Below are 144,179 nucleotides of genomic sequence, written 5' to 3'. Positions count from 1 at the left end.
TGTAGTTCTACCATATAATCTTGGTTTTAGCTAGTGTTTGCTTGAGAAGCTTTGTAGCTCTTCATCGGTAAGATTGGTGCCTTTTGTTGCACTCTTTTTTGATTGGTGTCAGGGTAAGACTGGTGTGGAATAAAGATAAAAGAGTTTCAACTGATTAGAAAAGTCTGAGGATAATTTGTGTTAGCTGACTTTGGACAACTTGATAGAAGTCAGCAATGGTACCCATTGGTTCTGGCTTTCCTTTACAGAGGCTCATTATTGCTGACTTAGTCTTTTTATTTCTCATTGCTTTACATTTTCCATAGATTCATGGCTGAGTTTTGAAAGATTATATATGTTCAGAAATGTACCCATTTATCCTCCTTATTCCTAATTGTTGCTATTAATCTCTAAAGATTCTGGATGGTTACAGAGAGTGAGCTACTTCAACATATCGAACAACATCTCCATCTATTCTGGAAGGCTGTTATGAGTCTTTGCACAGAATTCAGGAGCAACCAGCTTACAGATGAGTTTCCCTGAGTTTTGCTGGAATTGAAAGTGAGTACAAAGCATAGTTCATTTATTTCAGAAGGCTTTCAATAGGCTGAATCATTCAGGGAAGAGTGGTCCTCTACCTTCTCTAATCACGAATGCATAGATGTGACTGCTGACCTCTTTCTGGGTTTCTGAAAGTTAGGTAAGGTCACTCAACTAAGTTTTTGGGACTCGGCCTATCTCAAGAAAAACTGTCTTAACTTTTTCTCTTGGTTGCAGAAGCATGGATGAGGATGCTTCCCAGGCTGAACATGGTTAGGTAAGACGGGACCATGATTCTCAGGCTTAGCACTTAGGTGTGAGCTATACAGATGATTCTAGAGTTCTAGAGCAACAAGCAGAGTTTCAGATCATTCTCAGGGTTAAGATGGGGTGAACTGATAGGGTAGCTAGCCCACCAGCTGATTCACAGGACCATGGGTAGGTGGATTTTCAAGACAGTACTGTGTATCACAGAACAGGTGATTTCTTTTTCTTAATGTTTCCATGTGGCTTAGACGATCTCCTTACAAGTTTTGCATCAGCTAAAGGACTAAGTAGCTCCTTTCAAAAAAGGATGATTAAGAGACTCTCAAAACAATGGGGCCATGACCTACAGTGGATCAATGCCTTTCCTTCAGGCTTTTATCAGATGTGTCTGCTTTGAGTCATTTTATGTTGTTTAGAGAGTTTGAGTTGGTCTTCTTCCTCACTGGTTCCCAGCAGAGAGAAAACCTGAAACTGTACAGAATATTTGCCAGTAGAGGTTGAACTAAATAAGCAATAACAATCAAAAGAGAATAATGGGAATGAAAGGTATATGAGTGTTACATCGTGTTTCACAATAAATACGTTTCCAGACTTCTCCCCTTCTTTGAAGCTTTGCTTCTATTTGAACATCTAATTTTTCCTAATATCTTCTGAAAACAATCGTCTCTTATTAAGGTGCAATCAATGTATTGATTTTTGCCTCCAACACCTCTACTCATAGTATATGGACTCTTTCTCTTCTAAAAGGTATTCAACTTGCAAGCAATTTTATTTATTGAACATGCATATTTAAACTTGTATATCACTTAAAAACTTAAAAAAATCTGTAAATCAGCAGAAGCAAAAATTGGAAGATTTCCACATAAAATTGTATTTTGAGAAATAATAAAAAAATTAAAATCTGACAAAATTGTACTACCAAGTGAGAGGCTTTAGGCTATGTTACCCCCAAATAATATCCTTTTGGCATTTGAATGTTTTAAGCTGAAGGACATTGAAAGAAAGGGCAGAAGCTGGGGATGGAGGCACACTCCTTCCATCCCAGCACACAGGAGGTAGAGGCAAATAAACTTCTGAGTTTGAGGCCAAGCTGGTCTACAAAGTTCATTTCAGGATAGCCAGGACTACATAGAGAAACCCTGCCTCAAAAAGCAAACATGAAGGAAAGAAAGAAAAGGAAAAGAAAAGAAAGGAAGGAAGGAAGGAAGGAAGGAAGAAGGAAGGAAGGAAGGAAGGAAAGAAAGGAAGAGAAAGAAAGAAAGAAAGAAAGAAAGAAAGAAAGAAAGAAAGAAAGAAAGAAAGAAAGAAAGAAAGAAAGAAAGAGAAAAATGAGAGAAAATGGGAAGTTCTCTATCTTTCAGTGAAGCAGGTCACAGACACCCTTTCTGCCCCTGGAGATGTTACCACAGACAAAGCACGAAACAATTTCTAAAGAAGCCTTGAATCGTCATGGAAATGCTCCACGAGCGACCGCATCATTGCTGCCAAGGACCGCGCATCCATCCAGATGAACGTTGAGAGAAGCACAGGCGGATTTAAGGGTTAGTTTAAAACCCATGGCATCTGCGGAGCCATTCGCAGGATGGGCGAGTCAGACCATTCTATTCTCCGATTAGCTAAGGCTCATGGAAAGGTCTCAAAGAACTTTTGAGCGGAAGAACTCAGGAATAATTTGCTATAAATAAAAGTGATAAGTACCCGTGGGGGTCGGGGGCGGGGGAAGGAAGACTTGTATCATTGTGGAACTTATCAGAAGTTCTGGGTTTTGAAGAGGATCTATGAAATCTAGCCCGTTGTTGTATTGCCAAACACTGCATGCTTACAGAGAATCTTGATGTATTTGCCTCTCTCCTTTTATGGGTAGAAATGTGTTTTAGGACCTGCCCAGCAAGAGCAGGGCCACAATGTCCATGACCTCGGGAAGATTGTGAAGCTCCGGGCTTTCTTTAAAATGCTAGTAGTTACATCAGGCTGTCATGGCAAAAATTTGGAAATAGTAATAGGGTCAATGTCAGCTTCTAAAATTCTGGAAAGTAAATATAATTTAGTTTTTTTTTTACTTTCCTTGTTTTATTAATCTATTTTTATCTATATAATAAAAATTGAATGTATTTACTAATCTGGAAATTAAATATAAATGAAAGGAAGGTGGTTTAAAATGTTTACTCTTGCTTTCAGGCTTCTGTATAGCATTTCAATACCTCAGCTGCTTTAGCTGAAGTCAGAAAATGGCAGGAACAATGAGGAAGAGAATTCTGGGTTGTAAAGACAAGTTATGGTAACTCCTGTTCACGGCATCTTCTGTGATGTCGGGGCTGCTGGCACATGAACTAGTGACATGTTCTGCAGAGTTTTCTACAAATATTAAGGACATTAATATATGTGGATATTATTAAGGATATTAACATGTGTGGAATGGCAGGAGAGAAGGATCTAGACATAGGTAAGAGCTGTGAACTCGAGGTTGCTGGTTTCACAAGGATTTCAAGCTCGAAGGTTCTTTTATTGGATGCTCTGTAGTGAGAGGAAGGAGAGCCAGCCAATCTTCTTTACCCTTACTGTCTGAAAAATCTGCAGCAACAGAATTTAATTTAAATAAAAGCTTTGCTACTTGATTTTTTCTGTTTCATTTTGTTCACAAATGGAAACTAATATATTAAAATGTGAGCTTCAGCATGGCTGACAGAGGCTGCATATCAAGCTACAGAGCTACTCCACACCCCAAACATCCCTTTCCCCTTCCAGGTTTTAAGGAACTTTCCTTCAGACTCTCTATCTGAAATCTGATGGAGCCTGATAACAGTCGGGGCCACGGTATGATTTAGATGCAAATATCTGATAAGACTTCAAGAGTCACCTGCCCCAGGGTGTGTTTACCGGAGGTCAAAGGCTTGAAGGCTGGAGAATGAATGTTGCTGTGGTATTTTAGGAATTAGCTACTTCTTGAAGTAGACACACCTTGCTCAGGTCCCTGTGCTTTAGGGTCTGGGAGGTTTGAGAAGTCCACAGCCTTCTGGTTAGTCTATCAAACTCCAACACTAAGGAACATTTTAAATGAGGCGTGTTTTTTGTTGTTTTTTTGTTTTTTTGTTCCCCCACCCACCCACCCATGGAGTCTCCCTGGATGATCTCATTTAGTCTATGCCTGCCCATGTGTGTTTCAACTTCTAGGTTTGTCGGGCTGTCACCACTTTGCCTAACAGCCTGTAGGGGACTCCCCTAACAACACCTTAGCAAGGCAAAAACAGTTCTGTAGCTTGGAAAATGAGGTTTAATGGCTTTTTCACATCAAAAAGTCAGGTATGGTGACTCATACATGTAATCCCAGCACTTGGGGAACTGAGACAGGACATCTGCTGTGGGTTTGAGACTTACCTACGTTCCATAGACAGTTCTAAGGCAGCCTGGGCTACACACCTCGTCTCAACAAATATACAAAATAACAAATCAATGAAAAAAACAAAAGAAGCCTATTACCCCCGCTACCACTAAAAACCAAAAGATTCTGCCCCTTTTTGCTAGTCAAAAAAGAAAAGGAAAACAAAACAAGAAATCCAAACAAAACAAAACCCAACAACTTCTGGATTGGAGGGTAGACTCTCTGGCCTGGGTGGAGACCTGACATTCCGGATGGGCTGGTTCCATCACTTTGGCCTAGAACCAATGCTACACCCACTCCTGCAACTCCACAGGAAGTCTGGGTCATCTCAAGCCATGCTAAACAGATAGGAAGGCTCATTTATTCTTTAATGAATTGCAGTATTTTCCGTTCTTCTTTTATTCCTTTTTAAGTGTGGGTTCCTCAACATCTCTTGCTTCTCCCCCTACTTTCTTACCCTCTCTCCAAAGCTCTCTTCCTTTCTCTCTTTACTGGGTCTTTTGCATGCACAGTAGATAGCATGGTATCTGATCCTTTATCTACCCTGCAGTTTAACTGCAAGTGGGAGGAGATTGAGATGTCCAGTGTCAGAGGTTAGAACAGTACAGGGCAGGAGCTATGACAAGCAGACTCCAAATGCCACTGTTCTGTCCAAGATCGAAATGTGAAATTGTGTGTGTGTGTGTGTGTGTGTGTATGTGTGTATGTGTGTGTGTGTGCCAGTGTGTGTGTATGTGCACATACGTGTGCGTGCGTGTGTAGTGTTTATGTGTTTGTGCTCAGGGTCATGTTTTCATTTTGGGTGATAGCAGTGTGACCAAACAATGAACAAACAAAAACGCAATGTCAGAAGATTGACTATCGTAGTTATCCACTAGTTTAATATTTGTTTTTTGTTTTCATAAAAAACATAAATGAAATACCAACATCTGCAGTTTGCACTCAACGATAGGTCACCGTGAGAAGAGGCCTACCCCTCACAAACACACGTTACCTTCAGGAGTCTGGATCAGATTCTTCCTCTCTGCAGTCGATGAATGAAAAGAAAGCACAAGTGATGGGTGCAGGGGAAGAAAACCCTCAAACCCAGCAACCATCATCAGCCAGCAAAGGTGGGTTTTTATTAGGGGTGAGGAAACTCAAGTGCGAAGGTACACATAGAGTAAGTTCTTCCACAGAGTAGAGGGGGAAGCCCAAAATCTGGTCTCTCTTTGCAAGCTAAGGGCTTTCAGGGTCTTTCAAGTGATCTTCCTCCTCTAATTTATGCTTGGCCAGTTTGAACAAAGACAGAAACAGACAGGCCCATAACTTTGCAGTAAAGATTTCTGGATCAGGCCTGGATGGTGGTGGGTGAGGGCTACTAGCAGGAGAAAACAGCCTGCTAGGCCTTTAAGGTCTTTGTTAGGAGTATGAGGAAAAAGCCCCACGTTTGCCATCTTTATTATGTATTTGAGACCCCTCTTTCTGTTTGCCTACCAGGGATCTGTGTAATTCCCAGTGTTTTAGACAGTGACCTGACCCTGCTCCCCTGTGCGTGCACCGGTTCCCATTTTTCTGATAAGATCCCTTTTAAAAAATGACATACTGCCCTCTGGTGGCACATGGAAGATGTTACAGAAGTAACTGCTCTGAAAATCCACTTTAGTCAGATTTATTCGTTCTGATAAATTTCTAGAGGCAGAAGACATTACTCTGTGTTGGGTAATCTGCAGGTTATCATCACCAAATACAACATTGTTTCCACCATAAAATTACAGTACTGCTGATAGATGAGTGGATACCACCAAGGACACGCCTTGAACAAACTGGAGTGTAGAGAAGACACACGGGCAGGGCGGGGTTCTATTAAAGGGCTGTGTCTCAGGAGGACCACCCCTTGCTGGGCACTTGCCGGGGAAAACTGTCTGGAGTGGGTGACTTCTGCTGGTGGAATCCTAAGAAGCAGGAATAGAAGCACCAAAGAGAAAGAAAAAAAAAGAGCCGATCACTATTAACAAATGTAATAGCAGAACTCTACCTGTATTGAAGAGTTATTAAGTTATTAAGTTATTTAACTTAACATTTAATAGACATTTCATACAACTGATCTGGCACCCCGCCCATGTGTTAATATCCTTAGAGCTTCACAAAAGAAAACATTGTAGACCTTTCATAAGCATTGTACTTGGGCAAGCCTGGGCTACCTGAGATTCTGTCATATACACTCACAACAATAGCAACAATAATAACAACAACAATAAACCTCCTGTTGCACCACCAAAAACCAAAATCAACCCAACCAAAGAACCAAGCATACAACCTCCCCCCACCCACTCCAGTCAAACCCACAACCAACAGGGCAAAGCAGAATAATCCAAAAAGAGGTGAATACAGGAATGATCTAGTAAAGGGTCTGAGAATACAGTGTGAGTCGGGCCATATTTTGGAGGATAAATAAAGAGGCATTGTGTATATTGATTAATGGATGGGACATCCAACTAGCAGGTGAGGGAGAAGGAAGGAATCCGGATTGGTTCCTGTTTGAGGCAGCGACTCCTGGGTGGAACCACTGTGCACTGTGTCTCCGGTTAAGGCAAGAGAAGGTAGCCTGTGGGTATACTATAGAGAACTGAAGCTCTAGATGACTCCTCAAATGGACTGATTCGCCTTGCACTTTAAATGTAAAACTGTGGCTCATAATGGTGGCCGTGTGCTCTCTTCCCTGTCACTTACTGTCAAGTTGTATGTGAAAACACTTAAGGAAAAAGTTGGAAACATAGAAGTTAGACTTCATGGCATTATCATTGTTGCTGTGTTACTACCTTGCAAATGTAATCTCCATCACAGGTATGTACATATATAGGAGATAACACCATATGTCAGGTCAGCACTCCAGTGGTTTTAGGTCTCACTGGGGGTTTTATGATATACCCACTTGAGGTACAGAATAAAAGGATGAACATCCTTGTTTCAGAAAAGGTGATTAAAACTGTGAGGAAGATTGCAAGCTCCCAAGGAGAATTTGAGCCATGAACTAAGGATATTGCCTTCTTGAGTCTAAAAGACATCTCACAAGGGCTCATGAACTGGCATTTACTCTGAAGGCTGTGGCCTATAAAGGCTTTCTTTTTCCTTAACCATTTTTTAGCTGCATTATGCAGACACATCTGCTTAGGGTATCATCTCATCTGTTTGATTTTGATTAAAATGCATTGTACACATTGATGAGATTTGGTGTGATATTTCAACATGACATGCCCTAGTCAAATATAGATTCTCTTTATCCACCCTCCTCTCTTATTACCCTTGCCAACTTCAGGACTTGCTCCGTAAACATCTATCTATCTATCTATCTATCTATCTATCTATCTATCTATCTATCTATTCATCGTCCATCTGTCCATCCATCCATCCACCCACCCACCCATCTATCCATCCATCCATCCATCCATCCATCCATCCATCCATCCATCCATCCATCCATCGGTCCGTCCGTCCGTCCGTCCGTCTGTCCGTCCGTCTGTCTGTCTGTCTGTTCATCTGTCCATCCTTCCATCCATCCATCCACCCATCCATCCATCCACCCATCCGTCCATCCATCCATCTATCTATCTATCCATCCATCCATCCATCCAGCTATCTATCTATCTATCTATCTATCTATCTATCTATCTATCTACCTATCTATCTATCTATCTATCTATCTATCTATGTATCTGCGTATGTATGTATGTATGAATGTATGTATGTATCATCTATCTATCTATCTATCTATCTATCTATCTATCTATCTATCTAACATCAGTCTATTTTTTACCATATATATATACTCTGCGTGCATGTCTTTAGAGACCAGAAGATAGTGTCTGGTCTGGAACTAGAGTTAACAGGTGGTTGTGAACCATTTAACATGGGTACTAGGAACTAAACCTGGGATTTTGCAAGAGCAGCAAGTGCTGTTAACTATATACATATTGACTCTGGAACCTCTGGAAAAGATTCTAGAAGAGATGACGCAGTGGTTAAAAGACTGGCTGCCCTTCTAGAGGTCATTAGTCCAATTTCCCAGGACCCACATGGCAGCTCAAAACTGTATAACCACAATCTTAGGGGATTTGATGTCATCTTCTGTCTTTTATGAACATCAGGCAGAAATGTAGTGCACAGACATACATGAATGCAAAACACTCATACACACAAAAGTTAAAAGTGGGTGGTGGAGGCAGAGAGATTGCTCAGTGGTTATGAGCACTTGGTGTTCTTGCAGAGCACTTCAGTTTGATTCTCAGCACCTACATGGTGACTTTCAACCATGTCTATCTCTAGTGGTAAGGAATATGACACTGTCATCTGACCTCCATTGTGGACAGCCCTATATTCAGGCAAAAACACTCAGCTGGATCAAATGGTGGGGCTGTTTGTAGTTTTTGAGGAGACTCCATAGAGGCTCTCTACAGGGTTGCAATACTTTACACCCCAACAACAGTGTGGAAGAATTGCCCTTCTCTTTCTTTTCTACTTTTCCCTTAAGGAGTGTCAATGCCAATCATTTGCCTATTTATAATATAATTAGTTAGTTCTTTCTTTGCGTTTAAGGTTTGGACTTTCTGCTTAATTTTTAGATGACCCATGGACATGTATTCTCTCCCATCTGTAGGTTGTCTCTCTACTTTGTCAGCTCTTTGCTGCATTATGCAGACACATCTGCTTAGGCTATCATCTCATCTGTTTGTTACTGCCAGTTTGAAGTATTTGTTCCTTTTTCTTCTAGTAATTTTCATAGTTTCAGTTCTATATTAAGCTCCTCCACCTATTTTGACCTGATTTTATGTATGATGAATGTGCTGGCCTTTTTGTCAACTTGACACAGGCTAGAGTCATCTGAGAGGAGGGAACTACAGTTGGAAAAATGCCTTCATAAGATTGGGCTGCAAGCAATCAAGTCTGCAATTTTTTTTTAACTTAGTAATTGATAAGGAAGGGCCCAACCCATTGTGGGTTGGGACATCTCTAGGCTGGTGGTACCAAGTTCTATAGGAAAGCAGGTTGACCAATCAATGAGTAGCAAGCTAGTAAGTGGTGCCCCTCCATGACCTCTGCATCAGCTCCTGCCTCCTGGGTCCTGCCTCATTTGAGTTCCTGTACTGACTTCCTTGGATGACGAGCAGTTCTGTGGAAGTGTAAGCCTAATAAACTGTTTCTGCCCCTAGATGCTTTGGGCATGGTCTTTCCTCACAGCCATAGAAACCTTACCTAGACAGCGAGTGATAGAGATAAAGTTCTTCCCATGGATGTCCAGTTTTCTCAGCACTGTTGGTTGATGAGGCTGTCCTTACTACAGTGTGTATTTGATGCTTTGCTGGAGAGTAAGTGGTCTGTGGACATGTAGGCTTGTTTCTGGATCTCTGTCTCTGTTATGCAGGGATGTTGCCTTGTATTCTATGGCTCATGCTATATCTTTCTCTCTAAGGTTTTTATTTTTTGACTTCTGAGGGTATGTCTTGAAATCAGGTACTATGACAGCTCCAGTTTTGCTTGCCTTGTTCACGATTTCTTTGGCTAATTAGAATTTCTTGTGCTCCCATATGAATTTAGCGTAGTTTTTCTCTAATTGTGAAAATATTCTTCCCCTTACAGGAAAGATTTTACAGTGTAGTTCTGGATATCTAGAATTTACCATGTAGATCACACCTGTTTGGCCCATACTGACCTTAAATTCAGAGTTCTCTTGCCTCTGACCCCTGAAGGTCTGTGCCCATTGTTTATTAAAAAATATGGAATTATATTGAATGTTTGATTTGAGTTGTATAAACATCTTAATTTTGTGAATATTGAAGACAAGGAAACACCAAAAGAATTGGATTTATGAGGAAGAATTTCAAACTTGTTAAACGTGAGACTGGAGTGTTTAGAGCACAAGTAACTGCAGTAGAAACAGCATTCAGTAGACCCATGTGAGTAGGAGAGAAATAACTGAAGAACAGGAAATTTTCTTCAGGATTTATGAGAGTAACTTAGAATCCTTCAGTCAGTTTTATAGTCTTGATTTACTGCCCTTGATCATTGCCAGAAGAGAGTCAAGGATAAACTTTTCATGGGAATTTGCTAAGGGAAGATGAAGAATCTGGAAGTGGCTTCATTTTTCTCTGCTGGCAACATCTAAGCCAGCTTCTCACAAAGGGAACGTTTGTGAAGAGATGAGGAATGACTTGGAAGATGCCTAGGCCCTAATCCTTGGACTCGGAGTGTTACCTTGTAGGATAAAGTAGACTTTGCAGGTATGATTGAGATCTCAAGGTGGGGAGATTATCCTGGATTACCTTTGTGGCTCTGAAACAAAATCACACATTTCCTGACATGGTAGAGGCAAGTAGATATTTAATGAACAGATGCAAGGAAAGCCTTGGGACAGAAGCACATGTACAGTTAGAGGCAAGAAATGCAGACTTCGGGGTTTAGAGGTGCAGGAAGGCACATGGGCCAAGGGCGGAAAGCAATGATATTTAGAAGCCAGGAAAGGCAAGGAAGCTTTTTCCCTAGCCTTGACAGACAGGAAGTCCTGAGCAAATGCTGAACTCTGCTCAGCCAAACTGACTTGGAAACTGAGAGATTTATATTTACATATAGAATTTATTAGAGTGCTTTACAGGCTGTGGGCCAGCTACGCCAACAATGGCTGTCTATCAAGGCCAAGAATCCAGTTAAGACCACGAGGCTGGATGTCTCTGCTGGTCTTCAGTAAATGATGGAAACCTGAAGAATCAGTCTCTAATGCTAGCAGAGGAATGGGTTTGCCATTGAGAGTGAGAGCAAGCTGGTAAAGAGAGGAAGCTCCCTTCTTTCATGTCCGTTATATATAGGCGGTCACCAGAAGGTGTGGACCAGATTAAAAATGTGTCTTCTTACCTCAAAAAATTAGATTAAGAATGGGTCCTCTCACTTCAAATGAGTTACCTAAGAAAAATGTTCTGGTAGGTGTATCCAGCCTTTTGCATTTTAGTTAATTCCAGATGTAGTAGAGTTGACAAAGAAGAATAACTCTTACAATATTTTAAACATAGAGAATCATCACTATAGAGAACTATTAAAATGTGATTTTTACAAACATTTACTTAAATAAATGATCATTTGTTTTGGTTATACTTTTAGACAGGGTCTCACTGTGTAGCTCCGGATGACTTAGAAGTTACTATGTAAACTCAGATGACCTCAACCTCAGACATCTGACTGCCCATCTTCTCAGAGCGAGGCTTATTACCCTTCACTTTTGTGGTTGTTGTTTGTTTTAAACTGTGAAACAAACCCTCATTTGTGGCGTGATTGCCCTCTATCCTTTGGAGAATTTTGATCTTGTGAGTAACATGACCAGTTGAACTAGTGATGGGGCCATCAAACGTGATGAGAAGACAGAGGCCCAGGATAGGATAAGAATTTGTCACTAATTCAAGCAGAGAAATATTTACCTTTACCACTATCTAGTTTAGCTCTTTTGTATTTTGCCATCAGTATAGGAAGTTATCTATGCCAACTTTAGAACACTTCATGTTTTATTTGAATTTTCCAATGATTTCTTCAAGAGCATTTGAGGCTATCAATCCCAGACATCCTTATTTGGAGCGAGTGGCCGCTTTTGGTAGTTGTATCTATCTATTGAGACAACTCTGTGACCATCCTGTGTTCAGAAATAGAAACTGAGTTGGCTCCATGGTGAATAGACACAGGCATTTCAAAGTCTTGTCTCACTAGGACTTGATACTCACTCTGTCAAAATGTTAAAGTACTTATTTAGAGAGAGAAAACATCCCAAAATTTTAATCAGTGAACCGGATGCGATATGTATGGGTAGTCGCTGTTTGCCTTTTCTAATTTCCTGAGGCATTGATGGTTTTCAAAATAAAGTTTAGAAGAAAATTAAGAGAAGAGTAATGAATTTTGGGAATACACTCAGTAGATCAAGTTTCATCTCTAGAGAAGATGATAATGGTGTCTTTATGGCTGAGAAACAGTGACTTCCAGTGTTTAACAGCACATGTTGTGATAAATTGCAACATGGAATCCACAGATTCATAATCTGCCTTTTTTCTGATATCTGGTGTTGCTAGCAGCCTCTTGGTGATAAAAATGTAATGCAAGACCCCATGCTAAGGGACAGATTAAACTGAGTTCAGTCATCATCAATTATATCAGTAACCACCTAAGATAATGAAACTTATTGAGCTTTTAAAATACTAATATCTCAGCATAGGACAACCTTCCATTATGCTATTCTACAATGAATGTCAGGGTTGCAAAATACCTACATAGTTGCAGAAAATAGAGTGTGTTTGTAAAATATGTTAGCCATGTTTTGTTCTAGAACAAAATCTATCATGTCATCTTCACATGAACATTCATAGTTGTATATCTGGTTCAGTTTTCAAAAAACAAAAAACAAAAAAACCATTCAAACGCATGCATAGCATGGGCCGGCAGTAAACATTTTACTGAGTTCTTTTCACCATACAGCTAGGGTCTGTAGATTCTAGGGCTATAGTGACACCTAGAGGAAACTGGCCCTAAGCACCGAGGCTTTCTAATGACTTTACAACAGACTCATTTTCCAATTTTATTATTAATTTTTACCACGCGTTGTTTCTTCTCTTGTTCTCTAATCTGACTAAGAATTTAATTTCTTACAGAAATACCTTGTTCTAAACAGCATAGAATAATGCAGAGAAAACAGAAAGAAAGCCAAAAAATTTCCACCCATTAGTGAACTAAGATTTCATACAAAGATGAAGCGAATTTCTGTCACTTTCCACACTATCTTTGCTGGGAGTTAAGTAGCTGAAAGGTGCTGAAAAAAATACCTGAATAAAATTTATTTTACTGCTTTAAAACTATGCATAATGATAATAAAATTATTATTAGGACAATATATAAATATATATATACACATGCATACATACATATATACATACACATACATATACATACACATACACAAAACAATACATATACACATACATACACATATACATATTCATCATATAAATACACATACACACTCTCCAACAATTTGGTACTTATGCTATCTGTAGGTGTTCTGTAAGAATTTTTATATATATATATTTTAAATCTAACCTGGAGAATCAGTTAAGGAAGTACATCTCCTTAATTTGAAAAGATAGATATTCATAAGCCAATTCTGTCTCAAATGTGTATTTTAGAGATGAAATTGAAACATTGTAGTTGTCAGAGACCCGAACAGGAAGCACTAAGGATGTTGGGAAGAGGTGGATGTTTTTCTTAGTCCAGGAACATGGAAATAACTTGAGCTAGGCAAGCTCTATTCTGAGGTTGCCTCTCAGAACCCTGGAAGCACCAAACAGACAGTGCAGCCACAAAGGAAGCTTCTGGAAGGAATGCTGCCAAGCCCAGGCGCTCCCATCACGATTTGCATAAGTGCAAGCGCAGTTCCTCCTGAGATGTGGTTCTGCACCCCAGACGCCAGGAAGCAGCTGAAGCAGCAGATGACCGTTTACGTTGCCAGAGCGCGTGAAGCACAGAACATCCCCACATTACTCACTAAGTAATGAGGAGGGGACTGAGAAGCATTCTGCGGTTCTGCCGGGCCTGCCAGTTCGCCCCTGGGCTCCGCTTTGTGAGCTCCACACACAGCAGAGACTCTCAGGAGGTAATGCAAATGAATCAACAGACAGCGTGTGGTCCCAGCAGCAGCAGGCAAGGTACCGCCTATGCAACAGGGCGTGATGACAGATAATTAGCTGTGACATGCCCTCGATGGCACTGGGATGAGAGCATTCAGTCGGAAATCAGCATGCTACAAGCTATGGCAAACCTAGAGATCAAACTTTGGAGGATAATTTTTTTTAAAAGATGATTGTTAAAAAAAGTATCTTTCACTGAATGTCATAGAACCTATTGAAGCTTATTAAGTTCTTTTACATTGCAGTCCATACACCATCAGATACACAACATACATTCTCCTTTTAGTGTTTATAAATTTATTTATTTATTGTAAAACTGCCCTTTATTTTACGTATAAGAAAACGATGGCTTAGAGAAGTTCTGAACTTGTTCAGGGCAGGCAAGCCAGTGGGGCACACCTCTAATTTCAGCACTCGCAGAGCAAAGGTGTGCGGATCTCCCTGAGTTCCAGGCCAGCCTCATCTATGTGGTGAGGGAGTCCAGGACGTGGCATTTCCCCAACCAAGCAGGGACACACTCATAGAAGCAGGGAGAGGTGGGATGGCATAGGGGGTTTCTGGGAGAGGGGGAAACCAGGTAAGGGGATAACACTTGAAATGCAAATTAAATGAATGAATGAATGAATAAATAAATAAATAAAATAAAGATGTTGGAATTTCTACGTTATTTTATTTTTCTTCTTAAAAGCTGTTTATTTAAAAAAATAGGTCATTATTAGAACAATTGGAAAAGTTTTGAGCTATATATTAGAAAGGAAGAAGTGTTCCATTTCTGTCAAATTTCCTTCCCATTTCATTATGTATAGTAGGAGAATTTTCTTGACAAACATTTACAGAAGGGATGCAACAGAAACAGGAATAAAGGCTGAACATCATCTACTCTCTTTTAGCCTTGCTCAGGAAAAATACACACACACACACACACACACACACACACACACGTAGCAAAAACACACGTGCAAAATCTAGTACTGGTTAAATTCACCTGTAACATTTTTGAGGGTTCATTATATTCTTGCAAACATTCCACACACTGGCATTTTCTTCAGAAAGCTAAACATGGATTCTAGGTCAGGTTTTCTTTGAAAGCTTTAGATATTTGTCTACCAAATTGACCATTCCTTTCAATATCTGTATGCTTAGCATAGGCCAAGTGGGGCTGATTCCCACGCCTGCCTACCCCTTTCAGCTTGGTCTCTGGTCTCTCAGGCTCATCTATTGTCTGTGGACGTGCTTGGATGCTGTACCACCCACCTCTCATTGTGTGGCCTGAAGAGCCTGGTGACCATGATGAAGGAGTGTAATTACACAAGAAACAGGGACATACGTTCGCCATTATTGTTTAGTGGGGAATTTTAGCAGTATGGGGAGATTATTAATTACAAATGTCTCTTCCATCAGCATAGAAGCTGTTTCTTCTATTTCAAGGATCATGTGAGCATTTTTAAGCCAGAAAAAGAGCGGCAGCTGCGAGCGTTGTTCATTTCAGCCAGAGTCGCTTGTCGCCCGTAATCAAACTCGTGAAACGTGCTCAAAGGGGCCATCTTGTGGGAGATTTCTATTCAATTTTCAGCAGATTTATTGACAAAATCTGGCCAAATCTGAGGGTTAGAAAGAAACAACAGCATGGAAGTACATTTGATGACATATCATAAGCTTCTGGTTTGAAATCTAAATAACAAAAGATGGCCAGAATGTACCTCCAAACACAATTTATTTAACTGAAACAAAAACTGTTCTTATATCTGTCAGGAGGCACAGCAAGTTTTAATCAGTGTTCCTTCTTTTCTTGCTCATATTACAAACCTAACATTTGTGTGTGTGTGTGTGTGTGTGTATGTACAACAAAAGGACAATTGAGATTAAACTTCTGCCTTATACATTTTGAAATACAGCATACTTCAGTTCCATTTCTTATCATTAAATTTTTTTCTCTAGATTAAGGCTGATGGAGTTCTGTATGGTGCCTGTTGACTGCCCCCCCCCCCCCACCGACCCCCCATCCAGGACTCACTGACAGGAACAAACTTTTCACCTTGTGAGGCTGATTTGTCTTTGTTTTGAAACAGTATGTTTAGTCTTAGCGGTCCCTTTTCTTTTATTTTCTTCTTCTTTGAGATAGGGTCTCATGACATTAGGCCTGGCTGGCCTGGAACTCACATAGATCTGCCTACCTCTGCCTTCCAAGTTCTGGGGTTAAAGAGGAATCTTACCAGGGGAAGCTAGACTTGTATTTCACACTATTTTAACCTCAGGAACATGAGAAAACAGATATTCCAGGTTCCACCCGTCAGCATCTTTCAAATGATTTTGCTTCTTTCTCCCTTGTGGCACTAATGCTTCTTATTGCTGCGTTATTGTACTATTTATGCTAGTATAAAACTCTTGTTCTTCAGCTTTTTACATAGTTTCACACAGTGAAATTTTCTTTCTTACACAACAAGATTTTTTTCTGAGAATTAATCTAAATTTGAGAATTGATAACTATCTTATCTTCTATGAACATGCATTAATTCCACTAACTTTTTAGGACATAGTATATATTCTCAACAAAATTACTTTCCTGTCCCTCTATGCCTTTCATGTGACATAAAATTTAGTGTTGCTTTGTCATTTTCAAATAATAAATATTTTATTTTTTGCTTTCAGTGACATTACTTAGATTTGAGTTTTCCTTCCCTGGAGAAGTTAAGTTTAGAATTTCATTAAAACTGTAAGGCTACAAAATATGTTCTGTAAATTAGTGATGAGCCCAGGATATGAGAAAGACAACTTATCAGTTTAAAATGGATATTTATTTTACAGAAAATTCAAGAATATTTGTACAGAGCCATATTGGGGTATCATGCCACAGGAACTTGACATTAGCCAAGGACAATCCCTGGCTTCAAGCAGGAATCTGACATTGGGGCATAATAGGGAAGTAGGTTACAGAAGGAATTTTTATCCTAGGGTGGAGTGCTAAGAGTGTACTTGACATTGGTCAAGGTGAACTTTTCCCAGCCTATGTTGAACATGGAATCCCATGCTAAAAAGGATCCTGCTCCACCTAGGGTGGAGAGACTCAGAGTAAAGGTTAAGTTCATTGTTCCTCCAGGTCTATGAATTCCTGAATTAAGCAGGTGACCCACCCAGCTGCCTGAGCAGTTGAGCAAAGGATTACCAGGTGAAGCTAGAGGACTTCTGCGCCCAGAACTCAGGCCAGAGTCTGGGGGGAGGAGCTTGCCCGAACTGTTAAAAGGTCTGAACACCATTAAAGTTGGTGCCTTGATCAGTAAACTCGACCTGGCCTCCTTCTTTTCGCCCCTTCCCCATCTATCTCTCAGCTTCTGTTCTAGCAACCCAGTTTGTAGTAGCTGCAGGCAGCTACTGAATACAACAAATATTTGTTTTTCTTTTTTCTTGAAATTAAAATAAACATGATTACATTTGCTTGTTTAAGAATGAGATATTTGAAAATGGAAATATTACAACTTTAGTAATGCTTTATTAAGCTTAGGGCTTGTTGAAACACTTTTCTTGATTATATAGAACATTTTACAGAAATATGAACATTTTTGTTTTAAAATATTATGCTTTGTAGGGTAGTTATAAGTTATTTCTGATTGTACCATTGCCTTCCTGTTCCTGAAATGAGGTAATTGATTTTTTTGTATTAGCTTTGGCTTCAATAGTCTCATAAATAATTCCTATTTACTTATACTCTGATTCATGTGAGATAGTCTACTAGGAATGTAAAGGAACACACAGATTTAGCTCTGTTTTCCAAAAGTAGTATAAAATAAAATTAAATAAAATAATTGTGTAATTAATGCTTTATTAAATTGAAATAATTGTTCTTTGGGAACATTCAGTATTGTCATTTAAATACGTGGTTGTGTGTCCACTTGTAAATTCTCTCTCTCTCTCTCCCTCTCTCTCTCTCTCTTTTTTTTTTTTTTATGCTTTTTCGAGACAGGGTTTCCCTGTGTAGCCATGGCTGTCCTGGAACTCACTTTGTAGACCAGGCTGGCCTCGAACTCAGAAATCCTCCTGCCTCTGCCTCCCAAGTGCTGGGATTAAAGGCATGTGCCACTACCACCTGGCCAAATAAATAAATCTTAAGGATAAAGAATTTATAGGTGGAGGCATCCTCCTTTGGGCTCTTTGGCTTGTTGACCTTTTTGAGTTCTGTGGACTATATCTTGGGTATTCTGTATTTTTGGGGAGCTAATATCCACTTATTAGTGAGTAAATTGTATGCGTGTCCTTTTGGGTGTGAGTTACTTCACCCAGGATATTTTCTAGTTTCATTCATTTGTTTGAAAACCCAGATGTCCTCATTTTTAATAGCTGAATAGTATTCCATTGTGTAAATGAACCACATTTTATGTATCCATTTGTGAGATATCTGGGTTGTTTCCAGCTTCGGGCTATCACAAACAAGGCAGCTATGAACACACGTACCCCTGTGACTGGGTGGGGCGTCTTTTGGGTATATTCCCAAGAGTGGTATTGCTGGGTCTTCAGGTAGTTCCATTTCCAATTTTCTGAGGGATCTCCAGATTGATTTTCAGAGTGGTATAACCAGTTTGCAATCTCACCAGCAATTGAGGAGTTTTTCTCTTTCTCCACATCCTCACCAGCATCTGCTGTCAACTGAGGTTTTTATCCTAGCCATTCTGATTAGTGTAAAGTGGAATCTCAGGGTTCTTTTGATTTGTATTTCTTTGATCACTAAGGACTTTGAACATTTCTTTAGGTGCTTCTCAGCCATTCTTGATTCCTCTGTTGTAAACTCTTAATTTACTTCCCATTTTTTGATTGGGTTGTTTGGGTTTTTTTGGTGGTTAGCTTCCTGAGTTATTTATATATTTTGGATACTAACCCTTTATCAGATGTGGGGTTAGTGAAGATTTTTTCCCAATCTGTAGGGTGCTGATGTATCTTATTGACTATGTCATTTGATTTACAGAAGCTTTCTAGTTTTATAAGATCCCATTTATCAATTCTTTATCATGGAGTGTGAGCTATTGTCATTCTATTTAGGAAATTTCTCCCTGTACCAAAAGGGGCTCTTCCCCTCAAGGGGAAGGCTCTTTCCCACTTCTCCTTCTATTAGATTCAGTGTATCTGGTTTTATATTGAGGTCCTTTATCCACTTGGACTTGAGCTTATGCAAGGTGACAAATAGGGGTCTATTTTCATTTTTCTACATACAGCCAGTTAGACCAGCACCTTTTATTGAAGATGCTTTTTCCCCTATTGTATATGCTTGGCTTATTTGTCAAATATCAAGTGTCTGTTAGTGTATGGTTGTATTTCTGGGTCTTCAATTCTAATCTACTGATCAACATATCTATCTCTGTACCAACACCATGAAGTTTTTATCATTATTGCTCTGTAGTAAAGCTTGAGGTCAGGGATAGTGATTCCCCCAGCTGTATTTTTATTGTTAAGAATTGTTTTCACTATTCTGTTTTTTTGCTTTTCCAGATAAATTTGAGAATTGCTCTTTCTATGTCTTTAAAGAATTGTGTTGGGATTTTGATGGGGATTGCACTGAATCTGTCGACTGCCATTTTATGTAGGATCACCATTTTTACTATGTTAAATCTGTCCATCCACGAGCATGGGAGATCTCTCCATTTTCCAAGACCTTTTTTGATTTCTTTCTTGAAAGAAATACAGATTTTTTTACTTGTTTGGTTAGATTTACCCCAAGATATTTTGTGTTATTTGTAACTATTGTGAAGGACCTTGTTTCCCTAATTTCTTTCAGGGCCTGTTTATCATTTGTATAAAGGAAGGCTACTGATTTATTTGAGTTAATTTTATATCTGGATGCTTTTCTGAAGTTGTTTATCAGCTGGAGAAGTTGTTTAGTAGAATTTTTGGGGTCACTTATGTATACTATCATATTGTTTGCAAATGGTGATACATTTATTTATTTGCCAATTTGCATCCTCTTGATATCTTTTTGCTACCTTATTGTTCTAGCTAGCAGTTCGAGTACTATATTGAATAAATATGGGAAGATTGGGCATCCTTGTCTTATCCCCAATTTTAGTGGGACTGCTTCAAGTATGTCCCCATTTAATTTGATATTGGCTGCATGACCTCTGATTAGGCTCTTCTGGTTTTCATAGTCTTTGTTGAGAATTCTGGTGTAATTCTCATAGGTCTACCTTTGTATATTACTTGGCCCCTTTCCCTTGCAGCTTTGATTATTCTTTCTTTGTTCTGTGCATTTAGTGTTTTGATTATTATGTGACTAGAGGATTTTCTTTTCTGGTCCCATTTATTTGGTGTTCTATAGACTTCTTGTACCTTTATGGCCATTTCTTTCTTTAGATTGGGGAAGTTTTGTTCTATGATTTTTTTGAAGACATTTTACGGTCCTTTGACCTGGGAATCTTCATTCTCCTCTATTCCAATTATTCTTAGATTTGGTCTTTTCATTTATCCGGAATTTCCTGGATGCTTTGGGTTAGGAGTTTTTTTTACATTTTGAATTTTCTTTGACAATTATGTCAATCTCTTCTACAGTATCTTTTATACCTTATATTCTCTCTTCTATCTCTTGTATTCTTGTGATGATACTTACATCTGTAGTTCTTGATGTCTTTCCTAGGTTTTCCATTTCCAGGTTTGCCTTCATTTGTGTTTTCTTTATTGTGTCTACTTCCACTTTTAGATCTTATACCATTTTATTCAATTCCTTCACCTATTGATTATGTTTTCCTGTATTTCTTCAAGGGATGTATTTGTTTCCTCTATAAGGGCTTCTACCTGTTTACCTGTATTTTCTTGTATTTCTTTCAGTGAGTTATTTATATGCTCTTTAAAGACTCTATTATCTTCATGAGACAGGGCTTGTTGTGGTAGGAGAACTGGGTTCTGACGATGTCCACGTATATAGGCTTCTGTTGCTTATGGTCTTGTGCTTGCCTCTTGCCATCTGGTTATCCCTGGTGTTTGCTCATCTGGTTGAGAGTCTCTTTAGAGTCTGCCTCTTTTGTCTCTGGGTTGCTTCAGGTCTTCTGGTAGACCTTTGGCCCTGCCTGTAACACACCACCTGTGGGGTCTTCCAACTGGGGTTTCTTCAGACAAGGGCAGAGAAGCTGATGATCTGTTGCCCTGGGATGCAGTAAGTCTCCTGGGAGGCCTTCAAACTGTTGGGTCTTCAGAGGAGCAGTCAGTCTGTTGTCCTGTATGAAGATGTTCTCCAGGCAGTGCCAACAGACTATGGTTTCTGTTTTCTTGTGTGCAGCAGAACTCCAGGGGGGCGCTTTCAGTCTGTTACATCAATTGCTCTGCATGCCACAGAGCTCCTGGGAGGTCTTTGGACTGTGGTGTTGCTTAGTTGCCCTGTGTACAGAGGAGCTCCTTTGAAACCTTCAAGCTGTGGTATCTTCAGGGGAGCAGACAAGCTGATGATCAGTTGCTCAGTTGCCGTGTGTGCAGCAGATCTCCTGGGATACCTTCAGGCTATGGCATCAGTTGCCCTGTGTGTAGTGGATCTCCTGGAATGACTCAGGATATGGTGTCTTCTGGGGAGCAGAATAACTAGCAGTGTCCCAGCAGCAAGGACTGTGTGGAAGGAGAATGGTAATCAGCAGGCATGTGTTCTGGGGCACGGGTTCCACTGGGCTCCCAGTGGCAGCTGTGGGACTTCAGGAGGTTTCTTACCAACTGCTCTGAGTGCAGTGGATCTGCTGGGATGTCTCAGGATATGGTGCCTTCAGGGGAACAACTAGCTGGCAGTCTGCCCCAGCAGAAAGGCAATCTTCCCTTTTTTTTTAAATCACTCTGCTAGGATTCACATATCTTTCAGTTCTTTATAACTTGTGAACATCTGGCTGTTCATTGTTCCTGATGGTACATGTTAACCATTCAGTACATTTTAGACTGTTGCAACAAAGTTAGCTAGGTTACTTATATTTCTTGCATTCATGTGATAACTACCCTTTCTTGTACATCTTTGTGCCTTTACATTCTTGATCTCATGGTCTCTACAAAATCCTGTATGGCTTCTCTAGCAGGAATGAAACTTAAAACAAAACAAACAAAACAGAACAGAACAACACAACACAACACAAAACAAAACAAAACAACACAACAGCGTTAGAGTAATAACACAGTTCCCAAATTATAAAAAGTGTATGCTCGAGATGCTGCTTCACTTCCTCTGGGAGACCTAGGCTTTCGCTCTCCTCACTGTGTTTGTTCTATCCTCAGCAGTTATGTAGCATTCTCATCTGTACCATGAAGGAGCCCAGTGAGACACACTTGATTCTTTCCTTCATTATGAGAAAGCTTCAACAGGGGAACCTAGAGAATGTACTATGTTGAAAATATATGAATTTGATTTAAACCCACATGTATTCCAATTTAATGACAACTCCATATCACATCTACTATAAACAGCTATATGCTAAGAAATAAATCAAATAAACATGAAAGAAGTGAGGTTTCTTTCCTACCTTTCTTTCATCCTTCCTCTTTTTCTTTGAGACAGGTTCTATGTAGTCCTCTCTGTCCTGGAACTTGCCATGTAGACTAGACTGGACTTGAACTCACAGAGGTCTGCTTAACTCTTTGAGGGCTGAGGTTAAACACATGCATTACTATCCCAGACAGAAGTGGAATTTCTGGTATTATAGCTCAATCATGTTGCTGAAAATGAAAACTTGGTCTTAAAAATTCTGTAAGAACAAGTGGCATCAAAATCTTTTCAGTAAAATAGTTTGAACTGTAGATCATGATGTTTAGTTGACAGGTGGGACAGAGCCATGAAGATCATGATTCCTGTCATGTACTTAATCTAGATTGATTTTATTCGCACCCCTTCCTTTCTCCCATCCCCCTCTTCCCCCTCCTTCCCTCTCTCCTTCCTTTCCTCCCTCCCACCCTCTCTGTGAGTGATGGTTAGTTTTGGTTCTCAACTTGACACAATACACAATCATTTGGAAAGTGAATCTCTTAATGAGACATTGTCTAGGTAAGATTGGTCTGTGGCCATGTTTATGAAGAACTATATTCATTGCCTTAATTGATTTGGGAAGACCCAGCCTCAAAGTGGGTGACATTATTCCTGCATTTTGGGTCTGGGATGATCTATGAATGGAGAAAGCTAGTTGTATATTAAGCATGATGCTTTATCTCTTTTTCTGCTTTTGATTGTGAACTTACTTCAAGTTCTTGTCTTGACTGCTTCACAATGATGGAATGTAGGTTTGGTCTTGTGAGCTAAAACAAGCATCTTCTCCCATAAAATGAGTGCTCTTTGTAAGGGCAGTTTTGCTATCATAGTATCAGAAATGAAAATAAGACAGTGTGTATGTATGACACATGTATTTCTGCATGTATGTGTGTGCATACCCAATGAGTATGGGTATGTATATGCCACAGTACATGATTAGACATGGCAGAACATCCTCAGATATCAGTCATTGCCTTCCATCTTGTTTGAAGTTGGATCTCGTTGCTTTTCAAACTGCATTTACTATGCTAGTTACCAGTGAGATTTTGACAATTTTCCTGTCTCTAGGGATTATAGATGAGTGTTTGGCTTTTCATGGGTTCTGAGGACTTAAAATTAGATTCTTATGCTTATGAGTCAAGTAATTTGTAAATAAAAATATATATTAGATATTATATATGTGTGTACAACATGAATACTAGAGGGTGACAATTTTCAGAGAGTAAAGGAATGAGTGGGAAGCTGGAAGAAGTGAGGGGAGAGTTAGGGGTGTCGAAAATATGAAAAAAGTGTACTGATACATGCATAGAAATGTTCAAAACTACACTCATTATTTTGTATGCCAGCTAGCTTAATTACTTATAAACACTCAAATAAATATTAGCTCGAGTGTAAAAGGATTATAAGAATGTGTGGTTGTTTCCTCCCTTGATTAACAGAAGTATCTAGGATGATATTCTGGAAATTAAAATAAATAAATTATAATGAAAATTATTTAACCCCAAATTGGGTACTCTATAATAAATGACTGCTTAATGAACTTTATTTAAATAAACTCTTGCAACTAAAAAAAAGAGAGTAATCAATTAAAGATAAGCTTTATCAAAATGAAATAAAAATAACCACATTGTAATGAAAACTTCCCTTAAAAAAGTCTGGATCAACATGATGTAACAGGTAAAATTGGTCAAACATCTAAAGAATCAAAACCAATATTTATCCTCAACTTAAAAAAATCAATGTCAGAAAACCTATCAGGGTGGCACACTTCCATGTATAATTCCAGGTCCAGGGCATCAGTTGCCTTTTTCAGAGCCATCTGACGTTTGAGAGCTTCTTCTTTTTCATTTTATTTTATTTTATTGTATTTTATTTTATTTTATTTTATTTTATTTTCTTACATTCCAAATGTTGCCCTCCTTCCTGGTCCCTCCTCCCAGAGTTCTTCATGCCCACCCCTCCCTTTGCCTTTAAAAGGATGCTCCCCCCCACACCTACCCTACTCACTCATGTATTCTCCCTTCTTTGCCTCCCTCCCCCAGCATACCCACCCCTCTTCCCCTTCTCTGGGACATCAAGTTTCTACAGGATTAGGCACATCCTCTCCAACTGAGGCCAGACTAGGCAGTCATCTGCTACATATGTGTCAGTGGCCATGGACCAGCTCTTCCGTGGGTGGCTTAGCCTCTGGGAACTCTGAGGGATCCAGATTAGTTGATATTGATGTTCTTCCTATGGGAATTGCCATCCTCTTCAGCTCCTTCTGCTTCCTTAAGTCATCTTCTACTCAAGGGGCCCTTGTTTAGTTTCTTTACCTTTACAGTTACTCTAGATTAGATACAAATCTTATTATTTGAAGTCAGGGTCCACATATGAGAGACACTGTGGTACTTATCTTTCTGAGTTTCAGTTACATTATTCAGAATATTTTTTTCCTAGTTTTATTCAATTACCTGCCAAATTCACGAGAAGGAATTCATATCTGTCACTTCAATCTTACTCTGTTGCTGAGCTAATTGTCACAGAGTCAAACTATCCTTTAAATATTTATGTTTATATCCAAAGACACATTCTGTTCCCAGGCCTGATCAGTGAGTCTCCTTTTTTCAGTGATTGCCAGTGAATACAGAGATGCACAGCTGCCCAGGGTGATAAGTGTTGGGGTGGGTCTGGTACTGATACATATTCAAATGCTAAATTCTGTATCCCAAGATCTGGTTGCCCCAAGATGAGTAAATTCTCACTAACAGCAGCTTTTGTTATACAAACTTTGCTCCCCCCAAGTAAATTGGTCAATATAAGGCCAAAGCCTGTGATTGGGCAGTAGAGAGAGAAAGGCGGGACTTCCTGGGAGGGGAAAAAGGAACTCTGGGAAGAAGAAAGAGGAAGACTTTGCTGAGATGATGTGAAGTGAGTTGGACATGACTATAGTCCTAGAAGGTATAGCCACATGACTGGATAGGGCTAGGTGGTCAGATGAACTTAGATGAACTAGTTGAGTCTTCCCACATAAAACCTTAGCTTTAAAATATTAAAAGGTTTGTGTTGTTTAGGAACTACCTAGTTAAGGAATAAGTGCTGACATATTACTTTCCAGGTTTAATTGATACAGAATAAGTAATACAGAATATTAATAATCTTTTCATAGATAAAAATAAGCAATGGTTGAGTATTGAGCCTTAAAGAGCTTTTATACCACTACACACCATTCTCATCCATTATAGAAGTGGGGGTGGAAAGAATATAAAAACTAGAAGACAGGGAGAAGGACTGTGGAATGACTTCTGGCCATGATAGACAATTCAGTCATTATCTCACATAAGCTGTGGCTGACTGAAATGGATCTAAGCAAGACTGATAAATTCTGTACCCCAAGATCTGGTTGCCCCAAGATAAGGGTTGTGATGGGAAGGTGCCCACAAAGCCCTGTCACCTTCTGCCAATGTTCTGGTTACTGAAGAATTTTGGATAATGCAGTCATTGTTTTTACTTGTATACTTGCTGATGAACATCCTCATGGACATGCAAATGATCCTGGTTAAACTCCATGAACCTCAAACAAATCAAAACAAAAAAGCAAAACTGGATACATGAATGTTTGAAATTGAGGAGGGGTTGCTACACAGAGTGGGAGGAGATTATAGAGGGTAGGCGGTTAGAGTAATCACAACATTCTTTGTGAATGCATAGAATTTAAATACAAGGACTGGCTAAAGTCTTTAGCTAAGTATGGCAGCTCACACCTTTAATCCTATCACTTGAGACTCAGAGCAGAAGCAGGTAGGTTTCTGTGAGCTGGAGACTAGTCAGATCTACATAGTAAGCTCTAGGCCAGACTTTCCTCATAGTGGAAAACACATAGTTATTTCAATAAATTCAGAAAAACATCTGACGAAGGCCAAACTTTCAGTCAAGTAGATAGAAACTTAACTCAAGGTAATAAGGGCCAGAAGTATAAACTCATAGGTAACATGTCAGGAAGGAAACTATAATTCATTCATTAAAACAAGGAGGTCAACAAATGTCACTTCTAGTCAGCATAACAATGAAGATTTGAGACAGAATGAGCAGGAAGAGAAACAGAAAACATCCAAATTTGAAAAGAAAAACCAGCTTCTTATGGGTACAGAAAACATGCTGGTATATGCAGAAATTAGTAAATATTTTACACACACACAGAGACATACACATGTTAAAACTTAAAAAAAATCACAATTATAAAATCAACATATAAAGCCAGTGACTGTCCATCCACCATAAATCAATGATGAAAAATTGAAATTAATAAAATAATCCTGGACTGGTGTGGGGCAGTAAATGGCAAGAGGAAGCCTGGTAAGGTAGAGTTAAGTCTTGAAACCCCAGGGACCCTGAAGGGGTGGTTCCCAGCACCAGGCCCTTGTCAGTAGCCACAGCCCCAGCCATTAGTCATGCATGTAGGGGCAGTGCCCAAAAGTCTCTCTTCATGTAAGTGAGGCATTTCAGGCCAAGCCAATAGGAAGCACCTGCTGTCAGACCCAACCCACCCCAAACTGTATATTAGATCCTATCCAGCAGGAAAAAAAATTGTGTGAGAATTACTCAATAGTCTGAGAGCATCTGTCACAAGAGCTGTAACACTGCCTAGGAAGAGCATGATCTCCCAAGGCTTTCCACACCAGAAGCACCCCTGTACTCTGCTCACTAACAACTCTCTGCTTTCCCTGACACCCCCCTCCCTCCCAACTGCCTGCTCAGCTAAACAAGGCTCAGCTCAGTGCAGCCAGTGCAGCATCTCAGAGCAACACTGGATGCCAGAGCAGCAGCAGCAGTAGCAGCAGCAGCAGCAGCAGCGGCGGCAGCGGCAGCAGTGGTAGAGGCTGCAGCAGCAGCACCGGTGGCAGCGGCGGTGACTGCTGCAGCGGTGGCAGCAGCAGCAGAAGCAGCAGCAGTGGTAGAGGCACTTCCCCCTTCCTGCTCATTCCTTTTCCCTTTTGCTTGAACCCTTCTGCTTGGCCCAGCTAGAGGTCACTAGATAGCCTCTGGTACACAGGCAGAAGGGATGGTTCAGTGGGTAAAGGGCACGCACACCCCACAAGCATGATTACCTGAGTTCAGACCATAGGACCCTCAAGCTGTGGAAGAAGAAAATTGATTCATACATGTTTCCTCTGATATCTGTGTGTGGCATGTGCATACCTGCCCACACTTTTACAAAGTAAATATTATGAAATGAAAAAAAAAGTTTGCATAGTAAATATACTGGTGGATTTTGTCAACTTGACACAGGCTAGAGTTATCACAGAGAAAGGGGTTTTAGGTGAAGAAATGCCTCCATGAGATCCAGCTCCAGCTATAAGGCATTTTCTCAATTAGTGATCAAGGGCGGAAGGTCCCATTGTGGGTGGTGCCATCCCTGGTCTTATAGTCTTGGGTTCTATAAGAGAGCAGGCTGAGGAAGCCAGGGGAAGTAAGCCAGTAATTAACATGCCTCCATGGCCTCTGCATCAGCTCCTGCTTCCTGACCTGCTTGAGTTCCAGTCCTGACTTTCTTTGGTGATGAACAGCAGTGAGGAAGTGAACTGCATAGACAGATTGGGAGATAATATTTGTAACTCACATGCCCGATGGATTGATATGTAAAATATAAGAATGGCATAGAGCTCAATGGTAGATCTCTCATGAACCCAATTAATATGGACAAGAATCTGAGTGTACATTTTCGTAAAATATGAAAAGCTGTCTATGAAACTGCTTGCTATCACTAATGTCAGAGGAATGCTCAAAAGACATCAGGTCACATCTTCTAAACTGTTCTTTGAAACTGAAAGATGACATTTCTGGGTGAGGGTGCAGATAAAAGAGGCACCTCACTATCCAGGCGTCTGATTTCTTTGTATGTAGACAAGAGATGAAATGAGGATCTCAAAGAGATGTTTGGACACTCAAACTTGCTGAAGCATTATTCATAAAGGCAAAGGCATGGAAACAATATGCATGCTCAATGACAAATGATTAGATTAAAAATGTGTATGCATACAATAATATATTTAGACTTTAAAAAGGAAGGAAGCCATGCCATTTGTTATGTAGATGAATTTGAATCATACCACCTAGCGAGCTAATTTAGATTCAGAAAGAAAAGTTGATATCACTTACATGTGGCCTTTAAAAGAGCTCAACTCAGAAAGACTAGGCATTGAATAGAAATCACTGGGGAGTGTGTGTGGGGAATGTGGAAGTTCATAAATTCCTTGCAAGATGAATAAATCCTAGGGATTGAGCATAGGTCATGGTGCTTGAGGGTAGTGATTGCACTTCATACTTTAAAAAATGTCTGCTAAGAGGGAAAAGCTAAATGAAGAGGGAGCAAGGAACTGTCAGGCCATCATGGATGGATGAATATATGCACATTTATGTACATTGTGTGTGTGTCTTTGTGCTTATTTGTAAACTATGTGGGGGCCTGCACACCACAAAACTTGTTTATCCTTATAGCCTTACACCAAGGTTTCTATCAGCCATCTATTCTATCAGCAATTTTCTATCAGCAAATTGCAGTATGTTAGTGACATCCACAAACCCCTGCCTACTTGATGGCAGTAACACTTGGAGTAGCCCAAAGTATCTCTAAACCTTGCCAAAAGTCTGATTGGATGAAATTGCCCTTCAGTGAAGAGTTAGCCTTAAATGTTGGGTTTAGTGTTGAGAATACAAGAATTAATAGTTAATGACTGTATTAACAAAATTATTAATTAATTAGATATGAGAATTGAGTAAGATGAAAAAATTGAAGGATGCCTCCATGTTTCTCTCTTTGGATAGTAATTATATCGTTTATAATAAAAATTAAGTAGTACATTATAATTTTTAGTGTTTTTCTTAAAATGTGGACTTAAAGTTGAATTAATACTCTAGACAGAACTTATGATTAATACTTATAAGTATTACTTATAATTAATACTTACAAGTAATACTTATAAGTAATACTCTAGACAGAACAATAGATTTCTGTTTCTATGTGCTAAATCTTAACAACTATCACATGCCCCCTCTGTGAGTTACATATCACTTTTCTCTTTTTTTTAAAAAAATCACACTAATGGCTTATATTTAACTCAAAGAACACTAAAACCCTCTATTTGTAAAGAAGCTTATTAGCTCTTATGTTCCACTCTGTAATTTTCACTTATGCTTTTGAATCATATTATATATTTTTATTATTATTTTTCTTATGAATGTGTATTTGTGGTTTTGCCAATATTTTAAAAATTTATAAATATTTGAATATTTCATATTAGGTCTCTGCCCAATTTGATTCTACATTTTTTGGTTGCTTGGCTGATAACACTTTTGTTCTGAACACAGTAAAGGATGAAATATCACAACATAATTGAATATTCATTAAAGGGCTGGCATGCTTATCTGAGCTCAGAACAAATAAAATCAAATCATGGAATAGTCGCGTTAATGGTCTCAAATTTCCCCCTTGCATCCAATTTTAAAAATTAAAATTCACTATTTCTGAAATATGCTTCTGAGAATAAAGATAGGACATATAACAACTGTCAGCCACACAAACTGTTCTTCCCCTCAACAGACTAGGTTATCACTATGTATCCATGCTGGTGTTACAGGCATGCTCCACACTTCCTGGCTGCTCAGCCTTGTACTCTTGTGTTTCTATGTGCTCTGCTTGGAGACTAGCTGAGATCAGCTGTGGCATTGGCATGAAATGGAGCAGGATGGCAGGAAAGGATGGGTTTGAAATGGTGCACAGTGTGCTTACTAACGAGCAAGTAATGACTCCAGTATGTTTGGTGCTCTGTAAGAGAACACGGAGTGATAAGCATGCCAGTGCTTTAAGACAGCGGATGAATAGTATTTGTCACAAATAATTGAACATATTACTTGATGAGTAAGGGACATTTGATCAAGATAAGTCATAAGACATCCTCATGGAGCTGCACAATAATTAAAAGCATGCAAGGAAAACAAAGAAGCAAATTGCTTATGCTTGTAAGATGATGAGTGTAGTTCCCCGTAGTGAGATTATTTATAATCCATGTCTATATTTTGGGCAGGACTTCTCTCTCCCATGGACTATTCCATATCCACTCTCCTGGCCTCCCCTCTAGTTATCTCTCATCAATAGTATTTACAGACTTTACTGCTGCTCTCATTTTCATAGATGCATCTCACATATGACTCTCCCACCACTGGTTGGCCTCATGGCCTTTCATTGTGCATAGAATGACTTTTGAAATGTACAGGAGTGAACACAAGACACTTGGTAGTTTCATTCCTGATTGACCTTTCTACTATTTCCCATCAAAGCTACACTGTTGTACCTTACTGACCTACTTTATATTTTTGGATATCCGGTGCTCTTTCAAATATGTGCTTTTGCTCACTCTGTTGTTCTGAAAATAATGCCCCTCTCTGTTTTTATATTTGGTAAATTCATTGGCTTTCCATGAAGGCAAAGTCAAATCTAACCTTCCAAATTTCCCAATCCTGACTCTCTCCAAAAATTCACAGTGCCTTGAATTATCACTGAGATTTAGTATGTGAATAATAAATGTTTGCAAATGAATACATATTAAATATCCAAAATACGAAACAGGAGTGCTTAGTTTCATTAATACTTTATCTAAAAACTTAGGTTGTAACATAATAACATCTGTAGAGGAATTTTACTCCATCAATTTGACTGCTTTGGCAAGGAATCACACCCAAAAGACCTTTTTAGGTCTATGTGATCTGGCTGGAATACAGTTATGCCCTTAGTACATAACGTTAATCCCAAACAATGAAGGTAAAGTTAGTTTATAGAAGGAAGTAGCCATGTTTAAAAGTGATGTCTAATTGAGGGGCAGAGCTGTGTTTTATAAAGGCCAAGGATATATTGTATAGAGCCAGGTATGGTGTGGTGGGAGGGGGTACCAGCCATAGGATGAGTACAGTATAGAATAGTTTATTTGGGGACATGGGAAGAGGAGTTGAGAAGGGAGTAGAGGCAGAGAAAGAGGAGACAGAGAAGAGAGAGAGAGAGAGAGAGAGAGAGAGAGAGAGAGAGAGAGAGAGAGAGAGAGAGAGAGAGATGGAGGAAGGGAGAGATGGAGGGAGGGAGAGAGATGGAGGGAGAGAGAGATGGAGGGAGGGAGGGAGAGAGGGAGAAAGAGAAGGAACGCGTGAAAGATAGGGGGTGGGATAGGGGGAGAGAGGGAGAAAGGGATCAGAGAAAGAAAAGAACCCGAGAGTTAGAGAAAAGGGGCAAAGAGAGTGAGCATGGGCCGAACAGTCTCTTTTATGGCAAGTCAGGCTTACCTGGTTGTTGCCAGATAACTGCTGAGCAGAGGCTAGAAGGAATGCCAACAAGAGTAACAAATTAGAGAAAGGATAGGGTGTACCCAACCCAACTCTCCTAAGAACAGCACAGGAAAGAGATGTGACTTAAGAGAGCAGTGGAGAGAGGGGGAGAGAGAGAGAGAGAGAGAGAGAGAGAGAGAGAGAGAGAGAGAGAGAGAGAGAGAGAGAGAGAGAGAGAAGAAGAGAAGGGGAGAGGGGGGAGAGAACAGTTTTTACAGAGACAACTTACAGGTGAAGACAGAATGAGCCAGAGAAAGAGAAGGAACCGGAAGATTAGAAAAAGCTGCCACAGTTAGTTTGAGGTCAAGCAGAACCATTCAGTTAGAATCAGTCAGTTTGGAGAGGACCTTGAGCCAGAACAACTGAGTTGATTGAGCCAGCCATAGTTCAGAAGCAGAAAAGTTGAACTTATTCAGGAGTAAGCCTCCAATAAGAAAATTACCTCTGGCAAATAAAACCAACATTTATAAACATCTCTAAAATGTTATAAATATGTAATATTTTGACATGTAAGGTGTGATGGAAAAGAATCAAGTGAATAGAGCTACTTGAAAAAGTTTAAATCACTGTTTGCTATATATACCATTTAATATATTCCATTCTATATTTTCTCTATATAGCCTTAATGTTTAAATAAGGACACCTAGTGAATGTAACTTTAATCTTTTTTGTCCATTGTAAGCTGGGATACCAAACTAGCCATGTTGGGTTACGATTATTATTGCTATTATTTCTTTTGAACCATTTTAATTAGAATATTTTTTATGACTAGTCTGAATAATTCATCTTTGGAACATTGTTTACTAGCACAAAACTAAAGAAAAATACATACCATGTTCAAATATAAAGTGAAGGTTTCATACAGTGGAGCACCTCTTTGATTTGAGGACTAGGGGAGGCAGAGGCAGGTGGATTTCCATGAATTTTAGACCAGCCTGGTCTAGATAGAGAGTTTTAGGTCATCTGGGACAACAGAGTTAGATGTTGTCTTAAAAAAGATAGAAAGAATAAAGAAAGCATTTTTGAAAACCTGGAACCAATGAAAGAAGATTTTATTATATTTATTTTGAAATACACAGCAGGGTGCTAAGTGGATGACTCTGGCACAGGGAGTTTCATATCCAGAGAACTGAGCTAGGGAACACATTGGCAAATATGCAGTAGCAGCTGTGTTCCAGCATGTGAGGCTTTCATCTTTGCAAAGTATGACAAGGACTGTGACTTTGTTGTGGCCTTGCATCTGAGGCCAAATAATATATGCTGAAAGCGAAATGAGAGCAGTTTCAGAAAGGTCATCAAGCTTCTATCTGTTTATAATGTCATGTAATTTACCTAATCAACATGACTGCTTTTAGGTCTTTTGATTAGTATCAACAATAACAATGGTAACATGTTGACTCCATAAGAATGGCCACTCATATATTTGAAGTAGAGATTTTACATAAAACTTATTTTCCTGTGTAAACAAAGCATTGCTTTTTTCACAGAAGGCAATCTTTAGAATACCATAAAGGTATTCTCCTTATCCTCTCAGATATCTCACGGAACTGGTACAATTTGCCATCTTCAATAGAACTAATAATTAAAACCCATTGAAAATATTCTAAATTGTCATGGCTGAAAAGCAATGCTTTAATTCCAAACCACATCTATATATGAAAGACAAGAAGTAAGCTAAAGCAAAAACTGTTGACAGCTGTGTTTCAGTCAGGTTGCTTCTCAACCTGCTGCATGAGGGCACAGGTAGGTGGGTGTCAGACCATGGACTGATTAGGATTCGGGAGTTCCTCATATTCCTCAGCATAGCGTTGATAGTGATCAGTGAGGAGAGGCTGGTTGGCTTCATTCTTGGTTCTTCTAGAACGGATCAGACAAGAAGCACCCCCAAATATGGCAGCTACAAGTAACAGCGCAGTCACTACAGCAATGGTAATGATTTCCGATACAGTAAACTCTTGACCTATTTGAAAAATAAGATGAGAGTAAAATAAATATTAAAATAATTATCACCAAAAATGGACAACTTACACTTAGGCACTATTCAAAGCATCCTCATGTTTAATTTTCTTTGGCCATATTACCTGAGCCTAGAACCTGCCATGTTGAAAGTACTCATTAATTCCTTCCGTGGATTAGTGTCAGTGGGATCAATGTTATTGCTATTCTTAAATCAAAGTCATGATAAGTCAAAGAATTGAGACCCTGCCCAGGGTTAATGAGCTATTGAAAGAATTGCTAGTTTCATAGCCCAGCCTTTTCAAGTCCCACATTCTGTGATCCTTCACTAGGTTCTGTTTGTTGAAAAACATTTAGAGTTGAAAGTCTTGAATTTTAAAATCCCAGAAAAGAAGTTTTGAATATTTCTACTACCTTTCACTTTACAGGTGTCTAAGTGTAAAACTCATTGTATCCTTTACTTGAAACATAAACTTTTCAGCATTAGAACTAATTTCTAATGTTTGAGTATTTTTAATTTGAAAAATGAGAAATAAAATAATCATCTCCAAAGGCTATGATGATCTAGTAAGATAGAGTGCTGTACAAGTATTTCAGTACTGGGTCAATGTGAGTACTCATTAAGTAATACCTTTTTAGTTTTTTATTTCCAAGTAAGAATTTGTGAGACAGCTTCATATCCAATAGAATATGCTAACCTCAGGACTGGGTGGACCTTACTTTCAAGATGATGAATTTGCTTTTGGAGAACACCACAGTAAAAATACACTGACAAACTGACCTGGCCACTGAACTTCGTAAGCATATCCCAGGTTGTCTGGTGCAGTGACGAACATCTCTGTGCTGGTGACTGGAGGCCAGAATGGTACCATGTTATACTGCCTGTTATGTCCAATAGGAGCATTTTCCAGTGGGAAGGTAGAAATATCTAAAGTATTCCAAAGGCAGCTTGTTAGAAGACAGGACGTTGATATCAGGGTAGTTGCTATATTCTGAAGGTGGTTAATGTGCAAGAAACATTTATCACCAAATATAAATATAGAAAGTGTTTTTATAGTTTATATCAAGTATAGTCACAAGGCAACTATCTCTACAGAACAGGGAGAATGTGGTACTAGCACTTGCCTTGATAGAACGTGAGTTATACTTCTGTATAAGATTCTCAGCTATTCAATTTTGAAACCAGACAAGTTAAATTGAATCAATCCTCAAAACATAATTTTTAGTCAATGAAAAGCCAGATCTGCCCTTTCTTTATTATGGTCTGTAACTCAAACTTGGCAGATGGTTGTGTCCTTGACCACAATTGTATCTGTTTGATATTTCTATTTTTTCAGCTTACTTTGACAGAAATCAGTATTAAATTTATTCCCATGTTTTACTATTAGCAAAAGTTCTTAAAACTGGAATCTGATCTCTAGGACACTGTTCCCTGTTGTCTTCTTTCTTTCTTCTACTTAAATCAGCCATTTAAACAGAAGGCATTTATCTTTTACCGTTTTTGTTTTTGTTTTTGGTTTTTTTTGTGATTAATGATGAAAGTAAGGATGGGTTCTTTGTGTCAAAAGTGAGCTATGTTTTTCTTGTTAATCTGTATTTGTTTGAGTGCTATTAAACATTAAACAGAACACCACCAAACCAGATGTGGATCTGTGCCTCAAAGGAGCACTAACTGCTTCTTGGAGGACACCAGGCATATGAGAGGCCAGCAAGGGTGAGGGGTGTCCTTTTTCAGGAGTCATGAAAGAATGGTTCAGCATTTACTTTGAGAAAAAGCTGGGTATCAAAATGACGATGGCTTTCATAGTTCTGTGTCTTTAGCTTTACCATGGACTACAAAAAGTAAAATACTTATTTAAATATATTGAGTGCCTGCTGGTGCTAGGTATTGGTCCACTCACCAAAGAAGCCACCTTCCAGTCCTGAAGGTTCCACATCCTGTTGTAGTACTAGTAACCTATGAAAGTTCTATGTTGAGGCTAATAATTCAATTACAATTTTAAACTTACATTTCACTTGTCTATTGAATTCTGACTTAATCACTCTCAGTTTAGTTTGCTTCTGCTAGGGGATAAAGTTCACTAAAATGGACAGGGGAGTAATAGCAAAAACAGGATTTATAATTGAATGACAGAGCCGGGCAGTGGTGGCGCACGCCTTTAGTCCTAGCGCTTGGGAGGCAGAGGCAGGCGGATTTCTGAGTTCGAGGCCAGCCTGGTCTACAGAGTGAGTTCCAGGACAGCCAGGGCTACACAGAGAAACCCTGTTTTGAAAAAACCAAAAAAAAAAAAAAATTGCATGACAGGTAACTTCTCTCTGCAGGATCCTTCCAAAGATCCCCATTTCTGCAAGGCTGTAATGCAGTGAGCTTGAGTGTCTTCCCATTGTTTGCTGAGCCCACTTCCTCTCACTCATCTTCCCGCCCCGCCAGCTGTATCAGGCTCCTTCAAATCCCTTTGTTTCAGGATGATCTTCCATTTGTCTACACATCATTTCCAATCTTATTTCAGATTTTATTTCCCTACGACAACTTCTTACTTTCTAATATACTATATTTATAGTCATCTACCTTAATATCCACCAATAGGTAGGAAAATTCCAGGGGGACAGCACTTCTGAGTTCTGGATGCTACTTCTTGTGCTTAGAATGTCATCCAGGAAACATTAAGTGCTCACCTAATGTTCAGGAGAGGATTTATGATTGCTCCCATTCCTTTCTAGCTCAAGAAGAAGTAATCATTTTGGAAACATACAAACTGCTTCTTCTGAAAAAAATGCATGGAGTTCTGGAACACTGTGTTTAAAAGAATACATAATTCTAAATTAATGGAAGAGGGATATTGAACTGTATGTTACTCAGATTTATAATAGTAGTGGTGAGAGATAGAAACAGGCATATCTTTGTGAGTTTGAGGCCATCTGGTCTTACATAATTCCAGGACAGGGCTTTGTAGTGAAACTGACTCAAAACAATAAACAAGTAATCAAACCCACAAAATTCATGAATAAAAATGAACATAATTGTCCAGAGCATTTAGCTGTGCTGAACTGCACTATTTTGTGTCCAACACGAGGATGGACATCCTATTGTAAGACAACCTGCAGCATCATATTGTAAAACAACCACCTGTTTTAGGTTTTTCAATGTTGTTATTCTGACTTAGGATTTTTATAGTTCTATAATTCTGGTTTATGAAGACCCTTCAATGGTTAAAACCTTTGGTAGACTTTGGAAAACTAATCCCATCCTTTCTTCTCCTGGGCTTTTCCAGGACTTTCAAAAGGTCTTCCGCTTTGTGGAACTCTTCAGAGATTCTTGCCAAGTCCCTGCTCTTGCTGATCTCCTTAATTCACAGCATCTTTTCCCATTCCATAAATGGAATACTTGCGAAAGTGTCTGATTGGTCAGTTTTCATTTTCATGCAAATTTTTGGCACTGATTTTTCTTTTATAGTTTAAGAGAACATATTTTATCAGGAAAATGTCTCAGGCTGAAAATATGTTTGTTTAAGGCCCTTCTCTACCCACGGTCTACTTAGTTACGGAAAATTCTTAAACTGCGCAGAGCTCAAGCAGAGGAGGTCGGAAGAGAATGAGAAGAAAACACAGCTTTCTGGGTCATCAAAAACCTTTAAATTAGACCTGGAGAATCTTTAACAAGTTTATATGAATGTGTACTAATTGTTTTTCATCCAGAATGTGAAAGGTAGGTAGGATTTTACAGTTTCTCGATGTCTCTAACAAGAGACTATTTCCATTTCCTTTGAGAAGTCTAACATTCACAGCATTAGAAATGGCTACATAGATATTTTCTGAATATTTTTGGCTAGTTTCCCAAAGCTTATATGTAACAGCAGCTGATTTTACTAATTCCAGCTTATATAGTGCTATAATAAAAAATCTACTTAATCATACCCGAAGTGACAAATAATATTGTAAACAGATTAACCTTGTTCTTACAATTATTAAGTTGAACAGTGGAGGGACTAGTAAGAGGCAAGTACCCAACATAAACCTATAAGTTAAGGAGTAAGGGTTGTGGTTGCAAAGTTAGGGAAGTTGGAAAACCTAAATCACTGTACCTAGATTGTATCATAAAAATATTAATTTCTTATTTTACTTTAAAGAAACTGTGGTGATTTGAATGAGAATGGCCCCCTATAAGCTCATATATCTGAATGCTTAGCCACCAGGGAGTAGAGCTGCTCTAGAAGAATAGGATTGGGAGGGCTAGGAGGGAGGTGTGGTCATGTCGGAGGAGGTGTGGTCATGTCGGAGGAGGTGTGACCTTATTGGAGGAGGTGTTTGACTGAGGTGTGCTTTGAGGTTTCCAAGTTCACTTCAGATCCAGTATCTTTCTCTTTCTGCCTGGTTCCTATTGGTCAGATACAAGCTCTCAGCTACTGCTTCAGCACCACACCTGTCTGCTTCCCACCATGCTAATAGACTCAGCCACTGAAACTGTTAAGTAAGTACCCCCCCCCCAAAAAAAAGAAAGAAAGAAAATTGCTTTCTATGATAAGAATTGTCTGGGTCATGTTGTCTCTTCGCAGCAATAGAATAATGACTAAGATGTAAACTAACACTGTAAGTAACTCATTTCCTGTTGTCATTATGTATGTAAATACACATGAAATATGAGGCAGGATACCAATTGTATATACCAATTTATAAAGTATTGACAGCTAAGCAAGAATTTATGTGTAAACTTTCTGATTTTTCTTTTTTTAAGCCAGTACCTCCCAGGTTGTCCTTGAACTCTAAATCCTCTGCCTGAAATTTCTGATTATCAAAATTACAGACACTACCATATATGGCAAATTACTTGTTTCTTAACCAGTTTCTGACAGAATAATATATTTTGACGAACATATATATTAATAGTCTGGAACATAACCCAGTCTCAAAAGATTAATCATGGTATGCACTCACTAATAAATGGATATTAGCCTGGAAAACTGGAATACCCAAAACATAATCCACACATCAAATGAGGTACAAGAAGAATGGGGGAGTGGCCCCTGGTTCTGGAAAGACTCAGTGTAGCAGTATAAGGCAAAACCAGAACAGGGAAGTGGGAAGGGGTAGGTGGGAGAACAGGGGGAGGGAAGGGGGCTTATGTGACTTTCGGGGAGTGGGGGCCAGAAAAGGGGAAATCATTTGAAATGTAAATAAAAAAATATATCGAATAAAATAAAAAAAACAGTCTGGAACAGGTTGCAATAGAGGTTTCTGTCATACACAAAGAAGTTTGAATGCCCTCATGGGAAAGATACAGCAACCGAGAGCTAACCTTCAGCATTGTGTGTGCATGATAAAGGCATGGCAGCAAACATGAACATTTTCAAAGTATGACATTTTATGATGTTGAAATCAGTGGAAGTCCTTTCATGGTTTGGAAAAGCATTGCACTTCTCTTAGCCAAGTAGGAGTGCAGTAAATTAGGTCTGTAAAATAATACTTTAAAGAAAGCATTGAAATGAACTTAAAAGGGATTTCCTATGGTGTGATATAAAAACAGTTAACTTTTCAAGTAGAGCAAATTTCCATTTCTGTGAGATTCTAAAGTAATATAGCACAGACCTGCAGATTATGAGTAGGGCATGGTTAGTCTTATGTGAAACCCCAGAAAAGATCTGCAACATTCTTCCATTTATTCTAAAAAGCAATGAGAAGGTTTGTTGGAAAATATAAAAACTTGGGGACATACCGTAGTCATCTTTTTATGACAAAAAATGCCTCTAGTGTCTTCTTATTGGTTACTGTACCAAAAGACTTCTGCACTTTTCAAGGTGGTTTTGAGTATTTGGCAAGAGCTCGATGTGAGAGCTACTGTATCTTTATTTTGGAGCATATTTTACAAGTGTCAAGGACTAGCTTAAATTGATAACCACACCTTCAGGATAAGCTCTTTGCAAAGCCTGCAGAAAACATAGGAAAGCATCTCACCGGCGTTATACCTCCTTAGCCATTCGTCAAAGACTGCATCCGTGAAAGTATGCAGGAGGACAAAAATAGGATCGTTGGGAGACAAATGGGTTTGTCCTCCTGTTCCGTTCAGGAAGAGGTGGGCAAGGTTGTGAAGGCTTCGAACAGCAGGGTCATATTTTCCTGTGGGATCACTGTAACCTACGTTTGAAAGTAAGGATGAAAATAGTAGACAACATTAATAGGCAACAGCAGGAATTAAATTAGGGAAAGGGTCGTCAAAGCTCGCCGGGCTAAATATTTCCTCATTATAACAGTGCTGCCTCTCTTGAGCAATGGCTGATGACATCTGCTTGCTATACTAAGAACTAGGTTAGTTCTGAGCTGGTAACATGGCATTCCAAATGCAGTTTTTTAGGTTAACCAAATGACCTGCAAAGGATAATAGTCCTGGACACTCTCCCACCTTCCTCCTCTTCAGAGACTGCCAGCATATTTATTTTTAGAGAATTAATTTTGTGGGGATGCTAATGTGTCACCATTTGCCTACTTTTTCTATACAGTTTTAAATATCTGGGAAGATTACTTTCAAAATATTAGGAAATTTTCATAGTACCTCTCCATATTTAGGCTGATGAAGATAAAGGTCAAGAAGGTCAGAAAAGCAGAGGGCTTGACATTAGGGATTAAGTTAAATGTGTCTGATTGGGTTGAAGTGTCATGAATATACATTCACTAACACTCATTTTTCTACATTTAATCCATATGTTTTGACTCAGAAAACATAGTGTATTGCTCTAAAAATGAGCACTTTAGTGTTATAGTTATCAGTTTAGTTATCTATATCAAGGAAATATTGTAGTATATATTGAATCAACTTGTGTCAGTGAGTTAATACCATTTAAATAAACATAAGAAGTATATACAATTTTGATTAAAGGGCATAATATTAAAAGAAGCAATTAGATTTATGTCTTACATGTTTCATATTATAGGAGAGGAAGGAGGTTGGTGCACCCAACAAGCATGATGCAGGAACTCAAGGGAAATTTCAACATTAACAAACTTAAAATTAAGTAAGACATAGTTATATCCCCTTAGAAACCTGAATATATATATATTATGAGAGAGAAGTTTATATATGATATATATAAACAATTATATATATATATATATATATATATATAATTGTTGGCTAGCTTAGAAAAGTCATTGCACCTACTTGAATTGTGCATTTTCTTAACTTCAAAGTACTTTAGTTGTTATGAAATGAGGAAAATCAAGCTAAACCTCAGTAGACCTTTATTTATACTTTTATAGACCTTAAAATTTGATACAAAATATCCTAAATAAAACGTCTCAACAAACCAGACCTTACAGACTGTCAAGTAATTGGAACTTAAGAATTGTTAATCTTATTTTGTAAAGAAACAATTTTATAATTATGGAAGTCACTTGTCAAGGCAGCAGCACAACTTTATTACACATGCTGGCCTGATAATGGCCAGGCATTAAAGTTAAAGAGTCTCTAGACATTTAAGAGGTTTAAACTGGCTATTCCCCATGGCTTCTCTCTCATAATCAAATGCAGTCTCATACTCTCCTTATTTTGAGCCAGAAATTGTGACTGAATCAAAATCAACAGTTCACGTGAACACACATGAAAGTATGGCTTTCAAAGCCTTTCCAAAACCATCTAATTTAGGGCACTTCATCTTGCTCTTCCAATTTGGATTAATTCAAAACACCAATTTTGTTTACTTGCCTTCCACTGTATTTCGAAAACTATTTGTAGAATTGGAATAAAATGGAGGTGTGTCAAACACACGGACTTCCAGGCACTGAGTGATATCCTGTGGAGCAGGAAGACGCTGCACTGCTGGTCTTGCTACATTTCCTGCTGGGTTTCTCCTGATTGGCCCACCCTCAGTGCCTAGGGAGGAAAGGCATGTACATAGTTAAAGAATACCTACAGGTCTGAGCATTGCTCTCTTTATATGGCAAAAATACTGAAAAATAGATCCTAATGGAAGAAATATGAAAAGACATGTTCACTGTGAAACACATCTAAATTATGTTATCCTACTTCTGTTAATTGAGACAACCTGATATATAAAATACATTGGAAGGAAAAAAAATCATGATGAAAGACATGGGTCTGAGTGCTGCTAAGTTGCCACAAGTTTTATTACAAGAATGTAAGTACATGAGAAACTGAATTTTGTTATAAATAATTTTATAAAACTACATAAAAACTAAAAATATATTTCAAATATATATCAAACATCACTCAAATGCCATCTGTTAATAAGTCTTTAGAGAAATAAACAAGTATCAAGTCTTGTTGGAATATTGTTCATATTTCAATCAACAAAGGTTTTCCATTTTTTAAAATCAATTAAAGTCATCATTAAACCATTTAAATGGTGGTACAGAGTAGGGGAGAAAGGTAAAGAAAGAGGGGAGGGGTGGTAGAGGTAGAGAGAAAGGAGACAGAGAGACAGAGACACACAGAGAAAATAAAGAGTAGATTTACAGGGAGCTAAGAACAACTGAATGATTGGGGAAGAATTTATGTAGGCAAAGTCAGAGAAGTTTTGCAAGATGACTAGTCTAGAAAAGGAAGAGTAGCAAAAAACCCAGAAGCTTCCTTCTATTTGTCATACAAGAACAAGAACTCTCTCACTATTCCTGTGCCCTGTGTTCTCTTGTTGACAAGGAGTTGCTTAATACTTTCTTGTGGCTGTAAAAAGTGATATCTGTGGGGTAAGAGCTTGCAAGGAGTAGAGAAGGCTGTCAGGAGGATGAGAAGCTAGATCAGAGCCATAGTGTGAAGAAATGCCAAGCTCAGAAGGTTATTTCAACTGAAAGTGGAAGAAAACTGGAACCTTATGTAAATGGGACAAGGTAAGAATAGTTCAGAGCACATTTCATGAGTATTCCATGGTGATTGATAGACTCATAGGTGCCCCATAGGGACAAGGCAAGTAGTCTATTGGCTTGTGAGGGACAGCACTGCAACTTCAGCTTGTTTTCCTCTTCATTTACAAATGTCTCTGTTGAATTCTTAGCATGGTGCTGCCTGTCTGCTACATTAGCATAACAACCATTAAATATCACAGCAGTAAAACTTAGACCTATATTAGGATTGCAGTGTCTGTGTACATTTAGCGGGTATAGACTATCTTCCAAAACCCTTCAGGCCTCACTAAATCACAAGTCTGACTTTAACATGATATTTTGGGGATTGCTGTTTGGGGAATTGTCATCAAGTCAATTGCCAAAAGTCCAATGAAGGAAAACACTGTCTACTTTGGTTGCAAGCTTATATTTATGGAGTTTCATAGTTGAGAGTTTGGCTAGAAAATGACACCAATTGAGTCATTTTAGTTCTTTTCCCCAGTGGTTTTGAATATTAGTTTGCCTATGGACAATGTCTGCCAACTCAACCATTAATGTCCTATGACTTGTAGGCCTACAAAATTTCCACATGAGAATGAATTAGAAGTTCAGAATGTCCAAGAAAAAAATAGGTTCAAGAAATGTTTTAAAAGATTAACCAGTGCTTTACATCTGGTGAACTGTAGATGCATGAGGGCTGAAAGAATGACAAGATGACAAGTGTCACTAACTCACTCTTCTCACCTACTAATTTCAGTGAAACAAATACATTACAGTGGAAATATGGGATCACCAAAGAAAGGTTAATCCAAGGACATGCATGCACCAGTCTCCTGAAGAAGATGTCAATGAAACTGTAAAATGAATAACATCTTCTCAGTCACAAATAGATAAAAGAAATGATTGAACAAGACTAAGTAAGAATCTTACTCTATGACACACATGATATGATAGATACAGGCTGTTTTTCTTTATTCTTTACTGTGTTTGAGTTTTGAAATTGAGTGTGTGTGTGTGTGTGTGTGTGTATGTTTATCTATGTGTGCACATGTAGAGGTGAGAGGACCACCATGTGGGTCTTAGGAATGGAATTCAAGTTATTAGTCTTAGCAACATGAGCTTCTACTTGAGACATCTTTCCAGCTCTCTTTACCGTGTTCAATACATATGATGTTTAATTTTTACATCTTGAATTTTCACAATAGGCAATGGCAAAATTTGTTTAACCCAGAATAAGTACTCTTCAACTTCTCATGATATGGTGAGACTTGTTAAATTGAATGATAGGAAAACTATGGCAAAATGAAATACTTCCACATTTATTCTCTTATGTTATATTTTCATTTACTCTTTTAAATTATTCATTCTAAGCTGGAAATATAGCTTATAAAAGTAAAGTACTTGAGATCTGAGTTTGACCCAAGAACCCACAGAAAAGAATGAAGTTATTTAGGGCCCACTAACAATTTCAGCATTGAGCAGATGGAGACAGGTGTGGTCATGAGACATTGATGGGTAATAAACATTGCCCTGCATCCCTCAGTTAGGTGGATCCTGGAGCCTGGTATTAATCCCAGCATTTGGGAGACAGTAAGAAGTCTGGAACTTGAATCTTTGTGAGTTAAAAACTACCCTAGACTACATAGTGAACATCAAGCCAGCCAGAGCTATTCAGTAAGACACTGTCTTAAAAATAAAAAGGTAGGAAAAGCCAAAAAATGACAACTGAGGGTGTTCTATGGCTTACATACATATGAACACACAAGCGTATATGAGTGTGTGTGAGAGAGAGCACACACACAATATCAGCATGTTTAGAAAATGTCTAACACATCCAAGACCTAAATATAACAGTGAGAAAGATGAGTGTGTTAGTGAGGATATGCTGACCTTCAATTTCATTCCTCTGTCACAAGGTGGAACCAATTGCTCAGATGTTAGATTTTTAAAGGAAATTTTCATGTATTATCACATTTTTAAAAGATATTAATACATAGCTAAATGCTTTCCTAATGGGGAAAATGTACTTAGTTTCTTTGATTTATATATATAACTATTCTCTCTTTAAGCTTCTAAAGCAGTACAAAAGTTGGTGCATAAAATACCAGCAGAGTCATGTACCACAAATGCAATAATAAATCACACCGCGCATTTTCATATGGAAAACCAAGTATTTACAATATCTGGAAATGCTTGAAGAAGAAAAAGAAAGCAACAGAGAACCCCAACAATGAAAACTGGATTAGTAGCACAGTGAGGTAACTATGTCTCATGGAAGACAATGAAAAGCTCGTGAAGAGGCTGGTATAGAGCAGACATAATCCATGGCAGAGGCACAATAGGCAGACATGCGGACACTTTCTTTAGGAGAGTTGAGAGCAGTGAGTCTGCCAGCATTGCTGTTGCTACATCTTCCTATTCAGAAGGCACCCCATGAAAGGTATCCATTTTGAATTTTATTTCTCGAATAGACTTTTCCTTCTCTGCTCCTCTCCCTCTTGTTCTGCTCCCAGAGCACTCCCAACCAATGTTTGCACATTTCAGATATTCTTGGGAGACATTTTCAGTGAAATTCCAGCTCAAGACACATGACTACTAAGCAGTTCTGGGCGTATTAAGAGGATTAATCTATACTAGGCTTTTTGAAACTGATGTTAGAAACGTACTGATGGAATTGCTGAAGGAAATCAATAAAGTGCACAAGTACTTTTGTGCTTCCCAGGAGCACCCTGTAGACTCTCCTGGGTGCTCAATGTGCACCTGCACTGATTCTCTGAAGAGAGATAGCAGATTTCATTCTGAAGAAGGGCCTTACAGGCAACACAGTCTCTTATAGGATCAAGAATTGAGAATAGTAGCTGTCATTTGGGTCTTACTGTTGCAAAGTGTCCCAAGGGTATCGTACTCTTCTAAGGCTTCACAGACCACTCTCCATTGTGAAAAGACAGAGTTGGGGCTTATAAGAGTAGAATCGAAGTTGCTTCTGGACCCCATCAAGTCATCGGTGCAGATATCACAGACATTTTTCCCAGTTGCAAAATTCCAGTAAGGAAGGGAGAAAGAAGGCTCCTGCAGCATCTCCTAGATCAAAGAAATCCATTAGTGTAGTCCCTGCTTCTGCTTACATCTTGTGTTTTGGCTTGCTTGGCCCTGGTGTCCTTTTCCTTTAGGCCTCTACCTGCTACGGAATTAATGTGTCAATGTTTGGGATCCCAGAGAGTCAAGGACCTTATAGAACAAAGTGTGGAATTTTGTTGGGGGAGTCAAATGGGCAGTAGAAACAATGAAACTCTCTTCATGAAGAAATTTCTCCAAATAATTTGGAGGAAAACATACTTTTCATTATTGACAGATAATTGTGTTTCTATTGGTTATATCATAATCCTTGATTTTTCTATCTCTTCCACTTTCTTTTTTTTAAAGATTTATTTATTTATTTTATATATGTGAGTACACTGTAGCTGTACAGATGGTTGTGAGCCATCACGTGGTTGCTGGGAATTGAACTCAGGACCGCTGCTCACACAGGCCCTACTGCTTCCGGCCCAAAGATTTATTTATTGTTATATGTAAGAACACTGTAGCTGTCTTTAGACACATCAGAGAGGGCAGCAGATTTCATTAGGGATAGTTGTGAGCCACTATGTGGTTGCTGAGGTTTGAACTCAGGACCTTCGGAAGAGCAGTCAGTGCTCTTAACTGCTGAGTCATCCACTTTCTTATTTTTAATTGAAACACCATGAAATCTTAGCAGTGCGTGACCTCCGCTTTGAAGTGATTTGTGGAATGATAATTTTCTGGGTTCTTATTTGTAATGTGGTCTTAATGACTCCAGTTAGTTAGATTCTGGTTTGTTTCACACAAACTCTATTTGCAAAGCACTAAAGGAGTTTTGTTTAGAGACCTACACTGCAGTGCTGAAGTAGGGAGACAGGCATCTGCCTGAAGCTAGCAGAGGAAATGCTAAGCAGAAGCGGAATGAATTCTGCACCTATTGTTCTTAAGACCACTGACCTAGTTTCCACTTCGAAACCATCTTACATGTTATTGAAAATGCATGAGACCAAGGACACATTGCTTATATTATTAGATTCCTTAAAACACTGCTCCCCCCATTTGCCTTTCTTTTAGCCCTTGGGGAGTTGTTTCCAGAAGGGGAGTTTTAGTGTGGAGCTGCTTTCACTGTCTGTGTCTTTCAAGCACCTGGTGATTTCTGCTCTTTAATTGCAGCTCCCTTCTAGCAAGCATCTTATCCTGGGGTGTTTTGCGAAAGACAGGAGCTGTTCAGGGTATCTCTAGTTACTGTCTCCAAGGGTTTATATCACACATACAAAACCTATTATTGTGCCTCACAAAAGTTAGTGACAACTTCCAAGCTCATTATGAGTCAAGAACAAATGTGGTTGGGTGGCTTGCATTTGGGCACACTCACATGATGCTGTGGGTCACTCATGGCCTGGAACAGGATGATGCCTTGTATTCAGGGCTAAAAATGTAAGGCATTGAGGTGGAAGTTACACATGCAGAACTGCCGCTTTTAGACACTTCCCACCTGCCCTTTCATTTTGTTGAACCATTGGGAAAATGTCTTGAGGGAATGAAGATCTAGAGTCAGTTTCAGATGACAGATTCATCTACTCACAATCTATTAAATGTCTTTCTTGTAATCAGAGCTTTAAAATATGATGCCGAGAGGACTAGCGGGGCTGTTCAATCACCCTCACAGACTCCTGTCAACTCTCTGACTCTGAGTTGTAGTGCATCACTCTGTCTCTGCTACCCATTATTTCCACTTGAATTGCTAGCGTAGCAGCACAGCACTCAGTAAATTAACAAATATGTCTGGAGAGGTAGGCTTGTGTGTGTATGTGTGTGTGTGTGTGTTTAGGTAATTTTAATGAATTTTAAGACTTCAACTTTTATAGAAGAAACAAGATTAGTTTATAGAGTTAATAATTGAGATCCAATAAGAAATAATTCGAGTTGGGCAGTGGGGTTGCAGCATTTGGAAGGCAGAGGCAGGCAGATCTCTGAGTCTGAGGTCAGCTTTGTACATAGAGCAAGCTCCAGAGATCACACAGACAAATCCTGTCTTGAAAAAGCAAAACCAACCAACCAACCAACCAACCAACAAAATAAATAATAAACAAACAAAAAACAAACAAACAAACAAACAAATAAATAAATAAAGCGAGCTGAGGATTAAACCTAGGATCTTGTGCTTATTAGGCAAGTGCTTTATCATTGAGATAAACTCACAAATTCTAAACTGTTCACTTTTTGAATAACAATAAAAAGTAGTTTATTACTGAAAAGGCAATAATTCAATACTTATGCTACCAGATACATTAGTTTGTTTTGTATATATCTGCTTAAAACCAAAGCAAAGCAACCAACCAACTAACCAACCACCAACCAAAAAAAAACCAAAAAAAAAAAAAACAAAAAAACAAAAAAACAAACTTGGATGTTACTGTGCTTCAGTTGAGGTCTACTTTATATTTTTCTTCAAAAATCTAGTTTTTAATTGAAAATTCATGTCTAAAGATATGTCATTTTTTAGGTCCTTTTAGAAAAAGGTACATAAAAGGATATATATATATATATATATATATATATATATATATATATATACACACATATACATACCACACGCACACACATACACAGACACATACAGTGAAATGATTACTACCTCCAAGAAATTGAACACATTATTTCTTTACAGTTATGTGATGCCTTTGAATGGGATTTTCTATAAGCCCTAAAGTGGTAGGGAGTATAGAAAATAGAGTTAAGTGAAAATCCAGCCAGTATCACCAGAATTCCCAGGTACTAAATCACCAAATAAAGATTACATATGGAGAGACCCATGGCTCCAGCCACATATGTAGCAGAGGATGGCCTTGTTGGATATCAAAGGGAGGAGAGGCCCTTGGTCCTGTGAAGGCTTGGTGACCCAGTGTAGGGAAATCCCAGGACAGGGAAGTGGGAGTGGGTGGGCTGGTGATCAGGGGGAAGGGGGATGGGATAGATGGATTTTGGAGGGAAAATGAGGGAAGAGGATAATATTTGAAATGTAAAAAAAGCTTCTGGGCTAGTTAATATCCACTTATCAGTGGATATTAACTAGCCCAGAATCTCTGAATACCCAAGGCATAAGTAGCATATCAAATGACTCCCATGAAGAAGTAAGGAGAAGGCCCTGATCCTGTAAAGGCCTGATCCAGCATTGTAGGGGAGTAACAGGACAGAGAAAAAGGAAGGAGGTGATTGGAGTATGGGTGTAGAGAAGGCTTATGGGACATATGGGGAGGGGGGAACTGGGAAAGGGGAAAGCATTTTGGAATGTAAACAAAGAATTTAGAAAATAAAAAAAAAGAAAAAAGAAAAAATCTAACAAAAATAAATAATAATAATAATAATAATAATAATGAAAGGACTTAAGCTCTAGAACTATGAGCTGTTTTAGTGGTTACACAAGGATGGAAGGGTGAGACAGGAAGGTATTCCACTCCCAGGGCGTGGCAACTGCCCACAATCCACAGAGGAAGAAGACCCGGAAAGACAGGTTTTTCATTTTTTGTTGTTGTTTGTTTGTTTGTTTGTTTTTATTTCATAAGTTGTTTTGTTCAATTATCAAACTAAAAAAAATTCCAAATTTTATCTCTTGCCTAAACAGGTCTCCATTTTTCTTTCATCATTAACACTACTTTCATCCCCCCCCCCATACAAGGCCACAGTTGATAAATTATCGAATAATCCGTGTAGCGAAGGACCTTATCTGAAAGTCTAGAGGACCCTGATAACGCTCATTCTTGTCAGTCAGTACAATGTGAGCTACAGGTAGGGACCTAAACAGCAAGAGTCGGCATACCTGCAAGTCTCTCTCCAGCTGCAGCAGATGGTACCTGTGCCATGTGAGGAAAGCGGGTCCTTCATGAGAGAAATCCACATCACCAAAGCTTTCCTGTCCTGCCCCAAGGAAGGTTTTTTTGACTGAATAATAGTGTGTCCAAACAAAATAGTTGTAAATGGAAATGTTCTCAAATTGTAGTGTGTTGCCATCTGGTCCCAGTATGTCTTCTGACCTCCTTGTGGCAATGACAAATTGAGGGTGAGCTGTGCGCTTCGCCATATCCAAGGCCCTGACAAAGTGGCTCTTTTCTTCTGTACTTAAGTCGAGAATGTTTCTCCTGACTTTAAGCGAGGAAAGATTAAGACGTTAAACATTAGCACAATCATATGACAATAATGCTATACTGCTGGTATCCATTAGTGGCTACATGTGCATCTGTTTAGATCCTTTGTACATTATTTAGCTGGTTATCATTTCCAAGATGCTTGGGACCAGGTATAGTTTGGTATTTGCACATTTTGAAATATTTTCTTATACATTATATTTCAGGCATTGGGTCTGAAGCTAAATGTGAAATCCATTTGTTTCATATACTCCTCATTACACACATAGCCTGAAGACAGTTTCAACCACAGTTTCATTATTTTGTGCTTAAAACAAAGATTAACAGTCTGGAGCTTTCCATTTGGAATATCGTGTTGGGGTTCAAAAATTTCAGAGTTTGAATAATATTGGAATTTTGATTTTATAGATTTCCTATCTGTATGTTATTAAAAATACTCTTAATTAAAATCTGTGTTTAGACTGATCTCTTTTCTTTCCCCTCTTGGTCTCAGAAATTCACTCTTGGATTCTAAAAGCTTTCTTTAATATTACAGGCAGATTTTCATTTATCAAATAAAAATTATCATATTTATTTCTGTGCGTTATTGACTGTTTTAAAAGAAAATTCTACTCTGTTTTATGTTTTTCAATACATGGTTTCTCTGTGTAGCTCTGGCTACCATGGAACTCACTATGTAGACCAGGCTAGCCTCAAACTCAAGAGATCCTTATGCCTCTCTCTCTTGAGTGCTGGGATTAAATGCTTACATCAGCACCACCAGTGGAATTTTCTACTTTATAAACATCATAAATCTTAGAACAATAATACAGACAAACATAGCATGGTGGTTAAAACAGAATTTCTGTCTTTTGGCATATATTTTAGGCTTAATGTTATGTGATATTTGGATAAATAGAACTCTTGCTTTACAAAGATACGAAGAGGGGATACACACACAACACACACACACACACACACACACACACACAGAGCCAGGGCTTGGATGATAATAAAGTCTCAAAAGGTAGTCTGGAAACCCTTGGTCAGTGTCTGACACATGGAAATCAAGCAACTGCTGTTGTTGTTAATGTTTAATAGTGCATCCACCTGCTCATTCATCTAAAGCCTAGAACTCCATTACTACTACAGTGAGTCACCAGGGCTGCTTGGAGAGGTGAGACTGTTTTCTTTAGCGCTAGCTAGATCTCAGTGGGAATGCTTTATTTGCTAAAAGTCAGGATCCATGAGTTTGACCTTTCTGAATCGAATGTACAAGGGTTAGTATACAAACCTCTAGGCATAAAGATCAGTTCGTGACATATAGGAACTTTGTATTTTTAGAGGAAATATTGTGTGTGTGGAGGAGGCATATGTGAAGACCAGAGGAGAGTGTCAGGTGTCCTCTTACTTTGTACCTCATATTCTTGAGACAGCGTCTCTCACAGAAGTTCATCACTTTTTGGTTAGACCTGTGATCTTCAAAACTCCAGAGATTCACCTGTCTCCCATTCTTAGTACAGAGCATACAGTCACAAGTGGACACACCCTGTTTCCTACATGGATGCTAGGAATCTCAAATCAGGTTTTCTTGCTGAGGCAGCAAGTGCTCTTACCATCCACAAAGCCATCTCTTCAGACTTATGTTAATATTATTAGTTAGAAGATGTGGGTTACATCCCAAGCCTCTATGCCAGGCACATCTCTTTGACTTTCTAAGCTTCAGTTTGCTTAACTGGGAAAAGTGGGCTGAGCTCCAGGATTTAAGGTGACTCCTGACTTATGTGATTCAGGATTCACCTAGCCTCTGGTGTAACTCAGTGAGTCTTCCTTACTCGCCTTCCACTCACCTATGAGAATTTTCTGGTTGCATGCAGCTCCTCTCCACCCAGGACGACAAGTCCCACAGTTGTGTCCTGAGAAATTACCATTGCACTGACATGTTCTATTAAAGAACCTCAGAGGCCAGTTTTCTCGGTCATCTCTACCATCATGGGGATAATGGCGGCTGTGGGGTCGGGAGTCTGCAGTCACAGCCACACACCTGCCCCTTCCTGATGATGAGCCACAAGGGTCGGTCCCCGGTCCAGAGGAAGGGAACAGGTCTGGGCAACACACTCCACTTCTCAGAGCCTCAATATTGGCACACTCTCGTGGAAACTGAGCCCAGATCTGATGAAAGAGCATCAGGGAAAGGACGATAGAGGCTAGGGAGAGGACTTTGTAAGATTTCATTCTTCTAGAAGCAAGAGTACAGAACACAGGTCTTGTAAGCTGCTCTTTGCGTGGAGAAGACGGGGTACTCAGATGAAAATACAGCTGAAAAAAAAGGCAAAACAGTTGCAAAAGTTCTTTTGCATATTCTTTCAACCCACTCCTTAAATGGAATCTTTCATGTGAAACAGCATTTCTAAACAAAAGTACAAACAATTATTCACCTTTAAATATCTACAGGCATAATATCTAGATCACAGAATCCACTCTCCTGGTATTTGAGTTTTCTTACCTAAAATTTCTACTCATAAGAATATATTCTAGGGCTGGAGAGAAGGTTTAGTGGGAAAGAGCATATACTGCTCTTGCAGAGGAACTGAGTTCAGTGCCTTGCACCCACATCAGATTACTCCCACCTTCTTGTAACTGAAACTCTAGGGAATCACCTCTGCCCTTTATGGGCACCTGCTCTCATGTACACATATCCATGTGCACACACATACTTAAGAAAATCAAGTCTAAAAAGACTTTTCTTAATTGCCATTTACCAAAAGCATCCACTAGCAGGTGACTACCATAGTAATATTTAACCACAGATATGAAAGGAGAAGCAAGCAAATCGCCATCGACATAGGGCTTTGGCCACAGTGTACCCACCACAGAGCTGCTCACCAGAACCATCAACTCCTGGAAGATTTCTCTGCTGATCTCCTTCCGAACTAGTGTTGGACGTCTGCTTTTCCCCTGATGCCAGCTGTTAATTGCATGTGATTTTCTGCCAGACAGTAAATCCCAAGCCAGCTCACTCACCCTGGGAGGGGCTGGTCCTCTCTTGTAGCTCTCACTAATCCCTTCTCGCACCAGTGAATTCTCCTGCCCTTTAACTACTAGGCAGCACATGACTCTCCCCCCACTGGTTTCCGTGTGATGGTTAAAGTCCTAAGAAAAGGTCAGACACACTGATTTGGAAGATGTATTAGAGACACTGACGGGCTTTTGTTTTCATTGTAGTGATTTTATTTCCCTTTATCTGTACACCACAAAGGATGAAGCAAGATGAATTGCTTTCTTAGTCGAACAAAGGCCAGGGTAACACTTGTGTTTTCTGTTAGCTTTTGGTTGTTCTCTTTTAAAGAGAAGGTTTCTCTCGGAAGTTGAAAATTCATACATATGTAGTCAACATTCAAATGTAAGCCTGAGTTTGGAATACATGATTACTCTACAAAGCTTGTCAGAATTCATGATCAGTGTTGGCTAGCCTTTTGATGTTAAGCTAGACGTATACAAAAACTATATAAAACAACCAAATGTGTGTTTAACAACCAAAAGGATAACTAGGGATGTATCTATAATTAAGGCAGGAAAGAAGTAAGAGTATGTACTTCTGCTGGTACTTACATACGTACGCCAGCCCAGTCAGAACTGGGGTGGGTTAAACAGTGCTTGCTTGATATGAGAAGCCTGACACCCTGAAGCCATTTGTCTCTTTTTCTTAAATTTTAGCCAGTTACACATACAACCTGTTAATGTGTACTCATACTAGGACATTCCTTTAGATGCTTAAAGGAAAACCAGGACATATCTGTTGGGGACTTATTCATACACAGGGGACAAATTTAGTTTTGCTTCTGTATCTCTAGGCAATTTGAATCTCGTGAATGACCATTTCTATATAAGTAGGCTCTAGTGGTTAGATTTACCCCTTCCACTAACACTGTCTCCAAAGTATACTTGGGTTGCTGCATATGAAATATTATAGCAAAATTTTATAGGTTTTGTGACAGTTTGACATATCATTCTAATAATATATAATAATATATTTACCCATTCTCCAGTTATTGGACTTTTGGGTTGTTTTTATGTATTTTTTTATCTTGTGAAAAAAATACCACTATAAATTGTCTTCAAATGCTTTCTGTTTCATATATATATATATATATATCAAATATCTGTAGAGGGAATTGTTATCTTGAGGTTTGAGAATGCATATAAAGTAATTCTAAATTGCTTTCTAAAGTGTTTATATCATTTTCCATTTTTGTCAGCATTATTCAGGGTAACATTTAGTACTAATAAACTTATTTGTCAGTTCTACATTGAATCATCTGCCCTTATCCTCAGCTTTACTCTCTGTGGTTTCAATTCTTTGTAGTCTGATGGTCTGAAAACATTAAACAGAAAATTCTAGATATAAGCAGTTCATAAGGTTTAAACTGGGTGCCATCTGTGTGGAATGATGAAAACTTACACCAACCATCTGGACCCATGTCATCATTGTTCTGTGTTTCCACGCCATCTCTGCTCCTGATCCTCTGTTAGTAGCATGCTGCTATGACCTCCATTTAGCTCCCCCATCTTTGTGGTTCCCATCAAGTGACTTTAGATAAGACACCCAGCACATATTATAAAATGTAGATGAGGGCTATTGTGGAAGAACATGAGGCATTTTTAAGGGTGAGATGGACAATAGTTAGAGGTATCGTTATGTAAACATACATCCTTAGATAGGTTAGGTTATACTTGTAAAGTTTACAGAAAACAGTTTCCTGCCAAGGATGGACAGATCTGTTTGAATTTGTTCTTAAGGGAGAGAACAATAGCCATGGTTCTCTCTCTCTCTCTCTCTCTCTCTCTCTCTCTCTCTCTCTCTCTCTCTCTCTCTCTCTCTCTCCCCTCCCCTCCCCTCCCTTCCCCTCTCCCTCTCTCTCTTAGTTTGGAAAGCCATATCCCTACCCAGGGGCCAGAGAAACAATTCTGATATTCAGATATCACTATTTTGACCAATAGTCAAAGACCTGGGATTCTGTTCCTGGTTTTATAAGCTGCTGATTATGAAGAGGGCTCATTCTCAGTAAGATTCCAGCCTGCTGAGACTTGACTAGCTGGGGGTCAAACAAGTTTTATGTATTTATCAGTGGTCTCATGCTATGTTCATTCCAGGTTTATTCATAGTAGCTAGAAACTGAAAAAAGAACTTAAATTTCTCTCAACCGAAGAGTGGATAAAAAAAAAATGTGGCACATATACACAATAGAATACTATTCAGCTATTAAAAGAAAAGACATCATGAATTTTGCAGGCAAATGGATGGCACTTGAGAATATCATCCTGAGTTTGGTAACCCAATCTGCAAAAGTCATGCCTAGTATGTACATATTTATAAGTGGATATATATATATATTGATAACATACAGGATACCCATGCTACACTCCACAGACCTAAGGAAGCTAAACAAGAAGGAAGGCACATGATCGGATGCTTGAATCTCACTTGGGGGAATAAAATAGTCATAAGAGGCAGATGGAGGGGGGAACTGAGAGAGTGGGGAGATGGGGATGTGGATTGCTGGGGACCTCAGGATCAGGTCTGGGAAAGGACAAGAGAGATGGCCAGATGGCCATGAGAATGAATGGACATCTTCAACTGACTGGGTTTGGGAGGTGGGGGGCATCTTCAGGATGAGACAGAGACCTGGGATAGGGGCTAATCCCTTATCCAAGCTCCCCAAGAATCAACGGGGGAGCTGTCCTTAGCTGTGACTCACTGCACTGGGGATACAGAACCTTAAGAGGTCTTCTTTTGTAGCCAGGCCGGAAACCTAGTGGAGTGCTAGAGACTCCAATCTATGCACAGAACTTTTGACTCAGAGTGTATCCTATTTACAAGAAATGCAGGCACTGGGGATAGAGTAGAGACTGAGGGAATGGCCGACTAAAACCCAGCCCAACTTAAGCTCCATTCCACGGGCAAGAGCCAGTCCATGACACTATTAATGATGCTCTCTTATGCTTGCAGACAGGAACCTAACATGGCTGTCCCCTGAGAGGCTCTAACGAGCAGCTGACTCAGACAGGTACAGACACCCACAGTCAAACAGTGGATGGGGCTTGGGGAGTCTTATGGAAGAATAGAAGGAAGGATTGCTGGCACCAAAGGAGATAGGAACTTTACAGGAAGATCAATAGAATCAACTAACCTGGACCCTTTGGGCTTGCAGAGTCTGAACCACCAACCAAAGAACACACACTGGTTGGACTTGGACCTCCTCACACATATGTAGTAGATGTACAACTTGGTCTTCATGTAGGTCCTAAACAACTGGATCTGGGGCTATTCAAAAACTGCTGTCTGTTTATGAGATATGCTCTTTTAACTGGGTTCTCTTATCTGGTCTCAGTGGGTGAGGATGCACCTACCCTTGAAGACACTTGATGTGCCAGTGTTGGGGAAGCCAGGGGCCCCCAACCTGCACAAAGGAGAAGGGGATGGCAGATGGGAGAAAGGATTATGGAAGAGGGTGACCAGGAGGGGGGCAGTGAGCTGAATGTAAAGTGAATAAGTGAAAACAGACAAACAAATAAAAAAATGACACATCCCTACCCAGGGGCCGGAGAGACAATTCAGATCTCACTCTTTTGACCAATGGTCAAAGACCTGGGGTTTCAACTTCTGGTTTTATAATTTGCGCATTATGAAGGAAGTTCATCCTCAGTAATGCTCCAGCTTGCTGATACTTGGCTAGCTGGGATCAAACAAGTTTTATGTATTTATCAGTGGTCCCTTGTGTAAGAGCAGTGAGGTTGGAAGCCTGGGTCCTGAAGAATGCCTAGAAGTGTTTCTCTTAACAGAAAAGGTAAAAAGTTTAGATTTAGTAATGATGGGGAGTAAAAGAACAAAAACTATGTTGACATTTCTAAGGCATAGAGTAAGAATGAGTAAGACACTCCCCCACCTCACCGCTTACAGGAAAGCTGGCTTGAGTCATGAGGTCAAGATAGCAGGAGAGCTGTCCCTGCCCCTCGACCTGCTGCAGAACCCTGGAGTGTATGCCCTATACCTTACCTGGGTAGCACAGTATAGCTAACCTGGTGGCAAAGGGTGCAGATAAGTCAGCCCGTAGGGTGTGAGGGAGGAAAAGCTGATACTGATTCTCCTCTGCTCTTGGATGCCATGGGCGATACTCTTCCCACTTCATCCCTTTCTTCCTGCAGCAGAGAGAAGAGCAGGCTCTCAGGTCACCACAGCAGGACAGCCGTTCCTAGACCTCATCACCAGTAGCACTTGTGGGCATGGGACCTGCATATCACCTGGGTAGCATAGTAGAGCTGACTCTGGTGACAGAGGGCAGGTGAGCTGGCCCTCACAGTATGAACATCAGTGAACTACCCCTAAGTTTGGCAGACAGAAGTTTTGAGTGAGCTATAGCTGGGGCAGTGCTTGAGAGCTCACCCTGGTAGAGGGGGCCCAGGAGAAATGACGGGCTGATCAACTCAGCTACCTCTCAGATCTAGATCCAAGGCTTTGAGTTAACCCACCCCTGTATCTACCCCATCTATGATCTGTTAGAGCATATAAAAGCACTGGTCCTGCAGTTCCAAAGCAGCAGGATCTCCATGACACAGGGCAACAGCAGGATTACCAGAAGCAGTCTCTATGAGGATCCAGTATAGACAGTATAGCAGAAGTCAAGGGTCCTCGAAACAGACCAATGGCTCAATGCAATGGTCAATTTCAAATAAAGATATGTGAACATTGGATATACTATGCGACACACTGTGATCTACTACAGGATAAGATCTTCCTCCTCCTTCTCCTCTTCTTTCTCCTTCTCCTTTTCCTCCTCTTCTTCTCTTTCACTTCCATCTTATTTTTTTCTCTTTTGGTGGTGAGGTTGCAGGTTGGCTCTGAAGGAACAGAGAGACGAGTGTGGGATTGGGATGCATGATGCAAAATATACAAAGAATCAATAAAAAGTTTAAAAAATGACTAAGATAAAATATAACAAAGTTAACACAAAAATTCTTTTTTTTATTGGAAGTTTTATTTATTTACATTTCAAATACTATCTCCTTCTCTGGTTCCCCTCCGGAAACTCCTATCCCATCCCCCTTCCCCTGCTTCTATGAGGGTGCTCTCCTACCCACCCACCACTCCTGTCTTTCAGCCCCCGGCATTCCCCTACATTGGGGGAATTGAGCCATCACAGGACCAAGGGCCTCTCCTCCTATTGGTGTCTGACAAGGCCATCCTCTGCTACATATGTGGATAGAGCCATTGGGTCACTCCCCGTGTACTCTTTGGTGGGTACTTTAGTCCCTGGGAACTCTGGGGTTGGGTGGGTGGATCTGGTTGGTTGATATTGTTGTTCTTCCTATGGGGTTGCAAACCCCTTCGGCTCCTTCAATCCTTTCTCTAACTCCTCCATTGGGGACCCCCTGCTTTCTCTCTCTCTCTCTCTCTCTCTCTCTCTCTCTCTCTCTCTCTCTCTCTCTCTCTGACTCTTTTTCTTTGTCTCTCTCTCTATGAATTCTCTCTCTCTCTCTGTGTGTGTGTGTGTGTGTGTGTGTGTACACTTGTTCTTGTAGGTTCTAGAGAGTATGTGAGTATGTGAGTATGGAGGTCAGAGATGAACATCAGATGCTGTCCCTCTGGTGCCAATCACCTCGATTTGAATGACAGGGCCTTTCACTGGTCTGAAGGTCACTAATTAGGGTAGCTTGACTGGCCAGTGAGTGCCAGGAAACCATCTGCCTTACCTCCCTCTTCCCCAGCACCTGGACTACAAGTGTTACATATTACCCTGGCTTTTTTATTTAGGTTTTGGGGAATGAACTCAGGGTACATGCTTTACTTAGTGAGACATTGCAGATCACTAGCTTACACTTATATATGGCTGAAATACAGGATGTGAAAGAATAAAACTGGTTTTTAAAATTTGTTGAGATAACTATGGATAAACCGAATTTATTCTTTAGAGCACAAGCTCTTTCTCTCTGTCTCTCTCTATCTCTCTTTCTCTCTTTGTCTCTCTGTATCTGAATAGATTATCTATATCTTCAGTTCTTCCAAATAATGGCTATTGTTTTCAAAGTAATAGATCCTAAATTGAGTAAGAAAAATGAGCATAAGTGAGGCTTAAAATATGACTCTGTTAGGAAGGTTTTTTTTTTTATATAATATTTACTAATGCCACCTTTTATGGTCTACATTCAACAGTTTACTTCTGTAGATTCAAGACAGGGTCTCACCACTTAGCATAAGCTGTCCCTGAACTCAGAATGTATACAAGGCTAGTCAGGAACTTACAGGTATCTACCTGCCTCTGCCTTCTAAGTGCTGAAATAACAGGTGGGTGCTACCAATCCCAGCTAGGTTTAACATCATAGTTAGATGCATGCTAATTGTAATCAATTTAGATCATATACATTATTACGTAGTGAACACTTACTCTAAACCTTAACTATGTCCCATTTTGTAGGGGTCTAGGTTGAATACTTCAGGTGTAAATGTTTATGAAACACGCTGAGGTTTTTTCTTCAAGTTTTGGGTGTTTAGCTTAAAAATACTAGTGTTTTCTCATATTCACCAACCAATATCCCAGGGCTTCATACTCATCAAAGGCAGAATTAATTGTGAAAAATGATGCATATAAATTGACATTCATATAGTTTTTCATCAATAGCCTTTTCTTTTTAAAAGTATTTTTCCATCAGATCCCAATAGATGGTAATTTCTAACTCTTGAGTAAAATTAGTATGATGAACTCATGTTCAGTGAGATTACTTGGCCTCTGTCTCTCAGCATGCATGTCACTTGTGTGGACTGTCTGTATATGTGTCTTATTTTTGAAAACTCTAATTGAATTCATAGAATATTTATCAAATTAATATATATTAGCATTAGGTGAAAGTATATGAAGCACACAGGTTGACACTCTGAATTATTATTGCATCTCCTTCTAGAGTTCTACAACCAATCCTTGGGGGAAAATACTCATCTTTAAAACAGATATGTAAAAGCCCACATGCTCTCCTTCTGTGTACTCCCCTGTATATCTATACATATATTATATATATATATATATATATATATATATGTGTGTGTGTGTGTGTGTGTGTGTGTGTGTGTGTGTGTATGTGATATTAAAAGACAAAGAGACTGCCACTATTGCCCTCACACAATTTTGTTTAATTTCCAGTCTTCCCAAAACTGCTACTGGATTCTATATTCAGCACTGTAAAATAATCCTGAGAATGGAAAGAGCGCCATACTTATTATAAAAGGCACCATACTGGCTCAGTGAACAAGAGCCCTTTGGTTGGCTGAGTCTCATTTCTTCATATGTAAAATGAATGCAATAGATATATATTGTTAGGATAAATAAAGCTTAAATAAAAGTAAGTATTAGGGTAAATATGGAACCACACTTAGATAAATCAAAGATAGGAATCTTCATTTAAAAATGCTTTATTTATTTATTTTATGTATATGAGTACACTGTAGATGCATGGATGGTTGTGAGCTATCATGTGGGTGCTGGGAATTGAACTCAGGACCTCTGCTCACTCTGACCCAAAAATTTATTTATTATTATATGTAACTACACTGTAGCTGTCATTAGACACACCAGAAGAAGGTGTCAGATCTCATTACAGATGGTTGTGAGCCACCATGTAGTTGCTGGGATTTGAACTTAGGAACTTCAGAAGAGCAGTTAGTGTTCTTAACCACGGAGCCATTTCTCCAGTCCAAAGATAGGTATCTTGAAGTGAATGGAAAATACTGAAACTAAACCAGATTCATGTCTGTCTTAGATGGAATTGCATTAGCAATGTTTTGTTTATTGCTGATGTCCAGCTACCAAGGAAAGTAAAATATTTATGACAGCCTGCTCTACAAAGAGTGAAATCTTGCAAATGGACACATAGTTCACCAGCTCACAGGCGTCCTCTATGCAGGATACTAGTGCCGAGAGTATGAAGGAAAAATATACACATTGTTCTCCCCCTTGCCAAAACCTGTGGAAAGGTTAAAATATCATCAGCTATTATAGTGTATGTCAGATATTAATGGTAAAATTCATGTAAGATATCCCATGGCTCTTTGGAGGGAATCATTTGTAGGATTTCTTCAGTAATTATTAAGTTGTTTTATTTTGTTATAGGCTAGTTATCTCGGCTATGTATAATGGGCAGGAACTAGTTAATACATCCATAGTAATGAACAATCTTTTAACAGTTAACAGCTGAGATAAATTGTTTTATAATGCATTTCTATCAGAGAAATAGATTAGAATTAAAAGAAAATAAACAAGGCAAGAGAACATACTAGAAAGTAGATCCACACCACTCAGAAATGATTACATTAGCAGACCCACAGATGCTCCCATTGGTGTGTGAGTTTTATAGCTGAAGTTATCTTCAGACTGTAGTTCAGAAAAAATGAGACTGAGTAGTTTTTCTAATTTTTGAAGTTTTATGGTTGTGGTTTGTAAATCGAATATCTAAATAACAGAGAAGAGAAATTTGGCTTGAAGATTCAGAACCTATTAGAATCAAGTGTATTTTTTTTCTGAGAATATTGTTCATGAATATTAATGTTTTGTTATTATTTGTTGCAAATGTAGCAAATCAATAAATTATCCAGTTAGATGGCATGATATATTAGTAAATTCTCTTCTTAGCTAAACTAAGCTTTGTTTGTTGTCTGTAACATTGTGGGCGTTAAGGAAACTGGAAGGTATTTGTTAGGCCAGTCATGTGTTTTTAGCTCCAGGAGAAGCTTAAAAACAGTGAACACTAGGCAATGTGTTCAGTGAGGCCTGTGCTTTGTGTCTTGCAGAGACCCAGTCAAACACAAGTTTGATTTAGGGGAGAATGTTTTGCAGAGTTTTGGTAATGAGGTTTCTAATAAACTGTGCTGTTAGGTTTTTAGATGAACCTTCGAATCTGAACAGTAAATTCCAAATACTGGCATGGGACCAGCTAGCAAGAATTTGATTTCTGTTCACTGGAATTGCCTCTTGCTAAAGTAAGATAAAATAATGTAAAATGTTTATTGTATTGAATATTTCATATTCTCCTTTTCTGAGTGAATTACCATGTACAATTTCACTATTGAATAATTTGTGGATACCTGTGTAAGTTATCAAAGCAGGCAAAGATAGTTTGGAGTATTTATGCATTGGCCTGGGATTGAGTATTTATACATTATAAGTACATTATAAGTACCCTGCTTACCTCCAGTATGAACGCAGTGTGGTGCTGGTGAAGGATAGTTTCAGTACTTCCAGTATTTCAAAGATTCCTTCTCTCTCTCTCTCTCTCTCTCTCTCTCTCTCTCTCTCTCTCTCTCTCTCTCTTTCTCTCTCTCTCTCTCTCATTCTCTCTCTCTCTTTCTCATTCTCTCTCTCTCTCTTGCTCTCTCTGAAAGACCTTTTTTGATGGCATGGAACAGTGCTTGTTCCATGACAGCCAGATTACACAGATAAATATTGCCTCAAAGCAAAATAGAACAAAACAAATAAGATTTATTTTGTAATAATTTATTACAAAGATTTATTTATTTAATATTTATTAATTTATATTAATAACATATTAATATAATTAATATATAACATTAATATTTATTTATTTATTTAAAAGATTTATTTTTGTAAAAAAAATCAGTGCAACTGTGTGTGTGTGTGTGTGTGTGTGTGCTTGCTCATATGTGTACATGCACTTAGGTGCAGGCTCCCTTGAGAGCCAGAAGTATGGGAGCCCCTGAACCTGGAGTTACAGACAGTTGTGAGCTGCCTGACTTGGGTCCTGGGAAACAAACATGCCATCTGAAGGGGCAGGACTCACCCTTAATTTTTGAGTTATCCTTCTTTCCCCCAGCATTCTTGTTTCTCATGTACTATGGGCAAAATGGTGACCTGGGTGGTTAATGTCTTGGAAATTTGAGTATGTATTCATGTTAGTACAGGCACATATAAAACAATTAAATATTTGAGGACATGATTTATGATTTATGCATCTGTACACACATTTAATGATGCATTGTGAGAAAATTGGCTTTTTTAGTTTTCATGCCATATTTAGAAACAAGAAAAGACCTAAATATCAATCCTATATAACTATATCGATAATGCTGACACAATATATTCTTTTATTTCCACCATCATATGAAAATATAATTACAGGCTTAGTCTCATATTTGACTAGCAAATAAATATTTAATAAGTCACATGGTTCTACTATGTAAAAGGCCAACATATATTGAATGCCTAGTAGGTAATTTTTCCTTATTAAGTACTTCAAAAAGTCTCACATGTGGAATGAAATATATAATATTACAGAAATAAGTTATATAGTTATCTCATGTATAGTAATTATATAATATGTAACATAAGGTATGCTTATATGAGGATCTCTAATAATAAGTTATATATAGTGTGCATAAATCTACATATGACTTTGTAGTTTTAGAAAGAAATCCTTTTTCACTCCCACGTGAGGCTCTAGAATGCCACCTCTGTATGTCCCGAATGTGCATGTGTATCAATTATGAAGCTCATTTCCTAGAGGAAACCTGACATAAAGACAAGGAGAGGATGTGCTGATCCTCCCTGGCATGGCTGAGGTGAAGTTGGAAACTGAGTAGTGAGAATTCTGTGTCCTCATATTTCTACATGGTCCTGTATGTGAAACAGAAGAATGGTAGACCTATGTTTTTTCCTTTCCTCCCCCCTTTAAACTGTAATAGGCTGTCTATTAATTTAAACAAAATATTTATTCCTTGGAAAGTTTATTTGTATCCAACCTAGCTTGACCATCTGGCCAAGCTTCTTCTCACTCCTTTCAACTTCCCTCAGAATCCTCCACATCACATCTCCTCACAACGTCATGTTCTCCTGTCATACTTTCTAATTAATTAAGTTATTATATTTTTAACTCAATGTCTCCCATTAATGTTGCCCTTACTTACATGGATGAGAGGGCCATTCATTTGGGTCCAGGGAACCTATCAGTGGCTACATTCCTAAAGAAGGGTGACTTTTCCTTCCTTAGCATCTGCCAATAGTTCATCAGCTAAGGTTGAGACTAGATGTCCATCAACAGACAAATAAGCTATGAAAATCTGGTGCTATACACAACTTGATAGTAATCATACTATTCGCAAAGTTTACAGGTAGTTGGATGGAACTGCATAAGGTGAGAGGGAAATTTAGTACTGGTGGCCGGAGAACAGTGCTACTTGTGTCAAGACCAGATGCTGTGCTTGCAAAGGAAAAGGTAGCATATAACAACAATCATGTCACAGTAATGATCTTTATCAAGAAGCATCACAGCAGGAGTGAGGTCCTTAGCAAGCCCTGGGTAAGCAGAAGATGATGGAAAAAAAGCAGACTCAAGCTTTTTCCAAGTCTACAATTTTCATGAATCCTCTGTGAGGCACTGTTGTCTCTTAGTAATAGCTGCTTTGCCAGGAAACACAGAGACTGATAGCAGATCCTAGGATTGGAAAAATAATCACACTTCCAATTTAGTAATATATCCGATTTTTATTTAAAAATAATTGACCCGCTGGGCAGTGGTGGCACATGCCTTTAATCCCAGAGGCAGGTGGATTTCTGAGTTGGAGGCCAGCCTGGTCTACAAAGTTAGTTCCAGGACAGCCAGGGCTATACAGAGAAACCCTGTCTTGACAAACCAAAAAAGAAAAAAAAAACCCTGACCAGTGAAATGTTTATGAAAGATTGTAGATGTACCATTAGAAATGTCAGAAAGACTACTCTTTGGCCCTGCATTTCTTGTAGACAGGACAAATATTGGGTCAAAAGTTTTGTGGGTGTGTTGGTATTCTTATTTTTCCATTGGAGTTCCTGCCTGGCTACAAGAGGTGATCTCTTTAGGATATCATATCCCTACTGCTATACTTCTCAGCTAAGGTCACACACCTTGACTCCTGGGAGCTTCCCCTACCCTAGGTGTTTGCCAGTTTCTCCAGATGCCTCCATTCCCCACCCCTAACAACTGAAGATTTATATTCATTCTCTTGGCCCTCTGGACCTCTCTCCTGTCTCTCCCCATACCTGATCCTGACTCCCCCCCCATTCCCCTCCAGATACCCTCTCATACCCAGTTCCCTCTCTTCATCTATGTCCTATCGCTGGGATGGGTGGCAGGGATCAGGATGTACAATAAATAAATAAATAAATAAATGGAAAAAAGAAAAATACAGTGAAGATACTGTTATAAGCATAGAAAAGGGGAAATGGGGAAATAAAAGGGAGCAAAAATAAATAATTGGAAAACAATGGGGGGAAAACACATAGAAATGTCAGAAAGAGTTTTCTGTTAACTTTAGTAGCATCTATAGAATTGTAGTAAAATAGCTACTACCTGAAGTTAAATTCTGAAAACTAAAGGAAACATCTGGAATATTGGATTAGAACTCTTCTTTGCTGCTTATGCTGGACATAATTAGTAAAAATTTTAAGGCAGACACCAGCAAAAACTCCACTCATTCACAAGAGATTGAAAATAATCCTCAGAACAAACTGTCAGCTTTGGATAAAATAAGAAAAACATTCCAGTAGTGACATGTCATACCAGGACAACTCTTGATGAAGGTGAAACGGGACACAAAGAAGTAGGAGTGAGCATTTCCCCAGAGGTAAATTCACAGATGATCAGAGCATGTTGGCACTCTCAAAAATCTTTCGCTTTTATTATAAAGTGTCCTGTCTTTCAAAAACTTGTGAATTATTGTTTTCAGTTTTTATGTTTGCCTTTTTTGGTTTTAATAGTTAATTGTTTTCTAAGCTGTTCACAGTCAGGCATTCCTACCTTAACTACTCATTAAGGATATTTAATAAAACTCTGTGGCTATTAAAGGGAGATGACTCATAGTCTAAAAATAAATTATTGGGAAAATATCTCAATGTATTTTGGCCAATAGTCACATTAACTCCTTGTCCATAATGGTTCAGAAAACTAATAAAGATTTGTGAAGTGTGTACATCAAAAATAAGCAACCTTCAGGTCAGGGTGTGTTTGTAGCCCTTTTCCAGTCCCATTCTCACAAAGTTGTAACTGGCTGTAGATTGTTTAGTGCACGGATTTCAATGAACAGGCTAACTATGGGGGTTGTATAAAATAGAGTTATAATAGAATATTATAGATGTATAAAATAGAATTTAAAATAGGTTATAAAGCCTGTTGAGTCGTGTATATAGAACAGAAAAATTGCTTGAAAGACACGTTAAACGATGAGCTACAGTAATAGGTTAACAAGTTCCGATGGACAGAAAATTTTTTTCCTACAAAAGATTGTTCTTATGTTCTGCTCTAGAGTGCTTTTAGCCAGTGATCCTTGTTTATCATCATCATCATCATCATCATCATCATCATCATCATCATCAATTTTGAACACTTTGAAATTCACTGTTAAAATATTGTCTTATGCAGGATTAAAAGTGACTTAGTAAAATAGAATCGTATATTCTTTCTGAGATACTCTGTAATTTTCCTCTAACATACACACAGCAAACAAAATAGTAACATGATGATAGAGAAGATTATACTCTGGCACCAATCAGTGGGATATTTGAATGTGGAGGAAATGAAGCTTACGCTTGACAGATAATAACAGTTGGTACCTATGAAATGCTCGATGCTCGCAATTCATAAAAGGAATTACGAAACTGCTGTTTCATCCCTTTCTGAATCTTTGAATAGAAATTATTAAATACTTCCATCATCAGAGTTTGCTATTTTTAAATATGATACGCAAGATACTAATAATTTAAGAATCTTATCTTAAAATCTGTTGAAACTATAAAACCTTTTTTATATAGCTAGAAAATTTCTTCATAAAATCAGATTCCCAAAATAAATGTTACAGAGTAAGATTAACAGAAAAGGAGAATGAGTCTCACTGTACCTCCATTTCCTAAAAGAGCAAACAAAGTTAGTCTAGGAAATTAAGAGAAGTACTTATTATATACTGTGATTTTTGTAAGAAGGTTTGCAATTGATTTTTTTCAAGTATGTGTTCTTAATGACTCTTTAAATTGTTGCAGATTTCCTAAGCTTTCCTAAAACTAAAGTAAAAGCATTGGCTGTGATAGTCATAAGAGTGTCTTGGGAATTATAAAGAAGACGATTTGAGCTTAATAGGTTTAGCAGAGAAATACTTTAATGAGACCATGAGCCCCAAGTAACAGAAGGTAAATGAAGGCAAGAAAAAAGCTAGTGATACCCTGGAAGAGAGTTCCGTACCCAGATGGAGGTAAGACTGGCATGCAACGTGTAGAAGAACCCATTACTGATTGTACTATGGCCAATACTGTAGGCAAGACTCGTAGTAGTCACCCATTATTCTGTTCTACCTCCTCCCAGCCATTTGCTGTATTATGAGTTTTCTTTATTGCCTGGTGAGCATTGAGTGTACTGCTTCTAGACTGCCATACTTACTGGTGTGCTTTCCTCCTTTTCTTCTCCTCCTTCCTTCTTTCCTTCCTTCCTTCCTTCCTTCCTTCCTTCCTTCCTTCCTTCCTTCCTTCCTTCCTTCCTTCCTTCCTTCCTTCTTTCCTTCCTCCCTCCTACCCTCCCTCTCTAACTTCTCTCCTTTGTTCCATCCTCTCTCTCTCTCTCTCTCTCTCTCTCTCTCTCTCTCTCTGTCTCTGTCTCTGTCTCTCTCTCCTTACAGGAGAGTGAGATGACATTGGGCAGCCATGTTATCAAAAGGTCTCAACCTAGCATGGCTGACCAATATCCAGTTAGCCACCGAAGAATCTATAAACCCTGAACTCTAGGCAATCTTCCTACAGTCTCCATTGCCTACATATTGCAGCTCACAGTACAAATTAAAGTGGTAACTAGATGTCAGGTTGCCTCTTTTAACACCCTCCTTACCCAGATCAATATTAACTACTCTCATTGCCATTCTCTATATTTGTTCCTGTGTGCTGCAGAAGGAAACATCGCTGTTGATGACTGAACAAAGAACCGATCAAGGTATAGCAGAATATCATTAGTAGTCATTTTATCACTACTGTCTTTTAAAGGCAGTAATAGTTGGTTCATCTTATGTCCCTGGGCTATCTAGTCTTTGGTTCTTTGTTCTCTAAGCAGTGTCAAGTATGGGTTCCATCTTGTGAAGTGGTCCTTAAGTCAATTCTGATTTGGTGGATTACTCCCACAAGCTTTGTACTTCCATTAGACAGAAGAATGTTAATGGATGAAGTCTTGTATAGGTCTTGTGGAGATAATCAAAGCTGGTGAGAGTTCAATAGTAGAAAGACTTATGGAATTATGGTCATGTAAGACAGCATTCCAGAACACTGCTCCTTCCTCTGGCTCTTTCATTCCTTCTAATACATTTCACATTCAATACAACAGAGAGAGAGAGAGAGAGAGAGAGAGAGAGAGAGAGAGAGAGAGAGAGAGAGAGAGAGAGAGAGAGAAAGGGAGAAAGTGAGACAGGGAGGAATGAAGGAAGGAAAGAAGGAAGAAAATAAGGAAGAGGATGAATAGAATGGAGATGCTAGTGATGAGAAGGAGGGAAAATGAATGATTACTTTTGGTTTGTATACAGTTTCTGTTTTGTAGGATAGTAGGCTAGAAGGAATTCAGAAAATGGACAGTGGCTATGATTATAAATAAAGACAAATGTACTTGATGCTATTAGACAGTATCTAAAAACAATTAAGGCAATATACAGTTTACATTATGTGTATTTTGTCACATTGGGGAAAACACCCTATTTCAATACTGGTTTTTCATTCTCATTTTTCACAGAAGAAGGACTAATTGACCAAGCAGCAAAAAGAAATTGTGCATAAAGCTGAAATGTCAAGTTAGAATAGTAGAGTAAAACTTTCAGATAAATTTGAATTTTGGATAAATGACAAGAAAATTTTAGTATAAATGTATTGCATACTAATATTCCACCTCTCCACTTCAGATACCCAATTTATTCAGGAAACATGCATTCTGCTTGCTAATCCTAGAAATCCTAACGTAGTTTTCAAGGTTCTCACTGTCTCTGACAAGGTCAGCACAAGCACATTATTTTTGTGAACAAAAATGCAACTCTTTTTAGATGAAAAGAGAAAAGGTCATTGTTCATTATTTATCTGAATTGTTTTCAAATAAAGGATATGGACAACTTGATCTGCCTAGAACTGCATACTTACTGAAGTGCAACGACCTGCCTGCCACCACTTGGCTTAAGTCAGCATGTGATGGGCAACTCTAGGCAAACAGTAGGGAGCCTTTACCTGGCAACAGTCACCTCCATGTTTGAATTTTATCAATTTGTTACACTGTTAAGAGTGCTGCATTATATCAACTTGTTTAAAAAATTAGTATTCTACTCTTATCTACCATAGACCTAGATCTTCAAGGAGAAATCTAAGACTTTTTTTTTCCTTCTAAAAGTGAAGAAAGGTTTTCAGCTCATCAGACTACCGGTCAGTTGACTTCCTTACTGAATAGAAGTTAGTAGCGCTGTAGGCTTTGCCTATTTTTCTTTTGTTAACTCCTAACACATGGTGTTTGAATGAATAATTAGAATAACGCAAGCTACAGTTCTTATGATTTGTCAGCTATGCTCTGCTTTATTTTTCATATGACTTTTTAGGTCAGATCATTCTTCCAGAAGAAATAGTTTGCATTCCTTTCTTCATTTTTATACTAACTCATGACTCCAGAATACCCATGTTCCCAGACTGAAGTGCAGCTTTTTAGTGGTTAGTTATCTCAATGTCTAGCCACACAATTCTGTCTTTGTTGCAGAGACTGTAATTCCAGCTAACCTTTAGTAACCCGTCAGTGGCTCCATGTAATACAGTGATGTACACAGACAACTGAAATGCACCCTCCCTGTCAAGGAATCTGAATCATCAAAACCACAAATATTTAACTCATATATGGTGCTGGTCTCAATAAACTTGCATTGTAGTTTAGGATCCAGGTAAGAGGAGAGGGAGTAAGGGAGAGATAAGGGAGAGGAGGAGGAGGAGGAGACAGAAGAGGAGAAGGAGGAGAAGGAGGAGGAGGTGGAAGAGGAGGAGAAGGAAGGAGGAGGAGGAGGAGGAGGAGGAGGAGGAGGAGGAGGAGGAGGAGGAGGAGGAGGAGAGAGAGAGAGAGAGAGAGAGAGAGAGAGAGAGAGAGAGAGAGAGAGAGAGAGAGAGAGAGAGAGAGAAGCTGCAAATGTTGACAATAGATCACACCAAACACACAGATAAAACAGTCAGAGCAGGTGATTTGAAGGAAAGTATTCACAGAGGTCAAAAAGACACTAATAGGCTCCCTGGAACTTTTTATTTTAAATGAGGAGTCAAAAATCATCAGGAAGGGGGGGTAGTATTTAACATAAACCATGTTAAAATGCTGCATACTTAGAGAATATACCTTTATAGAGATGTAGAATTCTGTCTTTATATATCAACTGTTACAGAAATTTCTTTTATTTTTCTGTTACTACAGAGAAGATATATACTATTTTATAAAGCTTTGCTCTCCGAGTCTCCTAGTTTGCTTTTTGGTTGCTGTGACAAAATAAAGGCCACAAACAACTTGGGGGGATTTATTTAATAGTAGGCTTCTAGATGATAAGTCAATCACTTAAGGAAGCCAGGGCAGGAGTCCAAGGCTAGAACATGGAAGCAAGAACTGAAGTAAAAACCATAGAAGAACATTATTTACTGACTTGCTCCCTGTGGTTTGCTCAACCTGTTTTCTTATATAACCCAGGACAGCCTGTTCACAGTGGGCTGTGCCACCCCACAACAAGTATTAATGAAGAAAATGTCCCACAGACTTGTCTGAAGGCCAAACTGCTGGGGATATTTTCTCAACTGAGGTTTCCTCTTCCGCAGTCAAGGTGACTGTAGATTTGTTTCAAGCTGACAAGAACTAACCAGGACACCTGGTTTTCCCCTGGAATTGTAATTATACACCTATATATTAGGCTACTTATCTCTATACATACTAGAAACATCATTTTGTTTTTTGAAGTGTTAAAAAGTTTTGATTTTCAATTGATCATCTCATGAAGGCCTTTCTCAGGGTATTTCCTATTTTATCATTAATTAGCAACCACAGTCTTGACATTATCATTGACCTAAGTCCAGGCTGCCCAGAAATTGAAAGCCAATCCTCGTATGACTAGAATTGATGAGAAGGATTTAGATTTATTTATCATTTATTTATGAGAAGTGGAGGGGTTGTTGATGTCAATGTTTTCTTCTGAATGTATACTGAAGAAGTAAAGGGGTTTAGAGCGACTGAAAGGAGTGCAAGGCAGGCAGGCTATGTACAGAGCATACAGAGAGGGCTCTTCCTTTATTTCCCTTTCTCTGTTTTTCTAGAATACTGAAGAGGTCCTTAATCTTCTGGGTATGTCAGTGTTCCTGTATGTGTGGAAAAGGCAATGTTGGGGACGTCTTAAGTTGTTGGTCAGCAAACTCCAGGTATCCATCTGTCTCCACCATTGCTACAGATGCCAGCCATCATGCCAGCTGTCACATGGGTACTGGAGATCTACCTCATGTTTGAGCAGCAAGCATTTTCTCTACTCATTCATTCCCCTAAGATTTTGTGTAAATTCTAAAGAGCAGGAAGGCATATTATGAAGGTCACAGAATATTCTGGGTTCTGTAAATGTAGAGATTAGTTATTTAGAACTTTTTAGGTGAAGTTTCTATTTACAATATAAAATGTGGAGCTAAGCACACACTTGTGAGTATAAGCATGTATGTGTAAAAAATGTAATGGAATTAAACTTTTCCAAGAACAACCTCCCTAAAGACATCCCCGGCTATACAAGTTCTAGCAGAGCTGAAGAATTTGACTCCTTGTTGTTGGTCCCACTGATCACGCTTCTAACTTAACTGTTGTTGTGGATTTTGAAGGCTGTTCTTGCCTCTTCTTGTGGTAAGGAGTCATCAGTGTGTGTGGGGCTTGTGTTCTACCTCTTTACAGAACTCCTTCACGGTTTCAAGATGAGAACTATCCCAAAGCCACAGTTCCTGGTTCTGCCCACGAACAACCCTTGAAGGTAGAAATACAAAAACATAGTTTATTCTTCTGAAGCTCACTTGTACTAAAACTTTATGTTCCTTTCTTACCTACAAAGTATTTAATTTCCTTTGCTTCTTTTTTTTTTTAAAGTAATGGATATTTTCTTTCTTTTTTTTTTTTTTTAGATTTATTTATTTTATTATATGTAAGTGCATTGCAGCTGTCTCCAGACAATCCAGAAGAGGGAGTCAGATCTCCTTACTGATGGTTGTGAGCCACCATGTGGTTGCTGGGATTTGAACTCAGGACCTTCGGAAGAGCAGTCAGAGCTCTTAACCACTGAGCCATCTCACCAGCCCTTCTTTTTTTTTTTTTTAAAGATTTATTTATTATTATATCTAAGCACACTGTAGCTGTCTTGAGACACACCAGTAGAGGGCGTCAGATCTCATTACAGATGGTTGTAAGCCATCATGTAGTTGCTGGGATTGGAACTCAGGACCTTCAGAAGAGCAGTCAGTGTTCTTAACCGCTGAGCCATCTCTCCAGCCCTTCCTTTGCTTCTTAATCCTGAAATTAGTGCATCCTTTTGAATTTCTCCATTCATTTATCTAAATATTTCACATATTCTTATTGATTAAAAATATTCATAGAAAAATAAATGTTTTACTAAAAATAAATGTATTACTGAGAAATCTCAGAAATAACCTACATGATGTGGAATTTTTGCCTAAATGGTAGGACTAAACTGAAATGTGTTTCCTTTTTATTCGATATAGTCTTTGTTTACATTTCAAATGATTTCCCCTTTCTTGGATCCCCCCCTTGCCGGAAAGTACCATAAGCTCTCTTCCCTCCCCCTGTTCCCCTATCCACCCCTTCCAAATTCCCTGTCCTGGAATTCCCCTACACTGCTGCATCGAGCCATTCCAGGACCAGGGGCCTCTCCTTCCTTCTTCTTGAGCATCATTTGATATGTGAATTGTGTCTTAGGCATTCCAAGCTTCTAGGCTAATATCCACATATCAGTGAGTGCATACCATGAGTGTTCTTTTGTGATTGGGTTACCGCACTTAGGATGATATTCTCCAGGTTCATCCATTTGCCTAAGAATTTCATGAATGCATTGTTTTTAATAGCTGAATAGTACGCCATTGTACATATATATACATATTTTCTGTATCCATTCCTCTGTTGAGGGACATCTGGGTTCTTTCCAGCTTCTGGCTATTATAAATAGAGAAAAATGTAAATCAAAACAACCTTGAGATTTCACCTCAGACCAGTCAGAATGACTAAGATCAAAAAGTCAGGAGAAAACAGGTGCTGGCAAGGATGTGGAGAAAGAGGAACACTCCTCCACTGCTGGTGGGGTTGCAAGCTGGTATAACCACTCTAGAAATCAGTCTGGTGGTTCCTCAGAAAACTGGGCATGATGCTACTGGAGGACCCCGCTAGATAGCACTCCTGGGCATATACCCAGAGGATTCCCCAGCATGTAATAAGGGTACATGCTCCATTATGTTCATAGCAGCCCTATTTATAATGTAAGTGTTTCTGAAAGCCAAAGCAATGCAAGAGATTTGGTTTGATTGGTTAAATAGGCAGTAGAATGTATTTTAGGTGGCCAATCCCTTATCCCCTGGGCATCTGGGAAGAAGTTTTTTTTTTTAACTTATTCACTTTACATCTCAGTTGCTGCCCCTTCCCAGTCACCCCTTTCCATAGTCCTTCTAGCCTTCTGCTCCCCTTCTCCTCTGAGTGAGTGGGGCCCTCCTGGGTATCTCTCCACCCTGGTCCATCAAATCTGTGCAGGGCGAGGCACATCCTCTCCCATTGAGGCCAGATAAGGCAGTCCAGCTAGAAGAACATATCCAATTACACGTAGCAGCTTTTGAGTTACCCAATCACCCCTGCTCTGTTTGTTTGGGACCCATATGAAGATCAAACTGCACATCTGCCATGTATTCCAGGGAAGCCTGGGTCTAGCCCTGTATATTCTTTGGTTGGTGGTTCAGTCTCTGTGAGCCCTAAGAGTCCATGTTAATTGACTCTGTTGGTCTTGGGAAGAACCTTTTAACACTAAACATCTTCATTATTTGAGCTATGGCTGATGACGTATTTGCTTTTCTAGGTGGGAAGAATGTTTAAAATTCCAAGTTTAATAGCTTTTTTCAAAGTGCTCATTTCTATATTGCAAATTTATCTTTACCCTAAATGTAAAGAAATCATAATTTATTTAATATTCAAGTTTATGGTTCATCTTTTTGGAGTAAGATTTGCATAAACTTGTGGAGATATCCTTTATAAACTACATATTAAAGTTTACATAATACATTTTCCATCTAGACAGTAAAGAAGATAGTCTGTAACATTCACAACGGTAAACCTAAGGACTGCATGTGCTGTTGCTCAGTATTTTTTTTAAATGGACAAAGGCTTGTTTTATTTTAATGACTGGTCCATGTGAAGCCACAGCCAGGCCACTATGTACAGACAAGGGAAGCTTTATTTCTTGGTCTCTTCCTCCTTGGACAGAGTCTTGATGATCTCTTCCTGCTTGGCCTGGAGGCGTTCCTCCCTGCGCATTCGTGCTTCCTTGGGCTTAGACCTGCAAGCCTCAGCCTGGTGAGCCAGCAGCTTCTTGCAGGCCTTGTCCGCCTTCAGCTTGTGCTCTGTGAGAATCCGCTTGCTTTTTAAATACATGCCCTTTGACCTTCAGGCACAGGCTGTGATACATATGGTGGTCAATCTTAGATTCTCGATATCTCCTGAGAAGCCACGCAGGATCCTCATCCTTCTCATCCAGGTCACCTTCTCGGGCATCCGAACTTGGCAGTGCCCTTCCTCTTCCCTATGCCCATATGCCTGCCCTTCCATCGGGCCAAGGTGTTTTCCCGACAACTAGTGCAGGAATGGACAGTCACAGGCTTCTGGATGATCAGCCCATCTTTGATCAGCTTCCTGATCTGCTAATGGGGGTTGGCGTTGGCGATTTCATTGGTGTCATTGGGGTCCAACCAAACCTTCTTTTTCCCACAGCGGAGGACGCCAGAGGCAAGCCTCTTCTGTGGCCTGAGCGTACTCAGGGCTGTGGATGCAGCGGCAAAAGGTGTTTTTCTTTGCTTGTTTTTGTTTTTGTTTTGAATCAACAGCTTTCAAGAGTGGTAAGTCATTTTAGAGCCAGGAAACAGACCATGCTGGTCTTTATTTTAAGGGGCATTGATGGTTTCCGTCACACATGGAATAGGTTCCAAATCCTTCTTGATGCTACAGGCCAAGAAGTAGTTGTCATTTCAGGTCTCCTGCATATTGCTGCTTTTTTGTTAAGTGCATCTAACTGGGTGGTTTTCAACCTGTGGGTCGAGACCACTTTGGGGTTGACTGACTTCACAAAGGATGCCTAAGACCATCAGGAAACACAGATGCTTACATTATGATTCATAACACTAGAAAATTGTAGCTATGAAGTAGCAATGGAAATAAGCTTATGGTTGAGGGTCACCACAGCATGAGGAACTCTGTTAAAGGGTCACAGCATGAGGAAGGTTTGGAACCACTATTCTAACCTGACCCCTGTTGTGCATCTCTCAGCCTCTTCCTGTGACTTCTGGTTAGAGCTCAGCGTCTTTCTTATCTTGGGGTGTTGGAGTTTGCTGCCCTTGCTCAAAAACCCTGTGGATCCTAATTACCTTTAAAAATTAATTAAGATTTCGTTTCAATTGTCACTCTAAATGTGAGACTCTCACCCATGTTGGCCATCTTAATTTTCCTCCCACTTATCTTTCCAATGAAATAGGTTTATGTTTCCCTTTTAGTCGCCATCTTTCTTCCTTTTTTTTTTGTTTTTTTTTTTGTTTGTTTGTTTGTTTTTTTTTCAATACAGGGTTTCTCTGTGTAGCCCTTGGCTGTCCTGGAACTCACCTTGTAGACCAGGCTGGCCTCGAACTCAGAAATCCGCCTGCCTCTGCCTTCCAAGTGCTGGGATTAAAGGCTTGCACCACCAACCGCCCGGCAGTCTCCATCTTTCTTTACGTATTCTCCTTTATCAGAATGAAAGTTGCTAAGGAAAAAGCTACTTGTTGGTCATTTGCCGTGTTGCAGTTGCAGTTCATGGAACAGAATAATGAATATATAGTAAATATCCACTGCAGGAATGAATGTGTGGATTTTGACTTTCTAATCAATAGAAGTGAACAGGCAAAGGTGGCCAGTCTTCTCACTGTCTATTCAACCCCCAAAGTCCTTCTTATAGGGGTTGAGAGTTTTCCTGCCGATAGTAATAAAGAGAATTTTTTAAAAGAACAACATACTGGATAGACATACTATGTTTTACACATTTTCAATGGGATCCTTTGTGCTTTCTTTGAACCCTAAGTAGTCACCTGGTCAGTGCTTGGTTCCATCATGCACAGGTAGTAAAACAGCTTTTGTTCCCTTCACTGTAAGCATGATAGCTAATGCCAGGTCTTACATGCTGGCTTAGTCAACTGGTACCTTTTGTTTCACTGTGTCATACTAGCATAAAACCAGTTTGAACTGAGACTGCACTGTGGCTTTCCCCTGTAACTGCCAAATACTACTGCTTATTTAGTTTCATGATTATACCCAACACACACATACACACACACACACACACACACACACACACACACACACACACATTTGTTGGATATGTTTATATGAAACTTAGATCTTTAAATTGTTCTCTCTCCAGGCCAGTTCTTTTAATTTTCAACTAACGGCTTCCCAGTGATCAATGTTACACTTGAGGTGTGCTATGTAGAACTGAATTTAGCTTCTTCTCATCTCCCCAGCATAAAATAGCAATGTTATTGTTGTGTATCTTAGTCTTCAGTTAAAGTAATCATAACATGCTTGTTGCTTGGTTTTCCAGTAAATCTAGAGTCTTCCAAAACATACAGCTGGTAAAGAAGTCTGGTCCATTCAACCTCCTGTTATGTTTTTGGTGCCTAATTTCTACCTGCTAGAAATTTCCACTTCTGTAGAATGATCATTCTAATCTTCCCAAAATTCTGTATATCTCATCTTGCCCCTTGTGAATTTGATCCACATGTCTATTATCTTTTTGTTCAAAACATTGTCATAATATTAATATTTGACGCTATTCTGTAATACTCTGTAATTCTGAAAATATTCTGTATTTTAGAGTTTTTTCTTGTATTTGGGCTTGCTTGCCTAATAATAACTCTTTGAAAAAAAAGTTGTTATTTTACTGAATAGCCACTTTAGTTCAGTCGTCAATATTTTAGGTTTTACAAAATGAAACCATAATAACGTGAGAATGACTCATTTGAAACCTAGGGATACTATGTTTGCAGTAGTCTAGTGACTTTTCTAGAGACAAAAATAAGGAACAATGACATTATTCTGAGATCAAGAGTAAAATTGAACTAAGAGGTTCAGATTAAGACTGTAACTGCGTATAAACTCCGCAGCCAGGCCCACAACACCCAGTGGAAGCTCCACTCCCAGGCACTGTAACATGGCCAGGATCTTAGGATCAGAGGTGAGGCGGACACTATATCTGTCCCAACACCGGGAGTAGGGAGTAACTGGGAACTGCAAGAACAAGGCAAGCAGGAACTCCACCAGACCAGTGGCATGGGTTCGCTCTGGTCTGTCTGGGCTGGTGCCCTGAGCAGACTTTGGGTGCAAACTCCACAGACAGTCCCACAATACCCAGAGGAAGCTCCACTCCCAGGTGTTTTTACATGCCTAGGATCCTAGGAGCTTGGTCACATCAGGATCTTAGGGTCCCCGAGGCAGCTTGACTCCCAAGACCTCAGACACACCCAGGATCTCAGGATCACAGGGTCCCAGAATCAAAGGATCCCAGAGACAGCTTGACTCTGAGGAGTTCTGATACAATCAAGATAATAGGAAGGACAGGCTCTAGTCAGATATACTAAGGGCAGGTAGCCCTAGAGATAATCAGATGGTGGGAGGCAAGCATAAGAACTTAAGTAACAGAAACCAAAGTGATTTGACATCATCAGAACACAATTCTTCCATCATAGCAAGTCCTGGATAAACCATCACACCAGAAAAACAAGATTCGCATCTAAAATCACCTCTCATGATGTTGATAGAATACTTTAGGAAGGATATAAATAAACTCCCTTAAAGAAATACAGGAGAACACAGATAAACAGCTAGAAGCCCTTAAAGAGGAAACATACACACAAAAAAATAATCCCTTAAAGAATTACAGGAAAACACAATTGAACAGCGGTGAAGAAAATTAACAGAACCATCAGAATCTAAAAAGGGAACTAGAAACAATAAAGGAATAACAAAGTAAGACAATCTTGGAGCTAGAAAAGCTAGGAAAGAGATCAGGAGACAAAGATGCAACAGAACACAAGAGATAGAAGAGAGAATCTCAGGTGCAGATACCATAGAAAACATTGATACAACAGTCAAAGGAAACACAAAAAGCAAAAAGCTCCTAACCTCAAACATCCAGAGAATCCAGGACATAATGAGAAGGCCAAAATTAAAGATGATAGATATAGAAGAGAGTCAAGATTCCCAACTTAAAGGGCCAGTAAATATTTTCAACAAAATTACAGAAGAAAATGTCCCTAACCTAAAGAAAGAGATGCCCATTTACATACCAGAAGCCTATAGAACTTCAAATAGACTGGACTAGAAAAGAAAGATGTGTCTCCCATCATATAATAATCAAAATACCAAATGCACTAAACAAAGAAAGAATATTAAAAGCAGTAAGGGGGAAAAGGTCAAGTAACATATAAAGGCAGACCTATCAGAATTATGCCAGATTTCTCACCAGAAACTATGAAAGCCAGAAGAAGATCCTGGGCAGATGTCATACAGACCCTAAGGGAACACAAATGCCAGCCCAGGCTACTATACCCAGCAAAACTCTCAATTACCATAGACAGAGAAAACAAGATATTTCATGACAAAACCAAATTTATACAATATCTTTCCACAAATCCAGCCCTACAAAGGATAATAGATGGAAAACACCAACACTAGGAGGGAAATTACACCCTAGAAAAAGCAAGAAAGTAATCTTTCATCAAACTCACGCAAACATATTTGATTACATCACTATTTGTGTCAGAAAGTAATAATAATAAATAATAATAAAGTAGACTTTGCACCTGTTATGTGCCAGGCACCTTGAAATTGCTATCAAATTTTACATGAATTTATAATCTTGTGAAGATATCATTAATGTTGTTAATTTCTGTATTAAAGATAAATTTGTAGAATTTAAATATATTAGCTATGGGTAAATGAAGGTAAATAGAGAAACTTGAAGCTCCGTTCAGGTCATTTTTGTGAGCTGCAATACTAATGCCATTCGTTAAATACAAGGAGTAATGTCTTAGCCATGGATCTCAAATATCACCTGATAAAGCAGAAACATTTACACATGAGAAACTGAAACTCGAAAGACGGGGACAGAATGAATCACACTGACCAAGCCAAGTAGGGAAATTCCAAAGCAAGAAGAGTAAAACCATTTCACTGTTTTTCCTTTTCTTCTTTTTTTAAAGAAGAAAAAACACAAAGGAATTTTTATAAAAGGGTGTAATTGAATGAATTCTAAGGATGTAATTCTTCTCATGGATGCTTGGCATTATTCACAGAACCAAGTGACATCAGTCATGTACGCAGGATTTGTACAAGTTCCTCATGACTTGCAAGGCACACAATGCAATATTGTCTCCCTTCACAAGTTTGAAAGTCACCAGTTTAAACTTCGAAAATGTTCTGCCCTCACAATTCAGCACCACCACTTCTCCTTCCTAATTAAGTTTGTCATGGCACAGCCAGACCCGTCAGAGCCACAGATCTGAGACTGAGAGACATCAAGGCAAAAGAAGCGCCTAGTGATAAGTGCAAATAGTTAAGAAACAGATTACTAGTTTTCCATAAAACCTGCCAGCTCCTGAAACAACACTCCACTTTTACATTAGCGTCTTAATTATATAGGCCCAGCAATTAACTTCTGGGAACTATTGACTGCTGAGAAGCAACTACAAATGTACCTACCAGATTGCTTATGCATTAGCAATATGAAAACTACTATTATTTTTAAAACTTAGAAAGTAAATCTATTTCTCACAACTTCAGTCTGGTACTGATGGCTCTGGGGACAGTAACAAACAAAAAACAGCAATATCATTGAAAAAGAAAGAAGACACGGTGAAGAAGGTGCAAAGGATGTGCAGTGTTGTGTTAGTGATTTTTTTAAATTTGCTTGTTTTTTTCTCTTTGGTTACAAATAAAAGGGAAACCTTCTCACCCAATGTGGACACACACACACACACACACACACACACACACACACACATGTATTGTTTCATGCATGCCTACTGATTTCCTGAGACTATGTGCTCTGCCATAACAGATGATATTCTCACTAGACTTGAACTAGGAGCAAGTCTTGGTTTTCTAGGCACGAAGGCTTTCTTTGTCATTTAATATAGTTGTATATATTTCATGAGAAACTTAGGTATCCTGGTAAATAAGGTTCATGTTTCTTAGAAACTTGAAGGAAAAAAATTAGCTTAATCTTTGACCTAGTGTTTTCTATCTATAATGAGAATGATACTATTCTACAAAATAGTTCAGACTCTTTGCTATTTTTTGATGAAAATATTCATGTTTGAAAGGAAAAATATGTTTAAATGCAGTAATTTCAGTGCAGCGAAACACGTTAACATTTTAAGTTGTACATGAACACAGTAAAAAGTGAATTCACCTGGTTCATTCTCTAGGACTTTCAATCTTAAAACATCAAAAAGCCTTGTCATAAAATCAAAGCTACAGAGCACTTTCACAAGAACACACACACACACACACACACACACACACACACACACACCAGTAAACAAATCCCAATATGTTAAAATATAATAACCCTTAATGTGAATTTGTTTAGGATGTATAAATAAGGATTTAGTTTCAGAAAAATGTTTACTGTATTTGATGAAGGAAAAAAAAAGAAGCACATAGTTCACAATAATGTTTAAAGAGCCCTTGGGAGAAACAAATCGCTCTGTCTGACAAAAACAGAGCATTATAGAACTATGAGCAATTTTTTCCCTTAACTTCCGTGGAAAATGTGTAAAAAAAAGCTGAGAAATACTAATATGGTTCAACATAAAACACTTCATTAATTTTTATTAAAAGCATAATGGGGTTTTGCTGTTCCCATGATTATGATTATGATTATTGTTTTAAATTGTCTTTTCCTAATGCACTGAGACATGTGATAGAACAAAAACCTATGTACCGGAACTGAAGACACAGTTTACGCTGCTGTTGCTGGTGACGATATGGCAGAAAATCAATTAGAGTATTTATCTAGGGACTGGGAAGATGGCTCAGAGGTTAAGAGCACTGGCTGCTCTACCAGAGAAGGGCTTGACTCCCCGCACTTACATGTACGTGGACTATAGCTCCAGTCTCAAGAGTCTGATGCGCTCATCTGTCCCCCAAGGAAGAACATTTTGAGCAGATCATTTCTTTCTAAACTTAAAAAGTAAACTCACTTCTTGTAATTCTAGTCTCATACTACTGCTTCTGGGTACAATGACAAAACCACCCAACCAACCAAACCTATAAACAAACAAAAAATCAAAACAGCAACACAGAAACAGAAAGAACACACATTAGTTAAGAAGGCAGGTATAAAGGCTGAGCTGTTTTAGTTAAACACCAAATGCATAAATTAAAATTCTAGAAAGCTTCTTGTGTGTTATGCTAATAAGACAAAACAAGTAAATTAAAACAGTTATATAAAACATAAGTTTCTATAGAAGAAAAGGTGTTTGACATAAATTAGACAGTATTTTTCACTACAAAGTCTTTATTAGCAGAAAAATATCTATAACATTATAGATGAAAAATACACAGATTATACATACAGATTTATTAAAATTTTCAACAAGGGAAAAGTGATGGGAGGAAGAACAGGACTGGGATGGAAGGCAATGAAGGGTGGATTTGATAAAAACACTTTATATCCAAGTGATGGTTTGATTCGCATGGCCCTCATAGGCTGATTTGAATGCTTATGAAGTGGCATTTGGAAGTATGGCTTTTTTTGGGGGTAGATGTGGCCTTTTTGGAGGAAGTATGTACATAGGGCTGAACTTTGGGGTTTCAAATGCAAAAACCAGGCTCAGTGTCTCTCTTCCTGCTGCTAATCCAGATGTGGAGCTCTCAAGCTCCATCTCCATTACCATGCCTGCCTCCGTGCTGCCACGCTTCCCACCATGACTGAGGAAGGACTAAGCCTCTGAAACTGCAGCCAGCTCCAATTAAATGTTTGTCTTTCTAAGATATGCCATGGCCATGGTGACTCTTTACAGCAATAAAACCCAATGAAACAAGTACATGGAATTCTCAAACAATAAAAATATCCAGTCAACTGAGTGGCAGGTACATTGTTGACACAGGCAGTCTAAAGAAAAGACGTAGAGACTCTCAATAAATTTAGGAAGATATACAAAATTCTATAAAAAGTTAATTATCAGATGTCCTTTCTGATTATTGGCAATAGATTTTTAGAAGGATAGAAAGCTCTGAATGTTTCTTGTTGTGCACCCTTATACACTACAAATAAGCATGTAGTTATTTATAACACCTTTTTTAGAATAATTTTATACCATGTGCTCAAAACTTTAAACTTTATATATTTATTACTTATTTTAATGATGCTGCAATTAGGGAAAGAAATAAAGGAAACAATCACACATTTATGTAAGATTTTCATAGCAGTTCTTTATGTTAGTAATAAATAATAAATATATACAAAAATAGTAAAATAATGAGTTAGATATAGAGAAGCCATGGGGGCAAATGAAAGTCTACTGAGAGTGAAGCAGCTTGGGTGCATTGATCCCTGCTATTATGAGCATCTCAAATGTTGTCACAAGCAGTGTGCCCTTGAGTAACTGTTGAATGAACTGGAAGGCCAGAAGCACAGTAATGAGGACTGAAATTTATGGAAGAAAAACTCAGATATCAAGATCTATCAAATCGTGCTATGAATCTGATACATAGTGAGATCTCAGGTTGAAAGATAAGCTTATTTACAGTTAAATAAAACAATACCCAGGGAAATTAAAATCTTTAGTGTTAAAATGATAGTCTTTAGTGTTAACAGTCTTTCTGTTAGAACATTTATATACTTTCCAACTTTTGTACAATACATTTGCTTTGTTATTACTGTAAAGAGATACAGCAGTATTAACTTTTATTCATACTAATTTTATTCTCATTAATTTTAGATTCATATCTAGATAAACCAAGTAAAACCATGCTTGCCCAAAGAAAAGTACTCCAAGACCTGCAAGGATAGGTTTGCTCAGTTTCTGTAGTGACAGTTCAGCATATTCTTTGACTGACCCTGTGTGTTCAATATTCATTCACTGAATTAATGAACAACTTTTGAATCTGATAATTGCATTTATAATCAGTCCAGTTCTTATAAGGCTAGCTTACAATTATCTCATAATGAATCCAGCAGTCTGTACACCTCAGGTGAAATTATAGATAATCTAACACTGCTTTTTTTATTACTTCTTTCATTTTTAAGATAATATAATTAATATCATTTTCCCTCTCCACTCCTTGCACACTCTTCCATATATGCATCCTTGATTTATTTTTAATACATGGCTTCATTTTTTATTATCTATTGCTAAGTGTATATATACATATATAAATATGTATTTCTATATCCAACTTACTTAGTCTGTACAATGTTATTTAGGTGTATGTTTTCAGGGCTGACCATTTGGTATTAGATAACCAAATGGTGCACTGTTCCATGGGAAAGAATAGTTCTTCCAGTCTCAGCATTTCCTATTTGCTCATGGTTCTTTGTGTAGGGTTGAGGCCCCATGGGCTTTCCTTGGTTCTCTTAAGCATGTCTATTGATGTTATCTTTGCCCAGTTCATGCTTAGGCAGTCATGTTTGAGATCCTTTGTAAGTATAGCTTACAACATTCCTAGGAGAAACAATCTTGTTGCAAAGAGTTGTCTCGTACCTGTATCCAATGGGACTAGGCTCCACATCCCTGTATTTGATTGGTTGTGGTTCCTGTAATGGTCTCTGCTGCAAAAAGAAGTTTCCTCAATGAGGGCTGAAGACTACATTTATCTATAGTGATAGGAATCATGCCAGTTTAGTAAAGTGACAGTTGAAAGGTTCTCCTCTGAGATCCATGATGTTACTTGCCCTGGGCAGTTACTTAGGTTTCTGGTACCAGGCACGGTTTCCTCCTTGTTGAGCAGGTTTTAAGTACAGTTAGAGACATGCTGGTTACTATCAAGGTATGTGGGTCACTATCGCACCAGTAAGGTTACTGTACCATGCTGCTCGGTGTTGTAGTTCAGAGTCCAACACTGATTTTGTATCCATCAATCTTTCAAATGCTCTGTCAGCTTTATTTTATATGATCTTGAAAAGTTCTTGAAACTTGGACTTGAAATAGTTTACATTTAGTACATGGGTTTCATGGTTATGACTGGCTGTATTCCTTCCCTTAGCAGAAGCTCTCTAGGTCTTCTTCATCGCTTTCCAGGATGCTCCAAGAGAGCCATTTTTGCCATGGATATCTATTAATCACTTTCATTTCTAATCATGTATCTGTTTATTTGTACTTCTGATTCATCTACAGCCTATTATTTCCTTCACAGAAGCTGTTCTTGGTTGCCAACTTGATTACATCCAGAATCAACTAAAACACAAATGGCTAGGCACACCTGTGAGGAATTTTTTTTTTTCCTAAATGAAATCATTTCAAGGGGGAACGTCCACTTCTAATCTGGATCTTTAACGTGGTTAGATATACTTTTCATGCAGATCTTTTGAAGTGGGAAGATCCTTTTTTAATCAGGGCCACATCTCCTGCTTGTAGTCTATATAAAGGACACAGAGAAGGAAGCTGGCTCTAATTGACTGCTTCTTCTAGCTTCCATTAACAAGCTTCTTCCTTCGATGGCATTTGAATCTATTTCATGATTCTGGGGTATACTGAAGAGCAACTGAGATATTTAACCTCTTGGACTGCACAACTGCGGGATTTTTGATCCTTCCATTCGTAGACAGCTATTGTTGGACTCACTGTGCCACAGCATGTAATCCATTCTCATAAATGCAATATATATAAATGTATATTTGTTCCTTCTATAAGTTCTCTTCTCCTAGAGAATCCTGCCAACAAATCTTTTTGTCCCTCTTAGATCTTGAATATGATATTAATCCTTCCATAAATAATTTATATATTTCCACTAAGGAGAAATAATTGTTGTATATATGACACAAGCTCCCAATGCCTGAATAAATGAATGATAAACACTGTAGAATAAACCTCAGATTCTCCAGTCTCCTCAGGGCTGACATCAGAATGATAACAGGATTATACACTGAAGTCTCCTTGCAGGCACTCCAAATATGATACAGCCTGAGATATTGATCTAGTAGAGTAAACAAGTATCCCATTCACTTATAAAAATGAAATATTAATCAGGGATTGCAAATTTCCTTTCAGTCAGTAGATATTAAAGTGTTCATTGTACCATTAGTGTTGGATTTTAATCAATATTTCAAAAATAACCTGATGAAATATTAATGTCATATTACTTTTAATATTCTTGATAGTCAATGGAAAGGATCAAGGGGAGAGATGCTCATTTTTATGTCACTACACACATGGCAATTTACCTGCTTCCAGGAAACAAGATGTGCCTTGTGCGTGCTGTGGGTCATTTGTCTCCACAGCTTTTCCAGATGTCTGATATGGCAATCATTTTTACAGTACACAATGATAAATATAAATTAGATGGAAAACAAATTTCTTTTCAAGTTTAATTTCTAACTTTGTGCTAATAAGCTATGTTAATGACAGAGATCCAGTTAATAGCACCATATTCTGAAATCCGGAACTGTTATTCTTCAACACAAATATCCTAGGTATGATTCAGTAAATTGCAAGGGAACATGCAATGAAAAAACAGGTCTGAGCTTGAAAAACACAATAAAATATTTGAAATGTGCAAGTATGTATGTGAAATGTGAATGATCTCTTTATCCACCATTCTTAAGGCGATGGTCCTTTTTTCTTTCTCCCTGTGATTTTATAATAGGTCAGAGGTTATTTAGGCTTCACATGCATATATCTGAAAGGGCAACACACATTGAAAAAATGTCACTGCATTAATGTGTGCCATTCTGGGCTTATTTGGCCATACCCACTTGTCACAGTTATTGCCAAAGCAATGCCTTTGTGTGTCCTGTGATTCTCTGCCCATGCAGTTTAGAGCACCCAATTTCCATGTTTTTAAGGTAATTATGCCCCACTAAATGTCAGCTAAATGATTTTGACATTCAATATTCCTAACAGCTTTTGAACACCATGTTATCTGTGCTCTTTGTAATTCATATTCATTCAAATCCCCAGCCCCAGCCACATTCTGCCATCCCATCTGCTGAGAAGGGTCCCACTCTTCTGCCTTGGAATTGTTGGCTGGGGAAGAAATACCCTTTGAAAAGACTCTTATAGTGAGGTCTGAACCCACAGATTCTACTGCTGGATGTACTGACCACTGTGATTGAAGAAACAAATATTTCTCTTAATGAAAAAAATTACTTAAAATTCAGCCTTTAGTGTTACCTTGTACAAAGCAATCATTATTTTCTTTCTTTGAGGTATAGCAATAATTTTATCAGAATTTTTTTGAGTATTTTTTATTTATAAATGATTTCAATACTTGGAAAAATGTACCAATGTATGTCCAAACAGAATAATCACCTTTGACACTTTATGTAATATAAACATTTACATCAATAACAATCTCATCACTGTAAACTGGAGACTACTGAAATTTAGGCAGATCAATGTGATTTTTTTGAATTAGATCTGTTAGATAGCTTATGGACTTTTTTTTTTTTTTAAAAAAATCACTTGATTCTTCCTTTGTTTTTCAGCATTGTGCCTACAAAAAGTTAGCTGACCTGGAACTTGTTATATAGACCAATTTGGCCTTGAACCCACAGATATCTGAAGACCTCTGAGATTAAATATGTATACTACGGCACTCAGGCATGGTATTTAAAAAATATTATATAATCAAACTAGCAGGTTATTTTATAACTTGCTATAATTTTGTAAGGGTACCTTATAGTCTCCCTGGTAGATGGTTAAACTTCTTTTGGAAACAGTCCATTCTCCAATAGACATTGACAAGTCTCTAAAAGTCCAGTAACCACCACTAAGATCTCTATTTGGTGCACTGACCTCTGTGGTCATTCCTCTGGAAAGTAATTTCCCATCTCAGGTAAATATGCCTGCTGCTACCCACCCAAGAAATACACTGTAGACAATTGCTTATGTGGGTTGCAATTTTGTCTAGCTCCGTGAATTACAATTTAAGGATTATGTTGGGATTGTATTACTTGTTCTTAGTGAGAAACCCAAAAGCCTCTCTTATGCCTATTTCAATGGCCTCTCTTTCTTCCCTCTCTCTGCAAACTCTCTTGCCCCAGAAGCAAATAATGATATATTGTTTATACTGTACAGGAAAAAATAATTATAGTAGAATAAGAGAAACAGACTCTTTTATATTTGCTTTTACTTGGGGGATTTTATACTGGAATATTGTCTGCACATTCTTTCTACTCCTCTTTTAAAAGTTCACTTCAAATAATTAGGTTTTCTGTAAATGAATAGACTAAATGCATTATCTAGCTGAAGTTCTGAATTCATTAGGAAATATTTTTTCTCTTCTGCATTTTAGCAGCTGCTTCTTTAGCCATATTTGCTTTGAAACATTGCTATATATTGTGTTGTTCACTTATAATGAAAGCCTAAGACTGTTGCCCTTTAGTTCTTTGGCATCTGGACACAAGAGCACACTGAGATAATCTGAATCATATTTTAAAAGAATCTGCTAAGAAGGAATACATGCTTCAAGGCATTTCAGAGATAATTTTGTTAGAGATGGAAAAGGATAATAGATTAACTTAAGTTTTATATATTTAACACAAAGTTATCATACATCCCCAGAAAGCAAAGGAGAAGGAAAACAACCCTTTCAAAGAACATGCTAATTTTGGTGCTTTGTCAAGCTAGACAGTCACATGGTACAGTGCTATTTTCTTATACTTGTCTTTGGTGTCATCATCAATACCAGGAGATAGATACTGAGAGGCCTGTCACTGATAAGGCTGTAAGTTCTAATACTCTGTTCTTGTATGGCGAATCGTTGAGATCTGAAAGCATGCCATAAACTAGTATCTACAGCTCTGGTGAAAGGCAGTGAAGACAGCCTCTGAGGAAATGCAGTCACTGTTTAGCTGCACGGATTGCTCATGTTTATGGACATTTCTTTTGGTTTTTGTTGTTGGATTATGTTTTCATACTACCTAGTGGAAAACAAAATCTCAAAGTTGTTTTGATTTACATTTCCCTGATTATGAAAGATAATGATATTTTAAAGTAGATGATTCTTAGCCTTTTGTTTTCTTCTCTGGAGAACTCACATATTTTATTATTTAAAATGTATTTTATCACATTCTACCCCTCTGTCAAATCCTGCCAGATTCTCTTCCTCTTCCTAACCACCCAATTTTAAGTTCCTTCTCATAAAACAAAATATAAAAGCAAAACCCCCACAATAATCCAACACTACAACTACAGCAAAATCCCCACCAAACTGTAATAAAATAAAAGCATAAACATTATGGAGTCTATTGTATGTTGCTCAATGACTACTGAATAAGAGGTCTACCCTGGAGTGGTTGAGATTTCCAGTGTCGCTCTACTGGAAAAAAATCTCATTTTTCCTCTCCCAATAGGTATAAATGACAGTTCAGTTGCATATATTTACCCTAGTAACTAGTATTTTTATTCATTCATTCAGTTTTCAAAAATAAAATAAGGTAAAACAAAAACTATCACTTTGGTGTTGGATGAGACAAACCAACAGAAGGAAAAGTACCTGAGAGAAGTCACAGGAACCAGAGACCCATTTGTTCATTCACTCAAGAATCTCTTAAAAGCACTAAACTGGAAGCCACAGCATAAACACAGAGGACCTGGGGCAGACTCTGCAGGCCCTGTGCATGCTGATCCAGCCTCTGTGACTTTGTAGGAGCTTTACTCTTGTTAGAGAGTTGTTTTCTTGCTGTCTTCCTTCATCTCTGGTTCTTATCCTTTCCCTGCCCCCTGCTGCAGTATTCTCTGAACTATGTGGAGGGACTTGAATGGAGACACCCAGTTTAGTTATGAGTGTTTCAAAAACTCTGATTCTCAGCACAGTGTCTGGCTGTGAGTCTCTTTATTTGTTCTTAAGTCTTGTAGGAAGAAACTTCTTTGATGTTACTTAAACAAGACACTGACCTATGAATGTAGTACAATATCAATATGGAGTCATTTTATCACTACATTATTATTTTTTCTTTTCTTTTTTTTTCTTTTTTTTTTAAAGTTGGTGTTTTCTTTTTTTTTTCTTTTTTCTTTTTTGTCTTTTTTTGTCTTTTTTTATTTGATATATTTTTATTTACATTTCAAATGATTTCCCCTTTTCTAGCCCCCTACTCCCCGAAAGTCCCATAAGCCCCCTTCTCTTCCCCTGTCCTCCTACCCACCCCTTCCCACTTCCCCGTTCTGGTTTTGCCCTATACTTCTTCACTGAGTCTTTCCAGAACCAGCGGCCACTCCTCCTTTCTTCTTGTACCTCATTTGATGTATGGATTATGTTTTGGGTATTCCAATTTTCTAGGTTAATAACCACTTATTAGTGAGTGCATACCATGATTCACCTTTTGAGTCTGGGTTACCTCACTTAGTATGATGTTCTCTAGCTCCATCCATTTGCCTAAGAATTTCATGAATTCATTGTTTCTAATGGCTGAATAGTACTCCATTGTGTAGATATACCACATTTTTTGCATCCACTCTTCTGTTGAGGAATACCTGGGTTCTTTCCAGCATCTGGCAATTATAAATAGGGCTGCTATGAACATAGTAGAGCATGTATCCTTATTACATGGTGGGGAATCCTCTGGGTATATGCCCAGGAGTGGTATAGCAGGATCTTCTGGAAGTGAGGTGCCCAGTTTTCGGAGGAACCGCCAGACTGATTTCCAGAGTGGTTGTACCAACCCCACCAGCAGTGGAGGAGAGTTCCTCTTTCTCCACATCCTCTCCAACACCTGCTGTCTCCTGAATTTTTAATCTTAGCCATTCTGACTGGTGTAAGGTGAAATCTCAGGGTTGTTTTGATTTGCATTTCCCTAATGACTAATGAAGTTGAGCATTTTTTAAGATGCTTCTCCGCTATCCGAAGTTCTTCAGGTGAGAATTCTTTGTTTAACTCTGTACCCCATTTTTTAATAGGGTTGTTCGGTTTTCTGGAGTCTAACTTTTTGAGTTCTTATTGTTTGGTTTTCCCCAAGAAACCTGAGTATTCTAGTCTCTGGTTCTTGGTCATCCAAGCAGTGTCACATATGGGTTACATCACATTGAGTGGGCCATAAGTAAAATCATATTTGGGTTGGTTACTTCCACAAGCTTTCTGTGACCATTATCCTAGCATTTCTTGTAGGAAAGACACCATTGCAAATGAAGCATTGTGTCTGGTTTGGTATTTAACCCCACCCCCACCCCCAAAAGGGTTTCTTTGTATAGGCCTCATTCTGGAACTTCTTCTGTTTACCAGACTGTCCTTGAACTCAGAGATATGCCAACCTCTGCCTTCTGAGGGCTGGTATTAAAGGCATGTGCCACCACTACCCAGTTTACATTACTTTATTATTATTATTATTTTTTATTTTCTATATTCTATATTTACATTCCAAATGATTTTCCCTTTCCCGGTTACCCCCTCCCCATACGTTCCCTAAGCCCTCTTCCCTATCATTCTGTAGTATATTACTTGGGTAGGTAAGTCCATTCTCCTATCAACCCCCTCCTACATCTCTGTCCTGGTATTCACCTACAATGCTGGAACAAACCTTTTCAGGATTCGGGACCCCTCCTTCCTTCCTCTTGGGAGTCATTTGATATGGGAATTGTGTCTTGGGTATTTTCAGAGTTTCTGAGTTAATATCCACTTATCAGTGATTGAATTCCATGAGTGTTCTTGTGTGACTGGGTTACCTCACTTAGGATGATATTTTCCAGATCAAACTATTTGCCTAAGAATTTCATGAATTCATTGCTCTTAATTGCTGAGTAATATTCCATTGTGTAAATATACCACATTTTCTGTATCCATTCCTCCATTGAAGAACATTTGGGTTCTTTCCAGCTTCTGGCTATTATAAATAGGGCTGCTATGAACATAGTGAAGCATGTGTCCTTATTGCATGCTGGGGAATCCTCTGGGTATGTGCCGAGGAATGGTATGGCAGGGTCCTCCAGAAGTGACATGCCCAGTTTTCTGAGGAACAACCAGACTGATTTCCAGAGTGGTTGTACCAACTTGCATTCCCACCAGCAGTGGAGGAGTGTTCCTCTTTCTCCACATCCTCGCCAACACCTACTGTCTCCTGAGTTTTTAATCATAGCCATTCTAACTGGTGTAAGGTGAAATCTCAGGGTTGTTTTGATTTGCATTTCCCTAATGACTAGTGATGTTGACCATTTCTTAAGGTGCTTCTCAGCCATTTGAAGTTCTTCATGTGAAAATTCTTTGTTTAGCTCTGTACCACGTTTTTTAATAGGGTTATTTGGCTCTTTGGCGTCTAGCTTCTTGAGTTCTTTGTATATATTGGATATTAGCCCTCTGTCGGATGTAGGGTTGTTGAAGATTATTTACCAATTTGTTGGTTGCCATTTTGTCTGCTTGGCTGGAGAGATTGCTCAGCGGTTAAGAGCACCTACTGCTCTTCTGAAGGTCCTGAGTTCAAATCCCAGCAACCACATGGTGGCTTACATTACTGTTTTGATAGTATGTAGAGTACCTCCCTGCCCCGAGGACACTGGAACAGAGGTGATGGCTCTATGCAGGCACTAACTAGACCTCCCATGTTTAATATAGGTGTTGTCTTCAGCAGTGGACCTTTGCTGTTTGTGGAGAGCCTCCTATAGCCTTGGCAATAGCTTGACTTGTTTAGGTATTTCCAGTGGGCTCCTTTGGCCAACTTGATGTAACCCAATTCCAATACTAGAAGCTTTGTTGTTGGAAGATAAGATATGGCCATTTGGAATTCTGTCTTCCTCATTATTTGGTGATTTTATGTAGATTTCTTTCATATGCACAGATACACACACACACACACACACACACACACACACACACACACACACACGAGAAAGTTTCTAAGAAATTCATACTATCCCTCAATTGTTTCTTCCTTTTAGCTGTTTCTTCTTATATTCCCTCCTTGTCTCCAGACCTCTAAGATCTCCAGAGGGATATTGACCCTCCCATTCCAGCCCCCTTACCATTCCACCCATAACTACTTATTTTATTTCCCTTTCTCAACAAGACCTATCTATTCCCTCAAATTCCTTATTCTATACCTACCCTTTGTGGTTTCATGGATTATATAGTTTGGTTATTACTGTCTTAACAGCTAATATATACATATAAGTGAATATATACCATATTTATATTTCTGGGTCTGGGATACCTCACACAGAATGATTTTTTCCTAGTTTCATCCTTTTGTGTGCAAATTTCATGATGTCATTAAAAATAATTAGTGAATAAAACTCCATTGTGTGAATGAATCACATTTTTTTCCATTCTTCTGTTGAAGGGCATCTAGGTTGTTTCCAGGTTATGGCTATAATGAACAAACAGAACAGCAAAGAATATGGTTGAACAAATGTTTCCATGGTAAGACGAAAGGTCCTCTGGTTATATGCCAAGAGTGGTATAGCTGGATCTTGAGATAAAGCAGTCCCCATCTTCATAAGGAACTGCCACACTGACTTCCATAGTGGCCGTATGAGTTTGTACTTCTACTAGTAATGTATGAGCCGTCCTCTTACTCCACATTCTCACCAGCGTGAACTGTCAGTTATACCTTAGTCATTGTGGCAGGTATCAGGTGGATCTCAAAGGTATTTTTGATTTGTGTTTTCTTGATGACTAAGGATGTTGAACATTTAACTGTCTCTCAGCCATTTGAGTTTCCTCTACTGAGGATTCTGTTTATAATTGTACACTATTTTTAATGGGGTTGTTTTCCTGATATCTAGTTTCTTGAGTTCTTTATATATTTTGGATATTAGCCTTCAATTGGATGTGTAGTTGGTAAAAATCTTTTCCCATTCTGTAGGCTGATGTTTTATCCAAGTGATGGTGTCCTTTGCTATGAGGAAACATTTCAGTTTCATGAGATCCTATTTATTACTTGATAATTTAGGGCTGGTGCTAATGGTGTTCTGGTCAGAAAGTCTTCTTCTGTGACAATGAGTTCAAGGCCATTTCCACATTTTAATACCAAAAGTATTGTTTAAAAGTAATAGTGTGCTAAGATGCATGTGCACAGCTTGGTGATGGTTTGTGTTTGTACTTACTCATGTAACCAACACTAGACCAAAGCGCAGAATGTGTACAGCAATCTGAATCCTACACGCTCTTCCAAGTCTACATCACCCTTCATACCAGTTTTCTGGACTTTTATCCAATGTGTGAAATACCTTTTCAGATTTGACTATGCTTCTGTGTGTAGTAGATATTACAACCTTTGTTGTGCTATTATCAGTGTATTTTTAAATATAACATTCTGATTAATTCTTAATTCTGTATAAATTTTACACTAACAAATAATTCTATGTGCCATATAATGTATCAATACAAGAAGACTATGATGCTCTTGAGAATCTATTTTATACTACATATCCTGGGCTATAGAAGATGTGTATGCTCAGTGTTGGTAGATATTGCCAAGCTGTTTTTTTGTTTGTTTGTTTGTTTGTTTCCAGTAACTTGTACAAATTCTTCTCAGGCACATATCAAGTTGGAATTTTCTCATCCTTTTCTGTGTGTTTGAAATTTTCTCTAATGTGTGTATGATCAGTAGGCAGTGACTGAAAACATTTTTTGTTAATTTTACATGTTAATAGGTGAGATTTTTAAATAACACTTTAAAATTTACTTTTCAATTTGTCTGTCTCTAGCAAATAGAAGGGCAATTTATTGTTTACATATATTGATCTTGAATTTGGCTCTCCTAAATGCTCTAATTAATTCTTTTTTATTCGATATATTTTTATTTACATTTCAAATGATTTCCCCTTTTCTGCCCCCCCACTCCCCGAAAGTCCCATAAGCCCCTTCCCTCCCCCTGTTCTCCCACCCACCCCTTCCCACTTCCCTGATCTGGTTTTGCCCTATACTGCTCTAATTAATTCTAGTAGTATTTTTAAAAATTCTTTTCAAATTTTCTGTGTAGTGAACTCATCCACTTATCAAGTCAATTTTCTCCTTCACTCAGTTTACCTTTGATTTTTTTTTTTTTTATACACTCATGATACTTATAAGGCTATCCAAAACAGTGCTCACTAACAGTGGAAACCCAAGCAGAACTGCTGAGCTCACTGCCTTTACAAATCTATTTAGAAGGAATATTTGCCCATTATTTTATTTTAAAATTCTTGTTGGATGTTTGTGCTAACAGCCCACCATCAGTACAGCAACTGAAAATGTCTCCTCTCTTTTTGTCATCTGGAAGAAATTTCTGAGATATTGATACTGAATCTTCCTTGTTTAAGAACAGTGGAAAAGCTATTGTGGTATTTCGGTTTTTGCTTTTAATTTTAGGTTAATTCTTAATCTTTTCTTTTTCTTTTTTCTTTTATTTCTTCCTTCATTCTCTTTCTCATACTCTTCCCTTCCTCCTCCCTATATATCATTTATTTTTTTCCACCTTTTCTTACAGGTCTTGCAGTGTTGCCCAGACTAGTCTTAAAATTTGCTACTTGCTCAACTCTTTTAAGTGCCACAGCTGTATGTATGGACCACAAATGAGTACACCTTTCTTCTAGAATTGTAAAGCTCTTCTAATTTTCTACATTTTTGTTTCTCTTTAAAGTTATACTTTCCATTTTTTTCTATGTAATCTAAATCTTAGATTTTATTAGCTATCCTTGCAGACCTGATGGACCTATTCTATAGTTCTTTTTTTTTCCTTTTTTTTTATTCGATATAATTTATTTACATTTCAAATGATTTCCCCTTTTCTTGCCCCCCACTCCCCGAAAGTCCTGTAAGACCCCTTCTCTTCCCCTGTCCTCCCACCCACCCCTTCCCACTTTCAATTCAGTTTTGCTGAATACTGCTTCACTGAGTCTTTCCAGAACCAGGGGCCACTCCTCCTTTCTTCTTGTACCTCATCTGATGTGTGGATTATGTTTTGGGTATTCCAGTTTTCTAGGTTAATATCCACTTATTAGTGAGTGCATACCATGATTCACCTTTTGAGTCTGGGTTACCTCACTTAGTATGATGTTCTCTAGCTCCATCCATTTGCCTAAGAATTTCATGAATTCATTGTTTCTAATGGCTGAATAGTACTCCATTGTGTAGATATACCACATTTTTTGCATCCACTCTTCTGTTGAGGGATACATACCTGGGTTCTTTCCAGCATCTGGCAATTATAAATAGGGCTGCTATGAACATAGTAGAGCATGTATCCTTATTACATGGTGGGGAATCCTCTGGGTATATGCCCAGGAGTGGTATAGCAGGATCTTCTGGAAGTGAGGTGCCCAGTTTTCGGAAGAACCGCCAGACTGATTTCCAGAGTGGTTGTACCAATTTGCAACCCCACCAGCAGTGGAGGAGTGTTCCTCTTTCTCCACACCCTCTCCGACACCTGCTGTCTCCTGAATTTTTAATCTTAGCCATTCTGACTGGTGTAAGATGAAATCTTAGGGTTGTTTTGATTTGCATTTCCCTAATGACTAATGAAGTTGAGCATTTCTTAAGATACTTCTCCGCCATCCGAAGTTCTTCAGGTGAGAATTCTTTGTTTAACTCTGTACCCCATTTTTTAATAGGGTTGTTCGGTTTTCTGGAGTCTATCTTCTTGAGTTCTTTATATTTATTGGATATTAGCCCTCTATCTGATGTAGGATTGGTGAAGATCTTTTCCCAATTTGTTGGTTGCCAATTTGTCCTCTTGATGGTGTCCTTTGCCTTACAGAAACTTTGTAATTTTATGAGGTCCCATTTGTCAATTCTTGATCTTAGAGCATAAGCTATTGGTGTTCTGTTCAGAAACTTTCTCCCTGTACCGATGTCCTCAAGGGTCTTCCCCAGTTTCTTTTCTATTAGCTTCAGAGTGTCTGGCTTCTTGGGGTGACTCTTACCAAACATGTGAAAGATCTGTATGACAAGAACTTCAAGACTCTGAAGAAGGAAATGGAAGAAGACCTCAAAAAAAATGGGAAAACCTCCCATGCTCATGGATCAGTAGAATCAATATAGTTAAAATGGCCATTTTGCCAAAAGCAATATACAGATTCAATGCAATACCCATCAAAATCCCAACTCAATTATTCACAGAGTTAGAAAGAGCAATTATCAAATTCATCTGGAACAACAAAAAACCCAGGATAGCTAAAACTATTCTCAGCAACAAAAGAAAATCTGGAGGAATCAGTATTCCTGACCTCAAGCAATACTACAGAGCAATAGTGTTAAAAACTGCATGGTATTGGTACAGTGACAGGCAGGAGGATCAATGGAACAGGATTGAAGATCCAGAAATGAACCCACCCACCTATGGCCACTTGATCCTCGACAAAGAGGCTGAAAACATCCAGTGGAAAAAAGATAGCCTTTTCAACTAATGGTGCTGGTTCAACTGGAGGTCAGCATGCAGAAGAATGCGAATTGATCCATCCTTGTCTCCTTGTACTAAGCTCAAATCCAAATGGATCAAGGACCTCCATATTGTATAGTTCTTAATGTATGAAATTGAGAAAATGCCTGATTTATGAGCTAGAACATATTTAAGATTAGTAAGATTCCATGCACACTTGAAAGAAGGCAAATCACTCATTGTTAATGGGATATTTTAAAATTACCATAGTGAATTTGCTGCTTCAAATTGTATATGTTGTGTTTTGAAGTTTTTCATTCACTACTTTCAGTGAATTTAATGATTATTTTAAAACAATTCCTTTTATCTTCTTGTAATTATTTTACTTCTACATGTGACTTGCTCAGAAATAATTCATAGTTCTGATTTTGAAATCTCAATCTATTTTCAAGTCAGTTAAGGAAGTAAACATAGCATAGCTCTTCTGGGGCCCATGTTAAGTACATGGCATCTTCATCACTGCGTGCTTACCATCCACCTGTGCGAAATAAGCAAGGGCAACAGCAATAATCTTTAGTGTTTTGGGAGTCTTTTGAACAATTCTTCCTAACAATGTAAAAGGGTTTATCTAATATTATCTAATGCCAAGTGGTCAGCCCTGAGATCATATACATACAGGTACTATATTCACCAAGCAGTTTATAAAATATAAATGTATATTTATATATTCCTAAGTACATATGCATAAACATACATATGTAAATATATATATATATATATATATTTATCTAATTATATTTATGTTAATCTGTATTTCTATATTATGTGTGTGAGCTTGAGAGTATAATGGAAGATTGCAAGGGAGGGGCTGCAGGGAGAGAAAGGAAGGAAGAAAAGTAATTATATACAAAAGAAAAGTAAAATATATAACCTTTAAAATGGGAACCATATGACTATCTCTAAAGAGCTGCTGGGAACAGTGATAACTCTTTCCTCATACCTAGCCCTTCCCAGACAAATAGGGTACTTTTGTTTATTGTAAACAAGAGTAAGAAACATTGACCAGGAAAACAGAAAACTATATGTATCTTACCATAATGATGGAAACAGTCATTTTAAGCTCTAAATTGCACAGATGGTTGTCTGTGTCACTTTGGGAGATGTCAATAAAAATGTGTGTTTTCCAGACTCTGTGTAAAGAAAAATCTGTATTTTATCTAGGAAGTATACAATATATTCTGATTTTAGTTTATATGTTCTGATATCTGAAACTAGTTGGCTTAGGGAAGCTTATACTTTAAAACTGATTTTCCATGATGTGCTAACTAGTTTCATGTCAATTTGACATGCAGCTGGAGTCATTTGGGAAGTGGAAACCTCAACTAAGAAAATGCCCCAGTAGATTTGTTTATGGGCAAAGATGTGGCACATTTTTTAAAGTAGTTATATCTGTGGAAGTGCCCTGATCACTGTGGGTGATGTCACAGGTCCTGAGTGCTGTAAGAAAGCAGGATAAACAAGCCATTGGGAGAGAGCCAGAAAGCGGCTCTCCTTCATGGCCCCTGTACCATTTCTCACTTCCATCTTCCTGCCTTGAGTTCCTGTTCTGACTTTCCTGGATGATGGGCTTTATAAGCTAAAAGGTGAAATAAGGCCTTTCTTTCCCAAGTTGTTTTTGTTCATGGTGTTTTATCACAGTAATAGAAACCCTAACTAAGACACATGACCTTGGGGAAAGGGAGAGAGAATAGAGGAATATTGGAGCAGAGCCTCTAGTCCAATGTTGAGTCAGAAGAAGCATTTGACTAGGATTTGTGATAATATGTAAAATTAGCATGATGTAACACAACAGAACATAATTCTCGCAGGTTTCAGATGCTCATATGATTCACATTCCCTGCATCTAGCCAGGTGACTGATAAATATGTAGGAGTAAAAGGAAAAAGAATTTGACTTTTTTTAAACAGTTGTCTTGTACCTACCATTGAACTGAAAACATTGCACTTTATCTGATATAATTGTAGTAAAATAAATTTATGTTTTAATATATCATTTGCTGAATATCACTAGTGAAATAGACACTAGATTAAACTTATATGACTTGAGATGTGCAAGGAACTTTTTCCTGATTTTTCTCCTGTTGGCTTAGTATTAGCTGTGTACTGAAATGCTGGGATGAAAAAGTTTTATGAAGCAAAATGATATGTCCTTTGTGACTGGGCTTCACAACTCTTCCTTTTCATTGGTTGTGGTTTTCTTGCTCACAATGTTGTGAAACCTTAGGAAAGATGTAAAAACCAGAGGATCAGGGTACAAGCTGTAAGACTGGGTCTCTAAGTAATATTAGAAGCTATAATGATAAAGTCTCACCAACACGACTGTCTAAATGTGAGCTGGACAAGTATGATATCAATGAGCACGCCAAACTGGATGAAGAAAATCTCAGTGGTCTCGGCCCTACACAACGAACTATTGGAAACTGAGGAAAGCTGGCATTCTGAGAGATGGTCTTCTTTAGGTAGAACACATCAATTGACTGTCCACTGCCCAGTTGTCATCCATGAACACACACATACTAGTAACATTATTTGTACTGAGCAGGTTATATTTAAGAATGTATTTTGATACTTCCCATCACATAATAATCAAAACACCAAATGTTTTAAACAAAGAAAGAATACTAAAGGCAGTAAGAGAAAAAGGCCAAGTAACATATAAAGGAAGACCTATCAGAATCACAGCAGACTTTTCACCTGAGACTATGAAGGCTAGAAGGTCCTGGGCAGATCTCATGCAGACTCTAAGAGAACACAAATGCCAACCAAAACTACTATATCCAGCAAAACTCTCAATCACCATAGATGGAGAAACTAAGATATTTCATGACAAAACCAAGTTTACCCAATATCTATCCACAAACCCAGCCCTAAAAAGGATAATAGGAGGACAACACCAATACAAGGAGGGAAACTTCACCCTGGAAAAAGCAAGATAGTAACCTTTCATCAAACCCAAAAGAAGTTAAGCATTAAAATTTAAAAAATAACGTCAAAAATGATAGGAAGTAACAATCACTATTCCTTAATATCTCTTAACATCAATGGACTTAATGCCCCAATAAAAAGACACAGACTAACTGAATGGATACGTAAACAGGACCCTACATTTTGCTGCTTACAGGAAACACACCTCAGGGTCAAAGACAAACACTACCTTAGAGTAAAAGGCTGGAAGACAATTTTACAAGCAAATGGTCTCAGGAAACAAGCTGGAGTAGCCATTTTAATATCAGATAAAATTGACTTTCAACCCAAAGTCATCAAAAGAGACCCTGAGGGACACTTCTTGCTGGTCAAAGGAAAAATACAAAAAGAAGAACTGTCAATCCTGAACATCTATGCACCAAATGCAAGGGCACCCTCTTTCGTAAAAGAAACTTTATTAAAACTAAAAGCACACATTGCACCTAACACAATAATTGTGGGTGACTTCAACACTGCACTTTCCTCAATGGACCGATCAGGAAAACAGAAACTAAACAGGGACACAATGAAACTAATTGAAGCTTTGGACCAATTAGATTTAACAGATATATATAGAACATTCTATCCTAAAACAAAAGAATATACCTTTTTCTCAGCACCTCATGGTACCTTCTCCAAAATCGACCACATAATTGGTCACAAGACAGACCTCAACAAATATAAGAAGATCGACCTAATCCCATGCCTCCTATCTGATCACTATGGAGTAAAAGTGGTCTTCAATAGCAACAGAAACAACAGAAAGCCCACATACACGTGGAAACTGAACAATACTCTACTCAATGATACCTTGGTCAAGGAAGAAATAAAGAAAGAAATTAAAGACTTTTTAGAACACAATGAAAATGAAAACACAACATACCCAAACCTATGGGACACAATGAAAGCAGTGCTAAGAGGAAAACTCATAGCCCTGAGTGCCTCCAAAAAGAAAATGGAGAGAGCATACATTACCAGCTTAATGACACACCTGAAAGCCTTAGAACAAAAAGAAGCTATTTCGCCCAGGAGGAGTAGAAGGCAGGAAATCGTCAAACTCAGGGCTGAAATCAATCAAGTAGAAACAAAGAGAACCATACAAAAAATCAACAATACCAGGAGCTGGTTCTTTGAGAAAATCAACAAGATAGATAAACCCTTAGCCAGAATGACCAAAGGGCACAGAGAAAGTATCCAAATTAACAAACTTAGAAATGAAAAGGGAGATATAACAACGGAAACTGAGGAAATCCAAAAAATCATCAGATCCTACTACAAGAGCCTATACTCAACACAACTGGAGAATCTGGAGGAAATGGACAATTTCCTTGACAGATACCAAATACCAAAATTAAATCAGGACCAACTAGACCATCTAAACAGTCCCATAATGCCTAAAGAAATAGAAGGAGTCATAGAAAGTCTTCCAACCAAAAAAAGCACAGGACCAGATGGCTTCAGTGCAGAATTCTACCAGACCTTCAAAGAAGAGTTAACACCAATACTCTTCAAACTATTCCACAAAATAGAAACAGAAGGAACACTACCCAATTCCTTCTACGAAGCCACAATTACGCTGATACCAAAGCCACACAAAGATCCAACAAAGAAAGAGAACTTCAGACCAATTTCCCTTATGAACATCGATGCAAAAATACTCAATAAAATTCTTGCCAACCGAATCCAAGAACACATCAAAACGATCATCCACCATGATCAAGTAGGCTTTATCCCGGGAATGCAGGGTTGGTTCAATATACGGAAATCCATCAATACAATCCACTACATAAACAAACTCAAAGAACAAAACCACATGGTCATTTCATTGGATGCTGAAAAAGCATTAGACAAAATTCAGCATCCCTTCATGCTTAAAGTCTTGGAGAGAACAGGAATTCAAGGCCCATACCTAAACATAGTAAAAGCAATATACAGCAAACCGGTAGCCAGCATCAAACTAAATGGAGAGAAACTTGAAGCAATCCCACTGAAATCAGGGACCAGACAAGGCTGCCCCCTTTCTCCTTATCTTTTCAATATTGTACTTGAGGTACTAGCTCGGGCAATTCGACAACATAAGGAGATCAAAGGGATACAAATTGGAAAGGAAGAAGTCAAACTATCATTATTTGCAGACGACATGATCGTCTACCTAAGTGACCCAAAGAACTCCACTAGAGAGCTCCTACAGCTGATAAACAACTTCAGCAAAGTGGCAGGTTATAAAATCAACTCAAGCAAATCAGTGGCCTTCCTATACTCAAAGGATAAGCAGGCTGAGAAAGAAATTAGGGAAATGACCCCCTTCACAATAGCCACAAACAGTATAAAGTATCTTGGGGTGACTCTTACCAAACATGTGAAAGATCTGTATGACAAGAACTTCAAGACTCTGAAGAAGGAAATGGAAGAAGACCTCAAAAAATGGGAAAACCTCCCATGCTCCTGGATCGGTAGAATCAATATAGTTAAAATGGCCATTTTGCCTAAAGCACTATACAGATTCAATGCAATACCCATCAAAATCCCAACTCAATTCTTCACAGAGTTAGAAAGAGCAATTATCAAATTCATCTGGAACAACAAAAAACCGAGGTTAGCTAAAACTATTCTCAGCAACAAAAGAAAATCTGGGGGAATCAGTATCCCTGACCTCAAGCAATACTACAGAGCAATAGTGTTAAAAACTGCATGGTATTGGTACAGTGACAGGCAGGAGGATCAATGGAACAGGATTGAAGATCCAGAAATGAACCCACACACCTATGGCCACTTGATCCTCGACAAAGAGGCTGAAAACATCCAATGGAAAAAAGATAGCCTTTTCAACAAATGGTGCTGGTTCAACTGGAGGTCAGCATGCAGAAGAATGCGAATTGATCCATCCTTGTCTCCTTGTACTAAGCTCAAATCCAAATGGATCAAGGACCTCCACATAAAGCCAGACACTCTGAAGCTAATAGAAAAGAAATTGGGGAAGACCCTTGAGGACATCGGTACAGGGAGAAAGTTTCTGAATAGAACACCAATAGCGTATGCGCTAAGAGCAAGAATTGACAAATGGGACCTCATAAAATTACAAAGTTTCTGTAAGGCAAAGGACACCATCAAGAGGACAAATCGGCAACCAACAAATTGGGAAAAGATCTTCACCAATCCTACATCAGATAGAGGGCTAATATCCAATATATATAAAGAACTCAAGAAGGTAGACTCCAGAAAACCAAACAACCCTATTAAAAAATGGGGTACAGAGTTAAGCAAATAATTCTCACCTGAAGAACTTCGGATGGCGGAGAAGCATCTTAAAAAATGCTCAACTTCATTAGTCATTAGGGAAATGCAAATCAAAACAACCCTAAGATTTTATCTTACACCAGTCAGAATGGCTAAGATTAAAAATTCAGGAGACAGCAGGTGTTGGAGAGGGTGTGGAGAAAGAGGAACACTCCTCCACTGCTGGTGGGGTTGCAAATTGGTACAACCACTCTGGAAATCAGTCTGGCGGTTCTTCCGAAAACTGGGCACCTCACTTCCAGAAGATCCTGCTATACCACTCCTGGGCATATACCCAGAAGACTCCCCACCATGTAATAAGGATACATGTTCTACTATGTTCATAGCAGCCCTATTTATAATTGCCAGATGCTGGAAAGAACCCAGGTATCCCTCAACAGAAGAGTGGATGCAAAAAATGTGGTATATCTACACAATGGAGTACTATTCAGCCATTAGAAACAACGAATTCATGAAATTCTTAGGCAAATGGATGGAGCTAGAGAATATCATACTCAGTGAGGTAACCCAGACTCAAAAGGTGAATCATGGTATGCACTCACTAATAAGTGGATATTAACCTAGAAAACTGGAATACCCAAAACATAATCCACACATCAAATGAGGTACAAGAAGAAAGGAGGAGTGGCCCCTGGTTCTGGTAAGACTCAGTGAAACAGTATTCAGCAAAACCAGAACGGGGAAGTGGGAAGGGGTGGATGGGAGGACAGGGGAAGAGAAGGGGGCTTACGGGACTTTCGGGGAGTGGGGGGGCTAGAAAAGGGGAAATCATTTGAAATGTAAATAAATTATATCGAATAAAAAAAAATTAAAAAAAAGAATGTAGGTATATTCATATACATGTATGAATAGTTATATTCATATACATATATGAATAATTATAATCATACATGTATATGAATTCATAATATTTATTCATATTATGGATAATATGTGAAAGGATAATCAGTGAAAGACTAGGCCATGAATTTAGAAAGGAGTTGGAGTATATAGGACAGTCTGCAGTGAAGGAAGGGAAAGGGAGACATGTTGTAACTGTATTATGATCTCTAAAACAAAGTAGCAGGCCAGGTGTGTGCCTTTTATTGCAACATATGGGAATGTTTGAGTCTATCCTGTTCTACATAGTGATTTCCAGGATAGCCAGAGCTACATAAGGAGACTCTGTTTAAAAAACCAAAAGAAACCAAATAAAATAAAGTACAAATATTCACCAAAAAAAAAAAAAAACAAAAAAAAAAACAAAGAAAAAAGAAAAGCAAAGTGAGCCTTCACTTTGGAATGTCAGAAGTGGAATGGGTGGATTTCCCCCCCTACTGATTCCTTGTCTTTAGCATCTTTGGGGCCAATTCTTCTTGCCAAAGTTTTATGGATGGTGTTTAAAGAGTTTCTTCCTGTACTAGCATCCTGGGTCTTGCAATGGTAGAAAATTACTTTATTTAAACTCTAGTATTTCAGTGCTGCCTTGTCTAGTCACCCAGGTATAAACTTGTTATTTTCTTTTTATGTCTTGGATAGTTACACTATTTTATTTCTGCAAGACACATTGTTTTTGGTAACCTTTTTACAAAGATGATTAATTTTGCTTTATTTATTTATTTGCTTTATTTTAAACATAGAAAGTTTTCTTCATTTTGAAGTTCTTAAAATTTTACTGAATATGTTTAGATTTATTCTTATTATGTAAACTACCTGGTAAATTTAAGTATCTAAGTTTCCTTCATTCTGCTGTTATTTTTATATTTTTCTAAAGTCTTAGATTTTCTAAAATATTTTCCAGGCATTTTTGTTCTTTATTTTTTATTTCCTTTATTTCCTATTAATTTATTTGCTTACTTACTTTTAATCTTGATCTCCACTCCCTTTCCTTCTAGTGTCAACCTTAAAACTTCCTCCCACTATTACCTCCTCAATTTCTCCTCTTAGAAGGAGGAGCCCTCTTTGGGTAACACCCTGCCCTGGGACATCACGTCAAACCAGGAATAGGCACATCCTTTCCTGCTGAGGCTAGAGAAGTTTACCCAGGTAGGGGAAGGGAATGTAATGGCAGGCAACAGAGTCAGAAAGAGCCCCTGCTCCAATTATTAGGGACACCACATGACTAAGCTGTACATCTGCTCCAAAATGTATAGGGTGCTAGGTCCAACTCCTGCAGGTACTTTGGTTCATGGTTCAGTCTCTGTGCGCAGCCATGGGCCCAGGTTGTTGATTGTGTAAGTCTTATGGTGTCCATGATGCCTCTGGCTTGCTCTACAAGTCTGATGTTGATTAGGGGGTCTCTTCATCTGTTCCCATCTGTTGCTGGAGGAAGCCTCTCAGGAGAAAATTATGCTAGACTCCTGTCTGCAAGCATAGCAGTCTGCAAGCATTAATATCATTAATATTGCCAGGGGTTGGTTACCTCCTATGGGATGGGTCCTGGGTTGGGCCAGTCATTGGTCGGTTGTTCCCTCAGTCACAGCTTCATCTTTATCTCTTTACATCCTGTAGGCAGGACAAATAAGATTTTGTAGGTAGGTTGCTATCCCTCTCCCTTCCACTGCAAGTCTTGCCTGGCTACAGGAGATAGCCTCTTCAGGATCCATATTCTCTGATGATAGAATTCTCAGCTAGGGTTACACCTATCAACTCCTTGAGACTTCTTCCATCCCGGAGATGCCCCCTTCTCACACTCGCTGATTTCTGTTCTTTCTCTTAGCCTTTTAAATTTTTTTCCTTTGACCAGGATGAAGTGTCATTCCTTATCTTTTTTGATAACTTTCAGTTGGAAGTTGATTTTATTTGATATTAGAATGGCTACTCCAGCTTGTTTCTTGGGACTATTTGCTTGGAAATTGTTTTCCAACCTTTTACTCTGAGGTAGTGTCTGTCTTTGTCATTGAGGTGTGTTTTCTGTATGCAGCAAAATGCTGAATCCTGTTTACTTATCCAGTGTGTTAGTCTAATATATTTTTAGTGGGGAATTGAATCCATTGATGTTAAAAGGTATTAAGGAAAAATGATTGTTACTTCCTGTTATTTTTGTAGTTAGAGGTGGAATTATGTTTGTTTCGCTATCTTCTTTTGGGTTTGTTGAAAGATTACCTTCTTGCTTTTTTCTAGGCTGTAATTCCCCCCTTTGTGTTGCCATTTTCCATCTAATATCCTTTGTAGAGCTGGATTTATGGAAAGATATTGTGTAAATTTGGTTTTGTCATGGAATATCTTGTTTTTTCCATCTATGGTTTTCAATGTTCAGAGTTGTTTCCATTGGTGATTTCTTTAGTGCTTCTACCTCTATTTTTAGATCCTAGATGGTTTTGTTCAATTCCTTCACCTATTTGGTTGTGCTTTCCTGTAATTCTTTAAGGGCTCTACCTGTTTACCTGAGTTCTCCTGTATTTCATTAAGGGAGTTATTTATGTCTTTCTTGAAGCCCTATATCGGCATCATGAGCTGTGATTTTAAATTCAAATCTTGCTTTTCTGGTGTGTTGGGGTATCCAGGACTTGCTGTTGTGGAAGAATTGGGTTCGGATGGTATCATGTTGCCTTGATTTCTGTTGGTAACATTCCTACATTTGCCTTTTGCCATCTGGTTATCTCTGGTGTCAGTTGGTCCTGCTGTCTCTGGCTGATGCTTGTCCCTCCTGTATTCCTGCAAGCCTGTCTCAGCACCCCTGGCACAGAGTGCTGGGTGCAGGTGGGGCCTTGAAAGTCCCTGTCCCAGCTGTTCTGGTACTGTGGTGTTCCCTGCGCTTCTGGCTGTACCCACCTGCTCAGTTGCTGGAGAGAAGATGGTGGCCTCACCTCTTAATGTGGGACTCCCTGCAGAGCAGTTCTCTCTTGGCAGGATAGGAGCACAGATGGCTGTGGTGCTGCCCAGCTGCTGGGTGCAGGTGGTGCTCTGGAGGACCCTGTCCCAGCTGATCTGGCACTCTGGTGTTCCCTGTGCTTCTGGCTGTACCTGCGTGCTCAGTTGCTGAAGAGAAGATGGCAGCCTCACCTTTAAACATGGGAGTCAAACCCCTTCCAGAAGAGCAGTTCTCCCCTGGCAGGATAGGTGCATAGAGAGCAGCTTTATTTATAATAGCCAGAAGTTGGCAAGAACCCAGATGTCCTTCAACAGAGTAATGGATACAGAAAATGTGGTATATTTACAGAATGAAGCTATTAAAAACTCAGCTACTAAAAACGATGAATTAATGAAATTCTTAGGCAAATGGATGGAACTAAAAAGCATCATCCTGAGTGAGGTAACCCAATCAATGATATGCACTCATTGATAAGTGGATATTAGCCCCAAAGCTCCTAATATCCAAGATACAATTCACAGACCATATGAAGCTCAAGAAGAAGGAAGACCAATGTCTGGGTGCTTTGGTTCTTCTGAGGAGGGGAACAACATACTCATAGGAGCAAATATGGAGATAAAGTGTAGAGCAGAAACTGAAGGAAAGCCCTCCAGAGACTGTCCCACCTGGGGATTCATACCATATACAGTCAACAAACCCTGACACTATTGTGGATGCCAAGAAATGTTTGCTAAAAGTAGACTGATATAGCTGTCTCCTGAGATGCCCTGAAAGACCCTTACAAATACAGAGGCAGATGCTTGAGCCAACCATTGGACTGACTGTGGGGTCCCCAATGGAAGAGTTACAGAAAGGACTGAAGGAGTTAAAGGAGTTTGAAAACCCATAGGAAGAAAAATATCAATCAACCAGACCCCATATCCAGAGCTCCGAGGGACTCACCAAGGAGTACACATGGCTCCAACATGGCTCTGCATTTGAAGCAGAGGATAGACTTGTCAGGCATCAATGGTAGGGGGGATCCTTGGTCTTATGAAGGCTTGATAGATACACCAGTGTAGGACAGTCAAGGGAAGGGAGGTGGCAATGGGGTGGGTAGAGGAACACCCTCATAGAAGCAGAGGGAGGGAAGATGGGATAGGGGGTTTCTGGGAGGGGGAAAACCAGGAAAGGGGATAACATTTGAAATATAAATAAAGGAAATATCCAATAAATATTCATATATATATGAATATTTATTGGATATATATATTTATACATATATATGTGTGTGTGTGTGTGTGTATGTGTGTGTGTGTTTGTGTGTGTATTAGTTTTTTGGTGTTTGAGTTTATAAAGATTATGACATTTCTTTTTCTACTTTTCTGCGTCCTTACATGCCAGAATTCCCTCAACCATTCATGACATACAGTTGGAAATGTCTCTATATCACCTTTCTATTTCACTGATAGTTAACTTGGCTAATTGGATTTGGCTATGTTTATTCTGTTATTTAACATTTTCTGATGTGTTATAAAAATCATTTCTGTATTCCATATTTTCTGTGGTCTTCCTGTGAGTCCTTGTTTTCTAATCATGTCATTACCTCCCTTAGTATTCTTTAGAATATTGAATATAATTACTTTAATTCTTGTGTTTGAAAATCACATTTGACTTTGCTGTTTACATGCTTTTTGGATTGATTCATGTCAGTATGTGTGCTCTGATGATGTTAGAGTCTTGTCATTTTCCTAAGAGCTATAAATTCCCTATGAATACAAATTACATCTCTCAGTGTTAAAAAATAGCTTCTCTGACAAAGGCTGAGAGCAGCACTAATCTGTGGACATAAGCACAAATATTTAGAAGGCAGTTTATCAGTATGAGCATTTGACAAAATTGGAGTAGTAAGTTTCCCTGTTGGTTTCTGATTTCCCCAGCCTTTGGCTTCAACCAAGTTTTAGAGCGCCAAAAATGAATTGCCTCTTTTGGAAGAGGCCTCACATCCAACCAAGAAGTGGTTGGTTAGGCCATAAGGTTTAGGCCATTTTAGTATCAGTGTCACAGCTTGCCTGTCAGGATGGTATTGTAATGTACATTGTGCAGACACTGGTAAGATTGTCTTTCTCTCTCCTGTGGTTTTTATAAGCATCTTCTTGTACCATGAAAGCTAGCCAGAAGTTTTAGAATGATTTATCTCTGTATGGCTTATGCTGAATTGAAATGTGTAACTATCAGATCATTCTGACCCCATAGTAGTGCTGTGTCCTTTGTAGTCATTTTTCAAGCAAAAATTCCCCTCTCCTATTAATGAAGTGTGTGTGTGTGTGTGTGTGTGTGTGTGTGTGTGTGTGATGGATCACATGCATCTGGAAATCAGAGGTAGACATTGAGTATCTTTTATGTCTTCTCAACATTATTTTTTGAGGTAGGGTCTCTCACTAATCCAGGAATATGGCAATTCAGCGAGACTCACTGACCAGTAACTTCCAAGGATTTTCCTCTTTGCCCTTTCTCAATGCTGGGTTATAGTCACATACTGTCACGTAATAATTTGCACATGGGTTTCGGAAACTAAAAATCATGCTTTCATTTCAAGTACTTTATTGACTGAGCCATATCTGCAGTTTCATAGTTTTAAAATTTAGTTAAGACATCTCAGTGCAGAAAGGCATGGGTCTTTGCTTCTTCACTACTGGTGAGTTATATTTAATTGCAGAGATGGCTATCTTAATTCCAGGAATCACAGATTTCAGAATTTGAGAGATAGTCATGGAACATGAATTTTAACTTTCTCAATTTTGAAAGATAAAGTAGGCTTAAGGAATTTGGATAATTGTGCATATTAACTAGGTTCTGCCTTGAAAGAGGTAAAACAACTATTGTTTCTGCTGAGCTCATCTGTGTTTTATTTTGCATATCAATGTTTTTTATCTTTCTAGTCATTATATAAAGTATACTTCATGAAAAATGATTTTCTGTTCTACTAAAATCACTATGACCTATAGCTTTAAAAATGATATCACATATCATATTTCATTAGGTTGAATATCATCTTTGGAAATAAAGTATGCAATTAAAACTTTGATTAAAATTATCTAAAGGGTAATGCAAAAACTAAATGTTAAAATTATTGAAAATAGGAATAGGAAGGTATATTTTAGTACTTCAAAAGAAAATGAAATAAAATATCTTCACCTAAGGCATTTTACACTGAAAAATTAGTAAATTAAAAAATTACAATTGCACTTATTTTAATTATCTTGGAAATTGTAATATGAGATTCAAGGCATTGTAATAGTCATTTATATTTAAAACACATATAAATTCTTTATTTTAAGTAATTTCTTAAAGCACCAAGACAATTGCATCTTTGTGAGAGTATATGAACATATTTTATAGTTCAAATTCTATGCTAGAGTTTCTGAATAGCCAAGAGTTGACATTTCTCTCTCTCTCTCTCCCCCTCTCTCTCTTCTCTCTTTCTGTCTTCCTTCCTTCCTTCCTTCCTTCCTTCCTTCCTTCCTTCCTTCCTTCCTTCCTTCCTTCCTTCCTTCCTTCTCTGATTTCTCATTTGTACTCTGTGTATACTATTAACTTAAGTTTACTCTATGTTGGAGTGTCAAAGATTTCCGAACATGAGTATTTTGAGTTCATGTATGTATGTGCACTACATATGTGCCTCTTGGACTTTACATCAGTCAGGGTTCTCTGGAGTCATAGAACTTAAGGAATTCTCTCTCTCTCCCTCTCTCCCTCTCTCCCTTTCTCCCCTCCCTCTCTCTCTCTCTCTCTCTCACACACACACACATGCACACGCACACACACATGGATATACTACATATATACACACAGACACACACACACACTGTGTATATATATGTATATATATGGAATTTATTGGAATGAAAATGAGCAGTACAGCTAATCGAACAATGACTAGCTGTGAATAGACAGTGACAGCCCAGGAATCTAGCAATTGCTCAATCTCACAAGGCTGAGTGTCTCAACTGATCTTCTGTATATGCTGGAATTCTGAAGAAGTAGTCTCCAGTGCCAGTGAAGAAATGGATGTGCTATCAAAGCTAGGGCAATGAGGAAAAGAACAAGAGTGTCCTTCTTCCATGTTCTTATGTCAGCGTCCAGCAAAAGGTGTGGCCCAGATTAAAGGCATGTGTCTTTCTGTCTCAGGATTAGGCCTGAAGGTTTATCATCTTCCTACCTCTTAGGTTGTGCCCTCTACTTAATGACTGTAGTTCATTCCAGATTTATTCAAACTGACAAAAAGTAGCCATCACACAAGGGATTCAGAAAAAGTTTTCAGATCTTCAGGAACTGTAATAGAACATGGTTGTGAGCCAACATGTAGGTGCCAGGAACTGAACTTGTGTTTCTGCAAGGGCAAAACATGCTCTTAGCCAGTGAGCCATCTCTACAGTCTTGGCAAAAATCACTTTTGAAAACACAACTTTTCAAAATTTCAAAAATTCGGGTATTATTTTAATCTCCTATCAGATAAATAATTATATTATCAAAATAAAGGCAAATAAATATACCTTGCCAGTATCCACTATTGTTTTTGCTTAATCTAACTTGATGCATTTTTTTTTCTTTTTTAAACAGTCATATTCTAATGTTCTGGGAATAGGAAACACACAATCAGGCTTGAGTTCAAGTTTGGCTCTCGCTTTTCTACTTGTCATATTTGCTTCTTTAGATCTGTCCACTTTTCTCACCACACTTTAGACTTATGACCAAACTTATGGACACCCTCCCCCATCCTCTTGTTACCCTCTACCTTGTAGTTGTATGTCTCCATTTTCAAATAACATTTTCTAAGATTTTAGCTCCTTTTGCCACCCACACTGATTAAGGGACTTTCCTCTAATAGCTCCTCAAAGATCCTTCCTACACACAGTCTTCTATTTGCATTTTAATACTTGCTCTTTTCATCATTTTTAAGCAGACTTATAGTAAACACTTCCTCTCTGGATGGGACTATGCTGATATTGGCACATTCACCCTCATTGTTGCAAACTATCCCTTCATTAAGCTCTGTTGCTCAGTGCATGGGTACCTTCTGCATCTTTCCCAGAGCACAGCAGAGACTGCTTCAGTTGGAAACATTGCACATGATCTCAAATCTCAAAATCCTGTTTATGGAATGCACATAAGAGTGTCCATTACTGAGTTATTTTGGCCTTTCTTTTAGATTGGCATTAGTCAGTCCAGTACAGACTTATCCCATCAGTTTTAACTTTTGTGATGGTCCTGTTGTGGGAAATATTACGAAATGTCCCATGTTCAGTATCCACCAGCTCAAATCATTCTAACGTCTCCATTCTTCAGTGGGCTGGTTCAAAATGTTATGAGCACACATTATTTGGGATGCCTTCCTTTCTCTCATCTGCTTCTCCATTTCCTTTACAAAGTACTCTACTACCCACCTAGACTAGAATGACTCTCCTGAATAGTCTCAGCTTCAATCTAAGCCCAATAGTTAAAAGGAAGTGTCACCATTTGGCCGTTATCACACAAGACAGCACATACTGAATTGCCTGCTTACTTGTTGGTTTTTCATTCTGCAATAAAAATGTCTGAGTTGCTCTCTGACCACCACATAGTGGGTAGTTAATAAAACTATGGGGCTGGAGAGATGGCTCAGCAGTTAAGAGCACTGACTACTCTTCCAGAGGTCCTGAATTCAATTCTGAGCAAACATATGGTGACTCATGTACAGCTCATCTGTAATAGGATTTGGTGCCCTCTACTGGTGTGTCTGAAGAGACCAACAGTGTACTCACGTACAAAAAATAAATTAATAAATCTTTTAAAAAAACTTTTGCTGGACAATTAAATACATAAAAATACAATTTTTAAAATTTTCAAAAAGCTCATTATTTTAATAATAATACATTTTAAATTTATTTTAAAGAGCTTTTATCAGATAAATAATTATATTGTTAAAACAAAGACAAAGAAACATACTTCAACAGTAGACTCTGTTGTTTTTTGGTTAAATTAAACCTTATTAATCTTTTTAAGATAGACCTTGAAGGGCTTGTAACTGGGAGGGATTTTCCAGTCTTGGTGTTATGGAGGCATGGGTGGGTGTGGTCTTGGCAAACCACCTGCCTGGAACTCATGCAACTAGAAGATTGTAGTTATGGTATCTAGAATAAGCTTGGTTTGCTTATTTCTTTTAGGAACAAACATGTTCCTTTGATAATCCAAGTTTTAATATAGTTTGAAATGAAGTTATCAGATAGTGTTCTTACTTCCAAATTTCCCATTCCCTGTAAGATTAGATAGGTGTAGTATACTGTGTGAAATAATTTCAAGAGTTCTGGAAATATAGTCTGGCAATAATTTCTTAGTCATTTGCTATGTTCTTGTTTATACTTGTGTGGACTAGGTTGAAGAGCAGTTATTTAGCATCCAATCTTGCAATATTGATTCACACATTGGGCAGTCTAGCAGGCCCATTGTATGTGAACTTACCAATCTTGATTTCAAGCCTCTCCTCCACAGAAATCTAGGAAATCCTATTTCTCCACATTTTAAATATGTAATCATTTCATGGAAGTCTATTGTATGTCTGCTTTATAGACCGTAAAGTTTTTCTTGCCTTCTTAGTAGTGTAATTAGAAAAATATCAAACAAACAAACAAAACAAAAACAGTTTTAAGCCTCACATTCACGTTTTTGTTTTATATGGTTTCACTTCTTGATTGGAACTCGTTTTTATTTTTTTCCAGACAGCAGGAAGCTGTCTGTACTAAATACACAGTGATGCCTATGCTATGACAGAAGGTCAGTAGAGACTGTTTCAATAAGCCTTCCAAACAGAGATAAAGCTTTGAAAGCCACTACCGTTAAATACTCAAACTTGCCTGCCAGCTAAATTACAGATGTTCTTGCTGTGGTCCTGTTGAACCTAATATCTACTTGGATGGATTTTTTTTTTAGTCAAATGTTACATTTTTTCCATTAGTCATGCTAAAACAAATAAACAAACAAATAAGAATAAAAACAACAGAAAAATTATTAACAAGGGCTACTCACATTTTAGTGTTTACTTCATTCATTGAATAAACTTTCCTGCAAACTAGCAGATTAAGGCTTCGTTCTTTTCTTTATTTTCGGATTCTTATGACATTAAATTTCTATGAGGCCTGGCCTACTCTTTACTTGGAATTCTCCTGTTTTAGCTTCATGGGTGCTGGTGTGATAGGTGTATTTTGATGTGATAGGTGAACTTTATCCTAACTATTTTATCTGAATTAAAGAAAAAACAGCAAAACAAACAAACAAACAAACATCCTAACATTTATAGACTGGTGAGTGAGTCTCAGGGCAAAGAAACTTTCACTTCATCCCAGTATTAGAGTTACAATGAAGAAATACCACAGTCTGATCTCTGAAATTTAAGTACCACTTATGGTGCCCAGAATGTCAGGAGCAGACTTACAAGTTCGTGCTATAGCCTCCAACCCTATGTTTTTACATTCCAAGTGCAGATTGTCCTCCTACCTAGCCTGAAGATACCTGCAAAGACTTGTGTTGAGGTGACCAGACCACAGTGACAAGAGAAATGTGATACCAAGATGCTGTGCAGACTCTATCTTCCCAACTGGTGGATCCTGAGTGGGTAGAATGAGGCAACATAAAGGAGACCAAGAGACCTCAAGCTGTAGTGAGCACTGTGAGAACTAACACTTCAGGCAGCTTCAGTGCAACAGCTCATTTTAATGGGAGGGTAAAGGCTATTTAAAACTTTGCGGGGGTGAGTTGGGGCTATGGAGGGGGTGAGTGTAGGTCATTGACCTGAGTCAAAGTGTTTGGGATGCCTCATTTGCATAAGGAGGAATTTCAGGTGTCACCTGATATGGTGTTTAATGGAAGAGGAATTTTAACCTGGCTACCAGGCACTATGATCTCCTCCATTGAGTCAAAGGTGGGGGCACAGGCCTAGGTCTACCTACCATGGGCCAGGTGATGAGGGGAGCAATCTTACTCTTGCAGATCTCATGACAAGGTTTGGACACAACTTGGTCCAACTCTTAATCTTCACTGGTCCCAGGCGCCACACCAACATACTAGAAGAAGAAAGAAAATGGTACTTTAAACTCCTCAGCAGAATCTGCAAGGGCTGTATGAAAGGGAGTTGAAAACAGGCACTTAAAAGGAGCCAAAGTGTTAGTGTTGAAAGGCTTCCATCTTAGCAGAGGTGCTACCCTTGTGCTAGGAACCACATGTTCATGATGCATTTTTCACAATTTTAGGATCAGAGACAAGACCTACACTTGGTACGACAGTCTGTTATCTAAAGGGACACAACTTATAGAATATATACATTTATATGAGGATTTACAGAATGGCTTACCTAGAAAGGCTGAGAATTAGGCAGTTGTGCAGTCCATAAGGCTAGATGTCTCAGTAGTTTCAGTATGTGTTTGGAGTCCTGGAACGCTGCTGGTCTTCAGTCTGTCTACACTGGGATTCAAAATAAGTTGGTTCTAATACCACCAAAAAAATGCTTCAGTGGTGGGGGAGGTGGACTGGCAAGTGAGAGTGAGAGCAAGCCGGCAGGGAAGATGGACCTTGCCCATGTCCTCATGTAGGCTGCTACCAGACATCCTGTCATATTTAAAGTGGGAAAGTCCCTTGCAGGTGTGTTCAACCAGTAGCTTTTCATTGAGTTCAGATGCAGTGTAGGTGACAAGCAAGTATAGCAATCTCATTTGAGGCCAGGCCTAGGGACATAGTAAAGCCCTGTTGCAAAGAAACAAGACAAGAACTACATCAGCAAACAAAACCAAACCAAAAAAAAAAAAAGAAATAGCAAAATCCTAACCAGAAATGTCTCCATTTAGCCAATCTCCAATTTTCTGACATAGTTGCTAGGTATAAATAATAATTAAATTTCATTTATTTCATTCTTTGTCAACTGCTGTAGACTGACCATTTTTGTGTTTATTTTAGGAAATATCTTGAAAGACCATTAAGTACTTGAAGCAAATCCATTTATGTGCATTAGTAGTACTTGCTCAGAAGTCCTTTTCCTAGTGACTATCCATCTCCCATTATCTCACCCCTCCTCCAAGTAACCAAATCCAATGAAAGTCTGTTTAGATGTTTTTACTCACTTAAATATCAAACAAATTAGAAAGGAAAATCTATAGCAAATGAATGGGTACTTAGGAAATGAAACAAACAGTGTTAAGGGTTGTACTTCCATTTACTTGCCGATTTCATGGAACTTTATCATGGGAGTATTTAAACACTCTTGAGAATGTTGAACAAAACATAATTACATGCATTTTCATAGAAAGAGACTTCTGTTTTCTGTCTTAATTGAAAAATATATCTTCACAGGGACCCGTTGATACTAAAATATACAGTAAAGTCAACCATTAAAATACATTTACATAAATTCAAATAATGAAAAGATCCCCTCTTGAACATGAAAAGAAATTGACTATGATTTCGTAGGTGAGCAGAAGGGAGCACACACCTACGTAAAGCTCTCAGCACTCCTTAGCATGAAGGACTCAAGTAGTTTCTTATTTGGAAAACTGTTATTCTTCTTGATAATGAATCTCCTTATATTTTTAACCATTTTGGCAGTTCAAGAGCGTGAACCAAAGGCCTTCAGTCTGCTAGGCAAAACCTCTACCATTGAGCTATTCCCTTAAACCTCCAAAGCTGATTTTTTTTAAAGACAGGGAATCATTTATTAAAAATCTTTTGAAGAACTGGAAAGCTTGTGTTCTGTAACAAAGGTTTTATAGTTAAACCACACACAAGTGATGATATATGAGCGCCTACAATACCCCCAGCTCAGCTGGTCCGAGCATGCTTCAGAGTCTGAAGGACAGTCAGCTCCTTGGGACCGCAGTGCCTCTGTGATGATTTAACTTGGGCATTCGCCTTCATTAGAATCTATAATTTCCTCACCAGTTCTTCTCCAAGGAAGGGCTGTCTTTGGAACCTCATGAAATCCACACTACCCTCTCAAACACTGGCTGCCTCACTCTCTATCCCTTATCTGCACCACCAGGGCAAGCTCCCCAGCATTTCTCAGGATAGAATGCCTTCATTGGCAGACAGGGTCAGCTCTCCTGCTCTTTAGCCAGCTTCCCCATGTCCATGCCTCTAGAGCCAGCTCCACCGTGCTGCCCAGTCAAAGAGCTGGGCCCATTTTCCCCAAGTGCTGAAGCCTTTGAGCAGCTGGGCCAGCTTTCCAGCTCTCACCCTCAGGCCTGTTCACCCACACCCCTGCCACTAGGGCCAGCTCTCTTGTGCTGCCTGGGTGAGGGGCAGGACCTGTTTTGCTGAGAGGCTAGACCAACTCTAGGGCACTGCAGCTAGTGAGGGGAGGGGCCAGTTCTGGACATTCATGTGGTCCACAGTGTTTGCCGGGACCAAGGACATCCCCATGTTCTATAGTGGTAATATGAGCCACAGACACCAACATTAACCTCTGCTGCTGCACAGCCATGAACCTTAACATGGCTGTCAGCAGCAGCTTGGGCTGGAATCTCACCAAGGCCCCAGGTGGTGAGCTGGCCACCCACAGCAGGCAATTCCTTTCCATTTTTGCAAGGCTCAAGCTGCTCCACTCTGTTTTCTCTCCCATATACTTGTCTGCCATATACTTGTTCCTTGTGGTTGCTCACTGCAGAAGGGCCATGTGATTGGTGGGTCCTTGAGTGACATTCTGTCATACTGCTTGGCATGCCAGCAAGCAGACAAAGGAGTGCAGCTCTCTGTCTTTATCCTCTCTCACTGGGCTGGGTGGTGGTTGGCAGGCCTCTGTATGTCTATGGCCCACATATACCATGGGTTTGGCAAGTCTTCCTCACCCTCACCACGTAGCACATAGGACTAGAAGGTCTCTGTCTTCTATCTTCCTCCTCTTGCTCTGTCCTTCCTGTATATTTGATTTAATTTCATTTTTATGTGTCCTAAACATAAAACAGCCTTAATCACCAACCCAGGCATCAAGCTAGGATGAATAAGGGACTGCCATTTTCTCTGCCTATGAATGATATAAAAATACCACCAACAAGGTATCACTTTGCCCATTGCAAAGGGAGGGGAAGGAGCATATGTATTTCTATGGGTGACATTTCACCAACTAGTTGTTGATTCTATACAGGCCTCGTGACTCTACTAATGCAACCTGTTCATGCAGGTTTTCTCAACAGAGATGGCAGTGATAGAAGTGACCCTTTCTCATAGGGGTGAGAAGACATAAGTATGGGCTACAGGGAGATCTGCAGCTCTATTACAGTACCACTCAGAACTCCATCAAACCCAAGGCAAGTAGTGAGGCAGAACACAATTTAGCCTATCATCCTATTCAAGATAGCACAGGCTGGGCCATAGCAGTGTTGCTGTTCCTGTGTCACACCTCCTCAAGATACTTAATATTGACAAATGTTTATAACTGAGCCTTCCGTACATCACTAAATACAAACTGGGCTTAGTGCCTGCTAAACCTCATCTGGAAGAGAGTAAAAAGTTTCGTGAAATTTTTTGTGAAAAGTTAGCTGTTAAAATGAATTCCTATGTGAGAGAGATACAGACAGATACATGAGAGCTAAACTGTGACACAGGAGATTTCAAGTACTTTCCAGAAAGCCAACCGGTACACATGTGACATCACATGTGACAACCTCAAATGACAACCTAAACACCCCTTGAAATGAAGAGTATGTGGGTCACAGAACATTGTTGTTAGTTAGAATTCAGAAGTTTTAAAAAGGATCAGAGAGAATGGACCATGTTGCTCAAGCATAGCAAATTAACACAAATAATCCAACACCTTAGCTACAATTACAACCTGAAAGAATACTGACTTTAAAGTATTTAAGGAGAGCTGCTGTCATTTCAGTTTCTTTTAGTGCCCATTACTGATGTCAAGTAAAAGTTTAAGTAAATAAACAGTATAGTCAGTTGGTGTTACAATGTCCTGCTAACTACCTAAAATTAAGATCAAACCAGTTCCATGCATCCTTAGGTTGTTTGCCATTAGAAACCACTAAGAAACTAGAATCAACCCAATGAAGCCTTTCCTTGGAGAGCTCATTGTTTTCTGCAAAAATTTAGTGAGGAGCTTCCCAGTCCCCAGCAGCAGAAACTCTGGCTCACTCTTTCTCTCCTTGGTCCTAGCAGTGGAGGTGGAGGGGAATGAAGCTTTATTCCTGTTTTGCTTGCAGTGCCCTACTAAGTGTGATTGTGTATAAGATCTTGAGCTTTTATCGTCCAGTGTAGGGAGGAGTTTAGGATTCAGACTGGGAACCTACCTGGCTACTCCTTATGTACATGCTGAAATCTAGGGCAGAGGCATGGAGTAGAAAGCACATGATGGTGAAGGATATTGTGTTGAAAGCGACATTATTTGCCATACATCTGAGTTGATCCCGAATCTAAGGAAGAACAAGGACAATTTTGTTTGTCTTGGAAATGGGCAGCTGTTCAATGTGGAGAAAGCAGAGACATCTTACGGTGTTTGGAGGCCGTGGGACCTGACATTTTCAGGCCTCATTAATCTTCACTTAAGTTCTATAATTCCAGCAGGCACACTAGGCCTGCTTAATTACTCAACACTGTAGAGACAGCATCAGTTCCCTTTCTAGAGCTAATTTATACATTCTAATATTTAACCCTGTTGCCTTTGCATAGAGACCAGCATTCTGTTCGGCAAAGCAGAACAACTCGATTCCAAAAAAGATAAGGCTTTCTCAGAGAATTGGCAAGGCATTCTTCTGGAACCTCGTGAATGTTAACATTTGCTTAGTGTCTTGACTAAGGTTTCTATTGCTGTGACAAAACCACCATGACTAAAAAAGCAAGTTGATGAGGAAAGGGTTTATTCAGCTTATACTTCCAGATCCTAATCCATCACTGGAGAAAGTCAGGTGAGGAACTCAAGCAGAGCTGGAACCTGGAGGCAGGAGCTGATGCAGTGGCCGTGGAGGGGTGCTGCTTGCTGGCTTGTTCCTCATGCCTTACTCAGTCTGCTTTCTTATAGAACCCAGGATCATCAGCGATGGGACCACTCACTGTGGCCTGGGCCTTTTCCTATTAATTGCTAATTGAGACCATTGGATCTTATGGAGGCGTTTTCCCTTTAATGACCATAGCTTGTGTCAAGTTGACAAAGAAAACCATCTAGTACACTTGCTATCTGGATTTTGCCTCTTAATTAAGTTAAAAGGTTACTCCAAAAAGAAGACCCATTAACTATGATGAATTGCAGTTACTAGCAAACAAATTAGGTTTATCTTTGATAATTGCAAAAGTTGACAGTGATTCTGAAATATATTTTAACAAGTCAAATTTTCATATCAAGTATTTGCAAGGAAAGACAGCTGATAATATTTTTAGGCCATTTATACATCTACCCTGGTTTCAGCATCTGCTTTCAGTAAGGAGTTAATTTGACCAGACTTAAAGCAGGTTCCACATAAGAAACCAAGATAAGATGTAATTTACCGAAGCAAGATAACACTAGACTTAAAATACACATCCTCTATCTGCTTGCAGTTCCCAGAGTTCATCAAGAACACCCCAATCTAAACATCCAGAGCTTGCTTGACCTTAATAGAAAGTTGCCTGATTCTTTTGAGAATGATGGGTCCCTCCTAAAGTCTTTGCACTTAGGGGACTGCATCAGGGAAAGGAAGAGCTTAAGGTCAGTCTCAGGCACACAGAGAACTGTAGGCCAGCTGGAGCCTACAAGACTGTTTCAACAAAATCAGACCACAAGAAGAAAACAACCAACCAACTAACCAACCAACCAACCAACCAACCAAAGCAAATAACAAACAAAAGCAAACCAAAGTGGATGCTGGATGCTGTTGATAGCATTCTTGCCTAGTATGCAGCAAGCTCTGGGTTTGATCTACACAGACTGGGCATGCTGATTCATGGTCAGTATCATAGTATTCTCCTATATGGAGGAAGAATCATTAGCTGGAGTTCATCCTTAGTCATATAGCAGTTGAAAATCATTTTTAATTACACAATGTGTTCAAGACCAGCCTGGTCTGTAAAAAAGCTTATCATAAAAAAAAAATGTGTTTAAAGCTCCACACTGTAACCAGTTCCTCTGATTATGGTTCTAGTATTTCATGCATGCACCCACGCAGGTGTATGCACAGTGCTAGAAGTTTGCCTCTGCTGGACTTTCAAACCTCTTTTTAAGATTGATGGCAGTCCCTGCACAGGTTGTTCTAATTATGTCATTCACATCAGCAAAATACTGACTTCAGCAGAATATTACCCATTGCCCAGAAGGTGGCAGTGTCAGATCATTTTGGATTTACAAATTATAGCAACCCTCTGATTGCATGTTAAGACATTCATGCAAGGGACCATCCGAAGGATGGCTTTAAATGATTTATTTTCTAATACAATCTTGATGAAAAATGACCTTTCAGAATAGAAGTAATAAGTTTGCTCCCATTTGGTTTAAATTGAAATACAAGGGCCACTATGCAGAAAGCTGCAGATTTTTTGATACTCGCAGATTTATGAGATCTAACTTTTAGGAACTCTAAAAATACACATTTAAAAGTAAAAAATTCATAGGTTTGTGCCTGGAATCTATAAAGATACCACAAGTACTTGTTTAGAGTCTTGAACATAGTTATGAGCACCCAAAGCATAAAAGCAGGACCGTGGTCATGTCACCCAAGCTGGGTTTGTGGAATTGTTTAACAATAGTATTCATTTATTATTTATGTGTAGGCCATATGAGTTCATGTGTCTCTTGTATGCAGATTCCCACAGAGACTGGAGAATCAGTTTTTAGCCTGTGTGTGGAGACCTCTTTGGGGGGGTCAACCAACTCTTTCACAGGAGACAACAAAGACCATCAGAAAACCCAGATATTTATGCTATGATTCATAACAGTTTCAAAATGACAGTAACGAAGTAGCAACAAGATGATTTTATGGCTCGAGGTCACCACAACATGAAGACTGTATTAAAGGATCTCAGAGTTAGGAAGGTTGAGAACCATGGGGCTAGAGGACTGCTGAGCCCTAGAGTTACAGACTTTGTGAGCCACCTCATGTGGGATCTTGGATCTTGGACCCGGATCTGCTGCAAAAATCAGTAATGATCAAGCATTAGTAATACTTCTAATAATGATCTCTAATACCAGAGAAGCTTACCTCTAAGTGCCATGATGGGGAGAGAAAAGAAATAAGGTGGATTCCGGGTCTAGCATGGACTTGGTATGGTTAGACATGGTTCCTACCACTGGAACTGGGCCAACAGGGCTTGGGCCTCCACGAGTGTCAATGGCTGTTGTGGGCATAATGTGTGTTTATCTGTAAATATTTTTATGTTTCTCTTCTGAGGAATGTCCTCCCTGTTAACGCTGATGATTGCATGATAATTAAAAGACTGCACAAGTCTGGGAGGCAAAGGTGTGGCTCATGTCTCAGCAAACTGGAGAACACTGGGACCTTCAGGACAGCCCTTAAGGCTGTGGAAAAGAACTCTACCAACATGAATTCGAAAAAATATAATCTCTCAAATATGCGAAATATAAGGATGCATTCTGAATTATATGGGGTGCTTTACAGATTTAAAGGAACAGAGGCAGCAACACTATGAGCCAGCTTGTCAGAAAGATACAAAGGCAGCAATATACAAATACAGGCAGATTCCTCAGTTTAAGGTCAGCTTGGATCAGAGAGAATTTAGGTCCAGGAAAGGTTGGAACGGTAATTCCAGGGCAGGGTCCCACCAGCTATCTTATTGTCTGTTTTTGTGCTTGCTTTCTCCTTAGAATCAAGAGGCTGGGGTCCTGGGATAATCAAAACCTGGAGTAAATGATCAGATTGATACTTAAAATAAAAGATTGGGCTTATGATCGGTAAGAGATGTGCTACCCAGAGACATTTTTTTTTTTTTTTTTTTTTTTTTTAGAATAGAAAGAACTGCTTGGAGAACAGCCATAAACACAGAGAGAGGAAGCTGTCAGGAGATCTACAGAGACAGCAGAACAGTGAGAAAGTAGGTAGAAAGCTGAATAGAACATAGGCCACCAGCTTGGGCCTACGATTTCACTTTGAGTCATTTCTTTTCACTGCTCCCAGATACCCCTCTCCACGCCGAGGCTGGTCCTTGGAAGGTGGAAATCAGTGCTTAATTAAACTGTGTGTGCTCTACAAGGCTTTCAAGATTTTTTTTTCGAACTACAGTTTTTCTAATTATATCGGGAACAAAAAAGTGAAATCAGGCAAACAACTACAAAATGAGCTACTTTGTGTTTATTTTTGTGGTTCAAGTTGACATTCTGTGTCAACACTAACAGATACTGATGTCTGTCACTGTATCATCGCTAGAAAACCATCCAAGGACTTCTTTTTGCTGTTGATGTTTATCTGGTTTTCCTCTGATAGCAGGAGCCAACACTCAGGTGCCTTGAATTTATTTGCTGAGCACATGCTGTGCTGCTGAGTGCCCTCTTTACACCCTATTCACTATGTCAGACAGTTTGTCTTCATTGAAGTATGGCTGCGCATTAGAATTTATGAGATGACAAGCAGTGGTGGAGGGATGGGTTAGTCTTTTTGGAAACGTTGCACCTCACTCAGAACTAATGAAAACAAGAAAAGTAGAATGACAAATGATTACAGAAATTCTTGGCCACTCAGTTTCAGTGTATGTTCCATATGTGTGTTTTTAAAGATGGATATATAGTCCACAGTGAGACCTCCCAGTAATACAGTGATAGAACGTGACAGTTGGATTCTGTGGAAAGGAAGAACCCTGAACTAGAGAATTGCTCTTTTCAGACTCATATGTAGGTACCTCTGTGAAGCATCTGCTTGATGGTGATTGGCGTAGGATGGCAAGCCCACTGTGGGCAGCGTCAACACCTGGCAGGAGATCCTTCAAAATACAGCAAAGGAGGCTGAGCAAGGCATTAAAAGAAATCTAGTAAGCAATACTCTTTTTTTCTTTTTTCTTTTTTTTTTTTTTACTTATTCATCTTACATTCACTTTACATTCTTATTCACTTATTTACACACTTATTCACTTTACATTCGCCCCACTTCTGGTTACCCTCTCCCACAATTCTTCCTCCATCCCACCCTACTGTCCTGCTCAGAGCAGGTGGAAGGCCCCTGGGAGCCTCCCCCTTCCCCCTACAACCTTGGCATTTCATGTTTCTGCAAGGCTAGGCTCTACTTCTCCCACTGAGGTCAGACAAGGCAGCCCAGCTAGTAGAACATATCCCACGTACAGGCGACAGCTTTTGGGATAGCCCCCGTTCCAGTTGTTAAGTACCCACATGAAGACCAAGCTGCATATCTACTACATATGAGCACGGAGGCCGAGGTTCAGCCCATGTATGTGTTTTGGTTGGTGATTCAGACTCTGACAGTCCCAGTGTTTCAGGTTAGTTGACTCTGATGTTCTTCCTGCTGGATCTGAAATAACGAGTGATTATTGAGTTCTATGAGTTAATATTATTATTATCATTACAGAGAGATTCCTGATACCCTGGTTCAGACGGATATGCTTTGTTCTCTGAAGGCTTTTAATATGTGCTGTACTGATATAACATGTTTATTGGCCCCAATTTTAATATTAAACATTGAATAGTCTAGGCAGCAAGCAGAAAAGGCATAAGCATTTAGAATTCTAAAAATGCATATTATTAGAAATTTCCTTGCAACAACAGAAATTAACCCCTGAAAATCTAGCCAGATGTAAGACCTGGAGAGTTGGAAAATGCTTGCAGTGGAACCCACAGTGCTGCCAAATGAACACCGGCTCAGGTTCATTGCTTTGCTTTGGCAGTCACGAGCCATCCATTGAGACAGAGATCATAATCACCTGGTATTTCTACCTAGGAAAATAATGATGTAATCTCTTGACTGCTTTCTTGATTAGTTAGCAATTGCCTTTTCAATCACTAGATAATTTAGCCTTTCTCTCTCTCTCTCTCTCTCTCTCTCTCTCTCTCTCTCTCTCTCTCTGTTTTTTTCCTAGGTATCTCTAGGTATAAACACTTTATAAATGTGTTTAAATTTAGCCCTGTCTTGGATGTTATTGCCCTAGACTGTGTGGTTCTTTTGAGTGCACAATGGCATAAGAAGACAAGAGAAAAAAAATAAGAATGCTTCTAATGCTGTTTATTTTTCTTAGCTGGAAAACAAACACTTTGCCATTTCAATTGCTGTTTATTTCACAGCATTCTGGAAATAAACTGGAGGCATTTTTTTTAATCTCAGAGTGACTACCTATGGATGATAAATCTAAATTAAGCTAATTGCATTTTCTAAAATAAAAATAACATTGACAAATGGCTCATTTTTCATACCTATATTTACTTCATAATTGGCCTTTTATTCTCCTTAGGTAGGCAGTAGTTAAGAACTTTCTAATTTCATAAAACAAAAATACCAGTTATTAGTATCATGACTGCCATTTATTTTGAATTGAACAATGTTTGTGTGTTTGTTTGATGATGCAGTACAGATTCTTGTGCATGCTAGGCAGTCAATTGCTGAATTTTTCACACAGCATTCAACACTATTTATTATAAATTTATTATATAATAGATCTTGGGGTCAACTCCAATTGTAAAGTGATGAACAGGACACTTTCAGTTGTGCAATCCTAAATATAAAAGAATACAGAAATAGTTACATAAATGAAAACAAATGTACCATGAGTTGTGGAAGAAAAAATGTGATAGGTGCAGGGAACCTAGTAAACTGATCCCAGGAAGGATGTAGAATGGGTAGGAACAAACAATTCATAAATACTTCATCAATATACTAAGCCAAGTACATGCTATATGTGAGGCAAAACAAGAATACCAGCCAATTAAACAAGAGACACACATTGTGCTCTTAGGAAAATTAGTACCCATAGCAAAGGGACAAATGTCTAACAGATACATACAATATCCTTGTGCAATGCTAGGCACAATGAAATGCCAACAATCTGGTTGAGGGAAAAGCTGAAGGAAGAATTTTTGGGAAATGATTAAGAGTAGTATCCTGAGTGAGCACCTGGGGATCTGAGGAGAGGCTGAGGACATGATGGGTGTGAAGGACCTACTGCCACGTTGTGCTTGGCAGGGTTCACTGACAGAGGTAAAGTTGCTGATGTTGCAGGGAGGAAGCAACCTGAGGGCTATCTATCCTCTTGGGAGCTTGCCGAGATTTAGGACAGAATATTTAGAAAAATTGTATTTCCACTGATTGAGGTGTAAAGAACTTGAGATGGTTTTGGTCAACTAAGTAAAATCTGGCTTTTATTTTAAATGTTAACTCCAATTGTCACAGGAAGAGTCAAATGCACAATGCTACGATGATGATAGAATGGAATCTGGGAATCTGGTGAGCTGTTTGGGCCTTGAGAGGATGTTGGGTTCATGTGGCAATGCTGGAGGGGATGAGAGGTGCTTATTTTAGGGTCCATTTCACACACATTCTTAGAAGAACCCTGATGCATTCAGTATGGCACCTGAACAAAAGAATAAAAAGCAATTATGATGTAGATATTTTTTGAGTGAGTCACTGGGTAAAAATAGATCATTTTTATCAACTTTAGAGTCAGTTTCGAGAGTATTGAGAATGAAGGGTGTGAGAATGCTTAGAGTTCCTCCTTGAAACGACCAAAACTTTAAAGGAGATGGCTTTAGTTGGATTTGATAGATGAGTGAAGAGTTAGCTGAGCCTGCAGGAGGAAACGAGGGCATCCCTTCTCACTGTACCCATGGTCACTGAGACGAGCTATTGAACTGAACTGAGACCTCAGTGACTCTTCCCACTATTCAACTCTGTGTTTCTACTGATTAACCTAGGGATGAGAAGCATTCATCTGACGCCCTAACCCTAACCCTAACCCTAACCCTAACCCTAACCCCTAACCCTAACCCTAACCCTAACCCTAACCCTAACCCTAACCCCTAACCCTAACCCTAACCCTGGGCTCCTTTAGAATTTATCACTGTTAAACAAAGTAGGGCTAAAATAGCACTTAAGTTCATAAACAGAGGGACTGTGGCTGATGTTGCCTGCTACTATAAAGCTGTTTCCAAATTGAATTTAGAGATGGCTACTCCTCTGTAACACCACTCTCACATTTAAATGTTTGTAATAAATGGTAGTGTTTGATAACGTTCAAATATACAAATACATATATGCAAGTATTTAATCAACTAATTTTCTGTGTCCTAGTTTGATCTGCTTCCAGTCATTTCTGTCTTAAGATCTTTAATGAGTTGTCTGGAATGAGACAAAGAACCGTGGCTCACAATGAGTATAATCTAATCTTGAGCTCCTTTTCTAATATCACCTTTGCATCACAAATTTAATAGTCTACAGTGTCCAAGCCATCCTTAAAGAGCAAATTAAATATAAACACACACACATATATAATTTTCCGAGTTCTTCTAGTTTATATTTATCTATTCCTATTATGCCTCACAATATCTACTGCTTTGTAGAAGGAACATGATGATTTGAGTGCAGTTTTCTTGTTCTAGACACATACAGTTCAAAGGATTCTGTGTAGAAGTTCACATACACCCTTGCCTTCAGCTCTTCACATACGTATGCTCTCTTCTGTAATTGCAGAGTGGACACTTGCTCTTATCTGAGCTGGAGTATTTTTCTTCTGGATGTGCCTGTCCAACTCAATTTTATAAACTTAGCTTCTGACTACACAGTGTGCTATATATATTTCTTTTTATAGAAGTTGCTATCTTATGTTATTTCTAAACTTTCTTTTCTTAATTTTTTTTTCTATTTTGGGAGTAGTGTGGGAACAAAGAATTTTTATTTAACTGTATGTACTCTGGGATGACTTGCAGTATTGTTAACATGCACTGTTCATATATGAGATGTTTATTGAATGAACAAATGAATTCAATGTTGGAATGTGTTAGAAATCTGGGAAGGAGAGTTCAATTTCGCTCACTTAAAGAAATTAGGATGTGTTAAGAAACACCATTGAATAACTATTAAGACCAAGGCTTTTACAGTGCTGTAGATTTGACATTCTTACTGTTCTTAACTTAAAATCAAGATTCATATATGCTTAGCACAATGGATTGCTGTTTGAGTTATCATTGACTTATAAAAGGGCAAGTGTCCAGTCAGTCTACAATTACAGAAGAGAACACCCAAGTCAGGGGTGTGTGTGAACTTCCATGTTAAATATCTTTTGAACTGTGTTTGTTTAGAACACAGAATCAGGTCTAGAGCATAGACCTGCTTCACTATGTGGCTTTTACAGAGCAGTGAATAGTAGATATTGTAAAACACATGAGGAATAGATAAATACAAAAAGCAATAACAAACAATACTCTATTGTTTTATAAGTATCTGGTTTATGTCCTACATTTTCCATTTCTTATGTGGTTCTGCTAATGTGAATACTAAGTGTCAACAAAGGCCTGAAAAGGATTAAAAAGAACACATTCTGTAGAATATGCAGAGAATTGATAATCAGACTTAAGTCAAAGTGTCAGAAAATAATGTTCAGAGAATTTGCTTAGTGTTGGATCAAACCAGGAGAGAGATACTATAGAAGCACGTTTGTTGAATGACTTCTTTTCCACGAGGAAGATATTAAGATCATCATTAAAATGGAATAATTCCCTCAAAACACAGATGGAGGGATGAGGAGATGTGCAAATTATTCTGTGCAAATCCAGTCAAGTTTGGCATGCTGAGAGACTAGAAAAAAACCCATTTGCTGGAAGTACAGAGATTTAGAGATTGCTACTATTTCCCTTAGGATGAATGAACATGCTAAGCCATAGTGTGTTTGTGATACAGAGACTGATGGTTTACATCGTTGACATGGTTATCTTTTTTAAACACTATATATGGTGATATACAGAAATGCATCCGTAGCTAGGAAGGCTTCTTTATTTATTTTCTAGCTCTAGAGGCTCCTTTGGCATTTTGCCTAATTAATCTTGGTGGAGTGAATGAATAAACATAATTGATCAATGGGTAGGTTAGAGATATTCGGAACCCAAGAGAAGAGATGGAATATTTCAGAAATTCAAGCGTGAGAAGATGAACAAATGTAAAGAGATAAAGTTAAATTGGGAAAGTAAATTTGATACATGATCAACTGATTTTGATAATCTTCAGAAAGGAAAAGGCAGAGGGCCAGAGTGAAGAGTCTGATAGCTTTACAGTTTCCACACTCCCTATGGGAACACAGGAAGAGACAATAACGTGAGGACTGGGTAAGAAGATGCATTGACAGTGAGTGCCTTTGAGTGTGTGGCTGTCCTAGGAGCTAAATTAGCATGACACAGCAGAAAGGACATGTGGTAGAGTTGATAACTAACAAAAGACCAAGAGACACTTATCTAGAAATGACAGTGCTGATGAGATTTGAATACAAGTCTCATCCAATCCACAAACCATGCTCTTTTGTTCATTGTCTGCTTGAAGGTCTTTCCTTGAACCAAGACAGCATGTGGCTTATTATTTTAAGGTATCCGGTCCCCTTATGTGTCCCCTTTACTAGAGAAGGAGTCCTAATGAACAGGAATGTTTACTTTTTTCAGCAAAAATATGTAATAAAAATGATTTTGTAAGCAAATATTTAGTGCTTGACAGAGAACAGGTGATTTTTGACTATGAGCAGAGGAAATGGAGACCTGGAAGCTAGGAGAACTTTGTGTAAGATTGATTGCTAGTCCCCTGCAGTTTGAGACTCAGTGTTCCTTTGTTGATCCCCCCTTCCTTTCTTTTATTTCTGATTTATACATTCATAGATGGGCCTTCTGTGATTTTTCAAGATCTTTGGATCCTCTTTTTTTGTGACTTAGTCGCAGAATATTTCCACTAAACAGTAACATCGCAGACAGCATATGCACATAAGTGGAGTTTTGCTTAAAGTGCAGGGCTCTCTGAACTCTACTTATTGCTCTCTCTGTTTCACCATCTCAAAGCACTCTCTGAATTTGAAAAAGCAGGCTTCTTGATCTCTCCTTCCATTTACAGTTGCTGTTCCTGCTTTGAACAAACCACGTTTCAGTAACAGCTAGTGAACTACTGGCACTTCATTCCTTCTGGAGAATCTGTTTCTAACTGTGCTCCCCAGCCCCTTTGAAGTAGCTACATTGCCCCCAACCCCTTTGCTTTTTGCCTAAGTGTCTTCTGAATCCTCCAAGGTTCAGTTTTAAATTTATTGTCTCCATGGAGTAGTCACTTATAATTTGAGTTTCCCTGATCATATGGACTGTCACTTTTCTCTAGAAAACCTGCATGTGTGCACATGTGTGTGTATGTATGTATGAATGTATGAATGTATGTATGTATGTATGTATGCATGTACATGTGTATATGTGCATGTTGTGTGTATGATGCGTGAGTGTGCACATGTGTGTTTGCATCTATATGTGTGTGCATTTGTGTGCTTGTTTGTCTATGTGTGAATGTGTGTGTATATGTGGTTTTGTATGTGTGTATGGGATGAAAGTGTGTGTAAAAGTATGCATATGTGTGTGTATGCATGTGTGAATGGTATGTGTTTGTATATGTATGTTTATATGTATGTATATGAATAGGGTGTGTGTATGTGTGTATGTATGTAGTATGTGTGTATATGTGTTGGCAACTCTTAACTTGTCTATACTGTTCTTTGTCTTCAACATTTGCAATTTATAATCATATTATTTTCTGTACATTTTCTTTGAAAATATCCTGCAAACACAAAGAACTCAATTGCATTTTCAATGGAAAGAATGAATATTTTTTGTAAATCAGTTGATTGTGTTTTATTTCATAACATTGACATTGTGTCACAACCTGTAACTTTCAACATTTTACGCTGTGTTTTTGTTTTCTAGGAAATTCTAAAATCTATAGGCTCAGATTTCTTTCTTCACACCCTCCTTTCAGCATAGTCTAGTAACTGTACCCTTGGGAATATTAGAGCTGATTGTGACTCTTAGTGATAAAGAGCAAGTGGAAGTGCTGATTTCTATAAAATCTGCTTTCAAGGTTGTATCACAAAACAGCTATAAAAATTTGCAAAATGAGAACAAGTATGATTAGATTCAGTTCATGATTGAAAGTTGTTTGTGCATTAAAATAACTTATTGATGTTTATGCCATATACTAAATAAACAAAACCTTCATAGTCAGAGTATAAAATTTGAGGATTTTGGAACCCACTTGACCTTATGCTCCTTGCCAAAACCACGCTAATATGTGAATATGTGTGCATGTGCATGCACATGTGAATGTATGTGATGTGTGTGAAAGTGTGTGTTTGTTTTCATGAACCTATCAGTCATCTAGGAAGAAACATGGTCAAAACAGCCTTGATATCACATACTTCTAGATACCTCCGACAGAGGAAGCCAATTATTTTCTTTGAAATTGTTTTTCTGCTCAGGTAGCTGCTGAGCACTGTGATACTGTTCTGATAGTTATATGTCATTGCTGTGTCATACAGGCTGAACCCGAGACATGGTTCCTTCTTCCCTTCTAAATGATGGTATTTCAGGATGTCCCACTGCTGCTCTGACTATTTCTGTCACTCGGCCTAGTTCTGGAGTACCATGCCAAGAACTCATCTTTTCATCTCCCACCCTCCTTTAATCCAATACACCTCAGCAAGCCTGGTATGATATAAGGAGTCCATGACGGGAAAGGGAGCTGACTTTTGCTGTTTCACTGTCTCTGTTCTATGGCATCGGCATCCTATGTGAGTTTGCCTTACTCAGAGTCAAAGGAAAGAATGAGTTAAGTATTTTCTTTCCCGGTGTGGTAAGAACAAAATGTTTATAGTTTGTTCTCTGACAATCACGTACTTTACATTCTCTATAGCAACAGTTCATTTATGATGAGGGTCAATGTTCCTTAACTGCTTTTCTCTGAAGGGAAAATCAAAGTAGCATTGCATGTTGTATTTTCCCTACTATCAGACTTTGCCTACTTTCTTTCTAAAGGAAATTTTATATCATGATCCTTTTTCTCTGCCTTGTCTTTCCCCAGCAGCTCACCTTTCATAGCAGTGCTTCTGCCTGGCTCTCGTGTTCTTACTTCTCCATGAAACTAGAGAACTTCCTCACCAGTGTGGATGCTCCAAATATTCCAGAGGATTAATATCTATAGCACTTTCAGGACCATTTTACTGGGGTCAGTGGCAGCAAAGATAGGCTGACAAATGCTTTCTGCAAATGCCCTTCTGGTCTACAAGAGGCCTTCTTTGGAGACCTGTTTCCTACCTGTGGCTCAAATGAGTTGGCAGACAGAAAAGTCATTTTATCATATATGATAGCATTCATCTTAAAGAATATCTCTTTGATGAATCTTTACTTTTCTTGCTCTGAGTAAGGAAGCAGTCGGGATGATGGGGGCAGATTAGCAACTCCTTGGTAAGTGATTTGAAGTCTGTTTAGTCCTTCCATCAAATACTGAAGAACCCTCCTGACCCTCAGAGCTAACAGCTTTGATACAATTTCAGGACAGTAGGAAATCCCTGCTGCGAATATTATGTGATCGCTTTCTTTATTTTTCTAAGTTCCTTTAGCCCACAGCACAGTTTCAGATATATTAGAACCAATGTAAAAATTAGAGAGGATTTAGTCAAATGAATAGCACATTCCAGGCAAAACATCAGAAAATATTTTCCTCTCATCATAATTAAAATTTTTATTGTAAGACTCTGGAGCTTTTGTTTACTTAAGCAATTAATCTAGATAAGTCTTTTCTCAGCCAGAGTAATTTGTATTCATTGTAAAACATTTCCTTGGGATTACAGTGTACAATGACATCCTGAGACTTCAAGGCACCACTTCTTTTTCTTTCTTTCTTCTTTCTTTCTTTCTTTCTTTCTTTCTTTCTTTCTTTCTTTCTTTCTTTCTTTCTTTCTTTCTTTCTTCCTTCTTTCCTTCCTTCCTTCCTTCCTTCCTTCCTTTCTTCCTTTCTTTCTTTCTTTCTTTCTTTCTTTCTTTCTTTCTTTCTTTCTTTCTTTCTTTCTTTCTTTCTTTCTTTCTTCCTTCCTTCCTTCCTTCCTTCCTTCCTTCCTTCCTTCCTTCCTTCCTTTCTTCCTTCCTTCCTTCCTTCCTTCCTTCCTTCCTTCCTTCCTTCCTTCCTTCCTTTCTTTCTTTCTTTCTTTCTTTCTTTCTTTCTTTCTTTCTTTCTTTCTTTCTTTCTTTCTTTCTTTCTTCTTTCTCTCTCTCACTCTCTCACACTCTCTCTCTCTCTTTCTTTCTTAATTATTTGCCTGGGAATTTAAAGATGGTTTTCCATATAGATCTATTTCTACTTCACCATCTACAGTGTAAAAAAGAAATAGTCTGTCATGAAATAGGATAGATAGACTCTCTGGAGATAAAATAAAAGAATCAGAACTCTCATTCATGTAAACTTACAAATCTCAGATGTGGAAAGTATTATCTGGTCTCCTAGTCGATCAAATGGCACAGTAGAAAGATTTATAACAATGGTAGAATTCCCTAAATTGTGTGTGTATGTGTGTGTGTGTGTACAAGTGCATGTATATGCATTTATATAAACTTCACCTGTATTACACACACACACATACACACACACACATACACAAACACATACACTCATGTACCACCTAAGATGTCTGTTTCCTATTAAAAAAGACTAGTATGATAAAAAGTAGGCAAAGTTTGTAAGGATTAAACAAATTATTTATGAACATATTTACACATTATTACTAATTAATGTTACATAAAATATGCAAATTAAGAAATTAAAATGTAATTTCTATCCATGAGTCAATATAGTCACTGAGGAACACTGTTTACAAGTATTTGTCCACATCAGTAGCTTATTTTTATGAAAAGATTTTACAAGTCTAGTGACTAGGTCACTATTAGAAATCTCTAATTTTTATTATCATATAGGGTAAATATTTTTCTAAATAGTGTCCTCTTGTTTTTCCTATTATTTAACATTAAAGTCAAACTTGTGTGGTGAGCAAATAAGCAGATCTTATCTGTTAATAATGACAGCAGAAGATTGAAATTAGTCAGAAAATTTAGGAATAGGAGCCTTGATTTGTGTTTTTGGTTAGAAACCAGAAATGTCTTTGATTACCCTACATCTCTTAGATGCTCTAGAAACATCCAGGGCAACTGTAGTTGAAGGTTAGGTCTGTAATCTTATAGGTAGATTCCTTGATGGTATCTAGGGTACCCTTAAGGAAAGGGTAGGTAGGTTCCTTGAGGGCCCCTACCTTTCTCCTTTGAGAGAAGTTAATAGTGCTGCTACCATTACCACCAATACAGACATCAGTTCTTACATCATTGCCATGAATACAAGTCAAAGTTGTTCTAGAACATTACTGGAATTTCTGCTATAAAGATGGCTGCTGGTGACTTCAGGCCTAGGGAAAACTGCCTCTTGCCACTGATTTTTTTCCAGATGAGGATATTATGAATTCTTGTGATAGAACAGACTAGAATCCACAGAGAGAAAACAGAAACTATTCATTTCCAGGAAGAAACAGATTTCCTTTGCTGTGCTTCCCCTTGACAACTAAACCCTACCAACTTCATCTTCTTCTCTCCTGCCCAGTCTGTGACAACCTAACTCTTGTCCTTTATGCTCAAATTGCACTTGCAATATTCCTTCCTGTGTTTGCATAACACCATTTTCCTGTGTGAAACCTGTGTGTTGTCAGCGAGAAAGGAGACTGACCTGAAGGTGATTTTAAAAAGTTAGAGTAAGAAAAGAAAAGCACCTGTCAAGCCTCTGTCCAACAAACTGTTCACAGGAAGTCCAAGCGCAGAACTATTTTCCCCAACTATGGACTGTTCCACCAGTTATCACCCCATGATAACCAGAGACTTTCTCCCTCTTTCTGAGGAGTATCTTTTGTGAGACACGTGGACTTTGTTGTGAGACACTTAGACTGTTGTCTTTCCAATCCTGGACTTGATTAAACTGCCCTTATTGTTCATGGTCTCCCAGTTTGCATTGGTAGGAGCAGAGTGTGGTAGGATATCCAAGACCCCATAATAATATTATCCACCAGACATCACCAAGGGAGTTAATTGAGTAATACTAGGTAATTACTACTGTTTCTTTTCTTTTCTTTTCTTTTCTTTTCTTTTCTTTTCTTTTCCTTTTCCGTTTCCGTTTCCTTTTCCTTTTCCTTTTCCTTTTCCTTTTCCTTTTCCTTTTCCTTTTCCTTTTCCTTTTCCTTTTCCTTCCTTCCTTCCTTCCTTCCTTCCTTCCTTCCTTCCTTCCTTCCTTCCTTCCTTCCTTCCTTTCTTTCTTTCTTTCTTTCTTTCTTTCTTTCTTTCTTTCTTTCTTTCCTTTCTTGGCTAGAAGGACCTCTGGTGTTTTAATAAATAGCATTGGGTATTTGTGAGTCATTCCAAAACTCCCACCTGAAACCCTTCAGTTTGCATGGTATTTACTAGTCCAAAATGACCAGCTCATACTGTTGTCCTAATAATGTTCCCACACTGAATTATCTACCTTAAAACTCCCAAGTTTGACATACATTCAGACATTGCCTCATTCTCTGAGATGCCGCCTAAATTTTATCAAAGTAGTATTTTTTATCAGTGAACACAGGTCACAATAACTAGTTGCTAGCATTTTTATGAAGCCAGAAATCCTCATGGTCATTCAGAAGCACCTAAGTGCTTATAGATCATTACTTCATTTATTTCATCTCAAACCTCTCTTTTCTCATGGGTGTCTTCCCTCCTGGAAGATATCTCACTCCCAAGATTCCTAGTGAACATGTCTACATGATGGACTGTGAAATGACATCATCCTCCGCTATGTTGTCATAGCTATAAAACTGAGGTTTTATAGCATCACCCCTCTTCCATTTCATTCTCTGATTATGGTATGGTACTGAGATGTGAGTTCTCACATAACTGCTCTAGATGACTACAGCTATGCCTCCAACATTATGAATGTTCTCTCTATGGTTCTATAAGCCTAAACAAAGTTTTTCTTCAATAAATTGCTTTTAGTCTGGGTGATTTTATCATAGCAGCAAGAAGTAACTGATGCAGTATGTAGGTAAATACACCTGTTAATACAACAATATTTGATTGTAGAAGAGACATTGTAGCTTCTTTTGCAGACAGATAAGGCAATCACTACTAATATTAAATTGCAAATCAGATGTGCATCAGCACTATAAAGCTAACATTTCAACTTAAGTCACATGTAAATGTTCCACTGATACTTAAAAAAAAAGAAACCAACAAGGTCATTTAAGTGGCTATTGAGATTGAGTATGTCCAAATCCTTTTCTGTTTTTAAATATAAATTATAAAAATTCTTACATTATACCCTGACCACAGATTCCTTGCCTCCACTCCACCCAGTCTATGCCATCTTCAACACCCTTAATTCCTTAGATCTATTCCTTCTTCCTTTCCCTTCAGAAAAAAGGGCATCTTCCAGGGATATAAACCAAACATTGCATAATATATTATAATAAGACTACACAGAAACCCTCCTCAAGGCTGGATCAACCTAGTAGGAGGTAAAGGGTCCCAAGAACAGGCAAAAGAATCAGAGACAACCCCTGCTCCCTTTATTAGGAGTCCACAAGAATATTAAGCTGAATAATCATAAAATGGATGCAGAGGACCTAGCTCAGACCCACATAGGCTCCATGCTCTGGTCTCTGCGGGCAGGCTATTTGGTACTGCTGGCTGCTGGCTGCGTTCTCATGGTGTCCTTCGCTCTTCTTGCTCCCTCAAGTCTTCCTCTCCTTCTTCCATAGGGTTCCCTGAACTCTGCTGAATATTTGGCTGTGGGTCTCTGCATCTGTTCCCATCAGTAGCTGGATAAATTCTCTCCAACACTGGTCTGTGACTATAGCAGAATATCATAGAAATGGTTTTATTGACTCTTTCTTTCTTTCTTTCTTTCTTTCTTTCTTGCTTGCTTGCTTGCTTTCTTTCTTGCTTTCTTTCTTTCTTGCTTTCTTGCTTTCTTGCTTTCTTTCTTGCTTTCTTGCTTTCTTTTGCTTTCTTGCTTTCTTGCTTTCTTGCTTTCTTGCTTTCTTGCTTTCTTGCTTTCTTTCTTTCCCAGTTATGTTTGAACTTGTGGTCCATGCCATGACAGGGAGCCCATGCTTGATACTGCCTGAATAGCCCAGAGACCTGAATATTTGCCCATTCTGAAATCACCAAAATATTTTGTATTGAGCATAGGGGGTGTGGGTGGGGTATCTTTTTTAACTACTATGACTGACCAGCAGAGTAAAGATTCACACAAAGCAACTGACTTCATAAAGTTGCCTTCTGACCTCTATTTATGCCATATGATGCAGGTATCCAAATATATTCAATATGCACTAAGTCACATATATAGTCAGTAATAAACAAAATAAGTTGGGAAGAAATGGTCAGGAGAGAGATTTTAAGAAAGGCAAAGGCAAGGCAAAAAGGGAAATTTTGGTGGACAGGAGAAGGAAAAGGTATCCCATCAACATCTGATTGTAACCTTTCAGAATGAGAGAAGCAAGCATTCAACATAATTAGCATCTAATTCAGGCCTTTCTCCCTCTTCCACTATAAACATACAGTTATCTAGGAATCTCACTGAAAACACATGTACAAGGAAAGAACGTGTACTAAGTTCCTTGTAAAACACAACAGGTCTTTGATGTAGGCTCAAGAAAGGGTACTGAGCTGAAGGGGTTTGCAACCCATAGGAAGAACCACAGTATCAACCAACCAGATCCCCCAGAGTTCCCATGGACTAAACCACCAACCAAATAGTACACATGGAGGGACCCATACTCAGGCCACATATGAAGCAGAGAATGGCCTTGCTGAACATCAATGGGAGGAGAGGCCCTTGGTCCTGTGAAGGTTCCATGCCCCAGTGTGGCAGAATGCCATGGGGGTGGGCAGTGGAGTGGGAGGGTGGGTGGAGGAGCACCCTCATAGAAGCAGGGGGGGGGGAAGGAGGGGGATGGGATAGGGGGTTTCTGGAGGGGAAAGTAGGAAAAGGGATAACATTTGAAATGTAAATAAATAAAAATCCAATAAAAAAGAAGGGGTGCTGAGAAAGTTATTCAGGATAAAGTTTATTAGAATAATTATCAACTTTGTGGATAGACATACAGGCAGGGAACAGCATGGCAGCAGCTTGACAATTTTCAAGCTCCAGCCACAGAGACAGCCATTATGGTAGGGTCTCTGAAGAGAGGAAATCAAGGCCCATATAGCAGAAGTGGGAGTCTTCTTTTTTATACCCTTCTGAGGATGGGAGAGGTTTCCCAGTACAAGCCTGGAACTAGGCTAATTCTCAGGCAGGAGGCTGGGGAGGGGAGGGAGAAGTATGTACATCTACCAATACCTGCTTTGAAGCAAATTCACTTCCCAGTGACAACCCCCAGAATCTGGAAGATTATTAGCTGGAGACTCATGGTGTCTCAGTAGGGTGCCTGTCAGTGTCTGTGAGGAAGGAGGAGCTGCTTCAGGTATGGTTTCTATTGTGCAAGTTGTAGCACTGGATTCTAACATTACATTCTTACACAATCCTAATGGCTTTGGGTTTTTCTTTGTCGTATTATAATTTTATCCAAGGCACCTCCGGAGACACCTCACTTTTCTCATTTATCCAAAGGAAGAAAGAGCCTTATCAGTAAGCTTTTGAGATGAAACCCAAGAGCCACTAAAATGTCCTATACAGGGAATGCAAAGGCAATTAAATGTGGCTTCCCCTTGAAGCCCAAACCCCACTTTTATGTCTTACTTCCTGAGATGCTCTTGGAGAAGCTCGAGTCCATGCTCTAGGGCTGTGTCTTACTCTATTCTCCTTGAGCAGCTTTTTCCTCCCTACTTTCATGTGTTTAAGCTTATATGAGTTTCTCTTTAATGAAATCTCCAACTCCGGCTTGGCGTGATTATTACTGAACTTTTTTTTTTCTGTGTCAAAGCCACAGATGCCAATCTAGCCTGGGTTAACATGCCTTTAAGATAAAGAACTTTTCAAGCTGGTGAGAGGACAAATCCAATGAGCACTGGTGTTAAGTAGTTGGGTAGATGTTATCAGGTTTGAAAGGCACTGTGGCTGGACTTCCTCCCACCACCCCCACCCCCACTACCTGCCAGCCGGTCAACAGCTTGTAAAAGGACTGGAATTGCAGGATTTTATTTTTCAGAAGAATAACCCTGTGAGATGTTTATCTTAGTTACTTTTCTATCACTGTGATGAGACACCATGACCAAGACAACTTTTAAATGAAAGCATTTAATTGGGAGCTTGCTTTCAGTTTCAGAGGCTTAGTCCATAATCATCATGGTAGAGAAGGTGTCAGCAGGCAGGAGAAGTAAAAGAGAGATAAAAGAGAGAAAGAGAGAGAGAGAGGGAGAGAAAGAAAGAGAGAGACAGAGAGGCAGAGACAGAGAGACAGAGACAGAGAGACAGAGACAGAGGCAGAGAGACAGAGACAGAGACAGATAGACAGAGACAGAGACACAGAGACAGAGATACACAGAGAGAGACAGAGACAGAGAGAGACAGAGAGCCTGGTGTTGGCTTTTGAAAACTCAAAGTCAACACAGAGAGACATAACTCCTTCCAAAAGATCACACTTCCAAATCTTTCCTAAATGGTTTATTAATAGATAATCACAGTCAATGAGCCTATAGTGGAACATTCTTGTTCAAACCACTATGGACCCCATGGACTTTGTAGTATAATCATAATGGAAAATGCATTCAGTCGATCTTCAAAAATCCCCATAGTCTTTTACAGTACAAACGTGGTTTAAAAGTCCAAAGCCCAAAGATTGACACCCAGCAGGGGCAGGAAAACTCCAAATTTTTCATCTCTGTGTCTGATGGCAAAGGAATTGGATGCCTCTTTGCTCCCAGTTTTGGTTCTTGGGCTGGTTTCACCCCCTGTCTCCAGCTATCCTGGGCAAGAATCCTGTGGCTCTGGCATCTACAACATTTTGGGGTCTCTAGAGTAACCCTAATTTTACCTTAACAACTTTAAGCAATGGTCTATACAAGCTTCCATACAGACTCATCTTCTGCACACTTGGCCTTCATGGTTTTCTTTATGCATGGAGGAAGAACTCACAATGCCTGCCATACCTTTATCTTCCTTGAGAAAACCAAAACCACCAGGGTGTGGCTGCCAAGTTCTTCTGCTTGTTTGGGATGGAATCTGGCCCATTCCTTGAATAGCATTTGTATAAGCTTTAACTTGTTGATGCTTTTAGTTTAAAGAAATTCCTTGGACCTTTTTCCTCTCACAGTTTACAGAATTAGTTTGGTGGGGTCTTGCCCTGAGAGTTTCACTCCCATTACTGCATTTAGCACCAAGCCTTTTAAAAATTTCTTATCTCCTTGAGCACAGGACTTGGCTCCAACATAACATTTCCTGGTGCTCCTCTGCTAACTATACATTTTGTGTTTATTTTGCCCTCCTCTTTATAGATATACAGAGGAGTGATAACTAATAACCACATGACATAGTCGATACGAGGTTGTCTGGAGAGTTCTGCTGACAATATTATTAGTCACAAATTCTTCAACTTAGCTTTCAGCAGATCTTTTTTTTCACTAGGGAAAAAGCAGCTATATTCTTTACCAAAATATCACAAGTCTGGTCTCTAATATTATTTCCTTTTGTAGCATCTTGACCTTGGTCTCCACAGTCCATATACTTTTAACACTATAGTCTTCCATGCTCCTATTAGGATAGCCCATTGAGTTCTGCTGAAATCATTCAAGAACTTTCCAAATCCAAAGTCCCAAAGTCTACATTGTCCCAACAAGCAACATCGTTAGGATTTTTACAGCAGTAACCCATCCCTGGTACTGAATTCCCTTTTATTTACTCTGATATTGCCTGGCAGAAATATCAGGACCAAGATAACTTTTAAAAGAAAGTATTTCCCTGATGGCTTGCTTACAGCTTTAGGGGGAGAATCCATGAGTAGCATGGTAAGGTGTGTGATGTGTGGTGGTAGGCAGTCAGGCAGGCAAAGTAAAGAGCAGTAGCCAAGAGCTTCTGATCTGTAAACAAGAGGGAGGGAGAGAGATAGAGCTAGAGATAGAGCTAGAGATAGAGCTAGAGATAGAGCTAGAGCTAGAGCTAGAGCTAGAGCTAGAGATAGAGATAGAGATAGAGATAGAGGTAGAGGTAGAGGTAGAGGTAGAGGTAGAGGTAGAGGTAGAGGTAGAGAGATAATGAATTTCAATAGCAAGGCCACACCTCTTAATTCTTTCTAAGCAGTCTAGAAACTAGGAATTAAACATTCAAATATATGAGTCTATAGGGGCCATCTCCATTCAAACCACCACAATGTGCAAGGCTAACCTGGGTGAGAATCATTAATAGATAATAATATACACTTGATTCCAAGAGTTCTATGACTTATGAAGCTATTTATTTAGTGAGAAGCATTCTGGTAAATAGCAAAGATGTAGAACTGCTCTTTCCTATAAGAGTCAATCCAATGGAGTCTGGCAATTATCTAGATAAGAAAATGTCCCTCAGGAAAATTAGAAATGATATAAAGTTGGTTTGAAGTGTATCCACACAGTGGTCCCTTTGGTCATGGTTTATTCTTACCCTTTGAACATTAGTTCTGCCCTAATGTGGAACAAACTCTGTTTTCTACACTACACTTTGTGTTCTTGTCTATACTGTTTCAATGGAGATCACAAGGACCTTGGATTTAGAGGGTACAGTGTGAACTTTGTGACAGTGGTACAGTTTACAATTCTTCCTCCTGAAATATAATTCTTTGCAAATGAAATTGATGCAGTATTTTTATGCAAGGCTTGTGAAAATACAGACAATTGGCTTTATTAGTTTTTATTTTAATGAGCTACAAGCCAACTTTCTCCAGAGAAACAGAATCAGCCTGGCATGCATGAGATTATTACTGATTATAATACATACATATACACATACACACACACACATTCAAATACCCATGCATATGTAATATTTATTTATTTAAGGTATTTTTATTGATTTCTTGAGAATTTCATACATTGTACTTTTGTAATAGTCATCACCTTCCCAACTTCTTCCATCTACACCCACCCAGTTATGAGTCTTCATTGTTTATAATGAATCCAAGTAGTGGTGTGTGGCCATCTACTGGAGAATATTAGACCTACCAGGGGCCACACCATTATAGAAAATGAATTCTCCTTCTCCTGGAAGCTCTTCATTACCAACAGCTCTTCATCTAGGGGTGTGAATTTCTGTTCACTTCTTCCCTCCATGCTGGACTTTTCCCTGACTTTAGCTTCCACAGGACTGTTGCAAATTGCCCCAACCAATGTGAGTTCATATGTGTAATTTCCTTGTTGTATCTAAAAAAATGTTTTAATTTGAAGAATTAGAAGCTGTTAAGCCTGCAGTGTTTGGGACAACATTCAGTCCTATCGATGAACAGACTTTGCTGAACAACTCAGGAAGTCATCTCTTGGCTGAGTTTATCTTTTTCACCTTGGGAGACATATATGTTTTCCTTTTAAGACCATGTGTAGATCAAATAAATTTTGTATACATTATGAAAAGTGATCAATTTTAAACAAAGTCTACTGATTCAAATGTTAATTTAATATTAAAGATAACTCACAAGAAAATCTAGGATAGCTCTGGCCTAGTCTCATTGACTCTTACAATGCTACCCATTAAAGAGGTCTAAAACAGGACCAGTTAGTCTGTAGCTGCATTCAATACAAACCTTTTAACCCACTTGACCAGGGCTATTTAAGGTTTGTGCTCAATTCTAGGTTGGTCTATACTGATAAGGATTTTTTTTATAGGAAAAGGTAACACAACAGAAATCTGTCATGAGCAACTAGCAGATCAATTATAATATAGAACAACATGGATCTCACTATATTAATACAGAAAGAGTAATGTCACATTGTATTAATTACGTAATAGTGCTTATTGCACAGAAAACAAATCTTCATAAGATACTATGTATTTGCAAACTAAACTAGTAATTATAAGCCTGTCAGTATATTGAACTTGGAAAATGGAGAGGAGAGGTTTACCTACTAGATTTGTGGTCTCCAAGTCTCCACTAAGCCAGGGTCAGAGAGCCCACTTTTTCATTTCAGAATATATAATTATGTCAAGTACTTCCAATCTGCTTAATGGAGTTTCTCTTTCATGGGGCCATGGTGGTAGTTTTAGGCAGGCTTTTTGAGTGCTGTAAGGAGTCAGTAGCAAAAAGAAGCAATCATTTATGCAATCTAAATCCTTCAAACACAAATAATTCTTCTCAACAGTATAATTTAAGCAACAAAATTGAGCAGTTCAATTGTCCAAAACAAACTATAGATTTAGAACCTCTGTTCTGCTTAATTATACTCCTTATTTGGCAATATGAAAACCAATTAACATCAGAACTATTGAGCAATGGGATTGACTAATAAACCTTCTCATGCCCTTCCTCAGAGCAGCATTTGAGTATGGTTTTATGGACCCTGATTACTCAAGGGCCCATAAACTTTTAGCATTTCCTCAGGAATGGTGGTGGGAACCAGAATTAGTAAGGAGATCGTAGGCCTGGTTTAAGGCCATTTTATTTTTGGTATAGTCAACCAATGGGCCATGATTGCCTCCTGGAACTGGTGTAGTTGGACTGTTAAGCACAAAGGCTTCCACAACAATCTCAAAAATTCTAGTTATCTGTGATATAGGACATGTAAGCACTTAAGCAGGGCATTTGTTCAGTTGGGAAAATGTTTTCTCTGGGTGGTATCTTCTTTGGTACTTATAATTGACGTATTTTGTTAGATATGTGATCATATCAAACTTGTGGGCCAGCACGGGTAACAAAGATTTTTTAAAAAATATATTATTATTTTATATATATAGGTGTTTTGCCTGGATATATGTCTGTACTTTATATGCATGCCTGCTGTCCACAGAATCCAGAGGAAAGTACAGAAAACCCTGAAATCAGAGTTATTAATGACACTTGTGAACTACCCTATGGGCTTATGTTTGCTGGAGAACAGCCAGTTCTCTTAACCACAGAGCCATCTCTCCAACACCTTGGAATACAGGTTTTGAAATGTTTTCCTTAATCCATTTTCATAGTCACCATGTTCATTCATGAAGGCTGTACTTTTGTCTGTTTGTGGAATCAGTTTTCCATTTCACCTTGGCAGCAGCAGGCTGTGTGATAAGCATGAGGTATTCATCATGGATGTACCATTGTATTAGTTGCTAGGATAGAGAAAGGAGCTCTTTACACAGTACAAGTAAGGAGTTCTGAGAACCTGTGTTTTCAAGGACATAAGAACAGTAGCCACTGTCAACTCAACAGCTGGCAGGTCACAGACACTGTGCTAGACATCTCGTGTTTCATTTAATTCCTAATAAACTTCATCAAATTGTTATAGTCACATTAGAAATGTATAATGGCTCATCTCAGTTTTAGAAAGGCTCAGTGCAGCAGTGTAGGGGAATACCAGGAAGAGGTTGATTGGGGAACAAGGGGAGGGAAGAGGGCTTATGGGCTTATGGGGAGGAGGGATCCAGGAAAGGGAAATCATTTGAAATGTAAGAAAAAAATATATCTAATAAAAAAGAATAATAAAATAGGGAAATTATTTCAGAAGCTAAACTTAAAATTA

General features: G+C 38.7%; 1 protein-coding gene, 1 non-coding gene and 1 pseudogene across 2 annotated transcripts; all 3 read right to left on the bottom strand.

The window, feature by feature from the left end:
* Nucleotides 1–33,423: 33,423 nt before the first annotated feature.
* On the bottom strand, nt 33,424–51,870 carry Tyrp1 (tyrosinase related protein 1). The gene is made up of 7 exons (XM_052175514.1): nt 51,486–51,870; nt 49,332–49,654; nt 45,331–45,535; nt 41,319–41,486; nt 39,575–39,754; nt 34,407–34,553; nt 33,424–33,629 (listed from the first exon to the last, which is right to left on the bottom strand). Exons 1-7 carry the CDS (start codon nt 51,868–51,870, stop codon nt 33,424–33,426), a joined length of 1,614 nt encoding a protein of 537 aa, XP_052031474.1.
* A 22,287-nt stretch (nt 51,871–74,157) lies between these two features.
* Nucleotides 74,158–117,149, bottom strand: LOC127680276 (60S ribosomal protein L19-like; annotated as a pseudogene).
* Nucleotides 117,150–117,510: 361 nt separating this feature from the next.
* On the bottom strand, nt 117,511–117,650 carry LOC127681908 (small nucleolar RNA SNORA48). Its single transcript, XR_007977250.1, has one exon. It is a non-coding gene; the product is annotated as a small nucleolar RNA SNORA48 (small nucleolar RNA).
* Nucleotides 117,651–144,179: the final 26,529 nt, after the last annotated feature.

The sequence above is a fragment of the Apodemus sylvaticus genome, chromosome 3, assembly GCF_947179515.1.
Source record: "Apodemus sylvaticus chromosome 3, mApoSyl1.1, whole genome shotgun sequence".
Lineage (NCBI taxonomy): Eukaryota > Metazoa > Chordata > Mammalia > Rodentia > Muridae > Apodemus > Apodemus sylvaticus.
The sequence above is the reverse complement of the archived record's forward strand: the minus strand, read 5'-3'. Positions and strand labels throughout refer to the sequence as shown.

Coding starts and splice junctions, on each gene's coding strand:
- Tyrp1 (XM_052175514.1), bottom strand. CDS start 51,870: ATGAAATCTTACAAAGTCCTCTCCCTAGCCTCTATCGTCCTTTCCCTG. Junction 49,655..51,485: donor CAACCAGAAAATTCTCATAG/GTGAGTGGAAGG, acceptor CCTCGCTTAAAG/TCAGGAGAAACATTCTCGAC. Junction 33,630..34,406: donor TTACGAAGTTCAGTGGCCAG/GTCAGTTTGTCA, acceptor TTTTTCAAATAG/GTCAAGAGTTTACTGTATCG.